Source organism: Copadichromis virginalis, linkage group LG20 (genome assembly GCF_057382275.1).
Source record: "Copadichromis virginalis isolate Kocher_CV1m ecotype Utaka linkage group LG20, C_Virginalis_male_GT1.1, whole genome shotgun sequence".
NCBI classification, from domain to species: Eukaryota; Metazoa; Chordata; class Actinopteri; order Cichliformes; family Cichlidae; genus Copadichromis; species Copadichromis virginalis.
The window spans coordinates 26,245,377-26,388,535 of record NC_140637.1 but is presented as its reverse complement, the minus strand read 5'-3'; the positions used below and the strand labels follow the sequence as shown (position 1 = coordinate 26,388,535).

At 40.9% G+C, this 143,159-nt stretch overlaps 7 protein-coding genes across 12 annotated transcripts; 5 read left to right on the top strand and 2 right to left on the bottom strand.

Annotated features, from left to right (window-relative positions):
- Nucleotides 1-3,949: 3,949 nt before the first annotated feature.
- Nucleotides 3,950-30,582, bottom strand: ccdc22 (CCC complex scaffolding subunit CCDC22). Of its 3 annotated transcripts, none has more exons than XM_085445071.1 (17): nt 30,301-30,582; nt 28,077-28,215; nt 26,236-26,413; nt 23,398-23,530; nt 15,481-15,587; nt 15,113-15,197; nt 14,736-14,905; nt 14,134-14,349; nt 13,056-13,226; nt 10,786-10,905; nt 10,591-10,707; nt 10,412-10,513; nt 9,937-10,044; nt 6,237-6,332; nt 5,883-5,942; nt 5,717-5,791; nt 3,950-4,582 (listed from the first exon to the last, which is right to left on the bottom strand). In XM_085445071.1, the coding sequence occupies exons 2-17, from the start codon at nt 28,091-28,093 to the stop codon at nt 4,469-4,471; spliced, it is 1,869 nt and encodes a 622-aa protein (XP_085301197.1). In that variant the 5' UTR covers nt 28,094-28,215; nt 30,301-30,582; the 3' UTR covers nt 3,950-4,468. The 3 variants fall into 3 exon arrangements, with proteins under 3 accessions (XP_085301197.1, XP_085301198.1, XP_085301196.1); XM_085445072.1 differs by having other exon boundaries at nt 28,103-28,215; nt 30,301-30,581; XM_085445070.1 differs by lacking the exons at nt 28,077-28,215; nt 30,301-30,582 and adding an exon at nt 26,650-27,124.
- Nucleotides 29,999-42,038, top strand: dedd (death effector domain containing). The gene is made up of 5 exons (XM_085445073.1): nt 29,999-30,354; nt 31,768-32,399; nt 34,598-34,702; nt 34,805-34,942; nt 39,389-42,038. The coding sequence occupies exons 2-5, from the start codon at nt 31,835-31,837 to the stop codon at nt 39,793-39,795; spliced, it is 1,215 nt and encodes a 404-aa protein (XP_085301199.1). The 5' UTR covers nt 29,999-30,354; nt 31,768-31,834; the 3' UTR covers nt 39,796-42,038.
- Nucleotides 42,039-51,236: 9,198 nt separating this feature from the next.
- efhd2 (EF-hand domain family, member D2) lies at nt 51,237-60,652 on the bottom strand. The gene is made up of 5 exons (XM_085444311.1): nt 60,537-60,652; nt 60,137-60,438; nt 55,167-55,314; nt 54,922-55,056; nt 51,237-53,525 (listed from the first exon to the last, which is right to left on the bottom strand). Exons 2-5 carry the CDS (start codon nt 60,421-60,423, stop codon nt 53,394-53,396), a joined length of 702 nt encoding a protein of 233 aa, XP_085300437.1. The 5' UTR covers nt 60,424-60,438; nt 60,537-60,652; the 3' UTR covers nt 51,237-53,393.
- An 8,061-nt stretch (nt 60,653-68,713) lies between these two features.
- Nucleotides 68,714-78,051, top strand: tbc1d25 (TBC1 domain family, member 25). The gene is made up of 7 exons (XM_085443903.1): nt 68,714-68,991; nt 72,148-72,257; nt 72,350-72,504; nt 72,782-72,909; nt 72,997-73,185; nt 73,523-73,798; nt 74,563-78,051. The coding sequence occupies exons 1-7, from the start codon at nt 68,947-68,949 to the stop codon at nt 76,261-76,263; spliced, it is 2,604 nt and encodes an 867-aa protein (XP_085300029.1). The 5' UTR covers nt 68,714-68,946; the 3' UTR covers nt 76,264-78,051.
- Nucleotides 78,052-80,828: 2,777 nt separating this feature from the next.
- On the top strand, nt 80,829-87,223 carry ndufb11 (NADH:ubiquinone oxidoreductase subunit B11). Its single transcript, XM_085444003.1, has 3 exons — nt 80,829-81,075; nt 81,999-82,129; nt 86,804-87,223. The coding sequence occupies exons 1-3, from the start codon at nt 80,902-80,904 to the stop codon at nt 86,931-86,933; spliced, it is 435 nt and encodes a 144-aa protein (XP_085300129.1). The 5' UTR covers nt 80,829-80,901; the 3' UTR covers nt 86,934-87,223.
- A 2,741-nt stretch (nt 87,224-89,964) lies between these two features.
- On the top strand, nt 89,965-129,621 carry LOC146684940 (regulator of telomere elongation helicase 1-like). Of its 4 annotated transcripts, none has more exons than XM_085443679.1 (33): nt 89,965-90,269; nt 94,045-94,240; nt 103,478-103,571; nt 104,246-104,327; nt 104,415-104,475; nt 106,767-106,842; nt 109,057-109,141; nt 109,295-109,360; nt 111,062-111,218; nt 111,481-111,519; nt 111,597-111,672; nt 113,228-113,325; nt 113,440-113,495; nt 113,687-113,758; nt 113,953-114,034; nt 114,203-114,335; nt 115,328-115,441; nt 118,400-118,440; nt 119,771-119,856; nt 121,646-121,723; nt 121,867-121,944; nt 123,289-123,435; nt 123,526-123,641; nt 123,803-123,926; nt 124,369-124,534; nt 124,833-124,990; nt 125,112-125,207; nt 125,586-125,796; nt 126,850-126,987; nt 128,477-128,665; nt 128,758-128,886; nt 129,281-129,354; nt 129,453-129,621. In XM_085443679.1, exons 1-32 carry the CDS (start codon nt 90,168-90,170, stop codon nt 129,349-129,351), a joined length of 3,417 nt encoding a protein of 1,138 aa, XP_085299805.1. In that variant the 5' UTR covers nt 89,965-90,167; the 3' UTR covers nt 129,352-129,354; nt 129,453-129,621. The 4 variants fall into 4 exon arrangements, with proteins under 4 accessions (XP_085299805.1, XP_085299806.1, XP_085299804.1 ...); XM_085443680.1 differs by having other exon boundaries at nt 129,281-129,358; XM_085443678.1 differs by having other exon boundaries at nt 129,281-129,621.
- A 1,162-nt stretch (nt 129,622-130,783) lies between these two features.
- icmt (isoprenylcysteine carboxyl methyltransferase) lies at nt 130,784-138,960 on the top strand. The gene is made up of 5 exons (XM_085443049.1): nt 130,784-131,041; nt 132,581-132,669; nt 132,823-132,992; nt 133,649-133,866; nt 136,729-138,960. Exons 1-5 carry the CDS (start codon nt 130,823-130,825, stop codon nt 136,906-136,908), a joined length of 876 nt encoding a protein of 291 aa, XP_085299175.1. The 5' UTR covers nt 130,784-130,822; the 3' UTR covers nt 136,909-138,960.
- Nucleotides 138,961-143,159: the final 4,199 nt, after the last annotated feature.

Genomic DNA, 143,159 nt, shown 5'->3' with positions numbered 1-143,159 from the left:
TCAGGTTTGAGCCGATTTAAAGATGGCGCCGGTGAGGTCGGCTGCCGTCACGACTGCTCCGACCACTTTTTCTTTGTCTTTGTTTTTTAAGTTAGTTTTCAGCGTTTCTAAATCGGCAAAATCATCACCATTGGGTACATTAGGTATGACAGTGACACTCTTGTTTCTATTGGTATACAATGTACTCACAATTCGAAGTTTTTAACTCCGGATCCGAGCTGGCCGAGTGAGATCTCGAGGGAGAACAAAGGGAAGCGGCGGCGGCCTAGAGGGAAGCGAGCCGGCGTCAGGAACAGGCTGAGAGCTCGTGCACACCGCACACCTCTGCCTAGCATCCTGCTCGCCAACGTCCAGTCACTGGAGAACAAGCTTGACGACCTCAGGGCAAGGATAAAGTTCCAGAGAGACATTCGGGACTGCAATCTCCTCTGCTTCACCGAGACATGGCTGAACCCAGCGGTGCCGGACCACGCCATCCAGCCGGCCGAGTTCTTCTCGGTTCACCGCATGGACAGGACACGGGACTCGGGGAAGTCAAGGGGAGGCGGCGTGTGTTTAATGGTGAACAACAACTGGTGCAACAGTGCGAACGTTGTTCCTCTCACACGCTCCTGCACACCAAATCTGGAACTACTGTCCATCATGTGTCGTCCTTTTTATCTACCTCGGGAATTTACATCGGTCATTGTAAGTGCCGTTTATATTCCACCACAAGCGGACACGGTCACCACCTTATGCGAGCTGCATGAGGCACTCACACAGCACCAGACACAACACCGGGACGCTGCGCTTATTGTGACGGGGGACTTTAATAGCGCCAACCTCAAACGCGCAGCGCCGAACTTTTATCAACACATCACCTGCCCCACCAGGGGTGAAAGGACACTGGACCACTGCTACACTACGGTCAAGGACGGCTACAAGGCACAATCCCGCCCCCCGTTTGGCAAATCTGATCACGCCGCCATCTTCCTCATGCCAAAATACAAACAAAGGCTGAAACAGGAAGTTCCGGTTCAGAGGAAGGTCGCGCGCTGGACGGATCAATCGGTGGCCGCGTTACAGGACGCACTCGATGACGCAGACTGGGGCATGTTCAGAAACAGCTCCGACGATGACGTCAACGTGTTTACGGAAGCGGTTGTGGGATTCATCGGGAAACTAGCGGATGATACCGTGGAGACAAAGACTATCACAACGTTTCCCAACCAGAAGCCGTGGGTGGATAAAACCATCCGCAACGCTCTGAGATCCCGCACCGCTGCCTACAACACGGGACTCATGACGGGGGACATGGACCCGTACAAAGCCGCGTCATATAACGTGCGGAGGGCGGTGAAAGAGGCGAAGCAGCGCTACGGGAGGAAACTAGAGTCACAACTCCAACAGAGTGACTCTAGGAGCCTGTGGCGGGGACTAAGGACAATAACGGACTATAAAGCACCAACAACCGGTATGACGAACGCGGCCGTGACTCTGGCAGACGAGCTGAACACTTTCTATGCTCGCTTCGAGGCTGCAGCTAAGGTTTCCAACAATGCTAGTGTTAGCGGCGGTAACGGCTGCAGACAGGAAGATACTGCCAGCACCGGAAACGTGCTCGTCATCTCCGAGCATGAAGTAAGGAGAGCCTTCAAGAGAGTGAACACCAGGAAAGCAGCAGGACCAGACGGCATCCCAGGTCGTATCCTAAGAGACTGCGCATACCAGCTAGCTCCTGTGTTCACTGAGATATTCAACATCTCTTTATCTCAGTCGGTGATCCCCACATGCTTCAAAGAGTCCATCATTGTTCCTGTCCCGAAGAAACCCCACCCTGCTTCTCTCAATGACTATCGCCCTGTAGCCCTCACCTCAGTAGTGATGAAGTGCTTTGAACGCCTGGTCAGAGACTTCATCATTTCTTCACTACCAGACACACTGGACCCACTACAGTTCGCTTACCGTCCAAATCGTTCCACAGACGATGCCATCTCTCATCTCCTCCACACATCACTCACTCACTTGGACACTAGAAGGGGGAATTATGTTAAAATGCTCTTCATAGACTACAGCTCTGCATTTAACACCATAATTCCCTCCACACTCACCACCAAGCTGGAGCATCTGGGACTCAGCTCATCTATGTGTCAGTGGATCTCCAGCTTCCTAACTGGCAGACCACAGGCAGTAAGGATGGGCGGACATGTCTCAGCCTCCACCACTCTCAGCACTGGAGCCCCCCAGGGGTGTGTTCTGAGCCCCCTGCTGTACTCTTTGTACACATATGACTGTGTGGCCACTACCAGCTCCACCACCATCATCAAGTTTGCTGACGACACCGTCGTGGTGGGCCTGATCTCTGATAACAACGAGACGGCCTACCTGAAGGAGATTAGGAATCTGGAGAACTGGTGCCAGAGGAACAACCTCCTTCTAAACGTCAGTAAGACAAAGGAGCTGATAGTGGACTTCAGCACTAAGCAGGAGAGGAACTACCAGACCCCCGTCATCAACGAGTGCCCAGTGGAGAGAGTGGACAGCTTCAAATACCTCGGAGTTCACATCACGCAGGACCTGTCATGGTCCTGTCACATCAACACCGTGGTGAAAAAGGCCCGACAGCGTCTCTACCACCTCAGACGCTTGAGAGACTTCCAACTGCCCTCCAAGGTGCTCAGGAACTTTTACTCGTGCACCATAGAGAGCATCCTGGCGGGAAACATCTTAACCTGGTTCGGGAACAGCACCATGCAGGACAGACGAGCTCTACAGAGGGTTGTGCGGTCAGCTGAGCGCACCATCCGCTCCGAGCTCCCTGACCTGCACTCAATCTACAGCAGGCGGTGCTGGACCAAGGCCAGGAAGATCGTGAAGGACCTCAGCCATCCCAACAACAGACTGTTCTCTCTGCTGAGGTCAGGAAAGCGATTCCGCTCCCTGAAGACCAACACAGAGAGACTGAGGAGGAGCTTCTTCCTGCAGGCGATACGGTCTCTCAATCACACCACCACACAGTACTGACCCACACATACAGTTCTTACACACACACTGGACTTTCTGGACATTGTTTTTGCACAACACTGGTCACTATATTCTTCATTTCCAGTTAATACTTGTACAGCTGCTGTTATTGTGTATATATTTATTTATATTTAGATTTCTTCATACATTCTTATATAGTTCTATATTGTGTATTGTGTTGTACAGTTATTTTATTTTCAACTTTAATTTATATATTTTATCTTATTCTTCCCAGTTAAATTTACCCTTCATTCTAATTTGTGTTGTACAGTTATTTCATTTTTAACCTTAATTTATATTTTATTCCTTCCTAGTTAAATTTACCCTTTTTAATTTTGCATATTTATTTCCTATCTTATTCATAGCCTTTCCTTTTTTTGTTTTCTTTAGGTCACGAGTAGTTGTCCAAGCATTTCACTACATATCGTACTGTGTATGACTGTGTACGTGACAAATAAAATTTGAATTTGAATTAGAATTTTTAAGGTCCTGTTGCTCACCTACAAGGCTTTAAAATAGTTTTGCACTTTCATATCTCTCTGCCTTTTTGCACCCCTATATTCCATCCTGTGCGCTCTGGTCTCAGGATATTGGCCTTCTAAGGGTTCCTAAAGCGAGAAGAAAAACCATTTTCTTCTCGTGCCCCATCTTTGGGGCAGGCATGCTCTGTGGGGGGGTTTCAAAGCTAAGTTAAAGACCCACATGTTCACCCTATCCTATGTGTCTTAATTGTATGCCTAAAGTTTTTACTGGTTCTTATTGCTATTCCCTTTTGTTTTATCTTTTTTTTAAAGTGTAGTTTTCTTTTCGTGTTGTTTTATTTATCTTCAAATAGCTGTTCAGCACTATGTTTGAAAGCATATATATCATTAAGAATCTCTGCTTTGGGGTATTATTGGATCATTGCTACTTGTTTAAAAAATAAATAAATAAAAATCACAGTATCTTCAAGCATGTAAGGCATCTTTATTTAGGCTGGTACCATATATACAACAATTTGCTGATGGACGACAGATTAACTACATTCAAATGCCATTCGCTCAACTTAAGCTCACATGAAATCATGACAACTTATAGACTGAAGGTCTGAAAATGGAAAAGTTACTTGTGTTTTAAAATGTCAAAGGAAAACATTAAATTTCAATCACAACATCTTATGATGTCTCATGTATCGTTATAAATGACAGCACCTGCTGCTGCCCAGTGTCGTGTTTCAGTTGAATGCATAACAATCATCCCCCAGGCACACCAAGTACAAATTCAACATTTTCCATCTACTGACCTATTTGTCCATCCATGGCATGCATTTCAATTACAGAGTTCCTGTGGTCCAAAACACACTTTGTCTTTTTCAAAGAAAAGCGGGTCTCCACATTAATGGACAAACATCTAAGTGTGACAGCTGAAGTGCTGTTTCAGTCCCATTCATGTTTTCACTTTAGCCTCATAAAGCAGAGCTGTACTTTCATCCTTCTCTCACTTTGGCAGCGAGTGAAGCGTTCTCCTGTCGAATCGCTTTGTAGTCTTCCAGAATCCTCTCCAGGTTAGCCACAGTTTTGTTTCCGTTTTCTGTCTCAATCTAACAGAGAATAACACAAAATGACCAAAAGACCAAAGATTTTTTTAAAAGACATGTTGCCTGTGGTGACTAAAGACAAACATGGATAAAAATATAATTACTGTGTGCCTACTATGGACCTGCTACAGGTATAATGTAGCTTAGCAAATACAACAACAAACAAAAAGACCTCAGCAATCTGTGACTGTTGCTGGTCAACTAATAGCCCTCAAATTTCAAGTCTAATACTTTTTCCTTGTTGGTTTGTTTTCATAAATACAGTATTGAATAAAACTCTCAGCTAAGACTAAATATTTAAACTAAAGAGAAAAATCTGTAAACCTCTTTGACAGCATTGTCTGTGGGGATTGGTGGGTAGAGGTTTGAGGCAATAACCCACAGGAAGAACATCCTCGGGGAAAAGGGTGACCTGAGCAGGAGATTTCTAAGTTTATAAAGGAGAGGCAGCTACTTTGGGTCCAAATCAAGAGCAGGTTTTAACCTTGAGGAGGGCAGAGCGGATCCACAAGCACGGAAACAAGAAAGAGAAAGGAGCGGATGAGGTTCTTTCAGGACACTTTTTAATACGTGTAAAAGTCTACTGGAGGAGAAAAATAACAGAAAGCTGCCACCCAGCAGGACCTTGAAGAGCACACCAAGACTCAATTATGTGACCCTGAGAACACCCCACTTCGCACAAGCATGTGCCTCGTCTCACTGAGCCAGTCTTCAGGTTTGATACTGCGCCTCCCAAATGGTCTGAAATTAATCTTGTGGTAAATAAAGCTGCCTTGGCACCAGGACCAAATGGCATGCCTCATAAGGTGTACAAGAACTGTCCCATGGTGCTGAAGCTCCTCTGGAAACTGATGAGAATAGCCTGGAAGTCCCAAGCCATCCCCTCAGAGTACAGCCAAGCAGTCGCCACCTTTACACTTCAAGAGGCCACAACCAGCTGGCATCAGCTTGGAAAAGGCATTGCAATGGGTTGCTCAACCTCACCTATCCTTTCTACCACGGCCTTCAACATCCTGCTCATCGGGTCACAGTTAACTACATCCCGCAGCTCTTTCCAGGCTGGACAACTTTGACTTTTGATTCTATTCCAATGTAACACAGCAATCAACACTGCAGCAGTCGAACTATAAATCCTACCTGCTCCTCGAGATCTCGAATCTCTCTCAGGATTGTACCGGTGTCTTCAATGGTTTGGATTAGCTGATTACAGTTCTACAGAAGAATCAAAGATGATGAAAGCATTTGTTGTTGATAGTCATCAAGGGTATAGTAATATATGATACACAGACAAACAGTGACATACTTCATGCAAGGCTGCCAGGTACTTGTAGGATTTGCGGACGGTTTCGTCTTTTTTGGCATCCTACACAAATCATACATGACAAATATTTATTGACAAAATAAACACAGGAGCAACTGATTTCTCTGGAAAAAAAGAAAACAATCAAGTCAGGGAATGACAAGATTAAAGAGCATCTATCCCATCGCTGGGAAGAACTCAAACCTCTTTTTACTAAACATTTGTTCAATGAAGAAAAAAAATTTGCTGAGAAATGGTAAAATGCTAAAAAGAAATCATCCTCATAATTATGCATAACATTTCTGAACAATGAGACAGAAGAGTTCCAATCCTGTGAAAATAAAAATTCTCTACTACCTTAAAGACCAGCTCATCAGTCACAGCAAATGTCCTGTCTAGTTTTCCAGTCAGATTATTGATCTCTTTCTGGAGCTCCTTAGTGTCTGATAAAATCTGAAAGGAAAGTGAACAGTGTTAAATCTGAATTTTTAAGGTGCAAGATTTTCAAATCACCAGGATTTGAACTTGTCTGAGATTTTAGCAGATGCACACATGGTGCGAATGTGAAAGTCCTACATGACTTCCCTTCTTGAGATCTTGCATTCAGAAGATTTTCAGAAAACTTGACCTCGACTGAAATTCAAACGTATGAGATTTTTAGTAGATGCACATATGGTCTGTCTAAGGAGCTTGGAAAGAAAAGAGTCTGGACTTCTTTAAGTTTCTTGAAGATGTTTCACCTCTCATCCGAGAAGCTTCTTCAGTTCTAAGAGCAACTGGTGGAGAGTCTCAGATTTTTAAGCCCTATGGGAGTGTCCTTACTGATCCTCTGCCTAGTCACACGAGCCAGGGTGTATACCCACACCCGTTTTTAAACCTTGGCTCGTGTGTGATTGCTCTTTCTACCAACTGCTCTTAGAAATGAAGAAGTTTCTCGGATAAGAGGTGAAACGTCTTCAAGAAACTTAAAGTCCAGACGCTTCTCTTTCCAAACTCCTTAGACTGCGATGACCTGGATGACTGAAAACCTTCACTCTAGGATTTTGGTACACGTTTCAAAATTTCTGCGTCGCCTCGTTCTAGAGTTATCGCATTCACAAACTTGAGTGTTCACGCCACCTGCCAGCCTGTACACCAGACCTCATCAACCTTTTATGGCTGAGGGGTAAAAACAGAGAGAAAACCCAAACAATCAAAAGACCTCATGAGGACACGGTGACTCCTACAAACCGGGCTCAGAGAGAAGCAAACATTTGCCATTACTTGTTGTGGGTGAGGGGAAAAGAAGAGAGCAGAGGACAAAAAGTACACTATGGAAGCAAGACAGAATTTAACTACAAAAAGTTGTATTTCCTGCGAAAATGCAGTGTGAATGTCTTGTAGTAGAAACTGCTAAAAACAGCAGAGGAAGCAGAACTTGCTGCTGAAAAGAGTTGTAAAAGCTGAACTGCTTGCTAAAGATGGCTGTATTTGAAAGGGTACAGTGAAGAGTGTCGAGAAAGCTGAGTGTATGCAAGCAGGCTAACATGTGTGGCAATCGCCACAGGTAGGATTCAAACCTTCGCCACGGCGGCTGCTCATACTACTGAGCCAAACCAGTTCTGATGCCAACCAAAGATATAATGAAAAAAATCAATTTGCACTGATAAGAGCAGAAGAAACAAAAATTGTGCTGAAAAGAGGTGAACTTTTGAACTTTGTGCTGAAAACAGCAGAAGAAACAGAAAATTGTGTTGAAAATAGTGAAAAAGCTCAACTTTCTGCCGGAAAGAGTTGAAAAACTGAATATTCTGCTGAAGAGGGGTGAAGAAGCTGAAATTTGTGTTGAAAAGAGTTTAAAAAAAAGTTGAACTGTTTACTGAATTTTTTTTTTTTTGTCCTAAGCAGGATTTGAACCCGGGCCTCCCGCTCTGAGAACGGCTGCTCATCTTACTGAGCTAAAACAAGGCTCAGCTCAGCGAGCTAAGCTGGTGATCACACTGATAATGTGGTCCCATTCAGTAAAATGGGCCAAAAGAATGGCATAAAAAGCTTAATATCTCAAAAAGTATAAAAGTTATGAGTACCAAAAGATATAGCTGGCATTAGCAGAAAGAGCAGAACAGTTGAAAATTTGAATGGTGAAAATCGGCTGAAAACTGAAGAAGTAGTTAACCAGCAAAGGTCGGAGCAACTAGAACTAGAAAAAGTTGCATTTCCTGCGAAAATGCAGTGTGAATGCCTTGTACTGGAATATAAGAGTACACTAAGCAGTGTCAATAAAGCAGAGTACATGCAAGCAGGGAAGATGTGCAGCAAATGTCACATGTAGGATTTGAACCTGCGCCACTAGATCTCACAGCGGCTGCTCTTCCTATTGAGCCAAACCAGCTCTGATCTCAAACAAAGATATGATGAGAGAAAAAATGTTCACTGTGCAGAAGAAGCTAAATGGTGCTGAAAAGAGGTGAAAATGCTGAAAATTGTGCTGAAAAGAGCAGAAGAGGCTAAAAATTGTGCCGAAAAGAGGTGAAAAAGCTGAAAATTGTGCTGAAAAGGGCAGAAGAGGCTAAAAGTTGTGCCGAAAAGAGGTGAAAAAGCTGAAAATTGTACTCAAAAGAGGTGAATCAGCAGAATTCTTTTGCTGAAAAGAGGTTAAGAAGTAGAACTTTGCGCTGAAAACAGGTGAATTAGCAGAATTTCTGCTGAAAAGAGGTAAAGAAGCTGAAGTTTGTGCTAAAAACAGCTGAAGAAGCTGGAATTTGTGCTGAAAAGTAGTGAAAAACTAAAAATTCTGCTAAAAAGAGGTGAAAAAGCTGAAATTTGCATGGAAAAGAGTTAAAACTGTTGAAATGTTAACTGAAGAAAATGTTGCCATAAGCGGGATTCGAACCCGGCCCGCCTGCTCTGAGAGCGGCTGCTCATCTCACTGAGCTAAAACATGGCTCAGCTCGGCGAGCTAAGCTGGTGATCACACTGATAATGTGGTCCCATTCAGCGAAATGGCATAAAAAGCTTAATATCTCAAAAAGTATAAAAGGTATGAGCGCCAAAAGATATAGCACGCTTCAGCGGAAAGAGCTGAACAGTTTAAAGTTTGAATGGTGAAAATCAGCTGAAAACTAAGGGAGTAGTTAACCAGCAAAGGTCTGAGCAACTAGAATAGTAAGGTAGAAGAATAAAGTATAAAGAGAAACAGGAACTCAATAGTGTGAATGCCTGTGAAGCATTCACACAATAAGGTAGAAGAACAAAGTTTAAAGAGAAACAGGATCTCAATAGTGTGAATGCCTTGAGGCATTCACACTATTATAACTAGATGAGTGAAGAAGAAATGGTGAGTGAGCCTGCAGCAGCCCAGGCGTACTGCTTCAGGGTTACCTGATCCAGCCCTAACAAGTACTCTGCTAGGGTGATAAGATATGGGGTGATATCTGAGGACATTAAGTTAAGATCGGGCCTGTTTATTCAAGATCTTGTATTATAGGGTGGCTGTAGCTCAGGTGGCAGAGCAGGTCAGCCACTAATCAGAAGGTCGGTGGTTCGATCCCAGGCTGCCTCCTGGCTGCATGCCAAATATCCTTGGGCAAGATACTAACCCCATGTTTGCCTACTGGTGGTGGTCAGAGGGCCCGGTGGCGCCAGTGTCCGGCAGCCTCGCCTCTGTCAGTGCGCTCCAGGGCAGCTGTGGCTACAATGTAGCTTGCCATCGCCAGTGTGTGAATGTGTGTGTGAATGGGTGAATGACTGAATGTAGTGTGAAGCGCTTTGGGGTCCTTAGGGACTAGAAAAGCGCTATACAAATGCAGGCCATTTACCATTTACCATTTGTATTATGTGCAAAGGACTTTAAATCCTAGATATCCCAGGGAGCCAATAAACAGAAGCTGGGAGAAATACACTATATTGCCAAAATTATTCACGCACCATCCAAATAATCGAATTCATGCAGCTCAATAATTTCTATGGCCACAGGTGTATAAAAATCAGGAACCTAGGTATGCAGACTGCTGGTCTGGTCATAGGACATGTAAAAATCACTAATTAAGATTCCTTCAGTTCTTGGTTTTAAACATACCTTTGTAATTTCCTCCTTCTGTTTCTTGATGTTGCTGACAATCTCTAGAATTCTCTGAGTGTACGCTGAGCGAGACGCATCTTGAGGAAGATTTTCTAACTCTGTTACCTACGTTAGAAGCAAACGGGGACAAAAGACCAGCACATTTATTACATTCAGCAGCCAAAACACATATTTTGCAAACTAATCCTTCCAACTACTTGCCATAACCATTATAAACCTTATATTACGAAACAAGCTTCAAAGAATGAATGACCTAATTTGATGTATTGGAGATGCACTACTTTAGAAAAGGGATCTGTGGAGCAAATTTCCTTGCCTTTTCTCATGACATTTTTTTCAGGCTTAGAAAATACAATTTTCACGTTATTTAAAGGTATATCAACCACTCAACGTTACAAATTAAAATCATTTTTAATGTTTTTAAATTTGTCTATGTCAACCCCAATAAAAATGTAATTAGTATCTTCAATACCAGCTGTTTGTATGCATCTTCCTTCTTCTTGGCCTCCTCTGTAGAAACACGGATCTTTTCATGCAAAGACTTGATTTCGGACAGCTTCTTGGATGATTCCACCTGCGGAAAATACACAAAAATGATCAAACTGTACATTTATTGTTAAAGAAAAGCAAAAGGCCTGTTACACGACATACATCTTTGCTGCTGCAGATGTCTTTGAGTCTGCGATATTCATCAACGAGTGGAGCACGGTGTTTCTCCCACTGAGATGCCAGGTTCACGACTCGCTTAGCACTGGCCTCTACCAGAGCCTGCAGAGAGGAAGGCACATATATATAGTGGATCTGTGAGACCTGCTTGGCTGGGTGACATCAAGCATCAGCTCCTACCTGAAGTTTCAGCAGGTTATTATCTGCATCTGGCAGAAGATCAATTGTTTTCTTCTTCACTTGGATTTTCTCTTCTTTTTCAGAGTTTCTCAGTTCTCTCTGTTTCAGCTCATCCAACACCTGCACCACACCACAAATAAATAAAAATGATATTATTATATGCATCTACAGGTTATTCTGTTACATCATTAGCCACGTCGCCGTGCATATTTGTGAATCTTGAATCAGGAAACAATCATTTGTGCTCATTTTGCTCTTTTCAGAGATTGTGACAATTCATATCCTCCACAGGTTCTTACATTTCTGTCAGCACCTTTCAGTATACTGTCACTTCTGTCTGTGAGATGAACAGACTGACAGTGTCAGGAGTAAAGAAAAGGAAGCAGAACAAGAAGTGGTAACGAAGAATTTACCACTCCTACGCATGTTGCAACCCATAACTCTCACCATGTTATGGATTACAGACCTCAAACCGCCAAGACAGATCTGTTTAACTCCCCTGACCTCTAGACTGGTGTAGACTTCCCATTGAGATGTTGCTGGGAACAAAGGAAATATGAAATATCCTATTTAGCCTTCTGCTACTGCAACCTGACTCCAGATAAGCAAAAGATTATAGAGAGAACGACAGATGGATTTTGTCATCCTTGTTGATCTTCGTCTTACTTTATAAATCTAGAGCAAACCTGGGCATTGTACGGCCACATTCAGCCCTTTGGTTATGTCTGACTGAACCAGTTGAGATCAATGGGAAGTATAGCTCATGCAGTTTGTCCAGCTTTTCAGCCACCAAACACTCTGATGCATGTTACATCTCATAATGACTCAAATTGTAATCCTTAAATACAGGAATCATCTCTCTACAAGCTTTACATCTGACGTCGTGTTAAAAAAAACCCTCTACACTCTCTCTCTCTCTTTAATGTAAGATGACATCATTTGGCCCTTGCAACTCGCAGGACTCATCAACGTCTGTTCCAACAGTGAGGGTTTTGTTCTTGGAGGTAACTGAATGTTTGGATATGCTCGAGCTGAAACAAGACAAACTGGGAAGTGTCATATTTTTCAAATTCTTCATTCCATACTTAGTGTTGAGTTGAACAAAAGTCCACTGCCATAACATTTTGGTGATTGTTAAGTTACGTACAGGCGACTTGCCATATGAAACAAATGCAAATGGAGAATGTGAAGTTGCTTTTACATGCACAGTGCCAGAGCAGTGCTCTCTGCCTGCCCATCTGTATAGCATTACTTGCTGGGTGTTGCAACATCCATCAATTAACGAATTCACGTTACGTTTTGATTTTGCATTTTATATAAGAACATTAGCAGTGGAGGTAAATAACTGTTCTACGCTTTCATGTTCAGAAATATAAATCAGCAACAATCACAGAGTGCAAGCGTCACTTCCCGTCTTCTGTCTTGCTCGTTCGGTGTGGACAAGCTCTATTTTAATTGCTGCAATCAAATACGTATGTTTTATAGAAAGGCTCAACGTTATGATTCTATTATAATTATAATATAAAATGTAAATATGATTATATAATTACAGAATCCTTGAACAAATTTAAAAGGTCTAAGCATATAGTGTAGCAAGCCTGCAAATGAATGTACGTCCATGCTGCTCCCCCTGGTGGATACACAAGACATTACCGTCGACGTTCCTAGATGCTGCTTAGGGGCATTTAGCCCTCGTGATTACATCACCCACGTCACCAGCTTTTAAAGCCTACTGAAGACAACCTGAGAAAAACACTTCTTTTATTCCAAAATGCTGGGACAGCACTGAGGTACATGAAAAACAACTTAGAATAAAGTAAAAAACAAAAACAAAAATAAATTAAAACGCTTAAATGTCTAAGTGGGCATTACATAATTCAAAATAAAGGGTGACAAACGAGCTCTTTGGAGCAACTCTTTAAAAATCACTTACAAGTTTTGCCTTCTGTCCCTCGTTCCTCTAATTGAAACCTTTCACCAAATGTTTTCTATCATTAGTAGCAATACTTAAGTGGAAAAAATGAAGTAAGATATGAAAGACACATTTGTAACATGAACAATTCAATCAACTTAGTCAATAATGACTTCTCCATTTCAGATAAGTAGGAAAAACAGCTATACACTCCAGTTTCCTCTCAGGAGAAAGAGACTAGAGTAAATGACATCTTTGCAGTGTATTCAGTTCTTATTTATGAATGAAAACGGGAGAAAGAGAAAAAAGTAACTATTGACTGCCACCAGTCCATCGGGTTCATCTTAGGTGAGCTTACCTGAGCGCTGGTAACACTCATGTGCTTCATGTCTGCTGCTAGATGGTCAACCTCACTGCAAAGCTGCTGGAATTGCTGCTGAAGGTAAGCCAACTCCTCCTGCTGACCCAGCTGTACATCCCCCTCTGACTGATGATTAGTCGGGATGGTTTTTGCTACTGGAGGCAATTCCTGTAGAACACACACACACACACACACACACACACACACTTTAAGGGGGAAGTAGGTTACACCCTGGACAGGTTGCCCATGCTAACACAGAGACAAACAACTACTGACAGCTATGGGCAATTTAAAATCTCCAGTTAATTAACAACTACTAATTAACAAAAACATGTAGTTGGTGCATGTCTTTAGAAAAAACTAGGGTACCTGGAGGCACGGGGAGAACATGTAAACTCTACAGAGCAAAGGCCAAGTCTATTTGTTGTAACAATGCGTACTTTCACAGAACAAACTTTGCATTAAAATTTCCTGTTTGAATCTGTAAACATACGGAGTCACAGACAGGATCCATCAGGAAGTTGCTCAACTCAGGAGCTATTAGAACTACAGTGAAAATCTTTCTTGTTATAAGAAACAAAAGCAATTCTAAAGAGTTTTCAGGCACTTAGTTTGCAGCATTACTGAAATAAAACTTCATTTCAATTTACTGAGCCCAAAGTAATGACGTGTAAAGGTAAGTTTATTGTTATCTGTATCTAATTTAGTAGTGGAAAGAGAGGCTGTGTGGTAGAAGTAAACCACACAATCATTCAACTTTTAAGTTTCTTTTTTCAGTGAAATTTCTTACACAGGCTGAAGGATGTGATGTAGGCTTTGTGAGACCTGAGAGATACATTCAGGACCAAACTTACAGATTCAAAGACAGGATGTGTTAAATGCCCCACAAAAAAAGAATTCAAACTGTCAAGCAGGTTGTTTTAGGTTTGCTGAGGTGGTCAAACTTCAATCAGAATGCATTCATTTGTTGGACAAAGTGTAAATTAGGCTGAAAAAAATGTTTTCACTGGTTAAGAGTTTTGTGAGGATCAAACTGTATGTATGCAGTTGTTTTAAACAATGCTGAGGTCTCTACCTGTGTGAAGTTGAACTTCTGTGTGTGGGTGAAGTGTGTGCCCTTGGTCAGGATGTGGCCGGGTTGAACGGAGCCTTTGAAGGCCTGCAGGAGCTCACACAGGTCAGAGGTGGAGCGAGAAACACCAAAGGCACTATGAGAAGAGGGCAGGGCAGCAGAACGCAGTTGGTCCTCGATCCGTTTATGCAACCGGGTGAATTTCCGTAAGCAATATTCCTGTTACACAACATCCAATAAACATGTTCATACAGAGGTGTACAAGGAGTTAACACTTTCAAATTTGGTGCATTTAGACAGAGCATACTCAACAGGGTATAGTTAATACTATATCGACTCGTGTGATTCAAAAGATTAGAAATCTGTGAAAAACCTTCATAGTTTCATTCAAAAAGACATTACTTACTGACTTACTACAAGCCAATAATTAAACAAAAAGGGCATGAATATTTTTAAATGTTGATACAATATATCCAAGTTAACTTTTTTGATTTAAATTACAAAATAATGAACTTTTGGACATTTTTTTGTACTGGCATTAGTAACATTAGGTTAATAGGAAGCAAATAACTCTAAGATTCAAATAGGACTGTGTGAATATTTGCCTGTGGAGTAAAGCGGGACAACAGTCCCTGATTGTTCCACTCGTTGTCCCACTCCTGAGCAGCACTTATTTCAGCTGTGTGCTGCTCCAGTATGGACGCCACCACAGAAGCTTGACTGGAAATCTGGGCGGTGACAGGGGAGAGAACGTCCCGCTGGTAGTCCTTCACTTCTGCAAACACAGCACACCTTACATTTCACTCACACTTTCTCTTTTGTAAAAACTTTTCAGAAGTGATTTCACTGCAAGTGTGATGGCAAACTGAACATTTTCATTATTCATAATTAGTAGGAAAAAACACACTGTGTGTGTGTGTGTGTGTGTGTGTGTGTGTGTGTGTGTGTGTGTGTGTGTGTGTGTGTACAGTAAGAGGACTACCTTTTGTGTGCCTCTTGCTTGAGCCTTTAGTGCAGTTTGTTAGGCTGAGGGGCTGGACGTGGAAGCTGTGCATGACTCCTTGTCTCTATACATGTGAAAATAGAAGTAAAACATTTTATAAACAAAACTGATCTTTACCTGGCTGTCTGTTAACTCAGGAAACATAGCTATGTTTAGCTCCACTTTATTATTATTTATAAGAATATTATAAATTATTTCATAGTTTATACGTTGTACTGATGCCATGAAGACACAAAAAATGTAATTCAAAAGTCTCACTCACTGCCAGTCATAATTATACACATACATTCAAAAACAAAATTAAAACTATAGCATATAACAACGAGCAGAATGGGGCATTAGTTAACCTGTGTTTCACAGTTTAGTGGTAGTCTGCATTTTGGAGGCAGCCAAGGTACAGCAAGATGGGCTTTGATCGCAGCAGCTATGGTTCTCTCCAGTACCACTGATTTCCCTAAAGGAAGACAAAAACCAAAGCTTTGGGTGACTTAAATGCATCGTCCTTGATGAAAAGTGCCCCGGTCATGTCCACATCATGATCACATCACTTTTTTTAAACAATCCACAGCAGAAAAATGTGTCGTCTTCTACAGCTGTGGTTCCCAAAGTGTGAGCCAGGGCCCTTGTTGGGCCACAAAGTTACTACAGGTGGGTCGCAGAAATTCACTTTAAAATTACTCACTAGTACGTACAGTTATGTATCTATACAAACTAACTGGCATAAAAAAGTGAAATAAAACTGGTAATAGGAGGTAGGTAGTTTATGATTTTACTCGTGTTGAATTTTGCCCCGATCCACCTGCCAATCTCCCCTCTCTTCTCACATGAACAAGACAAGTTTACAAGATTAAACACAGTTCTCCACTTAACCTGTCCCCATCCAAGAGTGGGAGGGGCACCCTTTAGGGGCACCCTAAGAGTGTTATTTTAGGTTCTAATTCTCATTACTGCCACTTCCCACTCGACTACGGACCACTCCAGTACGAGCTGGAGGGGACCACCTGATGAAGCCAGCACTTCCACATTATCTGCAAAAAGCAGAGATTCTGAGTGGAAGTCTTCTCCCACTTGGCTACGCCTAAAAATTCTGTCCATAAAATTTATTATAAACAAATCCCTGGCAGAGTGCAACACCCACTGAGAACAACTCCAACTTATGGCTGACAATGCAGACCAAGCTCTGTACCAGGACCAAATGGTCTGTAACAACATGCCAAATACCCCTCCGAGGGTATCTCAGGGGGATTTGGTCCCAGGTTCACAAAACAGGTAGACTGGTTAGATAAACTCTAAAACACATCCTCGAATATCGTCAAGAGAATAAATAGCTGGTCTAGCACTCCAGGACCAGAATGTTCCTTCTAGATCTGGAGTTCAACTGACTGGACAAACTTCCAGTCTCACTCCAGGACTCAGCTGCCACCAGTTACCCACAGTTGGCACCTTGGCTCACTCAATAATTAGCCGTCAGACATTATACAGGCCACAGATCCACCTGCAAGCGTTGTTGCTGGTTATCTTTCCTGCTCCTGGTCCTGCTTTAATTTTGTGTGTGTTAAACCAAGTAGAGATATTATCTTTGACACTGAAGCCCGAGGTCTGTCCTGAGTAAAGGGGGCGTGTCCAAATAAAGCCCGTGTCAAGGCCCGAATCATTCTTCAGAATATTATATGATCAAAGATAAACAAGGTCCTGATTCTCTGAAATGACATGACTGCCTTGTTAAGTGATACAAGCTTTTGAAAAGACGCTGACATTGTTTTTTTTGTGTGAACTGGACCTGAGGTTATTCTGAGGATTATTATGAGCTTGCAAGGAGATCGTAAGCACACTATAAATCCACCGAAAAAGATCAGCAGTCAGGGAGCATTTGGACATGATATCTCCAATAACAACTTAAATCAATCTCAGAGAGGATGGTTAGAGGTGTAATATAAAAAATGTAACAGTATACAGGAACAGATGTTTCAGCTTTGTCCAGCCACTAGCAGGATTTCTGGATGTCAGCCACTTCTACCTGCCGCTTGTCATGCAGGGACCTGTCCTTCCATCATGGCTCCTCTTCTCTCTCTGGTGTCTGCTACCTGAGGTATTCACTAAGCACAAGGTCATTTGTGACCTTTCTGAACCTTTAATGAATACGTTATTGTCCCATCACATAGATCTGCAAACGCCTATTAAACCAGATATGTACGGTGGCCCCTGGAGACAAAGCACGTACAAACTCCAAAACACATGCAAATTCCAAAAAACAACGGAAGTGCTCCAGGACGCTAGGGGCAGTGTTGAGCTTTTGTTACCTAGTAACATGTCTGTGAAGGTTCTCAGTCATCCAGGTCATCGTAGTCAAAGTTACCTAGTAACAACCTACTACACAAGCCAGGAAGTACCAATGACCGGATTTGGGGTCTGCAGCCTTGAAGGCCGCATTTTAAGGTCACACATGTGTCCACTGTACCATCTGGGAACTCTTCTTGATTCGTAATAACACAAACACTAAATCCTCCTTCTTTTGTGCTGTTTTGTAGCAGTGTATACACCCGAGACTGTCACCTGTCTGTCTGTCCTGCACTCTCTCTCTCTTTTTCTTTCTCTCTGATTGTGGAATAAAAGTATGAACATGTGTTTATAAGTTACACTTGTGTTTGAATCTTGCAGCTTATCACACATTTGATTTCCATGTGTGACAACTGCAAGTGTCCAGAGTGAGGACAGACTGAGGGACCCACTGCTGCACATCATCTGTGAGGCTTTGCACCCCTGATGATCCACCAGGACAATCTCAGCAGTATGTGAGGAAGAGGAGGAGGAAGAGCCAGCTGACAGATGGAGAGAATAGACAGACTGTTCCCTGTTTGTGAAGGACTGCTAGAAAAGTTTGAAATAACTAATTGTCTGTCCTGAATCAGTCTTATTAGGTAATGTTCAAATAATTATATCATTCCAGTGTTTTCAGTGTGGGAGAAAGTACTCAGGGCCTTCAAGTTACACACTATGAAAGGCAGCAACAAGTGTAATATTCAGAAACCTAAAGTATGTATCAGCAGCAGAATGGACCTAAAAATAAATGTTTGTTTCAGTTCTATGAAGCTTTGAGTATTTGGGATTAGTAGCACTCCTGTGTTTGTTGCATCATATTGCTGTAATTGTTTATATGCTTTATATATTCTGAGGTAAGTTGATCTATAGTGTTACATCATATTCTGTAAGGATGTTATGTGTTTGTATACTTTCTGCCCAGTTTGACCCATTTAGCAGAAGCCAGCCTGTTTAAGGCTCTGATATCTATTCTGTATGACTTAAAGCAGTTATGACATGGTATGATTTTCTCACCCAATAAAGGAATATTTCATATATCAGTCTACTCTTCATTTTATCAGAAACAGTTATTACAGCCCGTACATTTTCTTTTTATAAATATATGTAAGCAATGAGCCAAATTTAGTAATGCCAACATACTGAAGGAACAACATTTGTCTCTTATATATGATACACCTATATACACACTGTCAAAGATACTTGTCTTTGAGTGAAGATTTAAGGTGATAAGACATATAAATAACTGCAACTTGAATCTGTACTGAAGCTCAGTATTTGGCACTAGGGCTGCTCGATTATGGCAAAAATGATAATCACGATTATTTTCACTGAAATTGAGATCTCGATTATTTGACGATATTTATTTAACCCTTTAAGATCTACCATAGAACCAAGTCCGCCAGAGCTTATAATATTTTTTTTACATGCTGTAGTGCCATTTGTGGGAGCATTTCAAGTTGCTATACATCAATACAACTGTTATAGCCCATATTTTAAAAATGTGTATGTATTAAGTCCATAGTAACTACATTAATTGCAAAAAAGTGCAATAAACTACAAAAAAATTGAAAATCGTTTTTGTTTTTTTTACATATATTTCTACTTGGAGAAATTTAAGAGGCTTATCCCTCAAAACTTTAAATACAAAAAAGTTGCAAAAAATAGTTTACAACAACAGGAAATTTATTTTGAGTGTCTTCATAGTTTTATTTTTGGAGATACAGCAATTTTTATATACTGCAGGAAAAACAAAAAAACAATCCTATGATGCAAATTTGCAAAGAATGTGCATGTGCATCAAAATAAACTATTTCCAGCAGTGCAATTCGAGTTCTAAGGCCTACAAGTAAAAAACTACATTTTCCGCGAAAATGACGTCACTTGCGATAGTTCGCGTTGACAATGTGGGAAGTGTTAAGAACAGCTGATCGGATCGGCAAAGCGTGTTTCTGGAATATTATGTTTTTGTTCCTGCAAGCGCTTTTTATGCAATTTTTGCAAAGCTATATGTGGAAGGAAACCGTGACCTAGGACAAGCTGATGGCATAAGATGTAAGTACAACTCCTCTGGTTTCATATGGAAAAAAATTTATTGTGCTAGCTTAGCGGTTCAGGTTCTACAGGGATTTAAAAATAGTTATACAAAACGAGCATGCTGCTCTGACCGGCTTTAAAGGGTTAACAATAACAATGTATTGAATAATTACTTTAAAAAATAATATAAAATAGTGTGCAAATACTGATAACAGTGCAAATGTTTGCAATAAAAGAAATAAATGAAAAATGTAAACTTTGCAGTGTTGCTCTGTGGTGCAGCTACGACACCATAGCAAAGTTTACACACTGTGTCTACTTGATCCACGTCTGACTCCGCGAACCCATAATGTTTCCACACCACTGAAGTTTTTTTTTTTTTTTACCTCTCTTTTCAACCAACGGCAGTCCACTCCTCTCCAAATAACTTCTGCTTAGCTTTCCGAGCTTCCCTCGGGTCCTCTTAATTGTTGTGACGCGTGTTCGAAATGCAGAGCAGTGCGCTTGATTTGCCACACGGAGCAGCGCGAGAGTAAAGCATGAGGGAGGGGCTAATAATCGGCTCAGTCATTTTTAATGATCGTTGAAAGCCCAGATCGTAATCGTGATTAAAATTCGATTAATTGAGCAGCCCTATTTGGCACAGAGTTCATGTTCACTGCTGTAATAGCTAATAATGATTAATATAATAACTATAATATTGGCCATATTATATTTACATTACCAAAGTGATATGACTTTAGTCTCATGAACAACATCAGCTAATTCTTATTTACTAACTAATCTTAAATGACTGTTCAGTACAGAAATGAAGCCCAAAAATCATGTTTTACTGTCCTGTGGTCTCAGCCTCAGATACTTATCAAATCACACAAAGCTCTTGTAGAAACAAACAAACAAATGAACAAAATATGTTCTCCTTCATTTCTGTCAAACCAAGTTGTATGTTTCTAGCGGTTAGTATCATGGTTGCTAGGCAACCTGGGAAGCGCGACGGAGACTAGACCGTCCCATACAGACAAACTTGCCGTTTATTTTGCAAATTGAGCTCAACACTGCCCCTAGTTGCAAGTGTTTTGGGGTTTGCAAGTGTTTTGGGGTTTGCAAGTGTTTTGGGGTTTGTACGTGTTTTGGGGTTTGTACGTGCTTTGTCTCTAGGGGCCACCGTAGATATGTCCCTGTGTCTATATTAACCAATTGTTGTTAAAAGAGGAGAGCATGCTACACAGGGGTAAACATGGCCCCGTCCTAGCTTTTGATACATGCTACTGTCATCAATTTCAAATTGATCCAATATTCAAAATAAGAAAATGTAGCATTTCACAAATGAATCATTGAATTCCAGGATGCCGCCTGCACAAATAAATATTCCACAGTCAACTGTTTGTGGTATTTTAATAAAGTGGAAGCGATTAGGAATGACAGCAATCCCACCACAACGTAATAATGCTAGTAATAATCACAAAGGCTCAGGCAACCCCCCTCGCCCCCAAGATTTCAGACAGAGGAGCTAAAACAAGAACCACTGGACAGAAAAACAACGTTTCAAAGATGACAACAGGTGATGCACTCCACCGCCATGACCTGCATGCATGCTCCATCATGCAATACTCCACTGCTGAAGAAAGAGCACGTTGAAGCACATTCAAAGTTTAGACATTTAAACAAGCCTGTGAAATACTGGGAGCATATTCCCTGTTGATGGGACCAAAATAGAACTCTTTGGATGTCATAATATACCATAAAGTCTGGAGGTCAAACGACACTGCATATGACCCCAAAATGCCATACTAACAGTGATATTTGGAGGTGGGAACATCATGAGGGCTGTTTTTCAGCTACAGGATTTCACATAACTAAAGGAATGATGAATGGAAAAATGTACCAAGACGTTCTTGATAAAAATCTGCTGCCATCTACCAGGATGATGGAAATGAAACGAGGTGAACGTTTCAGTAAGATAATGATCCCAAACACAGCCGAGGAAAACTCGGCTAATAGAATGGCCCAGACAATCATCTCATCTGAATCTACTGAAAATTTTAAGAACTAAAGCTCAGAGTTCATAGAAGACTGGGCCAAAATCACACCTGAGCAATGCTGCAACTAGCCTCTCCAATCAGGAGGCATCTTGAAGCTATCAGCACCAACAAATGCTACTTTATGATGTATTCAATAAGTTTCAGTAAATTCAGTCCCTGTGTTATTTCTCATTATTACAGAACTTAATTGTTGGACATCTAAGGTTTGATTTCCTTGCATGTGGTGATTGGATGGGTTGTTACCAACATCTGGTGAGAATTCCATGTCAAAGTCACCTTTAGAAATATACTTACTTAGAAACTTGGCGACAGGGCAGAGCAACCAACCCTAAATGGTCTTTCTGCATAACCGTTATTCAAAGACCTCTTCTCGCTTCAGGGCATATCTCAGCCTTCTTAGGCTAGATCTTAGCATTCCACAGAGTGTTAACTATTTAGCTATTTCCTGTCACTGGAAATAGCTACCTTTGCTCATGTCTCCCGAACCCAAAACTTCCCTATAGATCGGGCGTCATACCACTTACCCTCCAGTAAGGCGGTCCTATCTGCACCTGTATATACATATATATGTAAATGATTTTTTTTAAAAACCAAGATATGTTTGATCTCAAGAACAACCATTTTTTGTTTGTTTGGCTTTTTTCACACATATTTGTTCTTCATTACGGGTGGGAATTGATAAGAATTTGGCGATTCTGAGTCCATTATCAATATCATTTATCAATAACTTATCAATTAACAAATCAAAGATGTAAAACCAGAACAAAGACACTTCAAAGTAGGTGATTCTACTGTAGAAACACGACCAGGTAGAAACACAGGCTGCAATCTGTCTGCTCATCAAAAGCTGAAGTTGTGTTGCCACTATTTTTCTCCTCTGACACACAGACTGAAATCAGCTGACTGTAAGAACCAATAAGTGGGATTGATATGCAGGCATATTAACAATTACAAGGAATTGGACTACTGGGAATCTATTTTTGTAGAGAACCAGCTCTCAATTTCCATCCCTAGTCCTCACAGGATCGCCACTACAAACGTGGTTTATAGATATAACAGCAAGGAAAATACTGGTGGCAGCCAGCAGTACCCCTCAGCCTTCTAGAAGATGCACCTATGGTATCAATTTGAAACTCCTCCGTTACTTAGTTCTCGAGTTATCGCATCCACAAGATTTTCATAAAACGTGACCTCTGAACCCTGACCTTGAGGTGGAGGTCACTGAGCTTCATACTTGTCAAAGTTGTATGTTCTAGCTATTAGTAGACAAAACTACGGCATCAATTTGAAACTCCTACATCGCTTTAATCTCAAGTTATCACAAACTGGGTTGTTTATGTCAGCCACCTGTCTGCCTGCCCGGCAGGATGACAACATTCAACAACTTGGCTGAATTGGCAAATCACTTCTGTTGTGGCTTCCAGCGAAATGTAGAATTAATTTGAAAATGTTATTAATAAGATATAAAGCCTTTTATGGCCTTGCCCCTGTTCATATAGCCTGTAGTGCCAAGACCTTATTCTATCAGTTCTCTTTTTAGCCATTTGATCAGGGCCTCGTGCTTTTCAGGCAGTTAACACAACAACAGCCTTTGTCTGTCCATCAGGTTGCCTGGGTCAGTGGGTTGTTTTAATGTCTGCTGAATGTCAGAGACATTTTCTACTCGAGTGTCTCAAAAAGATTTGCACTGACAGAAAAAAAATTCACAAAATAAGACCTTTGAATTTACCTGTAGCTGTATCTCATAATACTCTAATTACATCTAACATTAGAGGCTAAAGTAAAACAACAATTACTAGACAATATAGTCTATATCTCCAATATTATATGAAACTATGTGTATGCCAGAGATAAACTGTGTCAGTGCACCTGTCGGCTGGTCTGAAGTCTCAGCACTTTCTCTGGGCAGCTTCTCCACCAGAAACATGAGCAGGGAGCGGATCTCTGGTTCACTGCTGTACAGAAAAGTCTGGTATCCTAGCTCTCCTTTGTATCCAATGTCCTGAAAAATAAGAATTTACTTTGAGACAACAGAAAGCTAATTTTGTACTTTTCTAATAATACGCAATTTTGCTCTTATATCTTCGGTGAACATTATTTGCTTCATCACTCACTGAATTTCTCAGTTGTCATTAACAATTTAGAAATTTCACCTGATGAGAAAGATAAGCCAAAACTCCAGTACAGGCTATAACTTGTTAAGCTGTGCAATAAATCATTTGAAGCCTATATTAAATTTAAAATAGTACAAAGACAATACTGGCAGCAGCCAGCAGTACCCCTCAGCCTCCGAGTAGATTCACCTGTGGTATACTTTTAAAATCTTATGTCACCTCATACTCAAGTTATCGCACTCACAAGATTTTCAGAAACTTTAACCTCTGACCTTGTCCTTGAGGTCGAGGTCACTCAAATTCAAATTCATCTGAGATTTTTAGTAGATACACTGATGTTATCAATTTCAACTCAGACGGCACCTGATTCTCAAGTTATTGCATTGACAAACTTGGATAACCACGTCGCTCATCTGCCCAACAGGGTCACGAGTCGACAATACCCATAAACATCAGTGTTTTACAGCTGAGGTGAAAAACATCTTCTTTCATCTTTTATTTGGTAAATATTTACATCGCATGTCCTTCCTGATGGAACACTTCCAAGGATTCACGTCTTCATTCATAATGTGTTAACTACCACAGGAGACACTGAGGTACAAGCAACAAGGGAATTAAATTTGTGTAACGCTCAGCCAAAAATAAATAATGCACTCATGACTGGGTGTAAAAAGAGGATCCCAGGAAGGTAGAATCTTTCAAAAGTAAAGACAGAACAGGTTCATCACTCAGAAAGAAATAATTTCACAATTTAAGAAAAATATTTATTGATACAAATTTTAGTAATGAGAAGAATGAAAAATAGAAATATCTGTATACAACAGACAATGCTGACAAAACCAAACTCAGTGGGTTCAAGTGAGAAAAGATCATGTAACTTGGAAACTGTAAAATTAATCATTTATTTTATTAAGGATCCATTCATGAAAGGAAGGTCAAATTCAACCATGCAAGAAAAACCCCGAAAAGATCCACACAGTAACTAATTCTAATTCTTCAAGGACAATCCTTTATGAAAGGGGGAGAGAAAGCTCCATCCCACTGCAAAGGATCATCTGACCATTCATAAAAACATCAACAAAATAAGCATTTTCATTGTTATTCCTTTTTCATTTCCTGTCATAACTGCCTGATATATTTATATATATATTAAAAAAAAAAAAACAACAGCCTGTTAAACTCACAGCTGAACATCATACAGCTGGATTATGGAGTCGTTGCTCCATAAAGAGCACAGACCGCCGTATAAGCTCTATAATAATGATCAATATTAACTAAGTGTGCTCAAGCATTATCAGTGTTCATCAGTACTGTCCATTGAAGTACTGCAGTCCTTAGGATTCATTCTATATCCTATGAGGCAAAGTGGGCCAAAATTTGCAAGGTGATCTACAAACAATGTGCTGTAGTTTACATACAAAGATGCAGGCAGTTCACTTCAGTAAAAACCAACATTCTCCCAGGAGCAGCGTGAAAAATCTAGAGGGAGTGTGAGGGAGCCGCTGCAGGCCTGCTAACCAAAATAATTCAGTGTAAGCTCAGACTTCACACAAATGTTTTTCTCTGAAAACAGTGCGTCAGCTCAGATAAAGGAAAATCAATATGCTTCTGATAGAAATCATTCCGCACTGAGCACAGGGTTCAGAGGATTAGGATTCAGGTGTGGTGCAAGATTTATCTAAAGGAGGAGATTTTCCCTACAAACCTGACATCTATGTGGAACAGCTGGATTGTACAATATAAAGAAGAACCCAAAACTGTATTTACCGTCAGATCACTTATTGTGCCACATTTTGTTGTTACAGATTCAGCAGAGAGAAGCCGCTCAGTGTGTGCACAGTGCCAAGAAAAAGCTCATTTCAGTTCATTTCTGCAGTGTTTCATGAAAACTGCGGCATTAAATTGCAGTAAGTGGGGCTCACCTCACCTCTCAGCATGAGAAATGAGCGAAGAGTTTTAGGACAGAGCCAAGGTTATGGCACTGCGCTCACAGCTTAGAGCTGATCACATTCTCGTTCTGATAACATCTCCCATCCTAAAAATAAACTAGCTCTGTAATTGGAGCCAGACTGGACACACTGGGGGAAGTGGTGGAAAGATGCACACTAACGATGTTAGAAGTCATCTTGAATAACTTTGATCAATCCCTTACTCACAGCATCTTTACAGAACAAAAAAAAACATCACTACTAGAAGATGACCCTTTCTCTCTTGTAAAACAAAGAGACAGAAAATCATTGGGACCCAGAGCTATCACACTTTTTAATTCTCATACAAACAGCAGATAAGCTATGGCATTAAAACCATCAGGGTCTATCACTGCGTTTTATTTACATTGAACTGTTTTGGAAAAAACTAGGTTGTCAGCTTTTTTCACATTCTTCTTTCCATGGTGAAAAGAGAAACAACGTGTAGGTGGGGTTCCTAATTGTACTTTCTCTACCAGTTAATGATTCCTGTTGCGAAGAACTAGTTGTGCAAAAACTCTTTAAGTAGACAACTGCTTACAGTGTTTGTGTCTGAACACTGCCAATTGCCTGACTGGATTCAGCCAGTGATAACAGGGGACAACAGTTCCATTCAGATATCTTACCTGACAGGCCTGTGCCAGGCTCATGCCCACTCTGAAGCGGGCAGACATACCCGGAGGGAGGGAGGTGGCCAGCGTGCTGCTCAGACCAGGATCGATCACCCGAATACATCTGACCACCGCCTCTACTATCAGCTCACTACTGAACTGTTTCACGCTATTAATTTCTTCAGGCACTTCCCTGCGGGACACGAAGACAAAAAAAAATAACTCTTAGCTGCTACAAAGCTGGTCGTATCCACACAAGCTTCAAATAACCCACATACAGCATGATCATATGACTGGGGCTGGTTCAACACAGGACTGAGCGGAAAACTTCCCATTAGCCTGTAAACATGTCAGCTCGGTAACTTATGCTTACTTTTAAGATCACAGTGCACTGCTTGGCATTTATGAAACCCTGTTGTTGATACTTACGTCCCAACCTGTTTTAGGGCGTGAATCAGAATTTTATCAACTTCCTCCATGGCCGGAGCTTCTCTGAAAGAAGCTAAACTAGCTAACCAACTGGATAACAGCAAAGCATCCGGTGACAGTGAGGCGAAATATGAACATCGACTTCGCTGGTACTGGTTAAAGCTAAAGTATTAGCATCATTTCCATGCATAAAACACAGTTAAGGTACATTCCATCTTCTGCTAGCTTGAAAATAGAGACCAGTTACTTAGCACGACTGCCACTCCTTATATCGGCAAAACGCATTGTAATTATCCGCTGCGTTGGAGACCATTCGCTACAAAACAGCTTCTTTTGTAATTAGTTTTCTTCATTCCCTGCAAACTGAACCTGACCGGGGATTTCTCTATCAAACTAAATAAATCTGACACTTCTGTGTCTCCTACAGTGTGGAAACGAAGTACCAAGCCAATCGAATAATGTGTGAACGCGGTGTTTCTGGGAGGTTGAGTTTTATTCTAGACTTACTGTCAGCGAGAATGAATGAGAAATGAAAACTCGCCAAAATACAGTTCCCAGAATGCACCATAAAGACAGTCTCATGACTATGATAACGTTTTTTTTTCTTCAACTTTATTTAAAATATATATATCATACATAGCCGTGTCCCAATTCAGGGGCTGCAGCCTTCGAAGGGCGCATTCAAAAGCCTCGATGTGTAGCCTCCTTTTTCCTTCGTGGCCCAAACCATCCCAAGATTCACAGCGCGGCGGTGGTGGAATATTTTCTAAATAATGGCGCACGGCTCAAGAGTAAATTTCTAAAATTGATTACTGGGTTTTATCTAGTGAATGGCAAAGCGAGGCTTTGTGACACTCTGAAACAAAGCAGTTGTGTCGAAACTTTATTGAGGCTTCGAAACCCAACCCCATCCCCGCAGACATGCCCTGCACAATTTCAAGCAAAGCTACTTATTATATCAGACTGTCAGTAATTGTGATCAGCAGATGTTTTCATACAAACAAGGGGGAAAAAATAATGAGACTGTTAAAGACAGATCTGTGACTATAGTGATCGATGTGCTTCAGCAAATTTCTCCATCTGTTAATATTCCTGCTGCTCACAATAAATCAATTTATATAGTAAAACAAACAGAGAAAAGTCTGCGATGTTCACTGTAACGACCACACTGATTTACAGCTGTTTTGGGGCTCAGACGTTTTGTTTGTGCTCACAGCCCTGAAACTTTGAATGTGTTTGTTTGACTTTTAGGTTTTCTGGAAGTTCATGTCATCAGGTTGGTTTTACACTGTCAACCAAAGTGAGAAGCTGGCATAGCGTTAGCTTTGATTTTAATTAACTTAAAAATATACATTTAAATGAAAAGACTACATGTGTTTTCCTTCTTTATAAAAAAAAAGTTAACATTTTCATGGGATAATTCTGACCAATCGTAACAGTCCATTTCACGCACATCTTCATCCTCTGCTGAGCAGCCTCTGAACTATGCAGAAACTTTCCTGAACTTTATCTTGTGACACTGGCGTGATGTTTTACTGGGAGTCTGGAGTTTTGGTCATAGTGAACCTGCATAAGAAAAAGAAAAAAACCCACACATCTGTCATGAAAATTGTTAAGAAATAGATCGCCTGTAATTGATGGATTAGTTTTATTGGCGCCTCTTTTTATAGTATAAACATATTCTTTATGGCGGCGCATGTGTAAGTATACGGATTGTAGTGAGGATGAAGTCACTTAATGCTGCAAATGACATTTTCTGTTGAAAGCAGACAAAACTAAATGTTCTCCTTAAAGCAGGCGTATTGTTGTTATTGAGATCTTTTAATGATTTTACAGCCCAGTGTGCCGCTCGCTCTCTCTCTCTCTCTCTCTCTCTGCTGATAGTAAGTAAGTAAAATTTTATTTATATAGCACATTTCTAGATAGAGATCACAAAGTGCTTTACAAGATATAACAGATTAAAAAGACAAAATACAAACAAAGTTAGCAAAAGGCAGTTTTAAAAAGATGTGTTTTTAGCTGTTTTTTAAAAGTAATCAATGATAGGAGTGAATGGAGCTCACCCACCAGCCTCTGTCTCTCGCTTTCTCTCCAGTAATCATTAAAATAAGCTATTTATATATTATTTATAGATCTATATAATGTTTATTTCATTATCCTTTAGATTCCAGTGTTTAAGAGATTGGATAGTCTAGTCTTCACAATCCACAGCAAAAATAATAATGACAGAGACGGTATTATTGCGCATATAATTGAAACGGTAGTATCAAAAATATGAAGTCAATAATTACAAGCCTCAGTCCAAAAGACTGGGTATGGTACGCCACCAGTCGAAACTGGGGTACCAAAACCTGGGTTTGTCGTGGTCACGTGATCTCGGTGTTGTGGACCACGTTTTGGAGCAGTGTTTCGAAACATCTGCACTTCGGGATGTCGAAATGTCTTCTTGGAGCTTCCCATCTCTAGTTTTATCCTAATTTACTAAACTAGCGACACAAATATTCCAGTATCGAAGAACATGAAAAAATTACTTTTGGTCACATGTGGGCAACGTTACCTGACATCTCAGGTAAAAAAAAATCTGATCTTACTTAGTAACCCTCACACGACAAACAGTAAATGTCACTTAGAATCCCAACTTTATTAGAGAACAGATTTTGTTCTCTAATAAAGAACAAAATACTGCCTGCTGTTATTTCAGCGGTTGAATGTTAGGTTTTGTTTGACAACACAAACTAATAAATATATTTATGTTCAGTTCTGTTCTTTTTTATTTCAAACATATACATTCACCAACGTTTCATAAAATCATTCCATACAGTTGTTTGAAAAGGAGTAGGCAGAAGTATATACTTATTTAGCCCTACCCCCCAGGTTTACATCCTCATCATCTAAATTTGAACAACAAAAACGTATACATCTCAAAAAAATATTTTCACATGTTCAAGTAAAACTATATTTAGATTTGCTAATTTGCAGAAGAAAATAAACACGTATAAACACACACACACACACACACACACACACACACACACACACACACACATATATATATATATATATATATATATATATATATATATATATATATATATATATATATATATATATATATATACATACATATACACGTATCTTGACAGAAGCAGATTTGGTGATATGAACTAGTATCACCAAATATCACAGGAGAATCCGTACAAGAATAAGGTTAACCACTGACACAGACCGTCCATGTTACATTTTAATAAGCTATCCAGTCATGAGGTTGCACAAAAACTCATAGATAATATTATATTGAACTACAGACACAAGCGCGTCTGTGTACTACCAAGGGGTTTTCACAAAGCGAGTGGCTAATTTGAGTACCCCGAACACCGGAACTGAACTGATCATTGAACTGGAAGTTCTTTCATTTTAGCTGAAGACTGAAAATTGTTTCCTTATTTTCCCACGGTGTCAGGCTGAAGACCAAAACCATTAAACGAACTCGTATCTGAAACTCACCCTGAAAGCAGCAGTGCCGCATGTTAATAGGGTGGGAACCTATGTCTTTAACAAATATCGTGCAGTTGACCAAAACATTAAACGTAGCTAAACTTGGTTTCTACCTTCAAAGAAGCGTTGCTATTACATCCCGAGAAGCTAACTTACCGTTAGCTGCCTACTGAAGTTTGATAGCTTCGGACTCATCAGGACACATTAAAGGTAACATAAATGTATCTTTGATAATTATGTATATCTTTTGTTTCGTTGTAATTTTTTTTACTGATCTTATTACTGTAGGTAGGTGACGTTACAGCTTACATGAAATCATGACTAAATCGATGAGGAGTCACAACAAATAACGTAATTCATAAAGATCGGTGTAGCATTGTATTGCGTAATCTTTACATATTAGTGGTTATTAAGCTAGAGAACAATAACAGGGATGTGGCAATCATACGAAAAACAAACAAACTGCAGTTTCTTTAAATCTATTTAAATGTAGTTAGCTTTCTAGCTAACTTCCGTTTGGTACGTGGCTAGCTGTTAACCTGTTTTGTGGTTTGCTGCTCAGATGGAAGTGGTTCTTGTTTATTTTATTTTAGAAACTATTCAAGTGAGTTGGGCTCGTGAATTTATATAAATGCTAACAAGACTTTGAATTACAGTCGCCACAACATAAGCAGACATTTTCGTATTTGACTAGTGATTTATAATGCTTGTTGTTTTCGCAGGCATTGGGACCGTGATGTAACGGCCATTTATATTGATATTTTACTTGCATTCAGTCTGAATGTTCCCAGAATGCAGTATGGAATGTAATTGTCATTAAAGTATTTTTATTTTAGGTATTTTTAGGGTATGATATACTCTGTCAGAAACCCTTTTCCTTGCTTTGGTTTAGAAATTCTCATCTCACATTATCTCACCTAGTGGATTGCTTGATTGTATAAGTGAGGAAAAGTGAACATCAGATGTAAATGAAGGCGTCTGTGACATTAAAAATGTATGAAACCTCTAATAAAGAAAGGGAAGAACAAACAACCCAACATCTGGCATCTAAATAATTCAACTTTTTGTAAAAGTATAAAAGTTAAACTTTCTTATCTTGTCCGCACCCACAAAGAGTTGATGTTTACAGAATATGCAATCACAGGGGTTAGCAAAGCACATATTTTGTAAATGAAGAATGAACTGTAGTGTAAAATATTAGGAGAGGAAATAAATGTAGATTATATATTATACAGTTTAAGCGCAAGATATCTGCTGCAGCCCAGGTAGCGGTATGAGACGGCTGCTGGTCAGTAGCGTCACTCGGTCTCGTTCGTGAAAATTAAAACCGCCATTTTTTGAAACCCGGAAACAAGGGAATGGTTATAAAAAAGCAACGGCGTGGTCCACGAAGCATCAGGCAGGTTAAGATAGTGGCAGGTTAAATGCTTGAGTGGCTGATAAATTTTAATTTCCACCCGTGACTGTAATTATGAAATGCCTTCCCAAAAGTAAGATGTGAGTGATCCTATTTGTTTGTTTGTATCATGTTAACGTTTGGTTATTCATGTTTATGTTCACTAACGGTAAGCTTTATCAGAAGTGCTTGAAAATTTATGTCTTTGTTCCTTTCCTTATTTGTAGTTCATCAATTGATTGGAAGGAGGAGTTGCAGGGATTCTCGCATCCCTCGTCACCATTGGCCCCTGAGATGACATCACAACAACCTCAACTCCCTAATGCTCTTATACCTCCCCAGCTTGCTCAGAACTCCAATGCTCAGCAGATCCGACCTCACATTCACCCGAATCAGCTGGAGTCGAGTCAGAGCAGTGCAAATGCTGGGCTTCTTGAACATAGGCCTCTGACAGGCAGGCCAGGCTGCCCTGGTGCTTTAGCCACTACTGGGGAGTTGGTCAACAGGAATGTTTCTGTTTCCTCCACCAACTCTAGCTTGACCAGAAGAGATGGGGGCTTTGAACCATGGCCCGAGGAAGCAGTGGATAACTCCCATGGGCTGTACTCACTCCACCGTATGTTTGACATAGTTGGAGCCCAGCTAACACATCGGGATGTAAGGGTACTGTCATTCCTGTTTGTTGATGTGATTGACGAGTATGAGCGAGGTGGCATCAGGAGTGGAAGAGATTTTCTGCTGGCGTTAGAGCGCCAGGGTCGCTGTGATGAGACAAACTTCAGACACGTGCTGCAGCTTCTAAGGATTATCACCCGCCATGACCTTTTGCCTTATGTCACACTCAGGAAACGGCAGGCCGGTGAGTTAATCTAACCAATTCCATGTTGTCCTATAAATGACTACAAAAATAAGTTGCACATTCATGCAGGAATTTACATTAGAGTGGTGTGAAGCAGGAAAAACTGGAAAAATGGATTTTAGTTAGGTTGACGAGGGCCAAATTGTCATAGGTAGACAACTGGATTGGGACATCTCAGTGCCCCAGTCTGCAGTAGGTAGTATCTATCAAAAGTGATCCAAGGAAGAAACAGTTGTAAACTATTGACCGGGTCATGGGCAGCCAAGGCTCACTGATGCATGTGGAAAATGAAGGCTTGCCCATGTGGTCAGATCCAACAGACAAGGTACTGTAGCTAAACAAAAAAAAAAGTGGACGCTGGTTTTGATAGAAATGTGTCAGAATACACAGTACATCACAACTTGTTGCATATGGGGCTGCATAGCTGCAGGCCAGTCAGGTTGCCCATGCTGGTCTCGTCCACTGCTAAAAGTACCAACAGTGGCCAAGTAAGCGTCAACATTGGACCATGGAGGAATGGAAAGCTGTGCCTAGTCTGATGAATTGCAATTTTTTTTACATCACATGTGCATCTCCATCACTAAACTGGGGACCACCTGGCACCAGGATGCACTATGGTAAGAAGGCAAGCTGGCAGAGGCAGTGTGATGTTTGGGTAATGTTCTGCTGGGAAACTTTAGGTCTTCTGGATGTTACTTTGACATATAACTTAAGCATTGTTGCAGACCAGTTCACTTCAGTAAGTTATATAGCACCAAGTCACAACAATAGTTGCCTCACAGTGTTTGTATTGTAAGGTAAAGACCATACAATTAAACAGAAAAACCACAACAATTAGATGACCTCCCATGAGCAAGCACTTTGTGATGGTGATAAGGAAAAACTCCCCCTAAACAGGAAGTAATCGCTAGCAGAACCAGGCTCCGGTAGGGGCAGCCATCTGCAGCTCACCCCGTGTTAGCTTAACGGTGCACTTAATCCAAGACTGACACTGCAGTCGATGTTTGGAGACAGGATGTTTGCCTGACGACCACACAGGAGCAGTAATGACAGCCAGAGGCCTCAGGGAAGCGCTTGTGTGACTGTGTGCGTCATCTAGTGGGTTTTACTGTGGGATAATGCTACTTAAGGCCCAGTCTTTACTTCATTTTGATTGTTTAATATAAGTGTAAAAAATAAATGGTATTTTTGATGTGGTGATTAAATAAGCTGTTCACTGAATTTACAGAAAATGCACAGAATTTTGTTATAATACATCATTATCGGGATAAGAAATTACTTTTGGTAATATTGCACAGCCCTAGCTCTATATAGTTTATCAAAAGGAAATTTTTAAGTCTAACCTTAAAAGTAGAAGAGGGTGTCTGTTTCACAAATCCAAACCACAGAAGAGGGCCCTGAAAGCTGAAGGCACCGCCTCCCATTCTACTTTTAAATACCCCGGTGACACAAGTAAACCAGCAGTCTGAGGACGCGTCCTGTTGGGGTGATATGGTACTATGAGGTATACCATATCATCCTAAGATAAAATGGGATGTGAACTAACTAATAATGCTAGTTTCTGATTTTTTTTTTTTTCTTTTTTTCTGTTGCAAATATCATCTTTCTCTTTGCTTTCCTCTGCCAGCACAATAGACACCATGGGGAGAAGAAGTTAAGGAGACAATATACAGTAAATGCAGTAATGTTAAACAGTAATACCCAATGCTGTAATTTAAGCTCTAGCTTTAAAAAACAAAACAAAACAATCCAGCAGTCAGAAATATCATCCAGTGTCACCGGCTCACTAACATGAATTTCAAGCCTTTTTACTTTTTACATTTTTTTAACATGATTTTTTTTTTTAAATTTAATTCTGTTCCATTTTCATTCAAAGCCTTTGTTTATAACCATGTTGCTTGGAGTAAAGACATCATTCTAGAACCGTCACCTTATTTGTGTATTGTCTTAATGCAAACATTAAAATGATACATATAAAGCTAATTTAATCCGTTCTTTACATAAATGTTGATTGCTGCATGTCATCTTTGCATTATGTGTGACTGATTCCTGTAGTTTGAAGAGGATTAAATGGTAAATGGCCTGTATTTGTATAGCGCTTTACTACTACTAGGACCCCAAAGCGCTTTACACAACCAGTCATTCACACACACATTAGCTTTTGAAATAAAATAATATCAGAAATCATTTCTTTTCAGTGTGCCCAGACCCTGTTGATAAATACCTGGAAGAGACATCAGTACGATATATATTACCAAGAGGAAGAGTACAGAACAAAGACACTGTACCGTACAGAAGAACAGGTGGGTTCTGACATCTGAGTGCACGCTTATGTCTTCCTATTCACATTTTGTAGTACGATTCAGATGACTAAAAAACATAATAAAAATAATGTTGTTTTCTAGGTCCCCAGCCAGTCATTTGTTGTTCCCCATCAGCACCACACGTGGGTCCTGCACAAACAAAGCCAACTCCTCCTGTACCAAACCGCAAACGGAAGAGAATTCACTCTTCGGCTGACTGCAGAGAGAAGCAAACATGCGGTAAGAAGAAACTGCATCTACTGCATTATCTGATTTGATTTGTTATACCTTTATTAGTCCCACAAAGTGAAATATCAGTGTTTCTATTCTACTATCTTATGTGTGTGTGTGTGCACACATACACCAAACATATCCAATCACAGCCCTGCATCGTTTTGTTTTGGGTTTTTTTTACAAATATATATATATATATATATATATATATATATATATATATATATATATATATATATATATATATATGTGTGTGTGTATGTGTGTATATATATATATATATATATATATATATATATATATATATATATATATATATATATATATATATATATATATATATATATATATATATATAAACACCCAGCACGCCCCTGCGGGGCGGTTTATCCTTCAAGCTCGGGTCCTCTACCAGAGGCCTGGGAGCTTGAGGGTCCTGCGCAGTATCTTAGCTGTTCCCAGGACTGCGCTCTTCTGGACAGAGATCTCCGATGTTGTTCCCGGGATCTGCTGGAGCCACTCGCCTATCTTGGGAGTCACCGCACCTAGTGCTCCGATTACCACGGGGACCACCGTTACCTTCACCCTCCACATCCTCTCGAGCTCTTCTCTGAGCCCTTGGTATTTCTCCAGCTTCTCGTGTTCCTTCTTCCTGATATTGCTGTCATTCGGAACCGCTACATCGATCACTACGGCCGTCTTCTTCTGTTTGTCTACCACCACTATGTCCGGTTGGTTAGCCACCACCATTTTGTCCGTCTGTATCTGGAAGTCCCACAGGATCTTAGCTTGGTCATTCTCCACCACCCTTGGGGGCATCTCCCATTTTGACCTCGGGACTTCCAGGTTATACTCCGCACAGATGTTCCTGTACACTATGCCGGCCACTTGGTTATGGCGTTCCATGTATGCCTTGCCTGCTAGCATCTTGCACCCTGCTGTTATGTGCTGGATTGTCTCTGGGGCATCTTTACACAGCCTGCACCTGGGGTCTTGCCTGGCGTGATAGACCCCAGCCTCTATGGATCTTGTGCTCAGAGCTTGTTCTTGTGCTGCCATGATTAGTGCCTCTGTGCTGTCTTTCAGTCCAGCTTTGTCCAGCCACTGGTAGGATTTCTGGATATCAGCCACCTCCTCTATCTGCCGGTGGTACATACCGTGCAGGGGCCTGTCCTTCCATGATGGTTCCTCGTCTCCCTCCTCTTTCTTGGGTTTCTGCTGCCTGAGGTATTCACTGAGCACTCGGTCAGTTGGGGCCATCTTCCCAATGTATTCTTGGATGTTCGTTGTCTCATCCTGGACTGTGGTGCTGACACTCACCAGTCCCCGGCCCCCTTCCTTCCGCTTAGCGTACAGCCTCAGGGTGCTGGACTTGGGGTGAAACCCTCCATGCATGGTAAGGAGCTTTCTTGTCTTTATGTCAGTGGCTTCTATCTCCTCCTTTGGCCAGCCTATTACCCCAGCAGGGTACCTGATCACGGGCAGGGCGTACGTGTTGATGGCCCGGATCTTGTTCTTACCATTCAGCTGACTCCTCAGGACTTGCCTGACCCTCTGCAGGTACTTGGTGGTTGCAGCTTTTCTTGCGGCCTCTTCATGGTTCCCATTCGCCTGCGGGATCCCCAAGTACTTGTAACTGTCCTCTATGTCTGCAATGTTGCCTTCTGGTAGTTCAATCCCCTCAGTTCTGACTACCTTCCCTCTCTTTGTTACCATCCGACTACACTTCTCCAGTCCGAACGACATTCCAATGTCATTGCTGTATATCCTGGTAGTGTGGATCAGTGAATCGATGTCTCGTTCACTCTTGGCATACAGCTTGATGTCATCCATGTACAGGAGGTGGCTGACAACTGCTCCGTTCCGTAGTCGGTATCCGTAGCCAGTCTTGTTAATGATCTCACTGAGGGGGTTCAGGCCTATGCAGAACAGCAGCGGGGACAGAGCATCTCCTTGGTAGATCCCGCACTTGATGGTGACTTGTGCTATGGGCTTGGAGTTGGCCTCTAGTGTTGTACGCCACATCCCCATTGAGTTCCTGATGAAGGCTCTTAGGGTCCCATTGATCTTGTACAATTCTAGGCATTCCAGTATCCAGCTGTGGGGCATTGAGTCATAGGCCTTCTTGTAATCAATCCAGGCAGTGCACAGGTTGGTCAGTCTGGTCTTGCAGTCTCGGCTGATTGTTCTGTCTACCAGTAGCTGGTGTTTTGCGCCTCTGGTATTCTTGCCAATTCCTTTCTGTGTCCCGCTCATGTATTGACCCATGTGCCTGTTCATCTTAGCCGATATGATGCCTGACAGGAGCTTCCATGTAGTACTGAGGCAGGTTATTGGTCGGTAGTTGGAGGGGACCGGTCCCTTCTTTGGGTCCTTGGGGATCAGGACCGTCCGGCCTTCAGTTAGCCATTCCGGGTGTCTCTCGTTAACTAGCAGCTGGTTCATTTGTGCTGCCAGACGCTCGTGGAGTGCAGTTAGCTTCTTCAGCCAGTAGGCGTGAACCATGTCGGGCCCTGGTGCTGTCCAACTCTTCATACTGGAGACCCTTTCTTGGATATCTGCCACTGTGATGGTTACTGGACCCTGTTCAGGGAGGTCGCTGTGGTCTGCCCTCAGATCCTCTAGCCACTGAGCATTGCCGTTATGGGTTGCATCCTTCTCCCATATGCTCTTCCAGTATTGCTCCGTCTCCAGCCTTGGTGGTGCTGTTCTCTTATTGTTCCCTTGCCACTGAGAGTACACCTTTGCTGGTTCTGTGGAGAACAGCTGGTTTATTCTCCTGCCTTCTATGTGTGTGTATATATATATATATATATATATATATATATATATATATATATATATATATATATATATATATATATATATATATATATATATATATATATATATATATATGTGTGTGTGTATGTATGTATGTATGTGTGTGTATGTATATATATATATATATATATATATATATATATATATATATATATATATATATATATATATATATATATATATATATATGTATATATATATATATATATGTATATATATATATATATATGTATGTATGTATGTATGTATGTATATATATGTATGTATATATATGTATGTATATATGTGTATGTATGTATATATATATATATATATATATATATATATATATATATATATATATATATATATATATATATATATATATATATATATATATATTCATTCTCCAAAGTTGAAAGAGCTGTCAATAGTCCCACTCAAGTTTTTATCAGATTCATGGATGTGTGAGCCCAAGTAGCCAAAAGAGGCAGCACAGTCTATCAGCTGGTTAGCACACCAAATATAACAATTTCTGTTTTGCTTTCATTAATGAAAATGACGAAAAGTATTGCTTTAACCAATTCATTAGGTTTTTAAGGCAGTTTAACAAGAACCGCAGTGAATATCATATGATTATAAATCTGGATCTCATCAGCAAAACGATGAAAAGACAGATTATGTTTCCTCAAAGCAAACCTAATGGGCCCAAAATAGAGGTACACAAAATAGAGGACCCTTGAGGTACACCGCAAGAGGGCAAAGGCAAATTTTAACAGAGAAACTTCTGTTAGTTTGACTTTAAATCAATCCAAAGATTCACCTTTAATGTCCACACGCAGTTCAAAGAGATAAAAGAGTAGAAACAAAGCAGTCTTTTGTATTAACTAAAGCAGTGCAATTAGTTTTGCAATGAAAGTCATGGTCTCGAACTACCTTTTGTTTTTTAATCTAGCCTTGTTGCTTATTATTGCCTTTCAGAACTTAACATTTTGGGTGGGATATATTTAAATGGTAAATGGCCTGTATTTATATAGTGCTTTACTAGTCCCTAAGGACCCCAAAGCGCTTTACAGATCCAGTCATCCACCCATTCACACACTGGTGATGGCAAGCTACATTGTAGCCGCAGCCACCCTGGGGCGCACTGACAGAGGCGAGGCTGCTGGACACTGGCGCCACCGGGCCCTCTGACCACCACCTGTAGGCAACGGGTGAAGTGTCTTGCCCAAGGACACAACGACCGAGACTGTCCGAGCCGGGCTCGAACCGGCAACCTTCCGATTACAAGGCGAACTCCCAACTCTTGAGCCACGATCGCCCCTAAATAAACTACACATGTGGTTTATGAGCTCTGTAGCTCTCAATTTACTGCAAATTGCACTGAACAGAAAAAAGCATGTGGTAATTTGTAGTTGATATGACTGCTGCTTTTAGGAGTGTTGCTTTATTTGGAATATCAGGAAGGGTATAGTATAGAAGCGATGTGTGAGTTTGAAGCATATCTTCTGTTGTTTGTTTGTTTTAACACTGTAATGATTGAAATAATCATTATCTTGTACAACATTTACAAGACAATTAATGACAAAGAAGTTGCCCAGAATACTTTGACAGTCTCTTGTTTTTTGTGTTTTTGTTCAATCCTTTCAGATATTCGTCTACGAGTTCGTGCTGAGTACTGCCAGCATGAATCTGCACTTCAGGGCAACGTCTTCTCCAACAAGCAAGAGGCAGTGGAGCGGCAATTTGAGCGCTTCAACCAGGCCAACACTATCCTAAAATCGCGAGACTTGGGCTCCATCATCTGTGACATCAAATTTTCTGAGCTCACCTACTTGGATGCCTTTTGGAGGGACTACATCAATGGATCATTGTTAGAGGCCCTCAAAGGGGTCTTTATCACAGATTCCCTAAAACAGGCTGTAGGCCACGAGGCTATAAAACTGTTAGTCAATGTTGATGAGGAGGACTACCAAGCTGGTCGACGCAAACTGCTCCGTAATTTGGTCACAAGTGGAGGGAGCTCAGCAGTGGGTAACAAAGACTCTGTATCTTAGAAACATTCTCCAGGTGGTAGGGAGTAGAGTGAGATGTGATTGTTGTTTAAGGTGCCTGAAAGGAACTGAAGAACTTCCAGCCAACCCCATTAAATATTTGAGAACTAAGTTCATATGTTATCTACTTGGCATCCCTTTCCATAGCATGTACAGAGAAATGGAACTGTGTTGGCAAAAACAAAGGGGTGATGCAAACAAGTTGGTATTATTGTTCATTTTCTTCAAGGATGGAATCAAACAAGTGCATTGAATTTAACCAATTTCTTGTTTGTGGTATGTTAGCTCAGCTCATTTAAAACTTTTAACCTAAAGATACTGTTCAATCCTGTTTTAAGGTGAAGTTATTTTGAATGCAGGAAACACTTAATTCTCACAAGTTACTCCCAGTGGGAGATGTACTTATTTTTAGACTTGTTTTGTGGTTTTTTTCCCCAGGTTTTTCCAGGTAGAATTGTTTGGCATACCCAACGAGAGAATGTTCTGTGAACACTTTTGCAAGGATCAAGCTTCTCTTTCCCTGTCACCTTTACTGTGCCTGGCATTCTTTAACACATTCTGTCTGCCAACAGCTGTGAATTCAAATTCAATTGTAAAGTCACTGCCAGTTTATGGAAACAATGTAAGAGAATAATTCTAATGTGTTCAATTATTTCCAGTGAGAAATGGACTTTTGTGGTGTTCTTAATATGTATGGATTTGAAAGTGTGTCAGTTCCTTTGTCACCCTGTACCTACTTGCTGTGTTAATTATGAAGCAAGACTGATGTTGAATAAATTTTATAATGACACTAAACACAAATCTGTAAAACAGCAGGGAAATTCACACCAGTATGTGCAGTCACGTCAGTAGGTGCAGGAAGCAAGATGCCAGACCAAAGTGATGTGGGTGACAGAGAGTCAGTGATTGTCTGTGATTGGTTACAAATCTCTCATCTAGCTTTAGCTTTAGAATTGGTATAAAGAGCAATCTCTTCTATGGATACAACATGAGCATGTAGTTAAACTTGTCTCCTCTAATAGTGCTACAGGAGGTGTTGAAATAACATCACATCTCATTTCATCCCATCCCTTAAAAAGCAGTTGTCACAGGTATGGTAACTTTCAAACAGAAAATAAAGCGTAAAAAAATAGCACTGTAGAAGCCAAAATAATATAATAGCAAGATGTAAAGCATGTTGATCCTCCACAATTTAAGTTGCACAATTATATGCTTCTAGTAGGAGGCTTTCACAGTGTAACATGAAACTAATAATGGATGGGTGCCTGTGAAAACCACATGTGGCCCCCCGCCCCTAAAATTATAACCACTTGTTATGTTTAATAAATCCAAGTGTAAGACAGGACTAAGAATGTATCAATGTCTGACATATACATGCCCTTTCATCACGCCAAACTATACTTTACTACTTTGCAAAGTAGGCCCTATTTCTTGCAGTGACATGTAATGTTAATGTTAGTGTTCACCATCAAATGTTGATATGCAGAATCATCTTTTTGGATGCAATTCATCAGGATAAATGACTAATTGACATTGATGTCAGGCCAATGCAAGCTCAGTTAGAAAATGTGTAATAGCAGTATATCGAGGATGAAGTAGATCGGAGGCTGAATATCATTTCAGTGCGTACTGTTACCTGGAACATCAATCTGTAATTCTGCTATTTTACATTTTCCTTTGTTTTTCTGTATGCCTACCCTAAAATCTCCTACGACATGAACAGGCCAGTACTCAAGAGAAGCAAATGTGTACTGTGTAATCAGCAAACTATGTTTTTAATGCAGTTGTTCACTTTCCAGCTTAATATTTTCTCTTAATGCATTACAGATATGCATTTTTTTTTTTGTCAAATGTTGTAATGAAATTTTACTTGTGTTAAAAATGTAACTGAATCTTGTCTAGCTTCTCATCAGTTAGTTAAATGGTGACCTGAATTTAGCATTTGGTTTTATGTAACCTTATAAAAATTCCGTGTGTTTTTATTATGATTTTTGATCCTAGGAAAGAAAGAAATAAAAGCCCCGTATTGTGTTGGCCATAATGGCATCTTTTGGGACATATCAGAACATGCAAGTTTGACAGGCCACTGTGAATGATATAGAAGAGGCATACATTTTATATTTTTATCCAGTGGAATTTCATGTTAAGGTTAAAAGTTCGTATCTAGGAAATAGGTAGGTGTATGTTGACTGTATTTTATGGTAGTTGTTAAATCCAGCTTTTACATTAAATTGCATGCAACCTGTTATGGTGTCAGTGTCTCAAGTCACAATGTAACCATTTTGTAAATATTTTTGTGGGTCACATTTTCTTACTTCAGTTTTGCATTTCTTTCAGAAAATAGGCCTGTAGAAAGTTTTGATTTTACGTGGCACTGCAAATATTACAAAAAAAAAAAAAAAGAATAATCCAAACTCACCCCTGAAGGCGCTCTTTATCCTTCGATCATGGGTCCTGTATTAGAGGCCTGGGAGTTTGAGGGTCTTGTGCAATAATTTTGCTGTTCATAGGACTGCATTCTTCTGGACAGAGATCTCGGATGTCGTTCCCTGAATCTGCTTGAACCACTCACCCAGTTTGGCGGTCACTGCCCCAAGTAATCTGATTACCACAGGGACTACTGTTGCCTTCACCCTCCGCATCTTCTCAAGCTCCTGTCTCAGCCCTTGGTTATTCTTGAGCTACAGCCATCTTCCTCTGCCTGTCCACTTCTACCACTATTCCTCATGGTTCATGGCTCCTGTTTGCTCGTGGGATTCCAAGGTACATGTAGCTACCTTCAATGTCTGCCTTCTGTTACTAAATGGCAAATTGTTCTGGTTCTTATATGTACTTTTCTACTCTTCATGCTTGAGAGTTTTGAACATTGTTGTTATGTGTTGTGTCCTTCAGCCCATTATGCTCTTCCAGTATTTCTGCATCTCCAGCCTTGGTGGGGCTGTTCTCATATCGTCCCCTGCCACTGAGAGTACACCTGGGATGGTTCATTGGAGAACATGTAGTTTATTGACCTGGCTTCTATCGCTCTGGTATCACAACCAGTCCAACGTTTGGACACACTTTCTGATTTAAAGGGTTTTCTTTATTTTGACTACTTTCTACATTGTAGATACCGAAGACATCAAATATATGAAGCAAGATATATGGAATTATGTAGCAAAGAAAAAAATTATAAATAATTCTTAATATGTCATCTTTTAGACAGAGCTCCAGTAGCAGACACATCTCTACATGTTCAGAGGAGACTGTGTGAATCAGGCCTTTATGGTCAAATAGCTGCTAAGAAACCATGACTGAGGAAAAGCAACAAGCAGAAGAGATTTGTTTGGGCCAATAAAAACACGGAATGGACATTAGACCAGTGGACATCTGTGCTTTAGTCTGATAAGTCTTTGTCTTTGTGTGACGCAGAAAAGGTGAATGATGGTCTCTACATTCATGGTTCTTACTGTGAAGCATGGAGGAGGTGTGAGGGTGTCAGGGGGCTTTGCTGGTGACACTGTTGGAGATTTATTCAAAATTGAAGGCACACTGAACCAGCATGGCTACCACAGCATCCTGCAGCAACATGCCATCCCATCATTGATTTTTCAACAGCATACCCATAGTAGTTCTTATTTTCTTCAATCAATCATCAAAAGCAAGATGTTCTAGCTTTACCAATGGCTTTTTTTTTTATAGAGCAGCGAATTCTTTTTCCAGGCTAAATGGTAACTTCTAGTGAGATGCCATTTCCTCTACAGCTTACAAGTGATCTGCTTTAACGTGCATGTTTGAAAGTTACACTGGAGAGGCAAGAACTTCTGATTTGAGGCTTTCATTTTCAGAGGACCAAGAGTATCCAGAGTTGTGTTAATAATCCTAAAATTATTAACAATATAATCAACATCTGTAGGAGTGGAGTTCAGTGAGCTGCTCTGCTCTGTTGGCACTGAAATTGATAACAGTAGATGAATTATGTCCTTAAACCTGTTGCAGCACTTTCAGAAAGACATGTACTGCGATTAAATCTACTCCCCACTGCTGTGTAATCCATTATTGTAAATTTAAATGTCATTAGGGATCAATCAGACAAAAGAGGGTTATCAGACAACTGTTTGCAGGCTTAATTTATCTGATGGACAGTTTCTTTCCATCATCACAATATAACTCAATTGTGCAGTGTGTGTGTTCATAAGGGAATGGTGTTGTTGCAATGTAATTTTTAAATTAATTATATTGCCTAAGATATTAAAACTGCATTCTATATTACAGGACAAATCAGGCTCATTCATTTGTGACTCATGTTTTTATCACACAGGATACAGACATGGAGGCTGAAAAACAGGGAATGGAGCTGCATGTGAGAGAGGAGATGTGCAGCCAGAAGACATTCAGTTGGAAAAAAGTGTCTTCATTTAAGCTGTGGTGGTCCTCACTGGCTCGGCTAGCACTGCACGGCTGTGGTGGTCTGCTGTTTGGACTTAAGTTACCCACCAGAGCTCATATACATGTTTTGATTTTTTTTTCTGATGGACACAAACTTTCATCTAATGCACAAACTCTCAAAAACAAGTTTGTGTGACAAGTAGAACAAGAGTGGCGGCAGCCAGCACCCTTTAATGTTAGGTTTAAGATAGTTATAATTAAGCTAGCATGGAATTTTTAAAAACATGTTTAGTCTTAGAAACTGTTGTGCAAAAGTCTTGAACCACCTGTTTATTTGCTTTTGCTAGGGAAATGGGTGCACATTTTAATAACATGGTATAGTAAGGTATATAGTGTATATTAAAATTATATGGTATACAAGACAAAAACAGTTTTTCACAATTCTAATGACCTTGAAAGTCAATATTTTGTATGAGCAGCTTTAGTCTTCAACACAGCCAACTTTCTGAGGCAGCTTTCTGCTAGTAACAAAGTGCCTACATATGAAGTTACATGTACAAATGAGTTCTTTGCTAAGTTGACTGTTATGTGTAGATTGGTTGATCCTTTGGACTCAAATAGACTGAAAAAGCAGCCAATATAAAACACTAAAGATACAAACACACAACCTGTAAAACTACTGCTCAAGATCACTTTTAAAAAATTACCTTTGGCCCACGCTGAAGGTGGGAGCCTTTGGGAAACAGAAGCAGTTAAATTCACCCCTCCACAGAGAGCGATAATGGAAACAGCCAGCTGTACAGATTCTCAGCACAAAATCACCTGTAACTACATCGTAGAAAAACAGAAAATGTGCTGGTAATTTTCTGCCAGGACGTTTTCTGTTTTTTTCCAGACGTTAACAGACTTTTCCATAAATGGTAAAACAAAAAATCCTGTAGATATAGAGTACACTCTCTGTTCTATTTAGGGAACAGTTCCTTCAACTCTAAAATGGAAAATTCATTTTTTTTTCACAGCATATTTCCTGTATTATTAATGGATATTTTGCATATATAGACTGAGGCGCCCAGACTGAGGAAGATCTTAGTCTGGGCGTCTATTGTCTTGTGTAGTCTGGAAGATGAGTGGATGACGGGGTGGGTGCAGTTTTCTCAGTGGTGGGGTCGGGTGGGCTGTCCCGGGCTCTGTGGGGCCGGGCGGCGCTGCTGTTCTGGGCCCCGGTCCGGATGGGCCTGGTGTGTCACCAGGGTGCAGGGGAGGCATCCCCCCCCTCTGTCCCCTTCTGGCTGCCTGTGCCTCAATTTTATCTCACAACTTAGACATTCACATTACTCACACCCTCATAACACATACATATAGGATCTTGGGGGTGGGCACGCTACACGGAATACAAAAGACCATCAGGGTGTACAACCTCACCCCTGGTGTCGTTGCCTACCTCTCAATTTTAAATACACGTAGACATTGAGGGCTAGCAGGAGGGGCTATGCGCGTCCCTGCTGCTCTCTGGCAGGTAGCTCCAAGCCCTCCTGGGTTTTAAAGGCACCTTAGAACACACATGCATCAACACTACATATGAGCGGGCAGAGGGAGGCTTGGAGTCTTCTCACACGCTCGTTCTCTGCGGCCTGTTGGAGCGGGGGGGGGCTAGGTGGAGGAGTTGGCCGTCCGACTGGGGTCTGGAGTGTGGGGCCTCCCTGCTGCTGCGGAGTCGGGGCGGTCTGCTTCTCCCCACCGCAGGAAAAAGGGTAACACCACCTGGGTCTGGGTGCAGTTTTCCCCTCCAGGGGCAAGGGTACCTAGACCTGGGGTATAGAGTATGCTTGGGGAGTGTGATTGTGTGTACAGTGTCTCTCTATGTCTGTCTCCACGTTGGGTGAGTGTTGAGTAAGTGCATATGAGAGCAGAGGGTGGGAATGGATGTCTGTATCTGTGTGTGCCTGTTTGTCTGTGTCTATATGTCAGGTTGGGTATCAGACACCACCTCTCTGGGGACATCTCAGGCCCTCCAAGGTTTGGAGGCCTATCTCCACCCACCACTTCCCCTGCCAGTGGCGGACGCCCTCAGACATCGGTGCGTTGGTGGTTCTTTGTGTCCAGGGATGGGCGTCCAGGTACACACCGGCTCACTCCTTGGTGGCTGCTTGTCGGGGCCTGGAGCCTGGGGCTCGCTCGGGCCACTTCGGGGGTGGGGTGCCCCCGGCCTCTCGGCCTGGGGCTCGGTCACTCAGGCACAGCTGGCTGCCGGCGGAGCTCACGAGCACGTCACTGCAACTCCCCCTGGCTTCTGCGCCATGGCTGCTGAGTGAGCCCTCATCTGGGACTCTCCTCAGCTCTTTCTGGGATGGTGGCGCGGCTGCCCCTCTGTTGGTCTTCCTTGGTCTCTTGTGTTCTGGGGGCCTCTGGATGTCTGGAGCCTGGATCTCCTCCATACCTGCTTCATGCCCTGGAGGACGGGGCTGTTGCCCCCCCACACCCTCTAGCAGATCATTACATGAAGGAACCTTTTAAAAACAAGCGCGTTCATGCTCACAGGTGTACACACGGGTGATCACACACACAAACTACACCCTTTTTGGCTCCTACCTCAAAGCACACTGTGCGCTGTCGATCTTGCATGTTGCACAATAATGTTTAATATTTAGTATTTACTTTTTTCTTTCTCAACAGGTGATCCTGTTGTACAAGACCAATTTCAGGCACTTTTTTTCACTGTAAATCAATAAATGTACTTTTTTATATCCTAAACCATACATTCCTATAATTGCTACCTAATATATCATTTGCTCAAAACTTCTTAAACTAAAACGTCTTAATTTAATCTGTGCCAAGTACACAACAACATTGGTACAATTAATGTTAGGCATTATTTTATTCTCCTCAACTCAAAAAAACGAAATTTTTATTGACTAAACAGCTAATACATACAACCAACCAAATAACTCACAATCTTTCAAATTTGAGCATTTTAATTTTCCATTAAATAAGTTTGTAGTCATGTAAATGTGTTCATGTATATAAGGGATGGGTATTCACTAACTGATATGATTGAGACTCTAGAGCGGCTCTAGACTCTAGAGCGGCTCTTCCTCAACCTCCTCCGACCACAGGTACAACATGCCCAGGACCCACTACAGTTTGCATACAAGGCGGGTGTCGGAGTGGAGGATGCCATCCTGTACCTCCTACACAGAGCCCACTCACACCTGGATGGGGGAAAAGGCACGGTCAGGATCCTGTTTCTTGACTTTTCCAGTGCCTTTAATACCATCCGGCCCTGTATGCTTCAGGAAAAACTGAACAGGATGGAGGTGGACCCCTGCCTGGTGGCTTGGATCTCCGACTACCTCACCGACAGACCACAGTACGTCAGGCTGAAGGACATCACGTCTGACACAGTGGTCAGCAGCACAGGAGCACCACAGGGAACTGTGCTGTCCCCTCTTCTCTTCACCCTGTACACCTCTGACTTCGGCTACAACTCTGAATTATGCCACATTCAGAAGTTTGCAGACGACACAGCCATCATGGGGTGTATCTGGGATGATCAGGAAGAGGAGTACAGAAGTCTGGTGAGGAACTTTGTCGCATGGAGTCACACAAACCACCTGCAACTCAACACCTCAAAGACTAAGGAACTGGTTGTGGACTTCGGGAGGTCCAGAGCAGGTCCACTGCCGGTTCAGATAGAGGGGGAGGAGGTGGAGGTGGTCAACAAGTACAAGTACCTCGGGCTGTGGGTGGACAATAAACTGGACTGGTCATGCAACACAGAGCACCTGTATAAAAAAGCCCAAAGCCGACTGTACTTCCTCAGGAGGCTGAGGTCTTTTAACATCTGCAGGAAGCTCCTGAGGATGTTTTACCAGTCAGTGGTTGCTGGAGTACTTTTCTATGCTGTGGTGCGCTGGGGGAGCAGCACAGCAAAGAAGGACTCATCCAGGCTGGAGAAACTGATCAGGAGGGCTAGCTCTGTGGTCGGCATGAAGCTGGACACTCTGGTGTCAGTGGCAGAGAAAAGGACATTAAAGAAACTGATGGACATTATGGACAATGCCAGGCATCCTCTGCACACGGCCATTAACAACCAGAAGAGTCTGTTCAGTGACAGGTTGCTTCTCCCAAAGACAAGAACTAACAGACTTAAAAACTCCTTTGTCCCACACGCCATCAGACTGTTTAACTCCTCTCTGGAGGGGAGAGGGAGGGGAAACAGGAGGACAAAGGAGGGGGAACAACTAAGCTGTAGTGCCTCTTCACCTCACTGTGCAATACCTTTTGTGCAATACTTTTGTAAATAGTCAACAGTGCAATAGACTCAATACTTGAAATGTGCAATTCACTTGTATTTTTATTTTTTATTCCTATTTATTCTATTTATCCCCTTTGTATATTTTATTTATATTGTCTCTGTATTTATATGTGTGTGTGTGTGTGTGTGTATAATATTCTGTAACTATGTAACTTCTGTCGGTGCTGTGCTTTTTTGGAAATCGAATTTCCCAGAGGAACCCACCCGAGGGATTAATAAAGTTCTATCTATCTATCTATCTATGATTCTGATTCACAGGGTCCTGATTCAAGTCAATTCAATTTTACTTAGACAGTCAAAAATATTATAATTCTGATCATTTACAGTACATATCCATATTTGTATATCTATGTATAAAAACAAGGCTGACACTGTGAGACTTCATCAGAGGTGTGAGCGTCACAGCAGATGCCTTTGTGTCAAAGTAACTGAGGATAAAACACAGAAAAACATGAAGGATTTTCCTGGCCTGGCTTTTTATAGCAGATAACCTAAAAATATTCTGCAGGAGATCAAAAACTGAAGAAAACCATGAATCAACATCTGAACATTACCTGATGCTGAAGTGAAACAGAGCAGACCTCTTGTCAGAGGTTATTTTTGAAAAAACAAAACAAAACAAAACTGTGGGCAACAATTCTGAACTGCAGGAAACCGATTTTTTATGGTGAGCTGGTTTTGAAGTACACTCAGAGAAATGACCTGCTCAGCATTACATAAATCCTATTTTCAGTATATGCTGGTCAGCTAGCTAAGTCTTTTCTTTACTTTACCTTTGTATTTCTCAAGCTTCTCGTGTTCCTTCTTCCTGATGTTGCTGTCATTGGGAACCGCTACATCTATCACTACAGCCATGTTCTTCTGCTTGTCCACCACTATGTCTGGTTGGTTAGCCACCACCATTTTGTCCGTTTGTATCTGGAAGTCCCACAGGATCTTAGCTCGGTCATTCTCCACCACCCTTGGGGGCATCTCCCATTTTGACCTCGGGACTTCCAGGTTATACTCAGCACAGATGTTCCTGTACACTATGCTGTCCACTTGGTTATGGCGTTCCATGTATGCCCTGCCTGCTAGCATCTTGCACCCTGCTGTTATGTGCTGGATTGTCTCTGGGGCATCTTTACACAGCATGCACCTGGGGTCTTGCCTGGTGTGATAGACCCCAGCCTCTATGGATCTTGTACTCAGAGCTTGTTCCTGTGCTGCCATGATTAGTGCCTCTGTGCTGTATTTCAGTCCAGCTTTGTTCAGCCACTGGTAGGATTTCTGGATGTCAGCCACTTCCTCTATCTGCTGGTGGTACATACCGTGCAGGGGCCTGTCCTTCCATGATGGTTCCTCCTCTTTCTTGGGTTTCTGCTGCCTGAGGTATTCACTGGTCAGTTGGGGCCATCTTCGTGATGTAATCGTGGATGTTTGTTGTCTCATCCTGGACCGTGGTGGTGGTGTGGATCAGTGAATCAATGTCTCGTTCACTCTTGATGTCATCCATGTAGAGAAGGTGACTGACAACTGCTCCGTTCCGTAGTTGGTATCCGTAGCCAGCCTTGTCAATGATCTCACTACGTCATACCCAGCCCAGGGGCTCAATATCTTTCATGTTTGTTGGAGGTGATACTGAGCATTTTTGCCCAACCGCATGTCTGAAACCAAATTTTCACCAGACCTGACACGTGTGCAAAATTTCACGAGTTTTTGAACATGTTTAGGCCCTCAAAAAGCCAATTCATTTGCAGAAATGATAATAATAACAATAAAAGCTGCAAGCAGCGATGGGTGGGCCCTCGCACACATGAAAATGGCACAAAATGTTAACAAATTCCTGTTGCACATGGCTCCAAGAAACTTTTTTGTACATCTTGATAGCTTACATGTGGGTGCCAAAATTCAGACTCACAGATCAAGCAGGGGCTTCGGTTTTGAAATTGTCTAGGAGGAGCTGTGGATTTATTTTGAAATACTCAGTGAAAATGACCATATAACATGAGAGCCTTCGTCAAGTTGGAGGTCTGTGACAGGTTACATGAATTTTTTAAGCTTAAAGCACAAAGCTGCTGTAACTCCAAGACACATTTGTCCAATCTCCACCAAACTTCACAGGCATGGTGAGAGTCCAGCCCTGAACAGACTGATATGCAGTTTGTATGCAATACTGAGAGCGCCACCTACTGGGAACAGGAAATACTCAGACGGGTATAATCATAATCTAATTGAGACAAATTTGTCCCAGCAGTCAGCTAATATGACAAATTCTCAAATTTAGATAAATATAAGAACACATTGTTGACTTAAAATGACATTTTATTGGTATTGGGGTGAGTGTAGTAAACTAATAAGACAAATAGAGGAGGAAAAAGCAGTGATGCTGGCACATTTGGGAAGAACTGTAACTTCAACTGATTGGTCATTTAACAATGATTTCCTTATCTGTTCATCTTTAATCTGACGTTATCATGGCAGTTTACCTGGTAAGAAGTAAACCATCTTCCTTACGTGGTTAACCCGTAAGGTTTGTCCAAAGTTGCCTGGATAAGCCAAAATCCTGCTCTGTAGTATTTGGCTCTGGTGAGTCATTTCAACACGTTTATAAACTAAAGCATTAATTTCAGTTTATTAACTGTGTGTCTATCATGTCCTTCCTGATGCTGGAAAACAAACATTTTCCAAAGTACAGGGTAAAATTGCTCATACTGGAGATTTCAAAACCTTATTCTTTTAAAATGTGCATGCAAGTATCCAAGCTGGGTTTTTTCAGCAGTTTAGGTTGTTGGGTAATTTTCACTTTGTGCCCCCTAATACCAAATGATGGCTGCTTCCAGCTGGGTAAAGGCACCACATAGAGCACCTGTGGGAAGTGATTTGGTGTTTTTTTTCTCCCAGCTGGATGGCAGGTTGGACGAAACACAGCGTAGCTCCATTAGATTATTTTTCAACAATGTGCCTCATACAGTATAAAACAGCCTCTTTAAAAGTATTAATGCTTGTACTACACTAAAAGAGCTGCAAAAGCACAACAGTAATCCAGCTGTTAAACATGTCATTCCAATTGAAAAAAATATTTAAGAACCAATCTGTTTCAATAGTCCCGTATGAAGAATAAGAAAAGTATATGAAGAAATCACTTAACTAGACGCCCCAAAAATACTTTACGAAGAAAGGGCATTGTATCAGAATTACATACATCTTGCAATCACAGTTCACATTATAAGCCATGTAGGACAGTAATTTGGAAATGTGAGCAGAAACCCATACTAACATCATGAATACGCACCTCAGACCATAAATGATTCATGTGAACAAATGTCACACGATAAATTAAGTCTTTTTAATCAAAATATACCAGGGATGTGTATGAATAAATGAATGCTAATTCATTTGAGAAAACAATTTAAAGAGTAATTTGAGTAGGTGAACTTAGGCTGTAGCACCAAGTTTAACTTTACTTCACATATTGGAAGTTTAACAGAAAAAAAAGAAAAGAAAAAATGCAATCAACTAATTTAGCAACGCAAGAATTATAAAAATAAAATAAAAATTAAGAACACAAACACACAGGCCTAGAGACTGCTCGACAACCCAGAAACCAGCGATCGCAGTATTCCCCAACCAGTCTGGGGTGGTCGCTGGCAGTAGTTAGATTTGTCACAAAGCCTTGTATAAGGCTTGATTATTATAGTTTACTGGGCTCCACTTGGTTCCAAGTAACATATCCTTTGCGAATCATATGGCGAGTGTGGACTTCAAAGAAGTATAACCAGACAGCTCAGCCATGATGTCTGCAGCTGTCCGTCTCCACAACAGGCTTTAGACTCTGACGGAGACGATGACTGATTACTTATTCCTGTTATACAGTCTGCTGCCTGGAGCGCATGTTAGTGCATTAAATTCTCCACAGACGAGTCTGTGTGGTCACAAAAAAAATCTGGCAAGTGCCCAGATGTCTGCTTGGCCCCCATCTGATGATGACATTTACAGAGCTCTGACCAATCACCTGTGGATAAGGTGATGCACTGAAACCTTCCTTGTGATTGGTCACTAACAGGTCTCTACAGTCTTACATCGTTACCTTGGAAGAAACAGAGCTGTCTACTAAAAGCAAACTACTTGCCAAGAAGCAGTGAAACTGTACAAGGGTGACAACTTAGAACCAGACGTTCAAAGCAGAAGCTGCACCTTTGAAACATGTTTTAGCATTAAGGCACAATTTTTATCAGTTTTTGGTTGCGTCACATTTCACTACGACTTGGTGAGTCGCAGTATGAACCAGGAAAGATATTTATATGATACACACTTTATCATGAACCTGGTTTTTGTTCTTATGCCTTTCATTTACACTTCAGGATAAATCATTTTGATAGTCTGATGGCACATGTGGTTAAATCAAAGCAGAATACAGTAAGGTCACATCATTCACAGCGGTTAGCAGCAAAGTTGGTGAATAAAACAAAGAAGGCTGATTGAATGAAAAAAAAAAAAAAAAAAAAAATATAGTGCTACAAAAATATTACCTAATTTCTAAAATAACTTCATTTTAAATCTCTGTAGTACACGAAGCATGACACTAAGGAATGATGACCACTACAGCTGTCCCGAGGCTTCTCAAGACCAAGTTACAACCCTGGTATTGGACCATACGACTCTTTGTGCAGTAAAAAAAAAAAAAAAATGTAGAGCATTACATTGAGTGTCTCTCTTCTAAGACTGTGCAGTACTGAGTGTGGAAATTATGACAAATGTTAGAACTGTGTTTAGTAACTTGAAATTTTGATGTTTAAGAGGCTTAAGAGACTGATTTTAAGAGGGCAATACTGATATTTCATATTGTAGGATTTCTATTATTATTATTAAGACTAAGAGTCTTCAATCTACCAATTTGAAAACTGACAGCATTAGTGATTTAAAGGTCTTGAAGGAGTTATTTGAAAGCTGACTGCAGTTCTTTGAATGCGGCTCGTCTTTGTTTCTGCTCCTCAGCTTGCTTTTTCTTGACCTCTTGTTCCTGGCGGATCTCTGACTCAAATCGGTTGGATTCATTGATGGCCTTGACCTGTTCAACAGAAAAACACAAAGCTGCCTTAGTAAAGAAGGGAGAATCACAAAATAAAGAAGAGAATCCTCTGACCTCTAAACAACAGCTTTCAGGGTTTTCATCAATCTACTATTAATTTGTACCTTTAGTTTTTAAATCAGTGAGTGAAACGCATACACATGTGACATAAATGCTGAGTCATGTCAAGATGAGGTGATAGACTCAACCACTGGAAAATATTCTACTTCCTTGCTTGAAATGCTTTTGCAGCACATCTTGGATTACTGCCAACACTTATTACCACACACCAGTGTGTGAATGGGTGGATGACTGGATATGTAAAGCGCTTTGGGGTCCTCAGGGACTAGTAAAGCGCTATATAAATACAGGCCATTTACCATTTATTACAAAGCACAGTCCAATCAGTAGCAGAGGATCAGTTTTTCATATTGGTGTGTAGAACTCACACAGTCAAACTCACACAGCCACTAATCACAACGTTGCATGTTAAGGCAGAGATCAACAACAAGGTCAAAAAATAAACACATTAAAAGTAAGATAAAAAAAAATAAAACAAGGAGAAATGTCTTAAAATGAACAACTACAGGAAGATTAATCTACACGAGGTCTGTCAGCTTTAAGCGACCTGAGGTACGAGGTAACGGCCTGAGACCAACTTCCTGAATTCAGATGACAAAACATGTCCAGGATGGATAATAAGGCAGAGGCCAGCCACCCTTTGGAGAAAGCTCATATCTGCAATCTCATCCTCTCAGTCACTACCCAAAGCTTGTCACCATAGGTGAGGGGCATAGATCGACTGGTAAATCCAGAGCTTCGCTTTTACTCAGCTCTCTCTTCACCACAAGAACCGATCCTCAATCGGTGAACAAGACTCGGAGATACTTAAACTCCTCCACTTGGTCAGGGATGAGTTCCTGCCCCAGAGTGGGCACTCCACCCTATTCAGCTGAGGACCATGGATATAATAATAATAATACTTTAAATATTTTCCAAGGGTCTCTTGTGTTCAATGTGGAAACAAGATTGCCCACAAATAACGCTCTCGCCAAATAATTAGTCTTGATTTCAATTATTTGTATGTTTTTAGGAGGTGCAATGCATCCCTGTTTCTCTGTGCCACTAATGAAATGATGTGTTTTTCACTAGAAAGTTGGGAATCATCTGGTTCAAATTTCTGTGTAGAGTTTGCACAGTTTCTCTCTGAGTTTGCTCCAGGTACTCTGGATTCTTCCCATAGTTTAAAGAAATACATACTAGGTTAATTGGTGATAAACTAAATTGACAAAAGACGTTGATGAAAGTTAAGTGCAATGACGAGGTGACATGCAATGATCAGAAAGACTAGGAAAATTCTATAGAATAAATCCTACTCTATTCCATTTCAACTTACTTTAGCTTCAAAAAAGGTCTTGGCTCCTTTGACCCCCTCTGTAGAGACGTCAATTTCAGAGAGGCGAGCAAGGGCACAGAGGCCGCTGTCCTCTGCCAGCTCTCCTGCTGCTGCCTTCCTGAAAATCAGTAGGAACTGTGGAAGACAAGAACAACAAACAGATACTGATAGAACAGGAACTTCGATTCTGACTTTTAATTTAATTTAAAAAAAAAACTAAAAAAAAAACAACTCTCTTGCTTCACCTCTCTGAAGCTGAGCTTGTTGTCGAGGTCTTCATCCACCTCTTTGATCATATTCTTCAAGCCGATGTGCGTCTGCGGAGCTCCAAGCTTCTCCATCATCAGCTTCAGCTCCATTAGGTCAATGTAGTTGTCCTTACCAGCATCATACCTTGACAGAATTAAACAGAAGAACAACTGTTGCTACATTTGCTGAAAGAGTTCATGCTGGTTCTGACAGAAAGATGACAGAATACGCAGTGCATCACAGTCAGGGAGGAAATTATTTGAACCCCTGCTGATTTTGTAAGTTTGTCCACTAACCAGTCTACAATTTCAGTGGTAGGTTTATTTGAACAGAAAAAAATCCAGAAAAATGCATTGCAAAGAAGTCATAAATTGATTTGAATTTTCATGAATGAAATAAGTATTTGATCCCCCATCAATCTGCAAGTTTTCTGGCTCCCAGGTGTATTTTATACAGGTAACAAGCTGACATTTGGAGCCTTTTCAGCTCGTTACCTGTATAAAAGACAGCTGTCCATAGAAGCAATCAATCGATCCAGATTCCAAACTCTGCACCATGGCCAAGACCAGAGTTTTCCATGGATGTCAGGGACAAGATTGTTGACCTACACAAGGCTGGAATGGGCTACAAGACCATCGCCAAGCAGTTGGGTGAGAAGGTGACAACAATTGGTGCGATTATTCGCATATGGAAGAATCATATAATAACTGCCAGTCTCCCTCGGTCTGGAGCTCCACACAAGATCTCACCTCGTGGAGTTTATGATAATAAGAACTGTGAGGAACCAGCTCAGAACTACTCGGAAGGAACTCCATCAAACATGGAGGTAGAAACGTGTTTTGGGGGTGTTTTTCTGCCAAGGGGACAGAACAACTGCATCACATCAAAGGGAGGATGGATGGGGTGATAATCACCTTCCTTTAGCCAGGGTACTGATAATGGGTCGTGGGCGGTTATTCCAGCATAACAATGATCCAAAACACACGACCAAGGCAACAAAGGATTGGCTCAAAAAGAATGTTAAGGTCAATATTAAGGTCTCGGAGTGGCCTAGTCAGTCTCCAATCCCACAGAAAATCTGTGGAGGGAGCTGAAGGTTAGAGTTGCCAAACATCAGCCATGAAACATTGATGTCTTTGCAGAGGATCTGCAAAGACGAGTGGGACAAAATCCCTCCTGAGATATGTGCAAAGGAAAAAAAAAAAAAAAAAAAAAATCTGACCTCTATGATTACCAGCAAAGAGGGTCAGCCATCTGGCATAGCCGGTTGAGGGTAAAAGAAGACAACCAGAGATTAATAATAAATAATTATTAAATGCAGAGTGGTGGATAAGCTAGGGATGTTCCTAGTGATCAATCACTTTGTCAACTAAACAAAGAAAAAAGTTTTAGTCGTCTAAAACTAGGAGGCACTCAGATATTAAGGTGCACTTGAGAACCGTCTAATAGAGCATATGAACAAACTAATAACCAAAGGTATTTAAAACTATTTATCACATTTTTCAGTAATGACTTTGTCGCACCGTGACTTAAATGAGGGGCTTATCTGGAGTCAGGTCCAAGGGGCAGCAGCAGGGAATGAGGCGACATTTGGTGAAATGCAGAGAAGGCTGGACATATTGCTAATCCATCACCCAATGAGCAAGTGGTTTGGTGATGGTGGGAAGGAAAAACTCCTTTTTAACAGGAAGAAACCTCCAGAACAACCAGGCTCAGGGAGGGGCGGGGCCATTTGGCGCAACCAATTAGGGGTGAGGGGAAGAAGACAGGGGCAGCAGGGTGGCACGGTGGTTAGCACTGTTGCCTCACAGCAGGTCCTGAGTTCAATTCCACCATCAGGCCGGGGTCTTTTTGTGTGGAGTTTGCATGTTCTCCCTGTGTTTGCATGGGTTCTCCCACAGTCTAAAGACATGCACTTAGTAGGGGATAGGTTAATTGGAAACTCTAAATTGCCCATAGGTGTGAATGCAGGAGTGAGCGGGAATGTTTGTCTCTGTCTACGTGTTAGCCCTGCAACAGACTGGTGAGACTTGCAGGCCATACCTAACCTTCCTGTATACCAGGGGTGTCCAACTCGAGGCCTCGAGAGCCGGTGTCCTGCAGGTTTTAGATCTCACCCTGGGTCAACACCCCTCAATCACATGATTAGTTCGTTACCAGGCCTCTGGAGAACTTTAGGACATGTTGAGGAGATCATTTAGCCATTTCAATCAGCTGTATTGGATCAAGGACACATCTAAAACCTGCAGGACACCGGCCCTTGAGGCCTGGAGTTGCCCACCCCTGCTGTATACTGTGCCAGCCACTTGGTTATGGCATTGCTAGGGACATCGTTACACAGCCTGCACCTGGTTTCTTGCCTGGTGTGCTAGAGCCCAGCCTCTATCAATCTTGTGCTTAGGGCTTGTTCCTATCTTTCATTCCAGCCATTGGTAGGATTTCTCAATATCAGCCACTTCTATCTGCTGATGCTGCATGCCGTGCAGGGGCTTGTCCTCCTATGATGGTTCCTGTTCTTGCTCCTCTTCTTTCTCAGTTTCAGCTGCCTAAAGTATTCACTAAGCACATAATCAGTTATAGCCATCTTTCTGATGTACTCATGGATCTTTGTTCTGTGGTTCTGAACCCCTAATGTGTTTTAATTTGCTGTAAGAAGAGACATGGTGATATTCATAGGGGAGCACAGTTAGGGGGCAAGTTAAACATGCACTGGAGCCTGGAATATGTATGTATGCCCACAGGGAGCAGAAACTGAAGGAGTGTCAGAAATAGTTGTTGACTAATTGACTTTGTTTAAAAATAATAATAATAAAAAAAAAAACCTGACAGATTAGTTGACTGCCAAACAATCCTTAGTTGCAGCCCTACTCTGCACCTTACTAAATATCCCCTAAATAAGTTAAAATTACATTGTTAATTTGTTGTACAACGATCTCATAAAAGCAACAAGATGAAACATGTTGTTAAAACAAAGGTTTTCTATGGAATTATGTTTCTTCACCCTGAGTTGCAAAAGAATTTAACTTTCTCCGTCTCCAAAAAGGAACACCGTTGATGATAACTGTAACAAATGTGCAGTAGGGGGAAGTGGCACACACGGTTTAAACTAAACACATTTACACAGCAGCTTATCAGTTCAAACTGGAATGTTTGAACTGATAAGAACTAATCCATTAGTTCTCACAGCTAGAATTACTCATGAATGGGGAAACGTCTTCTCAGTTTTTTAATCAATTTAGAGAATCCTGCAAACATGTAGTTGTTCCTTAGTGTGTTAAGAGGGTAAATACACTGTTAAATGTAATTAAACTGTTAAATCTTAAACTAACTGTTAAATTGCAGTTAATGTCAGAGTAGAGCGCTTGCATGTACACGCCAGCCTCTATCAACTTGTATAGTGGGTGCAAGTTTTCTTCCTGCAACATACAAATGTGATTTTGTTTCAGGAGAATGTATTTTCCTTATGTTGATGGCATGAAAATGTTTGGACATTCTGCAAAATTACGTGATTTGATTACGTGACCATCTCACAAAAAAGCGGAACAGCACCCCCATCGTGTTTCTACGTCAGTACGTCCGGTCATTTCATGTCATTTTTAACCTTCATTGTAACTGCATCCAGTTAAGGAGAGCACCACTCTTTAAACAAAAATGTTTTTAACTCCCAAGACAAATTTACAAGAACAAACTGTAAAGCCCTGATGTCTCAGGAACAGTAAAGAGTTTATGCCGTAAGCAAAAAGCACTTAAGTGGCCTAGACAGGCCGAGACAAGATAGAAACTTGAAGAATCTGGGTTGGGCATTGCAAAGAAGCAGCCATGACTTGTGAACATGCAAACATTTCTACCCCGATCTGATTTTTACTGTACTACAAAATTCTTAAACTATGTTTTCTTTGTTCTTTTAAAACAAAGTAGCAAAAAACAAAACTTGATAAATGTTATGAGCTTGAAACAATCTTTGAATGTGGTGTTGGAATGACCATGTCAAGATTCTTCCTGCTGAGAATTTTAAATGTGATTTCTGGCATTTGCAGCAGGCAAATGGCATTTAGTTTAATTACATCTAAGAGAAGACGGACAGTTCTACACTACATTTCCAAAACAGGGCAACTCAATCAAAATCATCAAGGATTAACATTTCAGAGGAGGCTGCTGCAAAGAACATTTCATGAAGAAAGAGTAGTTGAGTTTACTGAAATTAAATGTTTGCAACATCTGGAAGAGGGTTCAGGCCAGCACACGTGAGACTGCCATGGGCTCCTGATGTCTTCCATAGGCAGAACTTCCTTTTTATTTTAGGTAAATCTCTTATTTGCAAAGACGCATAAAATGAGGACTGGTCTCCTAATACACCTCATAACGGTCAGACCTGCATGTAACAGGTTATTAACAAGACTCATGCAAAGCTGTGTTTGTGGTTTAGCCATTTATAGTCTTCTGTAAAACAACATTACCATTAACTGTAAATAACAACTAATTATCAGTCAGCACTATGTCAGACAACAACAACTAAAAATGAACTTCTTAACCTGACTTGAGTTGCCTCCATGTTTCTTCTTTACAGTGATGATGTGACATTTTTTTAATTGTTCTTTTGCAAATGTGTGAGTGTAGGCATTACTGTTCACCCTGGAAATCACATATGAAGGATAATGCAGACAGCCAAAGAAACAGCGCGCATATATCTATATCCATATTTATATCCATAGGGAGGAAGACAGACACAGTTGTTTATTCTGTCATTTGTAGTAGATGGATAAGGCAAGTTATTTCCTGTTTAATTACGATTTGAGCTACACCAGCAAACTGTCAAGTCAACTTCCTTAATCTCAGTGCGTAATCTCAATGCTACTTCCTTGAAAACCAGTGCCCAGTAAAATGACATTAAAATGGGGGCAGCGCTGTCTATAGGCATTTCCAAATTATAGCTCAATTTAACAGGGGGATATTGTGAAACACTCACGTTTTGAACAAAGTTTCCATATCTTTGATCTGCTTTCGAGAGAACTCCTTAAACTCAGTGTAGGGGTTGAAGACCTTCATGCTGGGTAGGGAGTGTTCACCAATCCCCTCGTTCAGCTCTTCTCGCCGCAACAGTTTAGCGCCCAGCTCCGAGTTTGCGTTGGCCGTATTCGCTTTCTCTTCCGAACCAGTGTGCTGTCCGGGAGCATCCACGGCGACAGGATCCTCGGATCCTTCTTCTATCTGCAGCCGACGGCTGAGTTTGGACGAGAGCTCATCTGTGGCCATTTTCAAACCAGGAAACTAATAATCAAGAGACGGACACATGTCTGATAAACGTTTTACAGCCAGAGAATACAGAAACAATACAGAATGTATGTCAAAATCACAAAAACACTCACCTTTCTTTATTTTTCTGTCAAATAATGCAAAGTTAACATAAATATCTCCACTCCAGAATGTACAGGACGCCAGATAACTGTTCAGTACGCTGTCACGTTTATCACCACACCTTTTAAAGTGGCAGTTAGCGTAGTTGTAGGACGGGCGTGTTTTCAGACTGTCGTGCTCAGAAGCCACTAAAGCCTTTTAAGCCTCGAATAGTGTCCTGAATTTTACAAAAACACAGGCAGCCCCTGTGTTCTTTTCTTTAAAAAAAAAAAAAAAGTAAAAGAAAAGAACATTAAAACACACCTGGCTGTATTTCATTATCTCACCATGTTGCTCCACTCCTGCGTGTCTTCACCTTTCTGCACTCCTAGTTATCCTTCTTATCTATGTTTTATTTATTAGTTTTAATAACATAACATCCGACAATGTACCACACCGGGAAAAGTCCCATAGTCCTTTTAACCAATGGGAAAAAATGACTTATGATGATTTTAAACGTAACTCAAGCAATAAACCAGTGTTGTGTTTACACATATAAACAACTTAGCAGAGAACCAATTTTGGAACTTGTAACTATGGTACTGACGACAAACAACACATAGTTGTTCCACTTTCTTTAGCTGAATGGTGTTATCTCTGGTATTTCAGTTTGACAGGCGTTAAACGGTATTTTTGCACCAACGAGTTGATTTACAAAAAGAACTTGGCATATCTCGGCCTGGTGTGCAGTGTGAGCTTAAAAGCAAAACTGCCCACTGCACACAAACAAATAAACAATAATAAGAATTGTAAGACACACCTAGACACAGTCAATATGTTCAAATTTGCTCATTTATTTACACAAGCTTTTCCACGGCACAAGCCTGTGAAATGACATTCACTACCCATGTGTATGCTTTGCACACTTTGTTTCTCCTTCGCACAGCATGTCCTGCTTGCGCTGTCACACTCCCACTCTCCTCTTCCACAGACCAGCTTCTGACACTGCTTTTTAGCCTCGTCATAAGCTGCTCTGCCACCTACTCTCTTACCAGATACTAAAAATAAGGGAGGCATGATTAGAAAGATAGTCCAATCTCACTCATAAATGTAGACATTAAAATACTTTGCAAAGCCCTTGCAAGAAGATTAGAAAAACTCACTCCATTCATAAATACATGCTGATCAAACAGGTTTTATCAAGGCAGACACTCAGCCAATAATACACAGAAATTAATTAAGGTAATAGATTATTGCTTTGATTCATTATTCATAAATTGGATCAAAACACTATACAGCTCTCTAAATACATCTGTTAAGACAAATTATGTTACATCCCAGAGCTGTCTAAATCTAAAGAGGTGCACCAGACAGTGGTCCATTTTCATCAAACCACTAGCAGCAGCAAAATGTAGATATTAAAGGAATTTAAACTGAAAATACAGACCATAAGATAAGCCTATATGCTGATGATGTATTGCCTTTCCTTCTGAAGACAATAACATTCATAGATAAGTTCTCATCCATATCAGACTACCCCATTAGCTGGAGTAGATCAACAGTTCTACATCTGAGCTGCGAATTTCAGAACACCTCCACCAGTCCACTACAATTAGGTAACATTAGATAATTAGGTATAGATTTTTCGACCAGGCTCTCACACTTGGTACAATTGAATCATATTCTCCCACTAAGAAGAAGAAGAAGATCCCACGCATTGGAATACTTTACTCATATCACTCATGGGAAGAGTCGCACCACTTAAAATGATGGTTCTGTTTCAAATAGACAACTGGTTCTTGCTGATCTCGAATAAACTCTTTACTGCCTGGTTTAAGTCACTAGAAAAAAACCATCACGTATAAGTTTGAAAACTCTATTAAAGCCAAAAAAACCAAAACAAACAATGGTGGTCTACAACTACCAAAATTGTATTACTCCTTCTTGACCAATAGATTGCTTTATCTTTCGAAATGGATCAAATCAAGCTCGCCTGTGGCTGCACCTAGAAGAAGCATTGTGTGGGAAAGTGAAAATCTCTAGTCTGCCTTTCATAAGCCTAGAAAGCATTAAGCATCATAACTGCTTTAAAAGCCTTAACATAAACACCTCTCTGACAGCCTGGTGGGAATTTTTAATAAATAGCTCATTCTTGACTTATCCCATGTAAACTAACATCTATTTAACAATCCAGACATCTGCCAGAAACTTGCTGGTCTGCGTCCTTTGAAAGCTCTGAGGAGGGGAGGTCCATGGAGGTTTCCAGAATGTCTGGGGTATAATAGCAGGCCAGAGGGCAGGCAAGCAGACAAGGAGGTGAAGCAGATGTCCAGGTGAGACCAAACTGTGAGAAACAACAACCTCTAAATTCAAGGAGAACAAGGTTACACAGGGAAAAGCAGGTAGAGGAGGTCTACAAGTCCAGAGGTTCTGGCAGAGGTTATGTGAAGACTATCCACATGGTTTAGTTGCTGTATCCCAACCTCACTGAAGCTGAGCGTCTTGGCTGACGTAAGTGAATTAGATAGGGAAACAAAAACATCACATATAGTCCTTACTGCCCTATGCATTGCTAAGAAAATTATCCTCATAACTGCAAATGAAAAAAAAAACAGTTTGTGTATTACTCAATGCAGAATTTTACTTCTAGATCACATTAGTTTGGAAAAAACGTCTGTCTCCTCGAAAAAACAAAAAAACAAAAAACAAACTACTGGATGAATTTATTTCTTATTGGTCTGCACTGATCAGTTCCTTTACTCAGTTGGGGGTGGTCGGCTATAGTCACATTTCCCTGTGTGGCTTGCAGGTGGCTGGGGGTGAACTCTAGGTCTAAGGAAGTCTGGCAGTTTTCTGGGGTCCTAAAGGTTGCAGCTGCTGTTTTGTGGCATACGTATGTCTGCTTTGGTCGGTGGTGGTGGGTGGCTGTGAGGAGTGCTGCCTTGTAGTCTTGGGATGTGGGGCCTGGGGTGGCGGGTGGCTGGTCTCCCTTGCGCAGGTCTGGGTGCAGGGCCCAGGATGGACCAGTTGAGCGGATGGCGTCACAACGGGACCCACACACAGATTCAATCACAGACACCAAGGATACAGTTCTCACACAAGCTTTAGTGCAAAACGTAAAAGTAAACAATGGCACAAGGAGAGATTGCTTAATGTGCTGGGAGGAGAAGACTAGGGAGAATCTTGTGGCTTACTTGGCAGGAGGAGCGGAAGAAGCTCCTGGGAGAAGTAATATTGACCGGGTGAGTGTCCAGAGAGATGGGAGTGTGAAGTGAATCCAACCTGGTTTGTACAGTGATCCAGAGCAGTGGAAGGCAGGAAGGCGGTGAAGCATGATCCAGAAAACCTGAAGCAGCCTGAGAATTTCCAAAATGGTGACCAGCATCCGGGTAGAGATGCAAACTGCACACAATGTGAGAACAAGGTAAGTTAATTATAGACGTGACTTGTGAAGCAAAGGTGGCCTGTTACTAACACGGGTTAGATAACAAACTGGCGAGGAACAGATGTGGACATTGGTCTTAAATACTGCCTGTTGATACTCCTGGATCAATGACAGGTGAGCATAACGGCCACCGTGCAGGGGAAAGCACAGCGTTCGATAATGTCGACCATAATATCCTATTAGAGCCATTAGAGCACGCTGTAGGTATTACAGGTACTGCGCTGCAATGGTTTGTATCATATCTACAGTGGGGCAAAAAAGTATTTAGTCAGCCACCGATTGTGCAAGTTCCCCCACTCAAAATGATGACAGAGGTCAGTAATTTGCACCAGAGGTACACTTCAACTGTGAGAGACAGAATGTGAAAAAAAAATCCATGAATTCACATGGTAGGATTTGTAAAGAATTTATTCGTAAATTAGGGTGGAAAATAAGTATTTGGTCACCTCAAACAAGGAAAATCTCTGGCTCTCACAGACCTGTAACGTCTTCTGTAAGAAGCTTTTCTGTCCCCCACTCGTTACCTGTATGAATGGCACCTGTTTGAACTCATCATCTGTATAAAAGACACCTGTCCACAGCCTCAAACAGTCAGACTCCAAACTCCGCCATGGTCAAGACCAAAGAGCTTTCGAAGGACACCAGGAAAAGTATTGTAGACCTGCACCAGACTGGGAAGAGTGAATCTACAATAGGCAAGCAGCTTGGTGTGAAAAAATCAACTGTGGGAGCAATCATCAGAAAATGGAAGACATACAAGACCACTGATAATCTCCCTCGATCTGGGGCTCCACGCAAGATCTCATCCCGTGGGGTCAAAATGATCATGAGAACGGTGAGCAAAGATCCCAGAACCACACGGGGGGACCTGGTGAATGACCTGCAGAGAGCTGGGACCAAAGTAACAAAGGTCACCATCAGTAACACACTACAACGGCAGGGAATCACATCCCGCAGTGCCAGACGTGTTCCACTGCTGAAGCCAGTGCATGTCCAGGCCCGTCTGAAGTTTGCCAGAGAGCACATGGATGATACAGCAGAGGATTGGGAGAATGTCATGTGGTCAGATGAAACCAAAGTAGAACTTTTTGGTATAAACTCAACTCGTCGTGTTTGGAGGAAGAAGAATACTGAGTTGCATCCCAAGAACACCATACCTACTGTGAAGCATGGGGGAAACATCATGCTATGGGGCTGTTTTTCTGCCAAGGGGACAGGACGACTGATCCGTGTTAAGGACAGAATGAATGGGGCCATGTATCGTGAGATTTTGAGCCAAAACCTCCTTCCATCAGTGAGAACTTTGAAGATGAAACGAGGCTGGGTCTTCCAACATGACAATGATCCAAAACACACCGCCCGGGCAACAAAGGAGTGGCTCCGTAAGAAGCATTTGAAAGTCCTGGAGTGGCCTAGCCAGTCTCCAGACCTCAACCCCATAGAAAATCTGTGGCGGGAGTTGAAAGTCCGTGTTGCTCGGCGACAGCCCCAAAACATCACTGCTCTCGAGAAGATCTGCATGGAGGAATGGGCCAAAATACCAGCTACTGTGTGTGCAAACCTGGTAAAGACCTATAGTGAACGTTTGACCTCTGTTATTGCCAACAAAGGTTATGTTACAAAGTATTGAGTTGTATTTTTGTTATTGACCAAATACTTATTTTCCACCCTTACGAATAAATTCTTTACAAATCCTACCATGTGGATTCATGGATTTTTTTTTTTCACATTCTGTCTCTCACAGTTGAAGTGTACCTCTGGTGCAAATTACTGACCTCTGTCATCATTTTAAGTGGGGGAACTTGCACAATCGGTGGCTGACTAAATACTTTTTTGCCCCACTGTATCTAATAGACTCCAGTTTGTTGGAGAGTCTTCTTCACACACTGACGTTAATTATGGAGTTCCACAGGGTTCAGTGCTAGGACCAATTCTGTTTACATTATACTGCCTCGGGGAAGCATGTATGATCAGATTATTATGCATGCTTCCCATTAATGGCCTCATATTACCACATCACCCTATTAGAGCACATCACTCTCACACTGCAGGTTTCTTCTGTTAATTTGTGCATTTTACTCTGTGAGAGGAAGTTCTCACTCACTTCCTGTATTTATAGCTTCCTGTTTATTGTTGACTTCACAGAAAGGGACAAGATGAAGAGAGGGAAGAAAACTGTTGTCATTTAATAGAAGTGCATTTTAGGGTTTTGTTTGCTTTAGTGTTGTATGTAATATTGTAAAATGTAATGTACACTTTAGAAGTGTGTGTTTTGTTGCTGGTGAAAAGTGAGTAAGAGGATGATTATAATATTTAGTCTCATGTATGTGTCTTACATGGATGACTGTATTCTATTTGTATGGACTAGCCCATTGGAGGCAATTTTGTTTGTATAGCTTGAGAGTATTTAAACAGAAGAACTTAGTTGTTCAAGAGACGAGGACCAGGTCAGTGTGCATGTGAGATTCATTTTGATTGGTTTAAGTTTAGTTATGTTTATTTGTCCAAGGCAGCTTTTGAGTTATTGATTCTTGTAAATATTTTTTGTCACAATGTTTGCAAATAAATCACCTGCTACATTGGACAGCATCTGTTTCCTGATCTTCTTCAGCCACTTTGGCCAAGCCATCTCAGTCATTTTGCAGAATTTAATTTCCTGCTCTTTTAGTTGTTCGGCTGTTTTGCAGGGTTATACAAAAATGTTTTCATGAGCTTTTGACTGAGATTCTGAGGTTTCTAAAGCTACGACTGATGTCTGTATTTAAAAAGACTTTGTGTCACATCATACTAAACCTGTTCCCAGGGGCAAGAGGGACTTAAGAAGTTAATAAGTTGTATTTGGGGAACTCCTGACTGAGGTTTCCCTGAGTCAAATCACCAAGAACAATGACTAAGGAGTCCCTGTTTCTCTGCTCCACACAGCATTTGCTGAGCAAACAAGCACTGGGCTTGAGGTTGCATGTACACACAGACCAGAATAAATTAATAAAACTCATGTGGGGAGATTGCAGTGAATGAAAAAAAATATTCCAGATGACTGTCACCAAAGCAGTTGCTAACAGGAAGTCATATGATTGTTGGGTTCTCTGTTGTATTACTGTAGGGTCTACCTTACAATACAAAGCACCTTTTGGCGACTGTTGTTGTGATTTGGTGCTGTATAAATAAAAATGAAACTGAGCTGAAAGCAGTGTTTCTGAATAACACTGAGCATCTTCTTCAGTGTTATTCAGTCCCATCTTTGTTGAGTCCTCCAGCAGTTCCTAGAAAACAAGTTAGATGCGTAAAGGTAGCATGTGTCAATTTCATGCTGACAATGTTTCCATCCTTGGCTACAGCTCTGAGAAGAGTCAAATCAGAGCCAACCCAGCTAAGGTCCAAGCAGTTCTGGATTGGCCAGAGCTAACCACTTGAAAACATCTTCAGCGCTGCCTCGGCTTCTCTATGTCTTTTATGTTGCTTCAGTTGTCCAGTCTTAGAATATACATTGGCCACGCATGTCAAAATTCACCTGTCATCCAGCCAAAGTTCAAGTTGCTACAATGTTGTCATATACAGACAACATTGTAGCAACATTTACCCATAATGTGAATCCTTAGACAAACAAAAGTCTCAGAGACGTCTGAGTGGCTGTCTGCCACCTGTCTTCAAAACAAAACTTCTCCCACTCTCCCAGTTGGTCTGCTGCATCATACCTGGAAGTGCCACTGGTCCCATATTGCACTGGATTTTGCTACCTGACTGCCTCCATCTGCAGGTAACACTGTCGTTCTCACAACTGACCGTTTTTCACACGCTGTGTACTTCATTACTCTCCCTAAGTTCCTCTCTGGCCATGAAACCCCCCACATCGGTTTACTTAGAAATAACTCAGGAAGTAAAAGTTATCAGCAATATTTTATTATCTTAGACAAATGCATTTATATGATATTCCGGTGCATACTCCATACCAGTTTTGAGTGTTCAAAAATCAGGCAGGTGGTAGTGTGCTCTGACTCGGCAGCTGTTCTTTCAAGTCTACAATCATTTTGTTCGAAGACAAGGCAGGGCATGCTGTATGCTATTCTGGAGACTATAAGCAGGATAAGGTGTTGTGGTGGCAATATTCACTTTCTTTGGGTGCCAGCTCATGTAGGGATCAGTGGAAATGAAAAGGTGGATAGGTTGGAAAAAAAGAGCGTTGACTAAAAATAGGACTGAGATGGCAATTACAAGCAGTGGATCTGAAGCAAAAGCTATTGTTTGGAGGCAGGTTGTTAAGGAGTGGCAGACGCGGTGGGACTCGGGAAGTAAGGGCAGACAATTGTATCATCTTAAGAAGGAGGTGGCAGTGAGTAGGTTGTATAGGGGTAATAGGAGAGATGAGGTGGTCATTACCAGGCTTAGACTGGGACATTGTGCATTAAATAAAACACTACAGATGATAGGAGAACATGAGACGGGGCTTTGTGGAGTGTGCCAGGAGGAGGTGGAGACAGTAGAGCATGTAATACTGCGGTGCAAGGGTTATGATGTGGAGAGGTCAGTTCTGCAGAATAGGTTGACGGAGCGAGGAATTGGGGAATTTAATCTAAAGAGTGTGTTGGAGGGTAGTAGGGCACAGGTGAGGGAACTGGTGGGGTTTCTGAAGGATATAGGTGTTTATGAAAGAGTGTAGGGTTTTTTTGTTTTTGTTTTTGTTTTGATACAAATTGTAAACTCACTGTCTGACCCATACTCCGGAACAGTAGGAGGCGGTAATGCTCCTTTACGTTGGTTGCCAACCGCCGTTAAACACAAAGAAGAAGAAGAAGATCCATACCAGTTGGTGGCGGTAATGCACCAATTCGTTGTTTGTCAACAGCCAATGAATACAAAGAAGAAGAAAAAGAATCAGCAGAATATCGTCAAGCATAGGAACTCGGCTGGAGCCACTTCCATCATGTCAGGATAGAAAAGCAAACAAACAGCAGACAAAGCTCGGTCGAACCATCCTTTTCCGAAACGGAGTCTTTACGATGGAAGGCGAGGAGGAGAGGGGTGTTGTTCGTGTCAAAGTCAAGGTGGGAGAATGATGGTTTCTTTGACTTCCACATAGGCTGCCAAAGACTGCTAACAGCGAGCAATCATATTATCGCATAGGTTAAATTGGCTGTTTAGACAGACACGCTCCCGCGTTAATGTTAAACATCGAAAATATGCACTCCGTAAACTGGATGTTTAGCAGTGTGCCATAACAGAGGGGGCCTCTTCTATTTATTTGGGGGTTTTCGGTAGAATTGCTTCTTCTCGATGCCGATCAGTCATTGTCCCTGTCAGTTTACACTGAGTAAACCTGTAATGTACACCTGACACGGTTATCGGTCATAACACGTTGACAATATCCAATGCAAACATCGGGCTGTCACAGAGGTGAGCTGACGTCACTTGCCTGCCCAGAAAATGTGTGCGTATTGTGCCTGTAGGTATCCCCGGCGGTGTTGTTTCCCCTGCGTCGGGAGCACGTCCGGTTGACTCCGCCTCCATTACAAACAGCGAGACGTGGAAGTAGCGATGTTTACTTTAGTGCAAAACTGAAAGATGTCTGTCGTTACAAACAGAAAATGATACATTTATTGTTCTCACTTTATGAGATTATTTTAACAAACCGACGACCTTTTGCCCGATAATCATTTTTATCCTCCTGTACCTTCACTGCATAAAGAGCTAAAACTCCAAAATTTCAGGAGTAGCTGGTCATTAGAAGAAGTGTTTGTGAACTAAAAATCAAGAATGAGGGAAACTCTTTGTCCGTGATTTGGAGAGCCCAGTGGGAAGTCTGCCGGGGATGCCGTGGCAGGACAGGTGCACCAGCATTTTTGTTGTGTCAATTGTTATCTGCATCAAAGACATAACAGCTTATAATGTTACGAACCTTTTTGCTGTATGTTGCACAATACTTCAAAGTTTAAAGGTCATAATATGACAAACTTCATGCAGAGGAAAGAAATGTACACTGTATACCCTGCATCATTTAATTATACTGTTAAATTAATGGCCTTTTTGTGACACAAAAGAAATTCATAATACTGTTATAGTTGCATAAATAAAAGTAGGGTAGAATGTGTAGAAACTAAAAAGCTAGTTTCTACACATTATTTCTATCACATTATCAGATATCAAAAAGGTTTAATATTCGAATGCACATTTGAACAAAATGTATTCAAATATTGAACCAAATAATAATGTTGATTGATATAAAAACCAGAAAAAAAATCCCTTCATCCTTCAAGCTCGAGTCCTCTACCAGAGTCTTGGGAGCTCAAGGGTCCTGCACGGTATCTTTGCTGTTCCTAGTACTGCGCTCTGCTGGACACCACTACTGTATCCGGTTGGTCAGCCATCACCAGTTTATCCGCCTGTATCTGAAAGTCCCACAGAATCTTAACTCGGTCATGCTCAACCACCCTAGGGGGCGTATCCAATTTTGACCTCGTGACGTCCAGGATATACAGATGTTCCTGTACACTATGCCGGCCACTTGGTTATGGCGTTCCATGTATGCCCTGCCTGCTAGCATCTTACACCCTGCTGTTATGTGCTGGATTGTCTCAGGGGCATCTTTACACAGCCTGCACCTGGGGTCTTGTCTGGTGTGATAGACCCCAGCCTCTATGTGCTCAGTTCTTGTTCCTGTGCTGCCATGATTAGTGTCTATGTGCTGTCACTCCAGCTTTGTCCAGCCACTGGTAGGATTTCCAGCCACTTCGTCTATCTGCCGGTGGTACATACAGGGGCCTTTTCTTCATGATGGTTCTTCTTGCTCCACTTCTTTCTTAGGTTTCTGCTGCCTGAGCTGTTCACTAAGCACACAGTCAGTTGTGGCCAACTTCCTGATGTACTCATGGATGTTTGTTGTCTCATCCTGGACGGTGGTTCAGACACTCACTTGCCCTCTGCCTCCTTCCTTCCGCTTAGTGTACAGTCTCAAGGTGGTGGATTTGGGTTGAAACCCTCCACACATGGTAAGGAGATTGATGTAATCTCTCCAGCATGTCTTGGGTTTGCCTCGGTGCCTCCGTCTGGTGGGCCGTGCCCAGAACACCTCACCCAGAAGGCGCCGAGGAGGCATCCTAATCAGATACCCAAACCACCTCAACTGGTCGTGCTCCTTTTCCAGCTGAGGACCACAACCTCAGATTTGGAGGTGCTTGTTCTCATTCCCGCTGCTTTACACTTGGCTCCGAACTGCTTTAGTGCAAGCTGGAGGCAACCACCAAGGCCACATCATCTGCAAACACTGTTTTTCCCATGTGAGCGTTGAAGTTTTCCAGTAGAATGACAGAAACACTAGATGGATCACCCTAAAGCATCCCACTCAGTGACCCCAAGAAGGCTGGCTAGTCTGAACTGTCCATTGGTGCATAAGCACAGATGACAGTCAGGACCCATTCCCCGACCCAAAGGTGCAGGGAAGCAATCATCTCATCCACCAGCAAAAACCCCAGCATACTGGCAGCAAGGTGAGAGAATACAAGAATACCCATACCTGCCTACCACCTGTCACTGAGACCGGAACAGAGTCCAGCCCCAAGCTGTGCATTGAAGTGAGGCTACTGTAGCTTTATGTATCTGTTAACCTCAGGCTTCTTATTCACCACAGAGGTTACATTCCATGAGTGTGGTCCCATGACGCTTCTTTGGGCTGTGCCTGCCAGCACAGATGGCATAAGGCCCGACCCCCCCAGACGCTCACCTTTGAGCTCCCTCTCCAGGCCTGGTTTCAGGGTGAGACCCCAGTAACCCTTTTGCAGATAGAATAAACAGTCCCTTGATTTCTATTCTTTTCATAGGGGTCGACTTAATCGTGCTTTGTCTGGCCCCTCATCCAGGACAAATTTGCCCTGAGAGACTGTAGCACCCCCTAGGCAACCCCCCACCCCCCAACAACAGAGGATGATGTGGAGCATTATTCCATTAATTTTATGTGTTTTGTATGCTTTACATTCAAATAGACGAATTATTATGTATTTTGTTTTATAATTATTTTACAGTTATGGTCTAGTAACAATGCATTGTTTTTTATTTTATTATAGGGTGGTATAGTATCCCATTGACTTGGTTTGTATCTCTTATTCTCCTACCATGGTTTAACCACACCAAGAATGTTTGTATGTTTACTTGTTTGTCAGTGATGAGATTGTAATATGATTTTTATTTATTTATTTATTTTTTCCCAGAAATGTGATGGGGCACTTCCTGTGGAGTTTCGCTCCTTTGCTGTTGATCCCCAAATAACATCGCTGGAGGTTTTGCAGCACATACTTATCAGAGCCTTTGATTTGAATGGGTAAGAATAGTCAGAATGGCCAAACAGACTTATAAACAGAGAAGTGCCCAAAGAATTTATCTAACATTGTTTAAATATCTTTCTTGAATTAGGAAGAGAAATTTCAGCGTTGGTTACCTGTCTCGCGATCGCAGCGGGGCTGAAATGTATATGTCTCTGGTCTCTGACTGGGATTTGGATGTTGCGTTTGTCAGTGCAGCCAGACCATTTCTGCAGCTCAAGATGGATATAAAACCTTCTGAGGACAGTAAGAACACCAGCAACTTAAATCAAGACTGAAAGCAAAAATGTTATAGATTTCTAATTTATGATGTAAATAATATAAATTTTAAAGATCAAAACTACAGTCTGTGGTAGAACATTTTGTTACCCATCACATCCAAACTTTTAAAAGTCTGTTTGCAGAAGAGAAATGATTACAACAAAGAATACCTCTTTCAGATTGAAACCAGGCATCAAAACGTGACACAGGAAGGACTAAAACACTGTTGCTGTTAAATCTGCTTGTCATTATTTCACTGCAGGCCCTGTTTTGGAAGACTGGGACATCATAAGCCCCAAAGACGTGATTGGCTCTGAGCAGCTTCTCACAGAGAAGACTAGATCCTTGGCATCTGCAGCTCTTCCCTTCACCCAGTCTCTACTGTCCCAGGTTCCTTTACCTTTCCTCACTCTGTTTAACCTAACCACACTCTCTGAGCCACGTTTTTGCTGATGCACCTGTTTCTATTCTGTTTAGGTGGGCCGGACCCTGTCGAAGGTCCAGCAGGCCTTCAGCTGGTCTTATGGGGAGGAGATCAAGCCTTTCAAGCCCCCTCTAAGTGACGCTGAGTTTCACAGTTACCTTAACGGACAGGGACAGTTGACCCGGCCTGAGGAACTCAGACTGCGAATCTACCATGGGGGTGTGGAGCCGTCGCTGCGGAAGGTTTAGCACCTGTGTTTGATTAATATTGTATATGAGCACCTTGTACGCTCTAAACAAAATAATCTGGTTATTATTTCTGGTTATTATTTAAACTGAACAAATTCTCGTGCTAATTCTAGCTATCCTGCTATCCTAGCTCTCCCTCTTGGCTGAGAGTTTTAACAGTCAGCCAGCTTGCAACCAGATTTGAACTGATACGTTCAGTCATTTGCGATTTTTGGATGAAAAGATGGAACTTGAAGGACAATTAAGAACATATATGTGCAATTATAGAATTTGTATTTTATGACTTACATTTCTCAAGGATTAACTCCTCTGTTGTCCTCTGTTGGGTTAGGTGGTTTGGCGTTACCTCCTGAATGTCTATCCAGATGGACTTAGCGGACAGGAGAGAATGGACTACATGAAGAGGAAGACGAGAGAGTATGACCAGCTAAAGAGAGAGTGGACAACCCGGGTTAGTCATGAGGACCTTGAATTTATCCGTGGAAATGTTCTCAAAGACGTCCTGAGGACGGATCGAGCTCATCCATACTATGCAGGCTCTGAGGATAGTCCCCATTTGACTGCCCTCACAGATCTACTCACCACATTTGCCATCACTCATCCACAGGTTTGTATTGGCGCATTATCTGGAACGCAAATCTTCTCCTGCAGTCTGAATCTCTTAACCCTCTGTATCCACAGAAACGCCAGAATCTTGGCTAAAAGCTCAACAAACAAATAGAAGAGCATGTAAACACAAATGACATAAACACAAAGCACGGATTCCCTGTTTGCAGAGTCGCAGACAAGTATGTAACATTGAAAGCCGGCATCTCGCAGATTCCAAAACTGCAAGTTTCATCACGCTCCGACCAAAATTCACTGAACCAGCAGCAAAAGAAAACCAGACCACGCTTCGAGTTTGAAAAATAGTAGCATGAATTTTGTCTTACCTTTGCTGTTTTTCATCTAAAACCTATTTTGTCACTGTTAAAGTTCATTAACTAAATAACTCCATCTCCTACAATGCCTCAGAGAAGTTTTTCATCAAAGGAAAATCACAATTTTCTGCCCGTTACAGAGATTACTGTCTGATAGTGACGGCACGTATGAGAAGAAAAGGAACAAACCAAGACAAAATAACAAGGCTGATATTTTTCTTTAAGAAAAGACTGATTTGCATGACTTTAGCTTTTCTAATGGTTTGCTCAAAGCAATCCAGTTTTGATTCCTTTAAAAGTATTTTAATGTCGGCTGTTTTAAGGAAGAAAGACCACAGTCTTAAATGATACATTTGATGATTGTGACATGACATATAACGTGATATAGAAATGTGTTCTTTGTGCAAACTGTCATCTTTTGTAACGTTTTGCCATTGTGTTGTTTTTCCAGATCTCTTACTGTCAAGGCATGAGTGACATTGCCTCCCCAATACTTGCAGTAATGGACAACGAGGCACACGCCTTCATTTGCTTTTGTGGCATCATGAAACGCTTAGAAGGAAACTTCCGGCCAGACGGGCAGCTCATGTCTGTTAAGTTCCAGCATCTGAAGCTCCTCCTGCAGTACTCCGATCCTGAATTCTACTCTTACCTAGTGTCCCGAGGAGCTGACGACCTCTTCTTCTGCTACCGTTGGCTTCTTCTGGAGCTTAAACGAGAGTTTGCGTTTGATGATGCTCTAAGGATGCTGGAAGTTACTTGGAGCTCTCTGCCCCCAGATCCTCCTGAAACTGAAGTGGAGCTTCTGGGGCCACCTCTGGAAGCCGACGAAACAATGTTCAGCAACTTTGAGGACAAGACGGTTGAGGACTACTTTCAAGATAAGGAACAAAAAGAGAAGCAGCGTCGACGGCACATGCTGCGACCTTCAAGAGAAGAAGCAGACATGAACATAAATGCCATCGCTGATGAAATGGACAGGCAAAGCGTGAGCTCGGACAAAGCAAATGTGGGTGACGAGTGTGATATCCCTCAGGTAACCATGGCAAAGACAGATTTGAAAGGTGCTCCCTTCGAGAGGCAGACTAGTTTTGGGGAGTTTAAATATTATACTGCCCGAAATGAAGACAGCTTTGATATGGAGGAGGTTGAACAGCATCCTCCATGTCAACAGGGTGCAGTGGTTTCAGAGTCGATAACGAGCATCCCGAGGCGCCAATCCACAACTGACACTGAGGAGGACACGGGAGAGCAAACACCACTGTTTAAAAATTTTGATAATGATGTTTCTCCACCTCTTTTCCCAAGCAGCCAACCCGTCTGGAAAACTGGCTCCTCTGTCTCTCCCATGTCTTCATTGTCACCATCGAGTTGGCCTGGTGTTTCTCCAGACTCTCCTCCAAAGTCCACATCACCATACGTGAGCAACGAAAGTGAGGCCTTACCAAGAGCTGGCCTAAACGTGTCAGCTTCTTCTACTCAGTTGCCCAGCAGTACACGCATCAGTTCACCCACAACCCCCACTGCACGGACATCCGTCAGCTCTCTTTCTACTGCTCAAAACAGATCCCTGCTGTCTTCACCCATTTTGTCCTTTGGAAGAGGAACATCTTTGTCTGGTTCCAGGTTGTACTCAAACAGTCTCCTCTCACCTGGCAACAAATCCCCCAGCAGCGCTGCTAATACGCCCAGTTCTCTAAAAGCCGAGACCACTGGCATCAAGCCGTGCTCCTTGCCACCTCCTCAAGAGTTTGGTAAAGGCAACCCGTTCATGCTGTTCCTGTGCTTGTCCATCCTGTTGGAGCACAGAGACCATATCATCAAGAACAGTTTGGATTACAATGAGCTAGCCATGCACTTTGATCGCCTTGTGCGACGCCACAACCTGAGCAGAGTGCTGCAAAGAGCCAAGGCCCTGTTTGCAGAGTACTTGCAAAGTGAGGTGTGGGACTCAGAAGAAGGGGATGAGGTTAGCTCAGACTCTCCAACAACAGCTACTGCTACTCAGCACTCCCCTTCTTCAGCCATCTCTGCTAAGCCCATTTACAGCCCTTTAGCATCTCCACAGTTGTCATCTCCAAACTCAACCTATAATTTGGCAAACACCATTCCTTCTCTGATAGCTCAAAATTCCTTTTCCACCAGTTCCTGATTCTGTTGTACATCACTGGCCTCCTTTTCCGGACTGCTTAGTGGATTCAGCTCTTTCAATTCTGTCTCTAATTAAATACATATATTCCTTAAGGTCAGTGTAATATTTTTCATTTTTCTTGCTTGTTCTCTGGAAGTCGGGATAAAGAACCTAAGAAGCCTTTTTTCCATTGGGGTTGCTGATTCTTGAAGCTCAGTAATTTGGGGATCTGATATTTGACCCTGAGCCTGTCTGAATCATACACTTGGTGCATTTAACCCGTGTTGCCACTTTTATCATGTTTGTTTACAATCTGATTTCCTCTCCAGGAAGCCATGGAAGTATGTTAATTAAAACACGGGAGTTCAATTATTTAAAAACATAATGGGATGGTGGTTTCTTGAACTCATGAGTCAAGTCTTTGCTTTCACTCATCCCGAGTGCACGAACCACTGAATAATTGCAGAATTTGTATGTTTTGTTTTGTTTTTTGTTTGTTTGTTTGTTTGTTTGCTTGTTTATTGTTTTTTTAAAAAAAATAACCTCAAGTGTGACTTGTTACTCATAAAATAACATGCTCGATAGGGATGTGACCCTGTGACCCCAATAATTTAATCCGATAATCTAAATTCTTTTAGTTTGGATATTTTAAATAAGTGTGTGTGTGAACAAGGAGCCACTCGCTGACTATTTAGTTGGCATGTTGTTTCATTTCTTTGTATCTTCAAAGCAAACATGCAGAAAGGCATTTGCAGTGACATTCACTGTGCTCGGGAGCACATGGTACACCATCCAGGACTCATTTCTGCCTGAAATTGCTTCCTGTTGAAAGTAGGTTGTCCTCTAAAACACTCACTTGAGGCAACTAGTTGTGAACTGGTGCCATACAAATAATATTGAATTGAAAACATACTTGGCAATATTTGACACATAACACGACCATAGCTGCATACTTATTGGCCAGTAGTTCCTCATAGAGTAGCTATGGTCCAGATGAACTGGTTTACTTATTACAAACATATAGCTGCTGCGTATGGTCCAGTCTCTGCTCTTTAGACGTTTTCCAGTCAATTTCTAGTTCTTTCTAATTCATCTTGGAGTTGTAAGACTAGCTCACCATAACCACAACCTACCCTATACTGGAGCAGACAGTATGAAGGCGTAGGTTCTGATGTTGAAACTGAGATGGGGCCGCTGTCTCTGATCCAACCTCTGCTAAGCCGCTGTTAAAACAAACAGCTGTGACGTCTCTTTAAAACATGTTAGCCCAGGACAAAAACTGGCTGCCATGCTGTGAACATCAGTGTGGTTTCAGTCTACTTTGTACAAATGCCTTTTTATTAAGAGACCTTGTGCTGGGGTCACAAATTAAAACTACATCAGTAGTAAAGTAAGTACTGCACACTGTAAATGTGTTTATTGAGTAATGTTTAATTTTAGCACTTTGCTCATTGCTCTTTTCCAAAGACAGTGTTTTATGAATGTACAGCTCGCATCTTCTTTTGTCCTTTTTGGAGGGAAACTAAGATCTCACAGAGTGAACGCGACTAACAGCAATCAATCAAAAAGCAGCTGAAAGCTGTCAGGACACGCCCAGGAGGATTGGCCCTATTTTGTTGTTTTGGTTTTTTTTGAGTTGATTCACAGATTTATTGATCACATTAGATATGTGCCTGTGAAATCAAAGCTTGCATTGTGCTAGCTCTGATATAAACTCCACTTTAACAAAGCTTACATTCATCATTTTCTGTTATTGTTTGTGTCAAAGCAGTTATGCTCATGCTGTGGTTATAAAAGGTGGTGATGATATTCTGGTCTTATTTTTTACCAGCTCAACATAGGTGAAGGGAAGCAAAATACATATTTATGTTTTAGGCCATGACACTGTCAATAAGCTGGGCAGCTGGAGAAATGCTTACTCTGGATGGGTTTTGGCCCCGGTCACATGAATCCATCCTTAGACCACATGCTCGACGTTCCAGACCTCAGCTCAGTTGTGTGCCATCTGTTAGGGATATGAAGGCACAACTACAAATTTTGGGAGTAGATCTTAAAACATTCTTCTTCTTAGCATGGTTTACCTTACCTATTCTTACTTTTTAAGGGATAGGTATTCTGCAAACACAGTACTCATGCAAAAGTAACGCTTATTTGAGAATTACCTTCTGAGGACTGTTTCTGTTTAAACAGAATTTGAAGTGACTGATATCGTTGGAGAAGCTCGTATGGTTCTGATTCTGGGGTTCTGTTTTGCCTCCTTTTGTATGTCAGTATTTAATATCAAAATAAACCAATCTGAAGTAACTGTACTCACTGGACTGTGAGCTAGCAATATGTACATTTATTTAAAAAGATTTATCTCAAGTTATCTATGTAAACAAAAGTTAAAACACAATGTTACTGATTGTATATTGGACACAAATAAATATTCAGTGCAGCTGATTGCATGGAGGATGATTGTTTTGAACTGATTCATGAAGGCTACAAAAGTCCAAGTGTAGAATTTGAAATACAATCCTGTTCTCAAAACTGCCTCAATTTTAATTTTACTTGGGTGGATCTAGTACTTCTTTGTTAATTCATTTAAAGCAATTAAGCATTTTAAGAAGTTAGTCTAACTGATGCACACATGAGGTTCACGCCTGATTATAAATTCTGCTTCACACCCACCATCTGATGACAAAGTTGAGTTGTAGACACAGTAGGGTTGAATTCGATGTCAGCACATCCGTTGCAGCTGTAACAGCATCAGCTCTTCTTGGAAGGCTTTCTACAACGTTTAAGAGTTTAATTATGTCAATTCTGACCATTCTTCCGAAAGCACATTTATGAAATCGGACACTGACGTTGGACCAGAAGGCCTGGCCTATTCATCCCAAAGGTGTTCTGTCCAGTTGAGGCCAGGACTCTGGCGTGGAAGAGCTTGACTAGCCAGAACAAACTCCCTCATATATGTCTTTGACTTTGATTTGTACATTGATGCACAGTCATGTTGGCACAGGAGGGGCCATCTCCAAACTGTTCCTACAAAGGTGAGAGCATGAAATTGTCCAAAATGCCTTGGTATACTGACGCATTAAGAGTTCCTTTGACTGGAACAAAGGTGCATCTGACAGTTTGCATTAAGGTTTGGATGCAGCTGCTCAGCCATGGAAATCCATTCCATAAAGCTCTGTATGTGCTGAGCTAATCTGAAGGCCAGGCGAAGTTTGCAGGTGTGTATCCATTTACTCTACAGAAAAGCTCCGTGTTGCTGTCATTCCCAGTTGCTTCACTGTTATATTACCTGTATCAGTTGACTAAGGAATTTTTAATGAGGAAATTTAAGATCTGGAATTGTTACACAGGTGGCATCCCGTGTAACAGGGTACTGCTCTGTCACAAGGAGCAGTCTGCAGACTTAGGTCCTTGCTTTTATACACCTGTGGCCAATGAAGTGATTGGAAAACCTGAATTCAATGATTTGGATGGGTGTGTGAATTATTTTGGCAACAGCATCATTTATATTGCTCATGTTATGTTTGAGCAGGGGTAGCTTGTCGGCTATCACGATTGGCTGTCTACCTGCAGAGAGTGTTGTCAGTGGAGGGAGTGTGCAAAATAATCAGCCCACCGCGTCTGTGGGCTTCACTTCCTGTTGTTGTAGCCAATTGTAGACATGAGCAAAGTTGTAACTTACAAAAGAGTTGAAGTGAAATCAAGTGGAGGACTATACAGGAGCACATTTGCAGTGGTTGAAAACATGTACATGGACCCTATGACAATGACAGATTTGCAGGATCATAAACCTTTAATACTTATTTTATGCTTGAACATGGATAGTTCAAAGGTAGCCTGTCGGCACTCACAGACTGATAAAAACGTAATACATCTGGTCTTTAGGCTACTCGTAAATGTTTTTGTCGGTCCATCAGCAAACTGCTGAGAAGATTAAAGTTATAACTTACAAACAGCTCAAGTAAAACGGAATTTTAAAACAATAAAAAATGGTCATTGCAGCTACTGTCTGTTATTTCCATCCTTTATTTTTCATCATTTATGATTATTTTTACATTTCAACTCTCTTCCCCTTTCAGTGTCACACAGTCAGCATTTTACTGAAAAATAGATGATCTGCGTCCAGCAACATGAATGCAAAACTGTTGAAAACATGACAAAATCAAAGCTGAAGAAATGTTTTAATCTTGGGATTTATCAAAGAACATTAAAAAAAACAAAAAAACAAGCAGAGGACGAGGCTGTAGTGACAGATGTAGCTGTACTGAATGTCAGCAGCGTCAGGAAGAAGGAACACGAGAAGCTGGAGAAGAACCAAGAGCTGAGAGGAGAACAGGGAGAGCTGTGGAGCGTGTAGGGGTATGATATGGATCAGCCAGTTTGTGTTAGCGCTCTTTTAATCTTAGCAAACAAAATAGTTAAAGCAGATTAATGAACTTGCAGATATGCTAGGTGGTTAGTGATGTGTGGAACTGTGTATACACACGTAAATGTTGCCTGACATTTTTTTCCGAGTGTCATTTCGGTCCACACTCCATCACAGTTGGTGGCGGTAATGCAGCGTTTCGGTTTTTGGTAACCGTAAACAAAAAAAGAAGAAGAAGAAGAGTTGAAACCGTAGTTTCCGGTTCCGGGCTAACAGTATCCTTCACAAGTGGCAAAATGTTGACCCGAATTTCGCGGTTTGGGCTGACTTTGCCCCGGTTACTTTATAATCCACCAGCCCGGTTGGTCTCCCAGTCTAAAGCGAACAGTGCTACAGGCTCAACCGCGGTGACGGAGCTCCACCCCGAGGTCCAGCATTCTGGTCACGGTGAGGTCAGCCCGTATGTCAAGGTGAGTTCTGCTCGATCAGATTTGAGGACAGCATGCTAATGTTATTTTTACACAGTAAAGGGCTTTACACACCGGACGCGTTCAATTCTGTGGTTTAAATTATTCTCGGACACCCCCATTAATGCAGCCGTTCACGCCGACCGCGTATTTTCACTGGACGAATTTACGGCATTTATTTTTTCCCAACCAGGCTCGATTTTTGCGGTTCTTCAGATCCAAATAAACCGATCTGATTGGTCAGATCGGTTTATTTTGCAACAAGTGCGCTGAGAGTTTAAATTGCGCACCAGTTCTGAATATACAATAGTATCGCAATGATTAAAAATAAAAATTCATTGATTAAAAAATACTATTTTTACCGCAGACATACAGCTAGCCTGCTCTGGCTCAGTCGGTTCTCTGAAATGATTTGTCTGCCCGTGAGATCTGATCAGGTGTTCGTTTTGTTTCTGTTTGTTTGTTTGTTTTAAGCAGTGTATTTTGTGTGAGAACCATTGAATCTTACAAGGCCGCTATTAATTTAAAATAAAACACGAATATGCCTATCAGAAAAACAATTAATATTTCACAAATGTGTAAATATCAAAAACTGTCCATAATATTAGACTGATTTTAAAAGCTGCTTTAAGCTATTCCCTGTCAGAAGAGGTCACCTGATAATGCAGGAAAATGTCTGTGGGACATTTAAGCGTTTGCAAATTCTTCAGTTTATTCCTCAGGTTCAACTTTCCTCTGGCTTGTCTAGATGTAGTCAGATAAGGTGGTTTTAAGTCAGATTCTCCTGAATAAAACAAAGAACTTTAGTTGTTCTGTTAACATACAAATCATATCAGAAAGTGTAGACAGGCCAGTATCATCCTTCCAGTACTGACTGAAAACATGTTGGATACTTAAACTGGTCCCCTTTTGTGGGTTTTTTTCAGAATCCGGAATACCATGGCTTCTCCAGCGATCCAGTGGAGGACGAGTGGAATATGAAAGTGGGCTTCTTCTTCGGCATTTCAGTTGCTCTCGTCATTGGAGGAACTTTTATCCACTATTTACCCGACCATGGGTGAGTTCTCAATTTATCTTTTCATATCAGCTCATTTATATGGTGGCTAGACTTAGCTATGGTTCTTTGTCAAAGGACAGAGTGAAAATGTCAGATGTCTTGTCCTAAGTTAAAATAGGATTATATACACTACTCGTCAAAAGTTTCAGAACACCACAACTTTTTTCTTTTATTGAAAATTATTCAGTTTAATGTCTCATTGCACTCTGAAATGAAAGCATGCTACAAATAAGTAATTGGAGTTTTAAAAAAAAACAAACAAGTCATGGAATCAGTTTATAGACCAAAATTCTAAACCTTTACTCATCAAAGTAGCACCTGATATAACAGCTGAACACACCGGCTGCATTCTTTCTACAATGGAAATCAAATATTCTCCAGAAAGTTCTTCCCATATTCCCATCTTCCTTTTTTCCCCAACATAGTTCTGGCACAGCTTGGACTTGTGTTTTGGGTCATTATCTTGCTGTAGGATGTATTGCACTGCAGAATGCTGTTGTAGCTGTTTTGGTTCAGGGAGCCTCTCACGCTGTACAAGTCACCGACCCTGGATCCAGCAAACAGCCCCAGACCATCACACTTCCTCCTCCATGTTTGACAGACGATGCCACACACTGTGGAACCATCCTTCACCTACTCCACCGCAAAGATCCTGTGTGATGAACACAAGGTTTCAAATGTTGATCCATCAGCCCATAATACCTTCTTCTTCAGTAGTCCAATGGTGGTGTTTCACGGCCCAGCCAAGCCTCTTTGTCTTATTCTGACGTCTGGCTTTCTTGCTGCAACTCGTCCTGTCAAACCTGCAGCTCAAAGTCTTCTCTTCACAGCTGAAACTGAGACTTTCTTACTCCGACCACTATTAAGCTGCTTGAAGCTGTTGTCCTGTCAGCCGCCTATCACACAGCTGTTAACTTGGCCTCTGATTGAGTCGTGTCTTTGGGTCTGCAGACCTCTTCCTGTCACAGTTTCTGAGCCTTTGGATGGTGAAGGAAACTGGACTCACTGACACCATGACTTTCTTTTCAGTTTCTCTGTAGGACAGACCGACATTTATACGTGTTATGATGGTCTGTCTCTCTTCCATTGTTAATCACCTTTTTCTCACCATTTGTGTACCATCACACTGCTTTCTGCAGTACAACACTGTTCAACTGATGCTGACGAGCATATGGTACCACAGTGTGTTGCAACACTTCTTTAATGCAGACACAGGGGGAAGTAATCCAGAAAAGTCGGAACAGCTGTAGAAATTAGTAGCACCAGCTTTCAAGGCTTGATCAAGCTCCATTGTTGCAGAACAGATTACATTTTTAATCCATTTTTGTATAATTCTGAAATGTACATGATATTTCCCCTTTTTTTTAACCTCTGGCAGTTCACCGCTTTGTACCATTTCAAGCTATTTATTGGACTTGAATTGCAATAAATAACTGGATAAATGTGGGTGTTCTAAAACCACGCGTGTGTGCGTTATGTGTGTACACGGATTCTCTGTCACCATACCACCAACAACGGCGGGCTCCCAGCACACAATTTCAAAACCCCTGCTGACCCTGACCTCTCAGCATAGGTTGAACTTGGGATATAATTCAGTTTTACTAGAGTAAAAATAAAATCAGCTTAACACCTGATTTGATTGTGGCCCATCGAACCATTGACCCAGTAATGGCCAAGAAAAAGACTAAAGGCAGCGAGGTGTCCTTTCAATGTAAAGGTATGATCAATAATTGTCGGCACCTCCAAGACTTATATCCAAGTTCATTTGTATGCACTTGTATGTTACTGATATATTAAGTGTGATTATATTTCAGTATAGTGGTGTGCAGTTCTTTACCAGTTTGTACCAGTTCCTACTTGGAAAGTCCACTGGTGTCTGCTCAGATCTGCAAACACTTTAAACAACATTCTTTTAGTTATTATCCTGAGAAATGTGTGTTTTGTTTTGGCTTTTTTTCATGTTTTTATTTTTTTATTTTTGGTAAAGCGTCATGGTCAGAGGACGCTCCAAACTAGTAGAGCAGGGCGATATGACCAAAAATATTTATCTATGTCATTTTCTTATCGTTGCCCGACATTATACCAGTATTACCGTGAACGGTATGGCCCAGCTCTACAAACTAGTCACCAGTTCTTGAAATTGTCCCCATTTTGGCCTCATCAGAGTACCTTGGGATTAAGAACACTATGAATGCTGCAAAGTGAGCCGTCGTTTCTGAGCCGTGGTTAAGCCAGCCGCTTACATTTTCTCACCAGGGTGGAAATTGGCACCTGCCGCTGGCCAAATGTGGGTAAATTTCTGAAGTGGTGTGTAAATGTGAACAATGCACAAGCCACTGTGGTGGGTTTCACAGGAGGCTGTTGCTAGCATCAGCCTTGAAGAAGTGCAGTCCCTATAAGAGAGTGAGGAAGATGAAGGTGGAATTCACGTAAGAAAATCGACAATTCGGGCAAAATGAGTGGCTGCTTTGAACATGAGCCACCCTCAGTATCTAAAGTGTAGCAATTAATCCCCACATGCTGCCCTGCTGAGGAAACTAAGATGTCCTAACCAAGCAATAACTGTACCAGCCCGAATAAAAAGGAAAACTTTCAGTAATCAAACAAAATGAAATAAACTTATGTTTGCATGATGGCTGGATTCATAGTTAATCATCCAGGTAAAGAAATCCCCACAATGTTGATTCTGTTTATTTCCCCCTGAAAACACTACATCCAGTTGAATGAACTTCCTGTCATTAAATGTAATTGTTTGAGCGATCACGAAGGGCCGATTTTATTTTTGTTTTTGAATCCCCTCCCTGATCAGCTGTGTTCTTAGGACTGTGGTTAGAGGCGTAGCTGCCACTGACACGTTACATGAAAGGACTTTGAAATCTTTCTGATTCCATTCTGGCCCCTTTGAGCGCGTCCGTACTCGAGGCTCGTCTGTTTTTAACAGTTCACATCATCTTTGTCGCGTTTGTGTAATACAAAGCAGCAGAGGAATAGCGTGAGTGAAAACACTTTCTACATCCTTTTTGTGAAAATGTTATTTTTCACACCCTCCTGCATACACTCAGTATTTTGTTCTCATGTATTTTTTTTATTTATTTTTTTGGGTTAAAAATACAACTGCTTAGATCATCTGTGTTCTTGTCTCGTAGTTTGTGTGTGAGCACCCATGTGTACACCTGTGAGCATGAGCTAGCTTTTATTCAAAAGGTTCCTTCATGTAATGACTGCTAGAGGGTGTGGGGGGGCCACAGCCCCGTCCTCCAGGGCATGAAGCAGGTATGGAGGAGATCCAGGCTCCAGACATCCAGAGGCCCTCAGAACACAGGAGACCAAGGAAGACCAACGCTTATCAATATATTAATAAGCAATACTTGGGAGCACAGCAGACGCTAACTGAATATCAAGTTAATAACACTTTATTTTTTTTTTTAAACAGTGACTTGAGATTAAGAAACTTAAATTTTACAGTTGGAATATTTTTAAAATGTAAATAGAATGAAAGTATTTGCGAAACTCTTTAGAATTGCCTCACATAGAGGATTTAAAGTATAACATGAGGCTTGCAGACAGCAGCGTTTGTAATTGTAAATTCATGAAGGAAATTGTCCCTTTTCCAATCAGTTATTGTCATTAATAACACAGTAATTTAAACTGTGGCTCTACTGAAGCAAGGTGCGAGCAGCATTATTGTGCATTAGTGATTTTGCATTATATCCATTCAAACAGCATAAATTAAAAGTAGCATGTATGTAACCAGATCAGTAATTTTCCCCCACTGTTTGCATCGGCAGCTGCTCTCCTCCTTAGCTGGGTTGTACTGGATGGCCTTTTTGTTTTTGTTTTTTTTGTAATTTTGTTTGTTTCCATCTTTAGCGTGAACGGTTTTCTTGCATATTTTACAAAGTGCTGCTTTGTTGGAGGCAGCTGAGGCAGCTTCCTTTTTAGGTACTAGCTCATCGTAGGCTGGCACATGGCTCTTACTCTCTGACATGCTCAGGTTTGTTTCTATTTTACACTAGAGAACAATAATGCAAAACCTTACAATAGTAATGACATCACTATGACATTTTTATATTGCATAAAAACATAGACTGATATTATTGTGGACAATATGATATAGGCACAGCCCTCGTCTATGGTACATCACTAAAACATCCAGACGGTCTGGACAAATCTCATCGGTCTTTGTTCTGCTGGAGATTTTGTAAATGTTCTTGTTCCTGTTGTTGTCAGAGTTTGTCCATAACAAACACAATGTCTGAATCTGAGTGTGTTCTTAGGTTGTCCAGGAGACTTGTGCATTTATGTCGCAGGTTGATTGATTGATTTTTGTATCACTGGATCTGCGGCGTGTGTTCTAGACACTCACGTAAAGAGAGAGGGTGAGCTCTTACTTGATGACTGCCCGGTGGTGAGCTGGATGGGTTGGTGGGGGAGGATCCAAGACACCATGCAAAGAAAAGATCCAAAAATGTACCCATCAACTCTGATTTAATATGGACGGATGAAAGTTGTCCTGTTGACAAAACATCACAATTGAATATTCTTTCTGGAATTCATGAGGGTCTAAGTGGAATAATGAAATGTTTACACCTAAACTTGAGTTAATTATTGTTTAATTATAGGTTTCATTCTGATTTTCTCACCGTCCATATCTGGTGTATTTTTGTGTTCCAGCATGCGGCAGTGGGCCAGAAGAGAGGCCGAACATTTGATTCAGCAGCGCGAGGCCGATGGTGGCCCTCTCATAGAGGAGAACTACTATGACACAAACAAAATCATTCTTCCCACAGCTGGAGGACAGTAACCTGTCCACTGTAATACCTGATTATTGTATTTCACTGATTAAAATAAAATATGTGTGTTGAATTTTGTTGTTATTTTTTGTGGACAGTGATGACGTACAGTGGCATTTTACTCAAAGCCCTGCTTGTGTCGTGGATGTCGATTTAGATGTCAGCCAGTCGTCACCTCTGTTTTTTGTAATGGGATTGTTATGTACTGTAAGTATTGTAAGATGGTGACAGAAATCTTACAGTAGGAGGTGTAAGACATATTAATCCGAGCCAATAAAAACATAGAATATGTTTGACCGTACCTGTCAACCCTCAGCCTCTTCTATTTAAAAAATACACTGTAACTTCAGACACCACATATCAGTATGTAACCATAATAACTGGGTACTTCTACGTTACATGACTTGTATAAAGCTCCTAGCCTGATATAATTCTGAAAATGAAAGACAATGAGGGGAATATAATAACTACTCTGAAACATTTTTACAAACAAACCACTCATCCTAAAACACATTGATGAGAGTAATCGCACTACTACACATATTACACAAGTCATAGTTACTGTTGGGACCAAGTAGTGTTAATTATATTAATATTAATGAAAGACCTGAAATAAAACTGTATTCATGAAATAGACTAGAACTTACAGCTAGAGTTTCATAATCTGCATCTTATACACTTTGTTCACTCCACAGACATGCAGAGTGAACTAACAATGTCAAGCCTTTGTGTTTTCCCCAAACACTAAGGATTTGAAAGAAAAGCTCTTTCCATGATGACTTTGTAGTCACTTTGGTGTACTAGTGAGTTACACGATTTGTATAAAAGTCTTTGCCAAGAGGGCAACAGAAGTCACTACATAGTATAACACATAACAATATTCAGTACAGACAAGTGAATCAACGCAATAGCAAACATTCAACATTGTTACAGAAGAGCGATTCTCTCGCTCCTTTAACCTGGACCTAAACTCCCCCACTGTGGCGGCCCAACACTCCCACGTTTTGTTTAAACGTAAGTACTGAGTGTGTAATCCATGTTTTGTATAAATACATTTGACAGCACGGGTAACCCTTTACACAAAGTAGCTATGTAGCCGTCACTCACACATCACGGAGCCGTTGGTATTATGGTTTGTTTTTGATCATAGTGAATTTCATCACGCAAGCAGTTCATTGGGCATAAAGAAAGCTCAGACAGGACCACTCGAGCTACAATTCGAGGAGACTTGTTTATACCCCACAGACGGACAGCATTTGGGCAGAACGTCCTTTCTGTCCAGGGTGGCCATCTGTGGAACAGTCTTCCTCAACCCATTAGAGAATGCTCGACATTCAATTTGTTTAAGGCAAAGGTTAAAAACTGGTTATGGACAAATCAAGTGTGTGATGTATGAGTTGTATAGTTTTAATGTTTTATTTGGGAACAGAATGGTGTGTATGTGTAAGTTTGGTGATGGAGTTTTTATTATGAATGAATGATGAATTTTTATGAATTATTATGTCTATTTTTATGCTTAAGGACAACAGATGGAAATTAGCCCTTGGCTATAATCTGGTATGTTTACATTCATGTAATTTTCTTTTTTACATTTATGTTCATTAACATGCACTGTCCTAAATAAATAAATAAATAAATCAGTCTGTTAGTTAAAAGTGGATTCTGAAATTAAGTAAAAAAAAAAATGCTGGCCAAGTTTTGGGGGGATTGTTGAGAGAAGATGAAGAGTTCAGCAGATTGGTGAGACACTGGAAGAGCAGAAAGATGAAGAAGGTGTGAGAACACCTGCTTTAAGGAGAAAATATAGTTTTGTCTGCTTTCAACAGAAAATGTAATTTGCAGCATTAAGTGACTTCATCCTCACTACAATCCGTTACTTAAAGAATATGTTTATACTATAAAAAGAGACGCCAATAAAACTCTTTCATTAATTACAGGCGATCTATTTCTTAACAATTTTCATGACAGATGTGTGGGGTTCTTTTTCTTATGCAGGTTCACTATGACCAAAACTCCAGACTCCCAGTAAAACATCACGCCAGTGTCACAAGATAAAGTTCAGGAAAGTTTCTGCATAGTTCAGAGGCTGCTCAGCAGAGGATGAAGATGTGCGTGAAATGGACTGTTACGATTGGTCAGAATTATCCCATGAAAATGTTAACTTTTTTTTTTATAAAGAAGGAAAACACATGTAGTCTTTTCATTTAAATGTATATTTTTAAGTTAATTAAAATCAAAGCTAACGCTATGCCAGCTTCTCACTTTGGTTGACAGTGTAAAACCAACCTGATGACATGAACTTCCAGAAAACCTAAAAGTCAAACAAACACATTCAAAGTTTCAGGGCTGTGAGCACAAACGAAGCCGTCTGAGCCCAAAAACAGCTGTAAATCAGTGTGGTCGTTACAGTGAACATCGCAGACTTTTCTCTGTTTGTTTTACTATATAAATTGATTTATTGTGAGCAGCAGGAATATTAACAGATGGAGAAATTTGCTGAAGCACATCGATCACTATAGTCACAGATCTGTCTTTAACAGTCTCATTATTTTTTCCCCCTTGTTTGTATGAAAACATCTGCTGATCACAATTACTGACAGTCTGATATAATAAGTAGCTTTGTTTGGAATTGTGCAGGGCATGTCTGCATCATTGTTTCACAGAAAGATGCAGTGATAGCCAAATTGGTCAGTAGATGTCACTGTGGAGATGAGTTTCAGATTATTTTAAAGCCTCGCTCATTTCCTTTGCGGCACTTTTAGGTACAACACCGGCATCGACGCGCGTTTTGTAGTCCATCTTCTGCACGTTGTAGTTTTAGCGTGGCAGACATCAATACTTTGGAGACTGTAAAAAGTCGTTGCGATTCTCAGTGCACTGCTTTTCTCCTTATGAGTTATCCTACCCATTTTCCCCGGACCTGCTGACTTTTTCCATTGAAGGCGAGAAAAGTGGTTTAGAAAATTAAAGGTTGTTGTTGGAGTGTTCAGGATTCCGTGACCCTTTGAACGCACCAGTCGTCAGCGTCACAGTGCGCATGGGCAAGTTAACAGAAAGCTGGCGCGAAACAAGAGTTGGGAACTCCTTTCTACTGAGTCTAAATGAGCCAGTGTTAAAAGTACATTATACCACAGTTCAGCCATTTTAACGGGTCAAACAGTAGAAGGGACTACAGCGCTAGAAGAAGTACCTCTCTAAACAAGAACAACTACTCTTGCTGCTGCCGACTGACGCCAGATGACAGAATGCCTTCACTGACTCTTAGCGGAGTGGCTGTAAATTTCCCTTTTTCTCCCTACGAATGTCAGAAGGCATACATGAACAAAGTGATCGAATGTCTTCAGAAGGTAAGAATCGACTGACATGTGTATGTCTGTTAATGGAAACGAGCTGCAAAGGGCAGTACTGAGTAGCCACAGCTATGCGGCCACCATGCTCACCGTTTGCCGCATGACAGAAGTGATCTCGCATCTGCTCGCGCAAAACGCCGCTTCCCAGAAAGCACAACGGCGTATTGCCGACATATATCTGCTGTGTCTGTCGGGATAGGCGCCGTTTCCTCTTTGGGAACAGGTCGTTTAGTGCTGCTTTGCCTGCGTTTCAGGTGGCAGTCGCATCTACGTATTGCTTTAGCGACTTCCTCCTGCTCTCTGTGCCATACTCATACAGGCTGATCTTCTCACTCAGGTCGTGGTGTAATGTGTGCATTAAAATACAGCAAGCATTCCTATATTCTTTAGTGATAGAACAGAGCCAGACAGATACACACGTTAGCTGTTTACATTCCGTCTTCTTCTCTTTATTATCCTATACCTGAAGAAGTTACACACACACACATAACATGGCGTGGTGCCCACTACTGGCGATAGCTTTTATAACACACAATATACCTCGGCTCATACATAACATTATGAATTAAGCAAAAAAGAAAAGCACGTGGATACTTAGTTCCTTTCTAAAATTCAGTGTAGACTACTGCAAACATCTGCTTAGGAATGAAAAGTGATCCAGGCACATGTATGACCTCTTTTTGAAACCTCAAAACACATTGAAGATGACAGAAAGACAACATATCCTTAATAAAGGTGAAAGTAATGGTTTTGCATCTTGATTTATTTTCAACATATACATTCATGCACAGCAAGACTGTGACTGAAGAGGATTCTGATGCAGCAGATTTAAAAATAAAGTAATCGAGTGCAGCTGAATGCACAGATATCTTTCAGGACTGTACAAATACACAAAATGAATGCATTTTAAACAGCTTTATCCAAGAAAAGACATTTCAGCAGGTCCAGAGTAAGCAAGACTTTACATCTTCTTCTTGCAGAAGATTTTTCATCATCTTCAGGTGTGTGTGTTTTGATATGAATTTTACCCCTAAGATTGCAACCATTAGAGGAACTGATTGTAATCAGAATCCACAACATTCAGCTAAAGAGGTTTCCTCCAGGTGAATGTGTTAATGGAGTTACCCTTTGGTAAAAAACAAAATGCTGGAAAATAATTTATTTTAATATACTTTGACTTTTATGTTTGAGGAACGCTGGCATGAAATGTGTTATCTGCCCAACATAGCAGCTAAGCACAGTTTTCTAACAGGGCGCCATCCGCAACAGGACATAATCATTAGGCGATCGTGGCTCAAGAGTTGGGAGTTCGCCTTGTAATTGGAAGGTTGCCGGTTCGAGCCCCGGCTCGGACAGTCTCGGTCGTTGTGTGCTTGGGCAAGACACTTCACCCGTTGCCTACAGGTGGTGGTCAGAGGGCCCGGTGGCGCCAGTGTCCGGCAGCCTCGCCTCTGTCAGTGCGCCCCAGGGTGGCTGCGGCTACAATGTAGCTTGCCAGCACCAGTGTGTGAATGGGTGGATGACTGAATGTAGTGTGAAGCGCTTTGGGGTCCTTAGGGACTAGAAAAGCGCTATACAAATGCAGGCCATTTACCATTAGCTAATGTTAGTAAACTCTCTGTAGTTTTTCAGACAAACACGTTAATATGATATGAAAATTCACATTATTTTATGTAGATGACTGTTCATCTTCTGTGTCTTCTATTTTCAAACTGTTAGCTTCATTCAAAATCCACACTCTATTTTCAAGACACACTAAATCACCAGGATGGATTGCCCGGAGAGTTAAAAAGCGTTGGTGAAATGGGGGTAAATTATGTTGGCAGTATGTCGCTGTGCTATACTGGATGAAGTGTGATTTATCGAATACGTTCCTATGTAATGCTGGTGTTGCAGTGATGTGCACCACTGGATTTTTGTAACCTCTTCCATTGTGTTGCTACAGTTACAGCTGGTTGAAGAAATGAGTGTACAATCATATTGGTTTTTAATTCAAGTTCAGTTTTATTTATACAGCACTAAATCACAACAACAGTCACCTCAAGGTGCTTTATATCGTAAGGTAGACCCTACAATAATACAACAGAGAAAACCCAACAATCATATGACCCCCTATCAGCAAGCACTTTGGCGACAGTGGGAAGGAAAAACTCCCTTTTAACAGGAAGAAACCTCCGGAAGAACCAGGCTCAGGGAGGGGCGGGGCCATCTGCTGCGACCGGTTGGGGTGAGAGAAGGAAGACAGGATAAAGACATGCTGTGGAAGAGAGACGGAGGTTAATAATGATTCATAATTAACAGCAGAGTGCCTAACACCACTCATCACAGTGAGTCAAAAGGGGTGAGAGATGCTGAAACACAGTGCATCATGGGAAGCTTCCAGCAGCCTAAGTCTATTGAAGCATAACTAAGGGTGGATTCAGGATCACGTGACCTAAAGTCAAAAGTCAAATTTATTTATATAGCACATTTAAAACAACAACTGTTGACCAAGGTGTTGTACAATTAAGATAATTAAAAGAAATAAAAGCATAGGGAGATATGATAAGAGTTAAGAAAGAGAATCACGAAATTAGAAGATTTGAGTGAGAAAGAAGATAAATAAAAGTAATACAAACTCATTCTGATTTAAAAGCCAAGGAATAAAAGTGTGTTTTCAGACGGGTTTTAAAAGTGTCCAATGTTGGGGAGGTCCTGATGTGAAGCGGCAGTTCGTTCCACAGTTTAGGAGCAGTCACAGCAAAGGCCCGATCTCTTTGCTTTAATCTGGACCTCGGGACAGCCAGGAGCAATTGATCCGCAGACTTCAGTGATCTTGCAGGAATGTACCAGTTTAAAAGATCAGAAAGGTATGAGGGTGACCTAGCCCTGACAAAAAAGGAACCTGACTTTTTAACAGTGGCACCAAAAGGCAGCACACACAATAATGTGTTTCAGTGTGTTGTTTCACGTAAACCAGACACTAATTTTCAGCATGCCTCCATAATAAAAGAGATTGGTGATAAACTGACTTGCTTATGGTCCAGATCTGTTTTAATACTTGATGGGGAAAAAGACATGACAAAGGAGGCTTCATGTCATGGGTCTGTCCTTACAATTGCTGTATAGTTTCTATGTAAGAATAAATAAATAAATAAAATAAATAGCACTCTGGTGACCTGTCTGGGGTGTACTCTGGCTCTTGACTGCTGACAAACAGCTGAAATAGCCCCCATGTTAAGTTGAGAACTGATTTTAAAATCAATCTTGAATGTTTTTGAATGATAACATATTACCCAAGCAGGGCATTTTGCTCTGACAGTGAAAGCTTACTTGTGCTTCTTAGTCTAAATTTACCAGGCTCTTCTATTATTGAACTACCTCTAAGTTTGGGTTCTGGAGCCAGACGCCTTCCCTGCTTTTAACATTGGGCTTCAAACAATCCTCTTTGAACTGGATCAGGTGACCCTGAACCATCCTTAGATTAGGCTGCTGGGGAATGTCCCATCTTTGCACTGAACATTCTGGTTGTCTAGTTGCTCTGATAGTTTGCTTTATGCCATGGCGAGGTGTATGTCTTACCGTTCAGCTGATCTGTGCAGATAACTGCCCTGATAACTGAACCTGGTTCTGCTAGAGATTTCTTCCTGTTAAAAGGGAGATCTTCCTCCACACTGCCAAGTGTTTGCTCATAGAAGCATAGTCTAATACCTGGAAGTCTCTAATACTGCAATATTGTCACTATCACAATGTGGGGTTTTTCTGTTTAGCTTTATCTGTCTGGTTATTTCAGAAAGTCAATGGTGTTCTGGAGAGCCCCACAGGCACAGGTAAGACTTTGTGCCTACTGTGCGCCACCCTGGCCTGGAGGGAGAACTTCAAGGACACCATCTCTGCTCGGAAGATAGCAGAGAGGCTGGGCAAGGAGATGTTTCCAAACACACCTCTGTCTTCCTGGGGGACAGCTGCCACTGACGGTGACAAACCAAGTATGTTTGTATCATCTGCACATCACGAGTCATTTCTAATTTTACCGGGCAGAAAAGAATAACAGATGCATATGCACACATACAGACATGCTGTGTGCTACATTACTGTGCAAAATAAAATGAGCTGGCACTGATTTCTTTATATTTTGGTAAATGGACTGTTTCCTATGTAGTGCTTTTCTACTCTATTTGAGTGTTCAAACCACTTTATATTTTGTTAGGAAAATAGGATTTAACAATTTACTGAAACATGTATATGTGTCCAAACATACACAGAAATATTGTACATAAGGCAAAATCAGCATTTGTACAAGTTTAACAAGGTGGAAGTCAATATTTGGTATGATGACCATTATTCTTCAACATCGTCTAAACTCCCTCTTTGTGATTTCTTCAGGAATAGTTCCTTTTGACTTTCAGTGGATGTTCCAAAGCTGTTCTTTGGTTGTCGGCTACTTTGTGTTCCATTCCCTGTCAATATGATCCCACACTTTTGAGTTATGGTGAGATCTTGGGAGGTCAACCATGACTGATGGTCTTCCATTGTGACTTTCTTCTATTCAAGTATGCTTTTAAAGCATTGGCAGTATGTTTGGGATCATTGGGAATGGCTTAAATTTTCATAACCAGATGTCTTTAAGATGGGATTGCATGCTGGAGCAAAGTCTGTATTAGAGCAGGGCGATATGACCAAAAATATTTATCACGATATACATTTGAAAATTTGTGATAACGATATAACTGACACTAGATAAAATACTTTACAACTCCACAACTTTATTAGTGAAAAAAAACATCTATGTATTTTCACTTAAACAAGCAGCTGTTTTTTTTTTTTAATGTGCATTAAAGTTATATAAAATTGAACAGTGCAAATGCAAATTCCTTGCTCACAGTTTAACCAAAAGGCATTTCCAGTGGAAATTGGCCAACATATCCTCAGCATAACCATGTATAATATCCACAAAACTTAAAAAGAGGTTATACACACACAATACGGTAATATTATGTTGAAGCACAGTACGTATCACTCCGCCAGGCTCCTGACTACGATAGCTGTAATGCTCCGACAATCCATCAAGCGGTGCGGGTTCGTAGCTTAGCAAAGTCGTACTAAAACATTTGACAGATTTTCGAGCGCCGTGTACATAAAATCGTTTCGAGGTCAGTAAACACAACCAGAGTTCATACATAAGGCCCATTGGATTATAAGGGGCACTGTCGATTTTCAGAAAAATCAAAGGATTGATTTTAAGTGTGCCGTATTTTCCAAAGAACACGGTAATAACGACAGCCCACTAGCATGCTCTACCAAAAATAGTGCTTTGTTGTGTATCTGACGGACGAAAGCCAAACCAGTTCCACACTGAAGTTGCAGCATTTTTACAAACCAATTCTGGTTCATCTGTTTCATTCAACGATTTGCTTTTTCCGACATGTGCGTATGAAAACAAAGGCACTGCGCATGCGCGTTTTACCCATAATCTATCGCGATATTTCATTTTGCTATCGTTGCCCAAAATTATACCGGTGTTACCGTGAATGGCATGATATGGCCCCGCCCTAGTCTGTATTCATAAGTTCACCAGTTCTGACAAAAGTCCAACACCACTTGCTGAAATACAGTCCTAAGCCATAAAGCCTCGACTGTGCTTTACAGATGACTGTAGACTCTTACGTTGTACTTCTCTCCTGACATCCTCCAAACATATTGACAATAATTTGAACCAGAACTTTGATATTTTGATTCATCAGACCCGTCACCATTGATTGTCATTGATTGTGTAATTTGGAATACTTTGTCCTTTTCTCTGTATCATGTGTACACAGAATGTAGTGTAATTCAGTTCAGTTTTATTCATATAGCACCAAATTACAACAACAGTTCCTCAAAGTGCTTTTTATTGTAAAGACCCTACAATAATACAAGGAAATGGAGAAAACCCCAACAATCACATGACCCCCTATGAGCAAACACTTTGGTAGGGATGGAAATGGATAAGAATTTAGCAATTCCAGTTCCATAATCGATATCACTTATTGTTTCGATTCCTTATCGATTCTCAATGGCTCTACTTTGAGGAATATATCAAAGACCTTGCCTTCATGCAAATCAGTTACATCCTGCATGGTCAAATGTTTGTGCATGTTGGAGATATTTGCTCTCTTTGCTGTGATCAGTGTTGGTGTCATTACTCCAAAAGAGTAAAGTTAAAAAAAGTTACTACACAACACTTTTCGTAAAAGTAATGCAGTACCTTACTTAATTACACCCAGGACAAAGACATTTGTTATATTACTCTGTTACAGTCGTAGAGAAGCTTTGTGACCAGGCTGCTGACAGTAATAGCAATCGAGGTTGTACCTTTGACTGCAATGTATAGGTTTCTTACCACACCTAGGGTCCAAGCTTTCAGCACTAGTTGCCCATGGAGGTTTTACCTCCACAAACCTTGGTCTCCCCACAGTTACAGTGGGGCAAAAAAGTATTTAGTCAGCCACCGATTGTGCAAGTTCCCCCACTTAAAATGATGACAGAGGTCAGTAATTTGCACCAGAGGTACACTTCAACTGTGAGAGACAGAATGTGAAAAAAAAATCCATGAATCCACATGGTAGGATTTGTAAAGAATTTATTCGTAAATCAGGGTGGAAAATAAGTATTTGGTCACCTCAAACAAGGAAAATCTCTGGCTCTCACAGACCTGTAACGTCTTCTGTAAGAAGCTTCTCTGTCCCCCACTCGTTACCTGTATGAATGGCACCTGTTTGAACTCATCATCTGTATAAAAGACACCTGTCCACAGCCTCAAACAGTCAGACTCCAAACGCCGCCATGGCCAAGACCAAAGAGCTTTCGAAGGACACCAGGAAAAGTATTGTAGACCTGCACCAGACTGGGAAGAGTGAATCTACAATAGGCAAGCAGCTTGGTGTGAAAAAATCAACTGTGGGAGCAATCATCAGAAAATGGAAGACATACAAGACCACTGATAATCTCCCTCGATCTGGGGCTCCACGCAAGATCTCATCCCGTGGGGTCAAAATGATCATGAGAACGGTGAGCAAAGATCCCAGAACCACACGGGGGGACCTGGTGAATGACCTGCAGAGAGCTGGGACCAAAGTAACAAAGGTCACCATCAGTAACACACTACAACGGCAGGGAATCAAATCCCGCAGTGCCAGACGTGTTCCGCTGCTGAAGCCAGTGCATGTCCAGGCCCGTCTGAAGTTTGCCAGAGAGCACATGGATGATACAGCAGAGGATTGGGAGAATGTCATGTGGTCAGATGAAACCAAAGTAGAACTTTTTGGTATAAACTCAGCTCGTCGTGTTTGGAGGAAGAAGAATACTGAGTTGCATCCCAAGAACACCATACCTACTGTGAAGCATGGGGGTGGAAACATCATGCTATGGGGCTGTTTTTCTGCCAAGGGGACAGGACGACTGATCCGTGTTAAGGACAGAATGAATGGGGCCATGTATCGTGAGATTTTGAGCCAAAACCTCCTTCCATCAGTGAGAACTTTGAAGATGGAACGAGGCTGGGTCTTCCAACATGACAATGATCCAAAACACACCGCCCGGGCAACAAAGGAGTGGCTCCGTAAGAAGCATTTGAAAGTCCTGGAGTGGCCTAGCCAGTCTCCAGACCTCAACCCCATAGAAAATCTGTGGCGGGAGTTGAAAGTCCGTGTTGCTCGGCGACAGCCCCAAAACATCACTGCTCTCGAGAAGATCTGCATGGAGGAATGGGCCAAAATACCAGCTACTGTGTGTGCAAACCTGGTAAAGACCTATAGTAAACGTTTGACCTCTGTTATTGCCAACAAAGGTTATGTTACAAAGTATTGAGTTGTATTTTTGTTATTGACCAAATACTTATTTTCCACCCTGATTTACGAATAAATTCTTTACAAATCCTACCATGTGGATTCATGGATTTTTTTTTTTTTCACATTCTGTCTCTCACAGTTGAAGTGTACCTCTGGTGCAAATTACTGACCTCTGTCATCATTTTAAGTGGGGGAACTTGCACAATCGGTGGCTGACTAAATACTTTTTTGCCCCACTGTATCTATAGGGAGCTAGGTAACATTCAGCCAGATTTGCAGCTTCCTCTTCTGTCTTTGGATTGTTCTCCTTCACCCATGTGCAGACATCTGGATGAAGCATGTGAAGAAACTGCTCTAAGATGACGGTTTCCGCAATCTCTTCTTTACTCCGACTGTCACGTCGCGTCCATCGCTTATAGAGCCCCTTTATCCAGTTGAAGGTTTCTCTAACACACAGTTCCTCTGGTGCTCTGGAACTGGTATTTGTAGGTCTCCCCTGCCACATTAAAATTAGATAACACTGCAGCTTTAATAGCATCATAAGAGTCAGACTGTTGTTAATCCATGTCAGCATAAGCCTCAAGGGCTTTGCCATCCCTGTGTTTTAGCTATGCGTTCAAATCGTACAAAGAAACTTTCAGGATGCTCACCTTCCTTAAAGTCTGGTATTCTTGTTGAGGCTGTGCACGGAGTGGTTGAGATGGAGGAGGGAGCTCAGCTTGGTGCTCAGTGGCTCCATGAGGTGGCTGCACAGCTGATAGCTGAGGCAGCTGTTGTAAAAATGTCACTCTGGACAGAAGGTCGATAGAGAAGTTCAGAATAGACATCATGTTGCAGCTTTGGTATGTTATTGCTCAGCTGTTTAATCTGTTCAAGCAGTATTGTTTTTGTTCTTTTGGTCATTGAATGAATTCTCTAATTTCATCAAAGATATCAGGTTCAGAAAGTTCTTTACCACTGGCTCAAAATCATCCTCGTCAGCCATTGCTCCTTCTGTTGGTGGATCTAGCTTATATGTTTTTCCACCTTCTCTTTCTTCAATGTCAGGAAGGGAACTTTTCCTTGTCCCACGGGTTTTTCCACATCTTACTGCTCTCATTTAGTGTGTTTTCCTCTTTAATTCACTTCTGACACCACAGTTACGCAGAGAGGTCTGGTGAGGATAACAGCAGACAGCACTCTGACTTAACAGAGAACAAGGGTAGTTTATTGGCCCATCTTTGGCACACACAGCAACTTCCTAAATAACAGCCTATCCATCTCTCTCTCCCACATCCTGCATCCTGAAATATATTTGTTTAATCTGCCCATTGAAGTACATATCTTGTTCAAAAATGACTCCAAGATTCCTCAGTGTTACCGGAGAAGAAGATAATGGCATCTGGTTAGACCCCATATTTTCTAGGGCTGAACGATATATCGCACATCATTTTCAGATCACCGCGGAGTTTCGCTGCTCGGGTTAAACGTAATATATAAGTCACTTAGACAACCTAAAAATGTTATTGTTGGGCTTTTTTCAGTGTTTTGTTTGTTCGTGAGTAAATCGGTTTGGCTGAGATTAAAGTTATTAGATTAGATAAAATAAAACTTTATTAATCCCCCGGGTGGGTTCCTCCTTGGTTTTCACACAGCTGACTAAACGTCAAACAGAAAACTGATTAAACAGAAGTATGAGACAGTCGAGAATTTACGCCAGTGTCTGGTTATATTTTAGATAGCAAGAAGCAGACGGCCGAGTTTATTAAACTCCACCGAGACAGCGGTGACGCTAATCAGAACTAGACCGTCCAATTTCACGCCTTTAAATTTTAAAGGCGTGTTTGTGTGTGTGTGTTTATACAATTGCTATTATGTTTGCACTTTATGTGTAATGTTACTGACTGCAGAGATCAGTAAGATGTGTGTATTTTTTATTTATTAGTTTTATTTATTTAATATTATTTTTTAATTGAATGACTGTCTAGTAGTTCACAGATGTCGAAAAACTGAGTGTGGTAAAGCCACTGATTTTGTTTATGTATATTTCTGCAATCTGCACATTGTACTGACTTTCATTTTAATGTTTACACCAGGGTTCCTTGTCAGCACTTTATGCTCAAAATAAACTATTGTGTATGTTCAAATATACTGTTGTGATTGAAGAAGTTAAATAAAAATGTCAGTCATCAATTCATGCATCACCTCATGTCATCATAACAGAGGTCTGTCTTCCAGGAAAGAACAGTTTAAAATTAATGTAATATAGTATTGGCCATACTATATGATGTATTGCTTGTCTTTGTTTAATAATACAGAAGACAAAGACCTTAAAAAATAATCACATATCGCATCGCAATCGCAATATTGGGGCAAAAAATCGCAATTAGATTATTTTCCATAATCGTTCAGCCCTAATATTTTCAGAGCTGAGTACACTGAACTCTATTTGATCTGAATTTAGAAGCAGAAAGTTAGAGGTCAAGAGGTTAACTAATTGGTGTGTGTTATCTGTGGCGTTATTTTTGTGCCACTATTCTGAGCGCACGTAAAAAAAAAATTGCAGGTGCAAGTGTTGCATTTATCCGCACACACACACACAATAGCAGCCCCTCTCGCTCAGTTTTTGCATTTGCGCTCGCTCGCAATGTGTTGCTCGCGCTCTCAACATTTCTGCCTGTGCGCGTTCAACTCTTTCTGTACACCGTTATATTTGTGCCACAAAACCAGCCAATCACAGACTTGGATGCAAAAAAATCTGATTGGCTGTTTTGGTCTCCAATCAGCTCAAAATGATGAAATGCAATATCCCAGAATCCATTTCGTCCAAAAATCAAACGAGGCAGTGGCGGAGGAACACAGCGTGGTGGAGTTTGAAATATTATTCTTTCTGGGTCACAAAATAAACTTTTAAGATATTTTCATGCGAGAATGATGCTGTGTAAACTTCAAATATCTGCTTGATTTATCAAGACATCACATATTTGCATAAGTTAACGTTTTCTGAGATGCCTGTTACCCACCAGCTGATCGCATAGCTGGACTGGCCATTGGGCATAGTGGACATTTGGCGGTGGGCCGATGGTGATTTTTCATTTTTATGTTTGTTTGTTTGTTTTTCTAACGGTATAAACAATGAAAGGTGGTGGATTAGCCAATTGGTCATGATCAGCTCTGGGCTGGACCAATTACAATACATCTGTATTGAGGGGAAAAGGAACGTGATTTGTCACGTACTTCAGCGAGAATGAAAAAGACACAAAGCTGGAGTTATTCTGTCTATACGCTGTCAGCTGCTTCTTCTTCTCTCATTCTCTCCCCTCTCTCTCCTGTTGCTACTTCAATCATGAAACTGCTTAATGATCAGCTGATCGTCTCTCTTGTTTGTTTATCGCCCACTTTGCGCCAGAAAGACGAAATCAGCGGATGTCGCGCTAAACAACAGTAGCACGTTCAAGCTTGATAAGCTGTTAGAATTTATTTTATATTACTTTCTAGGATCAGCTGATGTTTGCTGGAGCCACAGCTGTTAAAGCTGCTGCTCATGATATCTGTTTGGATATGTGGTGAGAGGGAAACAAATACATATATACCAACAAGACAGTGTACATCACTGTCACAACAGCGTTTGTTTTAGTTCAAAGGCTTTATGGTTTTTCCTGTAATACCTGGTGGTGTAGTCTGTGATTTATTTTTTTATTTTTATTTTTGTCAGTTCAGCCTTATATATTACATTTAACCCGAGTGACCACCCGGTCAGCTGGTGGGTAACAGGCATCTCAGAAAACATTAGAGCACTTATGCAAATATGTGATGTCTTGATAAATTGAGCAGATATTTGACGTTTACACAGCATCATTCTCGCATGAAAATATCTTAAAAGTTTATTTTGTGACCCAGTAAGAATAATATTTCAAACTCCACCACTCTGTGTTTCCTCGCCACTGCCTCGTTTGAGTTTTGGACGAAATGGATTCTGGGATATTGCATTTTGTCATTTTGAGCTGATTGGAGACCAGAACAGCCAGTCAGATTTTTTTTTGCATCCAAGTCTGTGATTGGCTGGTTGTGTGGCACAAATATAACGGTGTACAGAAAGAGCTGAGCGCGCACGGGCAGAAATGTTGAGAGCGCGAGCAACACGTTGAGAGCGCGAGCAACACGTTGAGAGCGCGAGCAACACGTTGAGAGCGCGAGCAACACGTTGAGAGCGAGCGCAAATGCAAAAACTGAGCGAGAGGGGCTGCTAGTGTGTGTGTGTGTGTGTGTGTGTGTGTGTGGATAATAGCAAACACTGAAATACAGTTTTTGCACGCAGCAATGAATTTTGTTCACTCAAATTTAGCTTTTCTTCGCTCAAAATAAATTTCTCCTCAAAATGCTACACTTGCACCTGCAAATATTTTTTACATGCACTCAGAATAGTGGCACAAAAATAACGCTATAGAGTTGGTCCTAGCACTGAACCCTGTGGAACACCATACTTAACCTCAGCTTGTGAAGAAGACTCTCCATTTACATGCGCAAATTGGAGTCTATTAAATAGATATGATATAAACCACTGCAGCACAGTACCTGTAATACCTACAGCGTGCTCTAATCACTCTAATAGGATATTATGGTCGACAGTATCGAAAGCTGCACTGAGGTCTAGCAGGACAAGCACAGAGATGAGTCCACTGTCAGAGGCCATAAGAAGATAATTTGTAACCTTCACTAATGTGATTGTTGTACTGTGATGAGTTTAGAAATTTGACTGAAAGTCTTCAAATAAACTATTCCTCTGCAGATGATCAGGTAGCTGTTTTACCACTAATATTGTTTGTTTTGGTTTGGTTTTTTTATTTGTTTTTTTTGTTTGTTTGTTTTAGATAAAAGGAAAGTTAGAGATTGGCTCATAATTAGCTAAGACCTCTGGGTTAAGTGATGGCGTTTTAATTAATGGTTTAATCATTGACACTTCTGATGAATAGTTGATAGAACAGCTGAAGGGCCAGATGCAGTTCTGCTGTGTCCTGTACTAGGTCTTTGATGGATTTCTTTCCCATTTCTCAAGGACATGACATTTAAATATTCTTAATATTTAAACGCAATGGAGGTGCTGAACATGGTCCACTCGGACTGAATGTCCCCAGTCTCCTCGAAATGCTGTCTAAGTTCAGATGCGGCAGGCTGTTCCAGCAACACCCCTGCAGGTCTCGTTGCCCAGTAGGATGAAGAAATTCAGAAACGAAAATACTGATAAATCAGATCAGTGCGTGAAATGTTCATACACACGATTTGTGCATACACACTGTTAGTAAATGATGCCTAATATCCCAGAAGTTTGACTTGATGCTATACGATGTTAATAGGTGTTCTATTAGGTTTTTTCAGCAGTGTATAAAGCCCTAATTGTCTTTTCTTCTTGTTCTCAAGCTTACTACACTGATGTCCCCAAGATTGTATACGCATCGAGGACACATTCTCAGCTTGCACAAGTTATGAGTGAATTAAAGAACACTTCATACAGGTAAGCATTTCTAAAAACTACTGGATATAAGTTTTTGATTATGCATGATTGTCTGAATTAGAGCTGTTCACAATATAAAACAGTTTTATTTTATACAATTTGGGGAGGAATTCAAAACAGCTGCAAATTTCAAGGTCATCAGTTCTTGAAACAATTGTACATAAGTAAGTTATTTGTCACTGCTGGCAAGACCCTGTTAAAACGGTTACCCTCCGATGAGAGGAAACTTGGTTAGGATGGACAACCCAGGAACCACAAAAGCTGGAGCCTACCATAACCTGGAAACTTCTACAGCATCAGCTTCACTGTTCAGTGAAGCGACTTTTACATTACCATGCACTGAGGCTGTCAACCAATATGCTCTTAAATCAGCATTTTCAAGCTCATCTGCAATTTTCAGCTACCTACATAGATGGGTCGAAACCCAAATCCATTTAAATTGTACATTGCACAAAGTTACAAAATTATCCTGAAGCTTGTTGAAAGCTACTAAAAGTGTATGATCAAGGTGCAACTTGCTAAGTGGCATTTGACCAAATATTAGTGGGGCTTTAAAGGGTTATTACATATGCTACAATCATTTTGAGGCCTTACTGAGTCCAGCACCTCTTGTCTGTTCTGGTTTTGTTGACTATTTATGGTAATTCAGTTCTCCAATGTCTCTGTTGATTCAGGCCAAAGGTGTGTGTGCTGGGCTCAAGAGAGCAGTTGTGTATTAACCAGGAAGTCATGCGTCAGGAGAGCAACCACGTCAAAGTAAGTTATAAATGCAGTTATAAAGATGGGTTAGGGCTAGATGGTTAGTGGTTTGTCTTAATGTGGAATCATTTTTTTGTTTTTCAGGTTCATATGTGCAGAGCCAAAGTTTCCACCAGGTCATGTGTCTACTACAACAACCTTGAAGGTAATGGTCTAACAGAGTGACTGTATCCGTGTAGCAGAACGCAGTCTGGAAAAGCATGTCCTGTTACCTTTTTATGTTTTACTGACTACATGTATAATTTAAATATTATATTATTTGACACTAATAACTCTCAAAGTATGGCACAACCTCTGAGGAAGCACTACTGTGAGAAAGTTTGGAGTCCAGGAATGTCCAAAATGTGCATATCAACAAAATATCTACTGCCTGCTTTCAGTTGATTTAAAAAGGGGGAAAAACTGTTATGTTGAGAATCTAGTCCATGCATTTGTTACTTTGATGACAGACTATTATAATTATTTATTATCGCGCTGTGTCAGCTGTTTTGCTTGCTGTGGAAAATGAGATAGGCTTTCAGTGACTCCCATATAACTGAAAATGATATCCCAAGGATCTGGTTTCATTCAAGAAGTCTGACCTTACCTCACTACTGAGCGCATACACTTCATGTCCCTGCTGGTCCGCAGCCTTAGTAAATTAATTTTGCCCTTGTATTGGGGCGACCGTGGCTCAGGGGTTTGGGAAGCGTATCTGTAACCGGAAGGTCGCCGGTTTGATCCTTGGGCTCTCTGTCCTGGTCGTTGTGTCCTTGGGCAAGACACTTTACCCTACTGCCTACTGGTGTTGGCCAGAGGGGCTGATGGCGCGATATGGCAGCCTCGCTTCTGTCAGTCTGCCCCAGGGCAGCTGTGGCTACATCCGTAGCTGCCTCCACCAGTGTGTGAATGCGCAAATGAATGAAGAGTGGCATTGTAAAGCGCTTTGGGTGCCTTGAAAAGTGCTTTATAAATCCAATCCATTATTATTATTATTATTATTATTATTATTATTATTTAATTTCCAGCTGCACCACAGGATACTTATGAAAATCCCCATTCACACACCTGATCTCCACCCACTCTGCCTCCAACAATGCCCCCGTCCAAACCAGGTTTTGATGGGCCGAGCTCTGCCGTGCAGCATAGTTTGGAATCTACCCCTCTGGTACCCTACAGGAACGCTGTATGGCCCTCCAGAAATTGGGGACACAGAACACATGGCCCATCTCAATTAACAGACACTCGGAGGTTGTGCAACTGCAGCACTCCTGCCCCGACATCTGAGTGACCCATGGTAAATCGGGTGCAGTCGCCACCGGAATCATGGGGAGAGAGAGGGAGAAGAAAGAAAAGGGTCAGTAGGTCACCACAGCGGTCCCTCAGTGACTGGAGGTGATAGGACGGAGCCAGGAAGCTTCCCCATTGGGGCCACAGGGGGTGTAACTGAAATACAGACAATTCAGTTCGCATTTCTGTGTTTACAGTGATTAGTCTTTACCCGTTTTAACGTCCACAATTGTGGTTCCAGTCGTCTTGCTGCCAAGCTTGGCGTCACGTCTTGTTCCTCCTCTCTTCCCAGGTCTTGGTGCAATATTAAAATACACAATGAATGTTTGGAGGTTTTAATGTGAGCTGTGTTTGCTAAGTTCACCTGGTAATGCCACCAACTGATTGAGTGTCGGAGCTCAAAAGTAAACATCGAGCATCCACAAATACATCAAGATGATGTCTCCATGTGTGCGTCAGGCACCTGAAAACACATGGTGGTGAGGAGCCACCATGTGTTTTCTGTTTTCTCCTCTCTTTTTGTCTTTCCCGTGATCCCCCAACCTGTCATGGCAGATTTCCCTTTCTGAGCTTGATTCTGCTGAAGGTTTCTTCACTTGATTTTGTTTTATTATTGTGATTTTTCTCCTAAATATTGTAGGGCTTTACCTCGTAGAATGACGCACCTTGATGTGACTGTTTTTGTTGGTTCTATATAAATAAACATGAAGTGAACCAGCTCCTGTTTTGAGTTCAGGCCACAGACTGGTGTGTGTCTGCTCCTGAACTCTACATGTTTTTAATTTAGGCTTCAAACTTTAATTTTGGATAAAGCTTGTAGTAGGTATGGAGTTAGTTATGCTGCTAGTTATAATGACACTCATACATTCTGAATGTTTTAGCATTGTAATAGTATGTATAATTAATTACACTTTATATTTTGATTATACTCTAGCCTTCTGTACATAGTATTTGATTTATTATAGTCCTTCTAGGAAAAAATCTGTTTGAGTCTGAAGGTTTAGGACCTGCCTGACCTGAGGCATCGTCTGGAGGGCAATGGGTCAAACAGGTGGTGGGTGGGATGCAAGGGGTCACCTGTGATGGCCCTGGTTTTAATCACATGTTTCAGTGATTTAGTATCCTATAAATACCAGATCTCAAGCTTGATTTTTCTTCTTCTTCTAGATAAGAGCACTGACAGAGATTTGGTTAATTCTATCCTCGATGTGGAAGATTTGGTCCAATTTGGCACCAAACAGAGGTTTGTAGTTCATGTGTTCATTTTTTTGTAGTTGTCTGTTTCAGTCTCTGTACTGCACTTTCTTTCTTTGGTAAGAAATAATCATTGGTAACATTGGCGGCTGGGTGTCTCTGTGTGACACCAAACTAATGTCTTAATATTTGATTTTTCTGCTTCTGATTCAATCTGTGGAATCATTTAAAAAGTAGTTAAAAACTTTTCTGTTTAAACAAGCCTGCTGTTGATCAACATTCTTTTTAAAAATACATTTTTATTTACATGTAACCTTTTGTATTGTCTATATTGGTATGTTTATTTTAACTTTTGTGTACAGCGCTTTGTGACTGCACTCTCTCCAGTGTGAAACCTCCATTGTGATCCATCTGTCAGTAATCTACAGATGGTCACAATTTAGAAAGCTGAAGTCTTGATCAGAACAGTGAAGTGATCCAATAAATATGTGACCAAATATGGGCATTTCATTAGAGTGGGTGAGTCTGCTTATCCACTTAAAGTGGGGATATTAAACATGCAGCAAGAACTAGACTTCCAAAGGGTCCACTGTAGCATCACCTCTGCAAATTAGGAAAATTGCAGATTTATTAAAAATATTAAAAAAAAAACAACACACAAAATTTTTTTCGATACTCTTGTTTAGTTACAAAATACTCGTGAGTGGTTGGGGGGAAAACTGAAGTGTACAGTTAGCTTCATAAGCATTTAGACAGTTATTAAATGTGCCATACAGTAGATTCTCACAGTCAACAATAAAAATGTGATTTAAGTGTACACTTGCAAAGTGAGTGGGGTTTAACAGACATTAAGTCTTAATTGTTTCAGAATTGCAGCCATTTTTAATGCATCGTCCTCTATTTTTAGCAGTTTAAAGTAGTCGGATGACTGACTGATAGACAGTTTCATGGCCAGGTGAGGACTGTTCTCTCATTCCATCACATATTAATCAGATAACAGATCTAGAGTTGATTCCAAGTGCTGAATTTGCATTTTGTAGCAGTTCAGTAGAACTTTCATTATGAGGTCCAAAGTCATATCGAAGTGAAGGAGAACATTATTATGCTGAAAAACCCAAATTACTCTAAAATAGGAGTGGTCAAATCAACAATCTACAAGTGCCTGAGTGTGAAATAATAATAAATAATAAATATGATTTATGAAATAATAAATTGGCCACTAGAGGATATGTGGGCCACTGATATCAGGACATGAAAACTCCTCACGATGTATAGAGATCTCCATCAGACGCCCAGCACCACAGGCAACAGAAAGAGGCGAAGTTACAATGCAGGATGAAACACTGAGCATCCATGAATTCATCAGCAAGATGGGCCACCCGAGGTGAGCTGCTCCAAGTATGCCAAAGACATGATCAGGAACCATCATGGACAATCCCTGCAGTGGACGTACCATCAACATGTTAGCTAGAAAAGGCCAGGTTAAAGGACAGCAGAGTCCTTAACAGACAGGACCCAAGTTGCAGACTGTGCAAAGGTTCCCCGGAGACTATCCAGCGCATAGTAGCGGGATGTAAGATGCAAACTAGGGCAGGCTACACTGAGAAGGACGATCAAGTGAGTGGGATACAGGAACATCTGTGCTGCATGTGTACTAGAAGTCCCCAGGTCCTGATGGGAGACAACACCAAAGGTGGTTGAGAAAAATTGGGCCTGTGTCCTGTGGGTCTTTCAAGTAACAGAAAACCGCAGCTGTGATAGAGGGGACAGCAACATCAGGTAGGAGCACAAGAAAATAGAAAAGTGCTAAAATAGAAAATGGAGAAGGGCTAAAGTAACAACTGGAGCAGATTTGAAATGAATGAAAGGGCCTTATCACAAATGAGCCATTATCATTTGAAGGATGCTTTTTGACTTTCTTTCAGTAGTTGTCCTGAAACTTCACTACCAAGAAACAGTACCAGAAGCATGATGGTTTTTTTTTTTCATTTTAATGTCTTTTTAACCCTTCAAATTCTGAGTCAAAATGCAACAGTCATCTGAGCAATAAATCTTAAAAGTCTTAACAACCACCTCCCCTAACAGTGCAACAACTCGTCCAAGAACCACTGAAACTCAGTAACTGCTGGGCTACGTGGTCACAGGCTAGTGGATGGAAACTATACCTTTTGTACTATGTTATCTCTTTAAACAGCTATCAGAATGAGTCAGTTTTTCTGTAAAGTTCACGTATTTGATTTCGCATTTGCAAATTTTTCCACAGAGTCTGTCCTTACTACCTCTCCCGTTCACTGAAACAACAAGCAGATGTCATTTTTATGCCATACAACTACTTGCTAGATCCAAAGGTAAGCTCTGTCATACACATTACATCTGAGGCTGACATATGTGACCATAAATGAGCATCAACAGAGACTTTAGTGTTGTGATTGGCACTGTCATTTCTAATCTCTATGAATGCTAATATTCAACTGCCTCTCCCTCCCTCTCTCATTCCACAGAGCCGCAAGGCACACAATATCGACCTGAATGGAGCGGTGGTTATCTTTGACGAAGCTCACAATGTGGTAAGGTTATATCTGGTTTCCCCTGTTAAATGTATTCACTAAAAATTGGCATTGTTGTATATAAAAGCTTCAAAGACCACAAGTGACCCACTACTAAACGGGGATGGTCTACACTAGAGGGTTTCAAATTCATGTTAACTTGCAGGCCACATCGGGCCTAATTTGAAATCAGAGGGGCTGGTCTACTCAAACCATGAGGACATATTAAAACCAATGTTTCCTTTGAAAACCAGATATTGAACTAATATCTTCAGAAAATGTATGATTTTTACTACATCCCATGTCATTACTGTGCATTATAATTTATAGATCGCAGTAGATCTCGAGTATTTTGCAAATGAACAAGTATTTTCTTCTATGACCTGAAAAACCTGTCAAAGCATATATTCTCCTGTATCATCATGCCATGTATATAACTTGGAGATTTCACAGTGTAATCTTCACATTCTGTCACCAAAGCACACTCTCTTTTGATTCACCCACTAATTATACTCACAGTATTCATTCACTGTATCTTTAGGAATTTGCTCACTTCGATTGTAGCCGACTCTCTAGCAGCACGGCCTCTTCACCTGTCCCTCCTCCACATTCCTGCTCAGTATGTCAGAGCTTTAGTTACTCCTCGGCCCTCTTTAGTAATAACGATACTTGTAATAAATGTAGCCTGTTTACAGCTCTGGAGTCCCGGGTTCACCTGTATCTAGCCAGGCCCATGTAGCAGGTGCAGCCAAAGCTAGCATAGCCACCGTTAGCTTTCACCCAGCATATTGTCCCAAGCAGCCGGGAAAACGGGACAGCTGGGTGACAGTCAGCAGGAAGCGTAGTCCTAAACCGAGGCCCCGGTACACCACCACACCTGTCTATGTCTCTAGTTGTTTTTCCCAACTTGGTGACACATCCTCTGAGCAGCAAACTCTAGTAATTGGCTAATCTGTTTCGACACATGTGAAGCTCGAGACATTTTCTTATTACATTTAAATTTACAGTTAATGCACAATGCAAGGTGCTGCATATTTAAGGCATGATTCATCATTGAAGAATGTGATAAATATGTGACCATGAACTCAGGGTCAAGGTCAGAGGTCACGCTTTCTGAAAATCCTACTTACCCTGATGCTGAGGTGTAGCACTGGTGCCTGCCAATGTTATAATATTTTTTTGGTCAATCATTTCAGTGGTAGAGAGCTAAACAACATATTTGGGATTTTTGCAAAGCAACAATCTAAGCATATGTCATTCTTGATTAAAGCTAATTTGTTATGATTATTAATGTGAACACTGTTCTGGAACATGCTCATCCTGTTATTTTCATCTATTTATTACACGATGGCCACTTTTCCTGACAAAATCTCATTCAGCTTAATGCAACAAATGTAACTTGAGACAAAGGACTCGTTGGTTGTGATGGTCTAATGCCAGTTTGCTCCACTAAAATCTATGTTTTTGTGGACACAACATTCTCAGACAAACTCTACATTTACATTACCTGTACTATCATTCTTTGACATGTAGTAACTACACACCATTTTCATTTCATTCACCGGGTTTAGAGGTTCTATATAAATAAAGTTACTATTTACAAAAACATTGGTTGCACAGACTTATAATAATGTTTAAAATGAATATTTGTTATTTGAATTATGCTGATAATTACTTTTGTTGATACTATCCCACCTGATCTGATGTCTTTTTTGTTTGCAGGAGAAGACATGTGAAGAATCAACCTCGTTTGATCTGACTCCCTATGATGTAGCCTCGGCCATCAATGCTGTGGACAGGCTGCTTGTGGAGCAGGCTAAAGAAATCAGCCACAAAGACTCTGTGAGTGAAGACGTCAACGTGGAATCCCTCAGCTCTGGTAAGAAAACCTTCGCTTATACACATGTTCCTAACAGAGTTTTCCATCTAATACTTAGAGTGTATAGTTGTTTATGAATGTCATGGTACTTTGGGCTACTTGTATACTTTAAAAGTTTGGATTTACTTCTACTTTACTAGCCTTAGTTTTGCCTTGGCCTTAGTTTCATTATTACTAGTAATTTTAGTTTATTCTTTAGTAAAGCAAGTAAAAGGTTGTCAGCTGCAGGTCTTTTGATATTTTGTCTTTTGTTTTGTTTCAGGTTTAAAGTTAGATTTGTCCACCATCGCTAAAATCAAACGTAAGTATTGTGGAGTCGGTCGTCCTGTTGGTTGGTGATTGGAGGTCTTTTTCTAAACTTGTTTTTTGCTTTAACAGAGATACTACTGGATCTGGAAGCTGCCATTGATTCCTATGATGTTCCAAGTGATAAAGGCATTACTAAACCTGGAATGTAGGTGACAGCAGTGCTGAGCAGGCTTTCAAAATAAGAGCGTATGGGTTGCCCATTAATAAACTGATTATACAGTTGTTCCAAACATATGAAAATGAATAAATAAATCTCAAAGCACACTTGATGAGAGCTTGTCCAAGAAAATAATAAATATTGTCAAAGCTTTTCCACCTTCAACAATGCAGGTTTGAAATATGATGGCATTAAAATGTTTGCGTTTTAGCTTCACTAAGATACACACATCCTTACAGAACAGATAAGAACATGTATCTGTTCATGTTTATTTTGTTGGTTCCCTGAATGCCGTTAAGGTCATGTGGAAAAAGCAGACAATGTAAGAGAGAAAGCTTCTAAGGCAACAAAGCCAGACTTGAAGTGCAGTCAGTGTAAAACATCAGTAGGATGAGGGCAAGAAACAAGACTTTAAGTGATGACATCTGACCAGGATGAGAGTAAATTTTATTTTAAAGGCGTCAATTCGTCATTTTTCCAAAACAGACTGTCGACATTTATTTCCACACACGTCTGAGTCGGTTCTGTTCCATAGAGTATGGTTCAGGTAAAAAAACACACGTCACAGGTTGGTGTGTCGTATCGCTCGTGTGTGTTTTATGCATAGATTTGTGCGTTTGTGCTTCGTATGATGTCTGTTATGTTTAAAGGCTGTCTACATCCAATTTTCATTCATGGGAATGCCCTGAGAACTTCCTGACATTTAGCACGTGCATTTCCTCTCTAACCCAAAGGTTATATGCAAACTCAATCAGAAATCATAAGTGACACGTACGAGTTCACGCTTTGACCCCTGCCTCACTCGGCTCCGCCTCCTATGTACTGCATGTATCAAACAAAAGAAAAATGCCAAAATTTGTCTTTTAAAAAAAGGCTAAAACAATGTGGCCTCAAGAAAAACACCTGATTATAACTATTATTATAGATACATTGGTTCTTATATATAATGATCATATCTATTGGATTATAAGTGGAATTTATGGAGTGATTAAGACAAATTGAACATTGGTGACATCCTACATGTTATATACACAATGTACAACATTGTTGTGCAGAAGGAAAAACTGAGATATCACATTTGATTTTTAGCAGCATGAAAAATGCTTTTCTTTTACATCCATATTTGAAATAATTGTCTATAATGTTTTGTGTGAATCAGTGTTAACTGCATACAAAAAACATTTTTTTAAAAAATGTACCTTAGTCAATTTAACCGCTGTTAAAATGGACACACAGCAGAACAACAACAAGCTCTGAGTCTGAGATCAGTTTTACTTATATTGTCATACTTTATTGCAGGAAACTGACACAAATGTTCCCAAAGTATTTTAGGGTAGTGTGGTGACACTGTGACAAATCTGTGGTTGGAGTCATGTATTTAAAATAAAACAAGAAGAAGAAAGTGGTCAGAGACTGTGTGGATAGTCCTTAGACTACCGTGACATAAACCCTAGTGGGGTTCTTCCTTAGGTGGTCAGAGAATGATTCTGAATGTTAACTGTTATAATAAACCTGCACTGCATGTCTCTCTGTTGTGTCTTAGTTTCATCTATGAGGTGTTAGAAAGAGCTCATCTGACCTACAGCAACAAGACGGCAGTCTATGAAGCTCTGGAGCAGATCAGTGGATACCTGGCAGGACGTAGGACACATTATCACTTCATTTATCATCTGTAACATTTGCTGGGTGTATTATACAGATCATCTTAGTGCTACTAAGTAACAAGTGACCTGTTTGATGCATGTTTCTCACCAGAGCCCGGAATATTCCTCAATACAAGTGGACTCCAGAAGCTGTCTGATATCATACAGGTACACTTTGTATGGATATTAAGCTGTCAAACTGCTTCTTTGTTTGGGTTTTTGGATTGGTCCCATAATATTTGTGTGATTGAGATCATTCAACAAAATGATAGACTTTATTACTATTTATTGCATAAAGAGTAATTATTTAATCACCTCGTGGCGTGTTTGAGCGATCCCCTCTGTTCTGGTGTTTTCAGCTGGTATTTTGTGGTGAACCGTCAGAAAAGGACAGACAGCACCAGATGGAGACCAACACGGCTCATTTTAAGGTGTGTTTTTGTACAGTTGTGTTCATATTGGAACCAGCTAACATATCTTTGCCACACTTGATGGAGAAGTAACTGAAACTGTAACCATTGTTTCGGCATCTTAAATGTTTAATTTCTTTTTTTCTTCTTCTTTTTTTTTTTCTTTCTTGAAATGAAATGACTAATGATGAGCTTGTGTCATGTGTTTGGCTCAGGTTCATATCCATCGGGACACCAGCGTTCACAAAAAGAAACAGAGTGTTGACCTGTGGGCTTCATCTTCATCAAAAAAACAAGGTAACGATGCACAGCGTGATGCGTTGGTGGGTTACATGGAGTCACATGAACTGAATGTAATATCATGATATTTTCTTTTTACATTTAGGTCAGAATGTGAACCCTGTTATGAGTGTATGAACTATTTGTACTGTAAGTAAATGTGATTTGTTTCTCTGCATATTGCAGGCAATATTCTGAGTTACTGGTGCTTCTCTCCGGGCTTCAGTATGCAAGATCTGGTGAATCAAGGCGTTCGCTGCATCATTCTGACCAGTGGTACCCTCTCTCCCCTGTCGTCTTTCACATCTGAGATGAGAATGTAAGTTAGCTGTCACTCTGACTGCACAGTTAAATTTTTCCCACCTGAGTAGCAGCTCATTAAAATAAAACAAAAACACAATGGCCTTTATACCTGTTTAGGCTGAACACTGTCCAGAGTGAACTGTTCTTAAAATGTAAATCTTTGGTGATTTTTGTAACTCACCATGAAAGTTAATGATTCGTTTTAAAGCCAGAAGTATCAGCATAAAAAGTGGTCTTTAACATGGATAAACCAGGAATGCTGATACATTATGTTGCATTTATCTGTCAATAATTAAGAATGACTCTGACATTAGACAGACCTGTGTTTACTTGTTAGCATCCAAAGGCAGCATAGCACCTGCTGATGAATTACATCTAAAACATGTAACATATAGGTTTTTGGAAAGTTAATGTGTTTTGAAAATGTTGTAACCACACCTGGATTTTAAATTAAACAGTCAGACTGTCCAAACCAGGGGTGCCCAATCCCGGTCCTCGAGAGCTACTGTCCTGCAGCTTTTAGATGCATCCTTGTTCCCACACACCCGAATCAAATGAATGGCTTGTTATCAGGCCTTTGCCAAACATGATGGCATGCTGAAGAGGTAATCAAACCATTTGATTCAGCTGTGTTGGAGTAGGGATGCATCTAAAAGCTGCAGGATAGTAGCTCTTGAGGACTGGGATTGGGCAGCCCTGGTCCAAACGATTGCATTAACTGTTCAGAGGTTTCAGGCAGTTTTTACCCCTTAAGGGTGTGATTGTCCCCCAACCTGGCAGGTGGGTGGTGTGGACACACAGGTTTGTGAATGTGATAAATCATGAAGCGGCTGGTGTATGACTTTTAAATTGACACCGTAGGTGGATTTAATAACTCGTAACTTTAGTGTATTCACTTGATTGTCAGTGCAGCCCCTAATGAAACAGTGTTATGCATGTATCTGGGCCAAATATGTTTACTGTAATACATCTCTATATGCCAGTGAGTTTCTGCTCCTGCTGTTACAGAGAATTCCCAGTACGTCTGGAGAACAACCATGTGATTGAGCGGGACCAGATCTTTGTGAGCATCATTGCACAAGGGCCTGATGGAGCGCACCTAAGTTCAGCGTTTGATCGGAGGTCGGTATTCTTTTTTAGCGTATGATTACTTTCTAACAGGTCGGTCAAGTTTTGCCATGTGCCTAAATACAAATGAAGGTGCATGGCAAAACTCATTTAGCTCATGGTAGTCTCTGACCTCTGGGGAAAAGTTGTCAAACCATATTTTTTCTCATCTTTTGATTTATTAGAAAGTCAAGTAAAATCCTGCTGTGTGTGTGGAAGACTTCAACTCACTTTTATATAACACTAGTTCAGGAAAACTGTCTTCTTAAGGCACTTGATATTAGAATGAACACTCCAACAATCAAACTGTTGTGCATTAGAGGTAAACTGTAAATAAGATGATTCTTATATAGAGCTATTCAGAGATTATTAAGCTAAGCACATAAAGTGGAAGAGTCATAGTAGCAATAAAATCAGTGTTCACAAGACATGAGATTCCAGATTATCTACTTTGTTTCTACTATATTACCAAAAATGAAAACACACTCACTGAAACACACTGAAATAAACAACTCGGCTACATCTGGAAAAAAAAAACAGTTGCATCAGTCAGACAATTGCAGAATATGATCAATTGGAACTGAGACCATTTAAGTACATGGATCCAGACTAACTTGCAACTGCAGCATTTATTCGATGAGATAACTAATGAAATAATTAAATCGAAGCTTTGGCTTGATAAAAACAAATTGTCATTAAATTTGAATAAAACTAAAAATATGTTATTTGGAAATAGCAGTTTAACTACAAATGTTAAGCTTCAAATAAATGCTGTTGATATTGAAAGAGTCAATGAAAATGGATTTCTTGGGGTAATAATAGATCAAAGACTTAACTGGAGAGCTCACATAAGATATATTCATTCCAAAGTATCAATAAGTATTGCAATACTAAACAAGGCAACGCAGGTATTAGACTGGACATTACTTCTACTGTTCACTGGTTTCACCTTAATTAAGTGGTGGGATTAAATAAATTTGTATTTCTTCAACTTCTTTTTGATATCTAACTGAATCTTTGCTAAATGAACTTTTGTATATACATATACATGATCAAAATAAAAATTAGCAAGAAAACAGAACAGCAGGTTAAACTTATTACTTATTCAGACATTCTCATAGATGCAAATCTGAAAGTGCTGCTGAGCCTTCACCTGTTCAACTTGCCTTTTACATTAAACCAGACATGGTCAGAACTGCTGTCTCTTTTCTCCATCATAGTTACAGCTTTCCTTACTAATGTATTAAAGGCATTATTAACATTATTAACATTATTAATTTTTCACATACTTTGGTACGTTTTAATTTATGTTTATTTTTAGATTTGATGAAGAAAGCACCACTTTGGCTTTCTTGTCCTGACAGAACACTACAGTGTTCAGTATATCAGAACACCAGTGATGAGTTTAAAGCTTTTGAGGGAATCAAAGTGTTTGTAAGTTCAAGCCTTGGTCACAACCAGTCCAATGGACAAGGTGACAATGCAAACAAAAAAAGAAGCTGCTAAGGCAGTCACACCAGGACAAAGGAGATCCTTTTGTTGTAATTCTAGAATGCTAGCAAGGAAACACTACTATAATAATAATAATAATAATAAAAAAACCCAACTACCAGATTTATGGTTAGGATATACAAGAGGGATACCTGGAAGCTAGCAAGCATTCTGGAAACGCATGAGTAGCTAAGATATTTCAGGATACACACAAAAAATGAAGGGAGTACAAGAGAAATGGGAATTGAGGAAAAACAGAAACAAGCTTGCTGTCTGTGGTTGGACAACAGGTTGTCCTTGCAGGAAGATGAGACCTACAACGACAATAAAGGCTGTCAGTGGCATTGAGCTATTAGATCCACATTCACAAGAAGGAAAGATCAGTGTCGCAGCAGGATACATAATAAAGAGATACATAACACTTATAGTGAACCGGGTCAGGGAGATGTATGAAAAATCCTAGGAAAAAAATCCAACCTTATTTCCTGTTCCATAGAACGTGTTTGGTTGATAAGAGTTTAAGTAACTCTTGGTTAAATCGAAATTTTGTAACTGGAAACTGTTATCTTATTATGAAAAACCTTTCAATATAGTGCTGATTCATTTGTAAGACGTTAGACAGTTTTTGTTTGTTTGTTTGTTTGTTTTAAATAAAAAAAACCCTGATTTGTTAACCCCTTAAAACCAGTGGGAGCGCTCCTGTAGGGTTTAGGTCAGACTTTTAGATCAAATTACCATAACTCTTAAAACAATGGGGCAATCAAAAAATTCCAGCAGTTTCTGAAAGTATCACCTTTTTCAGTTATATTAGGGTCATTATGGTAATCCCAGGCAGGGCACCACATCTAAATCTCAGCAAACAACACAGAAAACAACAAACAGCAAAACGGTAAAAAAAAAGAACCCAGATGCCCAATAAAATGTCGGTTTTCTGTAGAGCTTCATCACACTCACTCCCTCTCTCTTCTCTCAACCAACCAGTCTTTTGGGACTGCTGCAGCACTGTGCCTGGGTTTAACGTTATGACCCAAATATCACTGTATCGCTGCTTTCAGGAACCACGAAGTCTTTCAATTGAACAGATGGGAGTTACAGATGTTGAAAAACCTGTCTGATATCAGCGACAGGCTAGGCTTTAGAGGGCTAAAACAGGGGGTGTAATGTGTTAGAGAGATGTCCCTCAGAGGCACCCATACACTTTTCAATTCATGGAGGATGTGTCACTAGGAGATAAGAGCTGTTGTGGCTCAGTAAACAATGATGCTCTAAAACAGGGCTGGGGAACTCCAGGCCTCGAGGGCCGGTGTCCTGCTGCCTGATCTGCCTTATTTGTATGACACAGACAATCCCTTAGCAGTAGCAGTTGGTGAGAGTGGGAAGGAAGAGCTCCTTTTTTATATGTTACCTCATATATATTTTACTGGTTCTGACTTTGAAGTTGTTACTTGAGTGCTAAACTCAAACTGTAAATTTGTGTGGCAGGTTTGTTCCTGAAAACATGGCGTCTTTAGGCAACACCATTGGTAAGATCACAGTATACAGCATGGAAATCGTTTGATTGTGCTAACATCACCAACATTGTTAACTTTTAGCTCTGTTGTTCATGGTGATGTCATATTGCTTATTATCTTTTTGATATTGTGTTTAAGAGTAGCACTTTTTACTACAGCTTGGCAATAACTGGGTCATAAGGTAGAAACAGAAGGTACTCTTGTACCTGTGCCTATGAAGCAAAACTAATGACTGATAAGAATAGCAATATATTGATTTGACTTAATAATACTACTAATACTGGCTGATGCTGTGACATATAACATATTACTATTTCTACACTATATTGCCAAAAGTATTGAAGACAAGTGTGCGATTGTTTTTATCACTATTTTAATGATGGTGCTCGTGTTAATTTGGTCGTTGGTTGTTGATCAGTGGTCAAGACAATCATGACCGCTCATTGTTCCTCAGTGCTGCTGGTTTCAGTCATTATGCAAATGTACTGTTTATAAGGTTGGGGAAACCTGAGCTGAGACAGTCACCTGGTAGAGTGACGAAATGTCTCTACTGCTGACAACAATACATCTGTATGAACAGGATTAATGTTTTAGGACTGTCCATAAATTTATTTGCCAGTGATGTAATAAAAAATAACCATAACATGATTATAACATTTATATTTAACACACAGACATGTTTTTCTTCTGTTCTGTTTTTTAATTATAGGAAGTATACACACAGATTGTGCAGATTGTTTAATGGTGTACTAATACGACACATTAAATAATATTTACATTGTTACCTTTAAACAAAGAGTAAGGTTGTTAACACAAGGCAGGATTAAAATCCAGCATTATAATACAGAGTATCCTACTTTTTAACCATTAGTTACTATTGCTTTGTTATTATAAGGTTAATGTGAGGGGCCAGTATATACATATTCAGATGCACAGATATAGGAAGATTATTATTAGCAGGTATATGTCATATATGATATATATCATATTGCCAGTATATTACTGTAACTAATTGGTTTTGCCTTATAGGGATACGTTTTTCTATGTTATTACACCCAATTTTGGCCCGTTACCACAACTCGCCTATAACCAATGTTGATACGAGGTAAAAAATAAAAACTGCTTAGATATTATTCCGGTGATTAAGTTGTAGTAATTTGCTATTTCCATATTATTACATTTTTGGCTTTTAATGTCTCGTTATTACCACATTACTGCTGAGCTATCATAGGAAGTGCTACCATGTTGGATTGTATATGGAGTGTGAAATCTTTTGTTTTGATTGTGATATATATTTGTAAGTTATACTCACATATATTTGTAACTTGTGTTCTCTCCTCAGCTAACCTGAGCCGTGTGGTTCCTCACGGACTCTTAGTATTTTTCCCTTCCTTCCCTTTAATGGAAAAAACATTGGAATTCTGGAAAGTAAGTGGAAAGTCAGCAGAGTCACCTGAGGAAAGAAATAATAGTTTGGGCGCGGCGTTTTTAGCTTTTCTAGTGACTTTTATGTTGATGGGGTTTTTTCCCATGAGCTATATTTTGTATTTTCTAGCAAATTAGAAATCAATTTACTGGAAATTTAATATGGAGACGACTATGCCAATGCTTCTGCTACTGGTTGACTTGTCAGCAGCCAATAAGAGGTAATGGGATGTGTGACAATTGTGTCACACATCCTGTGGAACCAGGACCCCAGTACAGGAAGTCTGGATCAGGTCTCTCTGTTTAAATAGTCCAGTCTCTGAGCCTACGAGTATTAAAAATTGCAGAGAGCTTAGATGGAGCCAATTGATGAGGGGACTCGTCCAGTTCCAACTGCCTCTTAGCCTCCCGATGTCTACTCTGCCTACCCGAAAAACCAGGGCTGAGTAGCCTTGCAGTGCAGAACACCTCACTCAGGAGGCATCCTTGTAAGATGCGCAAACCATCTCAGCTGGCTCCTTTCGATGTGGAGGAGCAGTGGCTCTACTCTGAGCCCCTCCTGGATGGCTGAACTCTTCACCCTATCTCTAAGGGAGAGGCCAGCCACCCTTCGGAGGAAGCCAATTTCCACGATCTCGTTCTTTCAGTCAGTACCCACAGCTTGTCACCGTAGGTGAGGGTAGGGACCACCAGTAAATTGAGAGCTTCGCTTTTACACTCAGCTCTCTCTTCACCACGACGGACCTGTACAGCGTCCGCATCACTGCAGCCGCAGCACCAATCGTCTGTCGATCTCCCGCTCCCTTCTCCCATCACTCGTGAGCAAGACCCAGAGACACTTAAACTCCTCCTCCTCCTGGGGAGTGAGAAGCGCTGGGAATGAGGTGCTGATTCTCATTCCCAGCGCTTCTCAGTCGAACCATTCCAGTGCAAGCTGGAGGCGATCACCCGGTGAAGCCAACTGAACCACATCATCTGCAAAAAGCAGAGATCAAATTCCGCGACCATAAAACCGAATAATCAAATCACTTGAACTATACTTTTTCAGTTAACCTACTCGGAGCTAATGCTGATTCTCTTCTGATCTTTGAGAGGAGAGGGTTTGAGGAGAGAAAGAACCAAAGAATGTTAAGCCAAATTGTAAGTCCATAGTTTGGGCAGCAGTTGATCCCTCTGGCGTCTCTGCTGGAACTTTCAACTGTGAACTATGAGATCCAATTTTTTTATTTTACTTTATTTTATTTTAACTGCTCATCTTCTAGATGACAGATGGAAAACCCTTTATTTGTTCTGCACTACAGTATTATACTTGGTTATCCTTTCTCCCACCTCTCTTCCTGGATGTCACATCTTCTGAGGGGATGTCTGGGCTCACACCCATTGTGGCATCCAGTCACTGTTGTTGGCATTTAATCACTACACCTTACCATCCTCCCTGTCTGTTTCTCTCTGTGACCTTACTTCATCATGAATTTAAGCATAGTTTAAACTTCCAAATCGCTTTAACATTTTTTTATTTTCTCATCATTATTTCAATTACATAAATTCTTCTTCTTATACTAATTAGAAGCTAAGAATTGCTTTCTGAAGTGTGCAAGAAATACATAAGAAATGCATATTAAAAAATAGAATGTAAAGATATCAAAAGAGTTAATCATTAAGTCAAAAGCCTTGTAACCTGTATGAACCAATTTATTTATGTTACGTTTATGTTACTCCGCAGTCAAATGGATCATTTATAACAATCTAAGATGCTGCTGTAAATCCTTTCCTGCATGTGTGTCATCACCAGGCTAACGGACATGCAAACCGCATTGAGAACATAAAGCCTATGTTTGTTGAACCTAAAGGGAAGGGCACCTTTAATGACGTGAGTGTTTTTTTAGGTATCTAATCACTTGGCTGTAAACCCCTCTATTCACATTTTCACATCTAAAAATATTTCCTAAGTTGCTTATAGTAAAAAAAAAAAAGTAAAGATCTGATTAAACTTTAGCCTCTGTCTATTCCCAGGTTATTGATGGTTATTACGGCAAAGTCAATGATCCAGCATCCAAAGGAGGATCCTTCTTTGCTGTGTGTCGAGGGAAGGTGAGGAGGCTGTCCATGAAGTCTGTAAAAAGTCCTAAAATGTTTTCTGTTATCATGTTTCACCTCAAAACTTCAGCTGTATACAGTGAGTATGCAGTTGTAGTCAGAAGTTTACGTACACTCATCGTGAGCATGAATGTACAACAGGCAAATCATCCCTCTGTATACTTGATAGTCGGCGCGGTGTTCTTAGGTTTGAAGGCCTCACTTTTACTCGTCCAGTCCAGTTTTCATTGTCTGTGAAGGTCTGTGAAGTCATCCAGGTTATCATAGTCTAAGGAGCTTGGAAAGAAAAGCATTTGACCCTAGAACTGAAGAAGCTTCTCAGCTGAGAGGTGAAACGTCTTCAAGCAACTTAAAGAAGTCCAGACACTTTTCTTTCCAAGCTCCTTAGACTACCTGCTCATTGTCAACAACAACACAGTCGTTGTCTTGTTTGTCCAAAAAACTTTTCTCGAGAAATCATTTGCCTTCTCTGTGTGGGCAGCTGCAAATTCTGTTGGTGTTGAATATCCTATTTTCTCAATCTGAGGCTGACCGTTTGAGTCTCCTTCCAGAGCTTGATAAAGTGGTGAGACATCTGAGTAACTTGTATTTACTTAAATAGTTTGAACTGATGATCTTGGAATTTGCAGTTCAGAAATGTTCCAATTGGCATAAATCTACAGTTCTCATTATTAGCTCATTACTGAGTTCCTTGGATTTTCATATTGTTCTGAGTATTGGTCAATCCAGACAAATCTTGTAGTTGTAATGGATCATGATCACTAATGAGTTTATAGGCCTTGACCTCATCAAGTTAAAAGACTTTATGAAAGATTTTAGCAGATGTATGTTAATATTTGAGTTTATGCTTTTGACCCAGTGCGAATAAGAGAAAATCTCAATTAATTTAAAGTTGTGCACTCAATTTTGTGAAAGTCATAAGAGATGAGTGCTGTAACATCATTCCACCCTGAATAAAGCAGTTGGAAGAAATCATTAAAAGCCCCAAATAATCATGACTTTTATACCAAGTAAACCTCTGACCACACCTGTATATGATATTCAAAGGACATGTTGACACGAGAGGACAAGGGTGCCAAAGATGTGACATCGTTTTTTTTTCTTTTGTTGACACACTGCATAACTACACAATGTTTTTGTAATGATGGCTCGTGAGTGTGAATGGTTGTCTCTCTTTGTTAGCAGTTTTATTGCTTTTCCAGGGTGCACGCTACCTCCTGTTCTGTGATGCTGGGACTAATTGGATAAACATTTAAGAAGATGCATAGACAGATTTTCTTTCATGTTAGTGTAGGGTTACACAAATAGCCGTTCTGTAATGATATCTTCTTGTGCTAGGCGAGCGAGGGTCTGGATTTTGCAGACACCTATGGTCGGGGTGTTATCATCACTGGCCTTCCTTTCCCTCCAAAGAACGACCCTCGAGTCATCCTGAAAATGCAATTTTTGGATGAGATGAATCGAAAGAAAGCTCCAGGGCTCAAGGTGAAAGAAAATTAACTATTGATGTACACTAAAAAGTTGCTCTGTCGTATTACGGTAGTTGGATCTCTCTGTCTTTGTGCGTGTAAACAGTACTTATCAGGGCAAGACTGGTACAAACAGCAGGCTTTCAGAGCTGTGAATCAGGCCATCGGTAGAGTGATTCGTCACAAGGAAGACTATGGAGCGATCTTCTTGTGTGATCAGAGGTCAGAGCTGGTTTACTTCAGTAACATCACATCAGAGGGAACATCCTCCACTATACCACACAGCAGCACACAAGCTTCAATTAAGTGCTTCGGTCACCTTATTTATTATTTATTGATGATAAAAAAATGATTGTTAAACTAAAGGAAAACTTTCCCCACAGATTTAAAAGTGCCGATGCCCGGGCTCAGCTTCCATCGTGGGTGAGGTCGTATGTGCGCCTCTGTGACAGCTTTGGCAACGTGGTCCGTGATGTCTCGCAGTTCTTCAGGATTGCACAAAAAATGGTGAGTTGTCGCACCTGCATGGTTTATACAATGCAGCAAATTCTTGCATTATTCAGTTTTGTTAAAGAACCAGCTCATAGTACTGATTCTGATCTGGAGGGAAGGTTTTTTTATTTTAAGCACTGAAAAAATGGAAAACTTTTTGATTTAAAACACAAAAAGTGAATAATTACCTGGAGTGTTTCCATTAATGGCTATGACACTGTTCATCGTGCTGAAATATAATTTGATGTCAAGTGTTTTCTGTGAGTTTCTGTGGAATAAAGGTGAAGATAAGAGTTTTTTTAACACCATGTCAACCTTATTACTTTCATAATAAATGTCTACTAACATATCGTTTATCTGGTTTTCATTCATTGCATGTGCAGTAAAGGTGTGTAGACACTTGGTTACAGTTCAGGTTGTCAGCTTATACTCACAGTTTGTGCATTATACATTTAAGAGGCCTGTGGTTGAGAAGAAGGCTCCAGCAGACAGCTGTGCGGCTGTGTGTTCATCAGACACTCAGTCCTCCAGTTTCACCTCTTGCTCCTCCTCACAAACGTCTCACACCCAGAAGGCCAAAGTGCTGGACACCTGCCTTCCCAGCCTGAAGAGGAGGAGACTCGGTGAGTACACAGATGATGGATGTGGTTTGATGTTTTGCTATTAAAGATGAAGGTGTTCTTTTGCTATACTAGATACGTTTAGCAAAGGGTTTCACAGGAGTGTCTTTAGAATTCATTATGCAGTTGAAATGTAGAAAAACTACAGTAGAAACACAGACTTCAATAATAAATGGTAGAAATTCAACTAAGAGCCAGTTAATCCTAAACCTACAGCTGGAAGCACTAGTTTTAAAATTTCCAGCTACAGCTACTCTAAAGTGAGTCCTTGATGAATTTTAACCCTTGTTTTTGTGGTCAGATGAGAACAGTGGAGCCAGTGGAATGGCCAGGATCTGCCTTGAGTATGAGAGTGAGGTGCAGGACAGTCAGAGGAGACCAGCCAACCTGCTGGATGCTTTGGAGCAAGGCAACCACGGCACTGGAGAGGACAGTGATTTTACCATGGGAGAGGAAAAGGTAGCTCGTTTTATTAACTCACATCGTGTGTGTGTGTGTGGGGGGTGGGGTGAGGTGGGGTGTTACACTATAAAACAAAAAAGTTTAAATACCACATTTTCCATTTGTTTTGCTTTTGAAGGCAAATCATTTGTCCACACTGTCTCTTCAATACGATAAGAGGATGGAGGATGAGTTGCGGGGTGGAAAACGTAAAATCAAGTTGGTCCAAGAACAGGTAAGTGGTGTTCTAAACAACACACAGCTGGACTCGGTGAAAACGTCTTTTCTGACTGTTGAAAGTTGGGGATGAATCGTTAAAGTTTAAAGGGTTGGGATAATTATGTTTATCTGTGGCCTGCTGTTAACTCAATTTGAACTTTTAAGCAAATATTTATCTAATAAACCTATGGTGCACACACCTGATGAAAGTGCAGACAATTAGTAAGAATGATGTGAAGAGGATGAAAACTAGAAAAGCTGTTGGTCCAGATGACATACCTGTAGACGTACAGAGATGTGTAACAGAGGGCAGTGAACTTTGAACCAGATTGTTTAACATCATTTTGAATTTACACTGCTGCTGAGATTATCTTTTCCTCCATGGTTATTGAAGAAGCCGAGTGTCTCTGAGGATTTGTCTGAAGAAGGAAAGGCGAGCAGGGCTAAGAAATTCCTGGCGGACATGAAGAAGTCCCTGAGTCAGGTCAGCTTTGACCGCATCATACGGGCTCTGCAGACCTACAAAAAGACCGACAACCTGGATCACCTGCTGACTGAGACAGCAATTTTAAGTGAAGACACTAATACTCAGAGTCTCCTCCATGGTAAATCTTCTGCTCTAATAAACACAAAGCGACCTGAACATTCAGACTCGTATCTGAGCCTCAGTGTTGCATGTGGTAGCACTGCATGTTGTGTACTGATACTAGAAGGTACGGCAATACACTGCTATTAAAACGATAAACACCACACATAGTTAACACTGAAGAATGACAGTACGCTGCCACCTATAAAGTATACCTGCTTTGCAGACGTCTGAACTCTACAGAACACGTTTTCTTAATTTATGATTAGACATTTTACGCTCTTTGTAAAATGAGTCTAACTAGTGCAACTATTTACAAATCCGTTAAAGTCTTTGCACTCTTTTCAATAAAGTGTTTTAAATTATTTTAATATGTATAATTAGTATGTTTTAAAACGTACACAGCACGATAGTTTGAATATGTGCAGAATGTATTGACAAGCAGGGTTTCTATGAAGATCACATTTTCTAAACTGCAACGTTCAGGTTGTTTCATTTGATATACAACAAATGACTGTGCTTTGTTGCACTCGAGCACAGTGCAAAATTGTAAAAGTTGTGTCTCTGTTCACATGGTAAGGATGAGATAAGCTTTAATTCAAAGGGTTTAAGTATTGCTTTAACTGTTAAGGAATTATAACATGCATTTTCAGAAGCTCAAAGTAGTTAGACAAACCAACATAATTTTAAATAAAGATTGTTTTTAATAACTGGGTGAAAATCTCTTGCAGTCAATGATTGCCTAAATTGCCCATGAACATTGCCATATTTAGATACAGTGCAGATCATAGTCAGTCAGTATGAGTTTTCAGCCTTGTGTCTTACAGAGATTTCTCTACAATAATAGAATCGTTCTTTGTAGTTTGCCCTGTTTTTTCACAGTAGTGTAAGAACACCTCACCCAACGTTACTTTTGAAAAACTGAACATAACTGTCAACATTATTAGTCTTGATATCTACACAGGAATAATATCAATGTCAAAGTCATGATTTCAGTATCAGGGCACCACATTAACAGTGTGTTAATGCAAAACAGGTTGTAGTTGACTGCTGTTGCTGCCTTGTGTCACAGGCTTCTACCAGTTTGTTCGCCCACATCACAAAAAGAGGTTTGATGAAAATTGCCAGGAGCTGACAGGGAAGGGCTGTGGATACAAACCTGATCACACTCTGTCCAAGGATGAGAAGAAGACTGTAATGCTGCAGAACGGTATGAACCACGCTCTTCATTTTGTTCTTGGAAATGTGTGTGAGATACATGGATTAGAAAAGAATGTCAAGGAAGAATTTTGGAAGAATAACACAATATTCCATTTTAAACATGAAAGACGAATTCCAGGCCATACTCGGTACAGATGTTCCTGTACACTATGCCGGCCACTTGGTTATGGCGTTCCATGTATGCCCTGTCTGCTAGCATCTTGCACCCTGCTGTTATGTGCTGGATTGTCTCAGGGGCATCGTTACACAGCCTGCACCTGGGGTCTTGCCTGGTGTGATAGACCCCAGCCTCAATGGATCTTGTACTCAGAGCTTGTTCCTGTGCTGCCATGATTAGTGCCTCTGTGCTGTCTTTCAGTCCAGCTTTGTCCAGCCACTGGTAGGATTTCTGGATGTCAGCCACCTCCTCTATCTGCTGGTGGTACATACCGTGGAGTGTTCTGGCTTTTGTTTGTCTCATCCTGGACTGTGGTGCTGACACTCACAGTCCCCGGCCTCTTTCCTTAGCTTAGCGTACCACCTCAGGGTGCTGGACTTGGGGTGAAACTGTCCATGCATAGTCAGGAGCTTCCTGGTCTTGATGTCAGTGGCTTCTATCTCCTCCTTTGGCCAGCTTATTATCCCAGCAAGTTACCTGATCAGGTGTTGATAGCCCGGATCTTGTTCTTACTGTTCAGCTGACTCCTCAGGACTTACCTGACCCTCTGCAGGTACTTGGTGGTTGCAGCTTTCCTAGCAGCTTCTTCATGGTTCCCATTTTCCTGTGGGATCCCCAGGTACCTGTAGCTGTCCTCTGTGTCTGCAATGTTGTTCAGTTCTGACTACCTTAACTCTCTTTGTTACCATCCGACTACACTTCTCCAGTCCGAACGACATTCCGATGTCATTGCTGTATATCCTGGTGGTGTGGATCAGTGAATCGATGTCTCGTTCATTCTTGGCATACAGCTTGATGTCATCCATGTACAGGATGTGGCTGACAACTGCTCCGTTCTGTAGTCTGTATCCGTAGCCAATGATCTCACGAGGGGGTTCAGGCCTATGCAGACCAGCAGCAGGGACAGAGCATCTCCTTGGTAGAGGAGATCAACAAGTCACCTTGGTTGATGGTGACTTGTGCTATGGGCTTGAAGTTGGCCTCTAGTGTTGTACGCCACATTCCCATTGAGTTTCTGATGAAGGCTCTTAGGGTCCTGTTGGTCTTGTACAGTTCTCGGCATTCCAGGATCCAGGTGTGGGGCATTGAGTCATAGGCCTTCTTGTAATCAATCCAGGCCGTGCACAGGTTGGTGAGCCTGGTCTTGCAGTCTCAGCTGACTGCTCGGTCTACCTGTAGCTGATGTTTTCACCTATTCTCTGCATATTATGCTGCATTTTTGTCAAACAGTAATGATGTTTACTTAATACATACCCATACAAAAAACTTGTGTCATGTAATGTGTGTCAGTGATGGTTAAGCATAAAACTATGTTGATCAGGTTCTACATCAAAGAATGAAGTCCACACTACCTTTCTGACTGATGTGAAAAAAGCTCTTGGGGCAGAGAGATCGACACAGCTCTTTCAGGCTATTCACACCTACAAAAACACAGACAACTATGAAAAACTGGTGACCACAGCAGTGAACTTATTCACTGAGAGAGATGAGAACTTCGGCCTTCTTGTCAGTAAGTGTTCTTCCAGATCATGAGATGTTCTCTGCCATCTTCCTGTAAATGTTTGTGGTTTGAAACGACTTTCTTGTGTTCCTTTTCTTAAGGATTTGGTATGTTTATTCGTCCTAACCACAAGAAGCAGTACAAAGACATGTTGGATGACTTGATAGGTCAGCCAGTCTCTGCTCCTGATGTTCCTGTTATGATTGAGGAGCAGCAAGAACAACCTGAAGGTAAATCCCTGTGGTCTAGAAAAGTGTGCTTTACCTTGTGACTAATCATTCTCATTCATTCAGTTTTATTTATATGGTGCCACTTCACAATATACTGTGGGCATATAACTTTACCCACCCCGCAAAACTGAATATTCAGTTCTCGTTTAGTTTTTTATTTTTTGGTTTCTGTCAGCGCCTTAACACATGACAGATACAGATAACTCTTTATTGTTATTGCACAGTCATACATAGAACAACAGTACAACGAAATTGGAAACTTTTTTCCATGTGTCATCCTGTTGTGTGTTTGATGTCATGTTTTTTTAAGTAACGAAAAGGATTTGAAATAATAAAATGAACACGACATCTGACATATAAAACTTTCCTTTTGCATTTTTTCTTTGTTTTCCAGCTTCGCTTTTGTCTCCTTTGAGGTCCCAAAGCAAGATTTCCAGTTATTTCTCAAGCAGCCAAAGAAGATAGAATGCAAGTGAATACTAAATGAATGGTCCAGAATTCCTTATTGAGTTCAGGGTATCATAGTTCAAACTAACGTGAGTTAAATTTCTGTCTGTTGTCTTCAGTGACCATCCCAGGAACAAGTCTGTTCCTCTGCTGAGTGGATCTTCTTTTTTTAACTTGTTCTTGATGTTTGATGTTTTGAATGTAACTGTAAAGAAATTAGCTTTTTTCCATGTGATGAAATGTAAATCTGATATGGATAAATAAAATCTTTTTCATTTTGTAAGATAATTGAATTGATGAAATATTCTCATGACCTGAGTTTCATTTGTACGTCCAGCAATGCTCGAAGCAATAAAGTGTAGCTTATTGATTTGTAAACAAGTCATACACCAATGAAAATAATTAGTATTAGCATTACATTTATAGAAAGCGGAGACTGCCCCCAACACACACACACACACACACACACACACACACACACACAGTTTCACAAGAATAAATCAGATCAAATCATGCCTAACATACATAACAAATCATTTGTGCTGCCTGTCTGAACTCTGCATTCCTAAGTTAAGTAAATATTTCCTATGTTACCAAAAATATTTGTTATTAGCTGAAAATGTCAAGTAATGGAAGAATTTTTTTTTTCAAATCATTCTATTAGGAAAAGAATCAGGCAAAACACTGTTACAACTCAGTACACTTAAAACTGTATTATTGTAAAAATGCAACATCAAATGGACTATTGTCACTGCTGCATATCTTTGACACGTGGATTGAAGTTGAAATCATTTAAAATATTTTATATTTAAATTCCAGAATCATATTGGATAAAGTGTGTGTGTGTGTGTGTGTGTGTGTGTGTGTGTGTGTGTCCAAGTATATATTAATTTTAAAAATCAGCTTAATTACAAGACTTGAGCAGCGTGACATTAACTGTCCATATCTGCAGGTTGGATTAATCATGATTTTAAAGGCTGTAGGTTGCAGTCATCACTTGAACACTGTATAGAAATGTAAGGGCTCAGTGCTGATTCTTATAGTTGCATCTGCTTCAAACTGTAAGAAACATGCGAAACGTCACAATACTAAAAACGGTCGGCAGGTAGGAAGCACCAGGTTAAATCTATATTTTTATTTGGAATTCGAAAATCGTTTTTGAAAAGATGTTTTTATTGAGAGTTTAATTCTTTGTGAATTTTTTTTTTCCAATTTGAAATATTCAATTTTGAAATATTGAATTATAAATAGTGCTTTCATTTTTAATTTAATTATTAAATAATAAAATCATTTTTAACAAATGCATGTATTAACGCATATTTTATTGCACAATTCATTATTGAAGCACAAAACTGTTTATTTGATCCGCATGACTCTTCTGGTTTTCTGTACTGGCAGCTGATAAGATACAAAGGCAGTCACATGACGTCACGAGATTGTCATTTAGTTCTCGCGATATCTCATTTTACCACTGTACAGTATTTCCATCATGGCAGGCAGTAAGTTGGTATTAGAGGCTAGAGTAAGTATAAATGGCTTTATCTTAGGGCTTAGCGTGGTTGTAATTCCTCTGATCAGAACCTGGTTTGGACGTCACGACTGGGTCTTTGATTATCTGACCGAGACTCCCGGGAAAATTGCGATTTCTTCTCATATTGCCCTTATTAACGGCCTCTTACTTCTGATATACAAGGGACCTCTGTACAAGGTAGGTGCTGTCATAAGGTTACCAACTTCCTGCTTTTGTGCTGAATCTTATGCTGAAGTCGTATTTTTTGTGACCTCGGTTTGTTTTGGCATCCTGCAGTTAATATAGCAATCAAGTTTTACGCCATTTAATATTAAATGCTAAATCTTGCTGCTAATGTTATCCAACTGAGTCGCCTAGCTAGCCTAGCTAACACTGAGTTAATCTCATTAGCAAAAGAAGAGAGAGGCTGTTGGTATTAGTGTGCTAAACATAGAAGTCTGTTAAGCTTAGGAACTTGCTGATTTTAGACAGTTGAAATGGCTAAACTCTATAACTGGTACTAACAGTTACTTTATGTGCTGTGACAAGAAAGTAATACAGAAGTCCATTCAGAAATCTGCTCATTTAGTCCTGTATTGGTTTGTATCTAATATAATTTACTTATACAGCATTGCTTGAGTTGATGAATGGAGAAAGAGGCAGTGATAAATTACAAAATGAGAGAAAGGAGGACAGTTACAGGATTAGGAAGCGCATAGGATTAGCAAGGAAGATGTGAGGGCTATAAATAGAATGAAAAGTGGAAAGGCGCTTGGTCCACATAACATACCTGTGGAGTTATGGGATTGTCTTGGTCTCTCTGAGAGAGCAGGGCAGCGGACTTTGCAAACACATTGTTTAATGCAATGCCTGAGAAATAGAGGAGGAGGATACTGGTACTGCTTCTCAAGGACAAGGGTGATATGTAGCACAGTAGTAACAACAGAGCGAGAAAACTGTCGAGCCTTACCAAGAAGCTATGGGAAAGAGTTTTTGAACTAAGACTGAGAAGACCCCTACAGATTGTATGTTTGCATTGGAGAAGTATAGATAAGGTACTGTCTTTCTGGATGTAGACAAAGCATATCTTAGGATGCTAGGAGACACATTGTGGTACTGTATGAGTAAAGTCAGGAGTGACATAGAAGTGTGTGAGGTGTGCAGCTGGAATGAGTTCCAGGGGATACATGGTCTGGTACTTGTATACTGTGCACTCAAAGCACTTTTTACTACAAGACTTATTCATCCAATAATACACACATTTATTCAAGCAGTTTTCCTATCAATGAGTGCATTGTCTGTCATTCACTCACGCTCTGCATTGTGGATGCACAGGGGGCAGCTTGCCCATGGATCATTTGACATTCAGACTGGAGGAGCTGTGAAACAAACTATCGATCTGGAGATGACCCCTTCTGAGCCACAGGTGGGGCTGGGATTTGCCTTGAGCCCCATCTTGTTCACAGGTTGAAGATGAAGTCAGGCAGGAGTCTCCCTGAACTTTGATATCTGCAGATGACATTGTGATCTGTAGTGAGAGTACAGAGCAGGTGGGATCAAGTTTGGAAAGGTGGAGATATGCTCTGGATAGGAGAAGAATTAAAGTCGGTAGAAGCAAGACAGAATACATGTTTGTGAATGCGGAGCAGACGGGTGTAATAGTGAAGGACGAGTTTTAAATACCTGGACAGTGAAAAAGTGAGTGCAGAGTGTGTTAACAGCATGTCCTCGTTCTAGGTTGCTGTGAGGGCCTGCTTTTTGGGAGTGACCTTTGGCTGTGGTTTAATTATAACCTTCTCTGAAACCACTTGGACACATTTTGGCTGGTATGTACATTTGTTATGTTGTGTAAAACTATATATATGTCACACTTTCTTGGTTAAATTCTACATAGATTTTCATACGTTGACATCAGGATGTGTTTTTTCCTAATATAGGCCGGCTACAGTTGAACGTGAAGTAATCCTGTCTTTCTGCAGGTACATGTGTTCCCTGTCGTTCTTCCATTACTCTGAGTATCTGGTAACGGCCATCATCAACCCTCGCAGCCTGTCGTTGGACTCATTCCTGCTCAACCACAGTGTGGAGTACACGCTGGCTGCTGTCTCATCATGGGTGGAGTTCATTGTGGAGAAGCTGACCGTTCCAGGTTGGTGTGTCATCTGTGTAATGACCTGCACTCAGTCCACTCAGAACTGTTGAGAAGGGAGGTTGCCTGATCCAGTATATTAGCTCATGCTGAAATAACAATGATCTCAGATTACATCCAGACTGTGGAGCGTGTGCATGGGCTAATGGATTCATGGCTGACTCACATCCTATGTGCAGAGCTTCTGGCCGTGTCGTAGTACCCAGTATGATGCTGGCTGCTGCCAGAGATGTATCACTTTCCTTGCTGTCACATGGGTGTGACAATCAACAGTTCCAAAGAGTGGTTGGAGATTCGTGTTTCAAAATAGGAAGTAAACATGTTTGTTAAGTTTAAGTAACATTATAGTTTAGCTGGGAACCTGTGGCGACATGCAAAATGCATGAACAGCTATTCGTGTAACCATCAACATCAAAGAAATATAATAATCTGTTTTTTTAATAGATAACAGAGAAGGAAGGAGAAAGAGGCCAGCCATCATCCTTTCATGGGAACATACTGACACCTAATGTGCTCACACCTCTGTTGAATAAAGGAAGTGATGTACCCTGGTTTCCTGTTGGCCTGCAGACCAGCAGCTGGTCAGATCCTGATCTGCGCTCTCAGGCTTTTTATGTGCTCACCAGTATTTCATCGGTCTTTCTTATCTCTTATAGAACTGAAGCAACTCAGCTGGTTGAGCGTCTTGGGTCTCTTCATGGTTCTGTGTGGTGAAGGATTACGGAAGGCGGCCATGTTGACAGCCGGTTCCAACTTCAATCACATTGTCCAGAATGAGAAGGCCCAAAGCCATGTGCTGGTCACCAGTGGGGTCTACGCCTATTTCAGACACCCCTCCTATGTGGGCTGGTTCTACTGGAGCATAGGAACACAGGTGAGCTGCAGCAGCAATCATTAGTGTTTAACTTCAGCTCATTTTTCCACCTGGTGTGGTTTGTTTGTGCAGGTGTGAACACAGTAATCGCGCTCACGTGCAGACCAAAGCAGCCTCAGCGAGACTGTTTGGTTCTGTGTGGTTCCAAACAAACTCCAGAGTGACTCTGGATCACAGTTTATGATGTGAACGTGCTCACACACTAATTCGAACCATCTACCAGGTGTATGGTAGAAGTTTGATCTCACAGGAAACATCCTGTAGCCACGTATGCTTCGTATTCTCAGTGCAGGAAGGCGCTATAAGCTCTGCATGGGCTAGCAGCTAGCTGTGAAATGACTAAAGAAGTCTTCAGGCTCTGAACGTTTCTCCCACTGTAAACACTACGATCAGATGAACACAATCAACTTTCTGGGGATAAAGAAGTCTTTTCACTTTCTTTCCAAGCTCTTTAGAAAACCTTTGGGATGAATTAGAGGAGAGACTGAATCAGGCTCATCCAACATCAGCCTCACAAATGCACTACTAGGTGATTTTTAAAAGATTCCCATACACACACTCCTAAACTTTGTAGAAAGCTTTCCCAGACAATTTGAAGCTGTTATGCTGCAGGGTGTGCCGACATCCTAAATCCTTAAACCTTGTAGTTTAAGAATGGGATGTCCGTTAAGTTCATGTGTGTGTGACGGCAGATGAGCAAATACTTTCAGATCTGGAAGCTACATCCATCTTTTATAATGTCTGTTAAGCCCACGCAGCCCCCAACAGCAGCAGTGATGACGATGCTGGCACAGTCTAACATGGAGTCTGTTTACAAACTGTAAAGAGCGAAGAGGCGGAGGTTTATGTCATCCAAAACAGCAGCGCTGTTCCTGTGGTCACCATTAAAACCTTTACTGGGAAAAAAGCGAGTGTGAGTCCTTCATCGTGGCGATCGTGGCTCAAGAGTTGGGAGTTCGCCTTGTAATCGGAAGGTTGCCGGTTCGAGCCCCGGCTCGGACAGTCTCGGTCGTTGTGTCCTTGGGCAAGACACTTCACCCGTTGCCTACTGGTGGTGGTCAGAGGGCCCGGTGGCGCCAGTGTCCGGCAGCCTCGCCTCTGTCAGTGCGCCCCAGGGTGGCTGTGGCTACAATGTAGCTTGCCATCACCAGTGTGTGAATGTGTGTGTGAATGGGTGGATGACTGGATATGTAAAGTGCTTTGGGGTCCTTAGGGACTAGTAAAGCACTATATAAATACAGACCATTTACCATTTACCATTCATCAAAGCAGCTGATCAACAAACTCCAACATGAAGAAAAGCAACTCAGCAGCTGTTTGTTTTATACAGAGAAAAACCTGCAGATGAACTGTGAACTTAGTCCGATAGCATGTTTAAATGATACTGCTGAATGATGACGGCAGCCATCCTATTTTACATGGAAGAGAGCAGGGGTGAGCCTAAAGGGGGGCATGGGGGGCACTAGACCATATTAATTTCAATGCTATCGTAACACGTTTCAGATTGAAAGTAAAATAATATAAAAATTTGTGTTTGGTACGTCGCATTAATATTTTTGTACATGGACCAGTAGAAGATGGAGCCGCTGACCTGAGGGTTGTTAGGTAGATGTTGGTAAACTTTAAAACATTGCAATTTCTAAAATGGAAACCAGTAAGCAGTTCATTTAAAAGCCTGTGTTGTTTTTTTTCTCTTTTGAATATCAATTATTGCTCGTTAATAGAGCTCGCTGAGTGATGTAATGAGATCTCTGTCTCCACCTTTCATGGATCTTCTTAAAAATAAAGAATGTAATTCTTGAAAAATGTAAATAAGCCCTTTTGAGCTATAAATAAGTCAAGTGGGCTTTATATCGTTTTCAAGTGCTGTTTATGTGCAGCGGATCTTCAGCAGGAGTTTGTTCATCAGTGAATTGAATCAGAATTTGTAATGAACATATTAGAAACCCTGAGATGATCTAAATGTGTATCTCAAACGATTTAGATGCAGTTTTCTATGCATCTAACAGCTCTGTCGTATCTAAGAGTAATGAGCAGCACTACAATAATAAAGGTAAAAGAAAATATTGATACTGTGTATTTTTACAATTAGGATCATTTTATCTTCTTGTTTGTTAAACACAAGGAACACAGTTTGATCAGAGTATAGCATCAAGTCAGTTAAACATGTGGGATATGTTAGGTAACGAGATTATTCAGTTTCAGCTGCTTTGGAGTTAAAAAAATGAACAAAACAGGAAGTTTTCCAGGTGGAGGCTATTTTATTTAATTTGTCACTGCTAGCAGTATGAAGCAATGCCTGTGCCCTGCAGGTACCACCTGTAGTCCAGCTGCTCTGTGATGATACTGTGTGTGCCATTGCCAGAAGCGTTGCTGTGTGGCACCGATGGGCCGCTACTGTAGAAGAGCTGGACAGGGCCATAGAAGGTTCTTACACCATGAGCAGGACCAGTATCTGTTCTTTGTAGGAGGGACGCAGCGAACAATTAATAACAAATACATTTGTCAAGTTTTAACGCTGAGATCCAAACTTAAAACAAAACAAGCAAAAACATTACAGAAGACGTAACGTTTGATGTGATCGGGCACACAGAACAGGATATGAAGGGTTACTGCTCGGCTGCTTTAATGCAGCTGTCAGTGTTTGAAATCCATCATTTGTGGTTTGTATGTTTTGGAACACTTTGTGTAGAATTATGAAAGATTTCTTAAAGTACTAACTATGAACTACATGTCCCACTCCTGCTGGTACACAGACCTCAGTCACTGGTTATTTGGTTTACTATTGGAGGGGTTTTCTAAATCAGTTTAATGAATTGTTTGTTGTTGCTGACATCTGTTGTCTTTTTCTGGCTGCTGCAGGTGATGCTGTGTAACCCACTGTGTATCCTGGCTTACACAATAGCCAGCTGGCGGTTCTTCCGGGAGCGGATAGAGGAGGAGGAGCTCTCCCTTATCCATTTTTTCGCCGAGGACTATGTTGAGTACAAGAAAAGGGTTCCCACCGGGCTGCCCTTCATCTCAGGCATCCGTGTCAACTAGACTGAGGAGGTGGATGCTGGACGCAATAGACTTAAAGCTCTAAAGCGAGTCAGACCTGATGGGTGGGTGTGTGTCTGGGCACGGCCCTCCCGAGGTAAAACCCTGCAGCTGACTGAGAATCCGTAGCTCACAGGCAGAAACCATGATAGCTGCGACAGTGTCAGGCTGCTGGACTGCTGTTTTTATATCAACCTCCAACATTCAGTTTAAGGCCAGACAAGCTGCACTCTTCTACGTGTGTCCCATTTCATTTATTTCTCATGTGTCATTTGTACACTTGTAGCACGCTTTGTGTTCTCACTGATTACCTGTGTTGTTGGAGAGTGATGTGATCATTCTCTCAGGGGTTAGTAGCAAATGTTTGGACAGGAAATCAACCGGGTTCAAAATCATTAGTGTACAAATTCTTGTAGTACTTCTCCATTAAAGCAAACTATTTTTGATATGAGACAGACCCACACGGAGACTCATTATATTCAAGTCCTGATGTCTAAGTCTGTGTTTATCATCACCATGTTTCCAGTGGCAGATGTGCAGAATAAATGTCTGTTTATCCTCTGAATCTGGATTTAAATGAACAAGTCAGATTGGTTGGGAATGTTTACATTTTCTTTCTAAACATGTCCAATTCCACATCGTCCCTGCTAATCCCAGTTTGTCCAATCACACGTCTTCATGTGAAACCTGCAGTCAGGCGTTGCTGTTAGGTGTAGTGTCAGCATATAAATAAAAAGACTTTTTGTAGCGTCATCTGTAGTGTGATGTAACAAAAAAAGTCTTTTCTATGTGAAAAGACCAAAATTACAAAGAGTGAAATTCAGTAGCACAGGTTGGCTCAGTGCGCATCCTCAAAACATGTGATCTGGTTTAAAAGGAGTTGGACAATAAAACATGTCATGATTTATGGAGACAAATAGTCCCAATTCTCACTTTGTACCTCAGCTTTTCTCCTTTTTTTGAGCTGTGAGCAGAGAGGAAGATGAGCAGAGGTGTTTAATAAGATCAAGGCCTCACTTTGAAGTGACATTTGTTCAATTTTAAATGTTCATGAGAACTTTTATATTTACTCTTAGTTCCATTTACAACATGACAGTGTGACAAGAGCATATGAATACCATACAGTTTTGTTTAGTTACACTCTTACAGAGCATTTCGTCGTCGTATATGACTGACTGCAAACGTAGACCTTCATATGTATATCGTCCCTGTTTGCGCCTCCTGTAAACCTGTGATGTGACTCAGAGGCAGGAAAGGCGAGAGAAGTGACAAGGTAGAACAGAGTGGAGTCACAGGAAGTGCTCACAGAGAGCAGTTTATCACAATAGGACAAACATTTTTGCAAAAGGGGAAATATAAGAGCTCAACAGGTTGATACAGGTTGAGTGATGAATATGTGAAAGGTTGGTTTTTATCAAGTTAAATATACAAAAGTGTTTAACAGAATTTTATGCATGGACTGATGAAATAAATGAAGCTATACAGGAATCAGCCCCAACATTAAATCTACTTACAGCTTAAAAAACATTGAGTATTACTAAAACATGTGATGCATGGAGGCTCAAACAATTCTCACACAAATGTCTCAGAACCAGAGACCAAGTGACATCACCAGAGGTCCTCGGCCACAGCTGTTTACAGCTCAGGTGGACCAACACAGCACTGGGCACATGGCTTTAATGTTGTGGCTGACAAAAACTTGATTAAGGATCGTTTCTAAGCACCTGAGTACAAGAAGGACGTGTGCATACAGCATTAAACAAGTGTTTAGTGCTGTATGCTCGCATTATAAAGTACCTGAGGCTGTTAAAGTAACGTGAGCATGATCTGTATTCAACAGGAAGTGCTAGCAGCGCTCCAGTGCTAGAGCTCCTTTTGTATTTTAGGAACTGATTTTTCTTTTTGTCTCTCCTGTCAGCTTGTGACGCTCAAACTGTTATCCAAATCAACCAAATGACTTTATACTGTCAGCTGTAGCCGACGGTATAAAGCGCCTTTAGGGAACAGTTGTTGTTAATTGGAGCTACATAAATAAATCTGAGCTGAATGACTGAGTTATATTTGGTGTTTTTGTTTTGAGGAGAGATTGGATTACCCTTATCTGACTGTGTGTTTAAGGCTTTAGTATCAGATTTCTACTCATGTAGTAAAAACACTGAAACCACAATATTGTCTGTAGATGCAGAAAAGTGTTTACAGAGTAAACTGGAATTTTTTATTTGCAGCTTTACACGCATTTGGTTTCATAAACTGGTTAAAAATAGTTCCCCAACAGCATGTGTCAGGACAAATGAGCAAACATCCTCCAGCTTCTGTCTCCAGGCAGGGATGCCCACTCTGCCCTTCACCGTTTGCAATTTTTAACCAACCACAGCATCAATCAGACAGGCTTTAGTGATTAAGGGCATTAAAATCAGTCTTTATGCAGATGATGTGTTACTTTTTCTCCAACAACAAAGACATACGCTCATAGATGAGCCTGGCTCATCAGAACAGGCACTATGCAATAATATAGAGACCATTCATTACCATTCATCAGCTCAAACATCAAATGATGCTGTAAAGCATCATTTGCTCTCTGACAGCAGGGTGGGAGTTTCTATAAATGAAATGAGATTTAAAGACAGGGTGTCCTGTTTTCTGTTAGCAGTGAAAACATCAGTGACGCCCTCATGAAAGGGAAATGTTTTGAGGGGAATGTACTCGTGAGCCGTGAGCAAGTTTAATAGTGTAATTCTGCTGGATAGAACTGACATCTGTATGCAGATGACTCTGCTACGACAGAGAGAAAAGCTAAATGGGAGGAATGATGGTACTTTGATGAACCGAGGTGCAAAAGGTGGAAACTGCAGAAAGTGTGTGTGCACAATAAGTTAGCATTTTTTGTTTGTTGTTGTTGTTTTCCCACATTCTACATTCCATGAATCACACGAGCTGCTTTTCTTTTTCTCTGTTGGATTTTAATGTGAAATATTTTACTTTAGGTGTGAGATGACAGTAATATTACAGTACTGTGTACAAATGGTATATTGAAATGGGTAAATAAGGTCCAACCATCTGGTTCAAACAACCAAAACACCACAGTCATTATTAAACAGACCTTCTGCCCATAGATGCTATGTGACCATCAGAAACTGGGAACATGGCAACACTAAGAGCGTAGGCCTTGTACCTGTTTCTGTGTTTAGCATGGCAGTGATCTGACTTCACCTGGCAGGCAGATGTTTTGGCATTTCACCCTCACTCAACATGGTGTTTGATTAGCTTCACTGTTTAACTGGTAACTTATTTGTATGTGTGTTAACGGAGACATCCATCAGGGTAGTCAGCATGAAGACCCCCGCAGTGAGACAGCACCCTGACCCGAAGCTTTACCTGCTTCTTATATATAATAAACCAAACACTACGTTTCCAGGTGTCCGGTGGTGCTTGAATACGATTAATTTCTTAATGTTTTAATACCTCATGGTAGGAGTGGTTACCATAACAGCACACGTGCAGCACATCTGGAGAGTATTAACTCAAGTTTAATTGTTCCACGTTTTGTCATGTTACAGTCTTATTCCAAAATGGATTAAATTCATTTTTCACCTTAAAGTTCGACACACAATGGCCCATAATGTAAAAATGAGAACAGATCATGAATGAATCAGATGTTTCTACAACTTCATTGGAGTCCGCCTGCGGTGGAAAATGCACACACTCAGTAGTTGAGTGTGCATGTCAGAGCACAAACTCAAAGTCAAAGAAATTGTGTCGAGGCACAGATTTGGGGGAATGTACAGAAAGATTTCTTCAGCATTGAAGTGAGCACTTTGAACTCCAAAATCACTTAATGGAAGAAGTATGAACCATGCTGCCAAGAGCTGGTCGCCCCGACACGCTGAGCGATCGGTGTAGAAGGGCCTTAGAGAGGAAAATGACCTGGTTCTTAGTAACAAAGTAACACTGTGAGGAACCTTGGAGTCATTTTTGACCAGGACATGTCCTTCAATGCACATATTAAACAAATATGTAAGACTGCTTTCTTCCATTTGTGCAACATCTCTAAAATTAGAAATATCCTGTCTCAGGGTGACGCTGAAAAACTAGTTCATGCATTTATTACTTCCAGGCTGGACTACTGTAATTCATTATTATCAGGAAGTCCTAAAAACTCCCTGAAAACCTTCAGTTAATCCAAAATGCTGCAGCATATTTCACCTGCACTGACGTCTCTTCATTAGCTCCCTGTTGAATCCAGAATCAAATTTCTCATCTCATACAAGGTCTTGAAAAATCAGGCTCATCATAAAGACGTTGTAGGCTGTTAATTTACTTGTTCCTAGAGTATTTAAAAGTAGAATGGAGGCACAGCCTTCAGTTTTCAGGCCCCTCTTCTGTGGAACCAGCTCCCAGTTTGGATTTGGAAAACAAGATTCCCCCTCTACCTTTTGGATTAGGCTTCACATTTTATTTTGCCAGTTTAAAAATGATTCTATCCCCAGGTCAAATACATAAATAAGAAATACACTATACATATAAGTTAATATATAAATAAATATACTTGTTCTGTTTTTAATTGCTGGTTAAAAACTGAGTTGCATCAAGTAGTGACTAACATTATTAATGTCATCCAAAAAAACGTTGATTCTGTTCATCTGGACGTAGCGTTTCAGGGAGAGAAATGTGTCGTCACTCATCCAGGTGACTTCTTCAGTCTCAGCTGACTGCAGGTTTCCAACCTTATAAACAGAAGCTCTCTCTTATCACCCGTAGTAATCCCATATGTGTCAGGAGTGTCAGAACAGTTGAGACGCATTTTTTCTAAACACTGCAGGCTCTGTGAAACTCTGTGGCTTTTAAACCCCAAAACACGCTGCGCCAAAAATTGGTCCACCCCAGGGATCCCCCAACACAAACAGAGTAACAGAGTGTACGCTGTTGGAGGATTGCCAGGATTTATACATCGGGGAAACCAAACAACCTCTGGTGAAGAGGATGGCACAACACAGAAGAGCTACCTCGTCAGGCCAGGACTCTGCAGTCTTTTTACACCTACAGGCCAGAGGACACTCTTTCAAGGATGAGGATGAACACATCCTGGACAGGGAGGAACGCTGGTTTGAGGGCAGTCAAGGAGACCATTTACGTGAAAAGGGAAAGACCATCTCTGAATGGTCTAAGGGTACATCTGTCACCATCTTACAATGCTGTGATTGCAGTCATTCCCCAACTCTCTGTGAATGGTACTCATGGACATTGATCAGTGCAGGAAACCTGCAGTCAGCTGAGACTGAAGAAGTCATCTGGATGAGTGACGAAATGTTTCTCCCGCTGAAAATGTCCAGATGAACAGAATCAACCTTTTGGGATTTCTTTACCTGGATGATTAAGCATCGAGACATTTTCACTTAGGTGTAGAATAAAGTGCTTGTATGAAAGGGTCTGAATGGGTGAATGAGGCATGTTGTATAAAGTGTGTTGAGTGCTCCAACAGTTTAAAACAGCCATATAAGAACCACCACATGTACTGCTTAAAGAAGTCCAGTCACGTCCTTTTTTCAAGCTCTTAAGAAAGGATCAGGTCATTGAGCAGTATTTATACTGTAGCACTAAAACTGATGATAAGGTTACCTTTGAGCTTTAGGTGGATGCTGTCTGTAGAAAAGCTTCCCAGCACATCTAATTTTAGGTTACTGTTTTATTAAATCTGCTCTTCCACTCTCTTTTTTGTCTGCTGGTGCAGGCACAACGATACTTCAAGATACAGTGACAGAGTCCAGCACAATCGCAGGTGTGGCCCTGAATGAGCTTCCACACCTGTAGAAGGTTATGGCAGCTCCTCCACACTCCTTATTAGAGGAGTTTGAGTTGATTCCATCTGGTTGTAGAAACAGTATCCCAGCATACAGGACTGCAACTCCCCAACCATTCGTCTTTTAAATAACTCACCATGTTCTCAATGGTCATATTGCTTTGTTGTGTATTTATTGCACATTATTGCATTTTGCTTGATGTTTGTGTGATTTCTACTGACTGCACAACAAATTTGCATTTGGGGATAATAAAAACCTCCCTGATCCTCCAGAGTCAACTTATCCTTCTGTCCTCCACCCGTTGTCTCTGTCTCTGTGTCTTGCCAAGTGCGTGGTGTATATGGACGTGGACATTTGAATGGCCACAGTCATAATATATATGGACATACAGTAATAAGTTGAGAGATGTGATAAAGTGCGAGGCTTCTTCCCGCTAACCATCAGAGCATTCCACCG

Bases quoted from the DNA above. Each gene is read 5' to 3' on its own strand.
- ccdc22 (XM_085445070.1), bottom strand. From the start codon at position 26,699: ATGGAGGAAGTTGATAAAATTCTGATTCACGCCCTAAAACAGGTTGGG. The intron at 26,414-26,649 runs GTAAGTATCAAC...CGTGTCCCGCAG, and splicing joins GCCCTAAAACAGGTTGGGAC to GGAAGTGCCTGAAGAAATTA. The intron at 14,906-15,112 runs GTAGTCCTCTTA...CTGTGTTTGCAG, and splicing joins AAGCAAGAGGCACACAAAAG to AAGTGAAGGACTACCAGCGG.
- dedd (XM_085445073.1), top strand. From the start codon at position 31,835: ATGACATCACAACAACCTCAACTCCCTAATGCTCTTATACCTCCCCAG. The intron at 34,703-34,804 runs GTGGGTTCTGAC...GTTGTTTTCTAG, and splicing joins TGTACCGTACAGAAGAACAG to GTCCCCAGCCAGTCATTTGT. The intron at 34,943-39,388 runs GTAAGAAGAAAC...CAATCCTTTCAG, and splicing joins CAGAGAGAAGCAAACATGCG to ATATTCGTCTACGAGTTCGT.
- efhd2 (XM_085444311.1), bottom strand. From the start codon at position 60,423: ATGGCCACAGATGAGCTCTCGTCCAAACTCAGCCGTCGGCTGCAGATA. The intron at 55,315-60,136 runs GTGAGTGTTTCA...AATTCTGTCAAG, and splicing joins ATGGAAACTTTGTTCAAAAC to GTATGATGCTGGTAAGGACA. The intron at 53,526-54,921 runs GTAAGTTGAAAT...TCTGTTGAACAG, and splicing joins AGACCTTTTTTGAAGCTAAA to GTCAAGGCCATCAATGAATC.
- tbc1d25 (XM_085443903.1), top strand. From the start codon at position 68,947: ATGGAAGGCGAGGAGGAGAGGGGTGTTGTTCGTGTCAAAGTCAAG. The intron at 72,258-72,349 runs GTAAGAATAGTC...TTCTTGAATTAG, and splicing joins AGAGCCTTTGATTTGAATGG to GAAGAGAAATTTCAGCGTTG. The intron at 73,186-73,522 runs GTTTAGCACCTG...CTGTTGGGTTAG, and splicing joins TGGAGCCGTCGCTGCGGAAG to GTGGTTTGGCGTTACCTCCT.
- ndufb11 (XM_085444003.1), top strand. From the start codon at position 80,902: ATGTTGACCCGAATTTCGCGGTTTGGGCTGACTTTGCCCCGGTTACTT. The intron at 81,076-81,998 runs GTGAGTTCTGCT...GGTTTTTTTCAG, and splicing joins AGGTCAGCCCGTATGTCAAG to AATCCGGAATACCATGGCTT. The intron at 82,130-86,803 runs GTGAGTTCTCAA...TTTGTGTTCCAG, and splicing joins CACTATTTACCCGACCATGG to CATGCGGCAGTGGGCCAGAA.
- LOC146684940 (XM_085443679.1), top strand. From the start codon at position 90,168: ATGCCTTCACTGACTCTTAGCGGAGTGGCTGTAAATTTCCCTTTTTCT. The intron at 113,496-113,686 runs GTACACTTTGTA...TGGTGTTTTCAG, and splicing joins AGCTGTCTGATATCATACAG to CTGGTATTTTGTGGTGAACC. The intron at 124,535-124,832 runs GTGAGTACACAG...TTTTGTGGTCAG, and splicing joins CCTGAAGAGGAGGAGACTCG to ATGAGAACAGTGGAGCCAGT.
- icmt (XM_085443049.1), top strand. From the start codon at position 130,823: ATGGCAGGCAGTAAGTTGGTATTAGAGGCTAGAGTAAGTATAAATGGC. The intron at 131,042-132,580 runs GTAGGTGCTGTC...TCCTCGTTCTAG, and splicing joins ACAAGGGACCTCTGTACAAG to GTTGCTGTGAGGGCCTGCTT. The intron at 132,993-133,648 runs GTTGGTGTGTCA...TATCTCTTATAG, and splicing joins GGAGAAGCTGACCGTTCCAG to AACTGAAGCAACTCAGCTGG.